Source organism: Panicum virgatum, chromosome 1N (genome assembly GCF_016808335.1).
Source record: "Panicum virgatum strain AP13 chromosome 1N, P.virgatum_v5, whole genome shotgun sequence".
Classification (NCBI taxonomy): Eukaryota; Viridiplantae; Streptophyta; class Magnoliopsida; order Poales; family Poaceae; genus Panicum; species Panicum virgatum.
The window spans coordinates 61,270,173-61,396,933 of NC_053145.1; the positions used below are offsets into that span (position 1 = coordinate 61,270,173).

Genomic DNA, 126,761 nt, shown 5'->3' on the forward strand with positions numbered 1-126,761 from the left:
CCCAAACAATAGACACGCCAAGATATATACTTCTATCTGTGTATATATACCATGGACTAATTCACCATGGACGTCGCCGGTGACGGCGGAGGCGGCCGCCGCCCCAACTTCCCTCTGCAGCTCCTCGAGAAGAAGGAGGAGCAGCCGTGCTCCAGCTCGGCTGCCGTGGGCACTTCGGCGGGCGGCAACGCCGGGAATGGATCGGGGGCCGCCGGAGGCGAGGTGCAGGTGCGGAAGGCGGCGCCCAAGCGCAGCTCGACCAAGGACCGGCACACCAAGGTGGAAGGCAGAGGGCGTCGCATCCGGATGCCGGCGCTGTGCGCGGCGCGGGTGTTCCAGCTGACGCGGGAGCTGGGCCACAAGACGGACGGCGAGACCATTGAGTGGCTGCTGCAGCAGGCCGAGCCGGCGGTGATCGCGGCCACCGGCACCGGCACCATCCCGGCCAACTTCACATCCCTCAACATCTCCCTCCGCTCCTCGGGCTCGTCCTTCTCCGCCCCGGCTCACCTCCGCACGGCCTTGCCTAGCCCCGCCACCGCCGCTCGGTTCGGCCGCGCTGACGCGTGGGACCGGGTTGTCGGCCTGGGCTTCCCTTCGGAAGGCCCGGCCTCGTCGTCATCGTCGCCGTCCCCGTTGTTGCTCAACTTCCACTCGGGCAGCGTCAGCCTTGACGTGCAACCGTCGCCGTCTGCCGCCGCCGCAGCCGCCGACATCTCAAGGAAGAGGCGGTGGGAACAAGAAATGCAGCAGGCGCAGCAGCAGCAACAGCAGCAGGCGCAGCAATATCAGCAGCAGATCGCGGGCTACACGCAGAGCCAAATGCCGGGAACCGTGTGGATGGTGCCGAGCAGCAACAGCACGCAGGGTGGGGCGCCTTCCGGTGGCGGCGGTGGCGGCGGCGGTGGAGGAGGCAGTGGCGAATCCATCTGGACGTTCCCGCAGATGAGCAGCGCCGCGGCCGCGGCCGCCGTGTACCGAGGGGGCGTGCCGAGCGGGCTACATTTCATGAACTTCCCTGCACCGGTGGCGCTGCTTCCCGGGCAGCAGCTGGGGCTCGGCACCGTGGGGAGCGGCGGCGGCGGCGGAGGCGGTGGCGAGGGCCACATGGGGATCCTGGCCGCCCTCAATGCGTACCGGACACAGGCCGCGACGGATCCCGCGGCAGGCCAGGGCGGCGGAGGAAGTACCGGAGGAGGAGGGTCCGGCCAGCAGCAACACGGTGGCGGCCGCGGCGAGCGGCATGAGAGCATGAGCACCAGCGACTCGTAGCCGACGGGGGTCTCCGAGGATCGCATGCATCGCACGGCTGGTGTGGCTTTGATCTGTTCTTTGTCTCGGTTTCATTTTTTTCCTTTCTTTTTTGTGGTTTCCTTCCTCCTCCTCCTAGCTAGACACCCCTTGCGTGCGAGGATTACGCTCAGCTCCATTCCATGGCATGCGATAGGATCATCCACCATCCTAACGCGGGCTGTGCCTGTGACCTGTGTGAGTGAGAGAGCGAGGTGTGCCATGGGAGAGGAAGAGGAGGGAAACGCAGCAGCAGCAGAGAGATTGTTCATTTTGTCCTTTAGTTTTAGGGTTTGCATTGATCAAGTGCGAGCAGAAGAGATTTTTATCGAGCATGGCACCATTCATCCGCCGTGATGGTTCAATTTTTTTTCCCCATCCAAACAAGCAGTGCTAGATGCTAGTTCGACGCCGCTCTAACTGCTTCTTCCATTTTGCTGCAGAGACTTGAGTATTAGTAGTTCGTTACTTGGTTATTGTGCTTATAAAACTCTTATCTTTTAATTTTTTAACTAGTATAACATCAATCATGGATCGGAGTGTTTCAGGAGCAACTACCGCTAGGGTTTCCGCTGATCGTCCGGCGTTCCTTCTGGTTCTCGGCTACATCTGCGGCCATCTTAAATTAGCATGATGTCACGAAATAAAATGGGGGAACAGAGGTTGGTTGGGAGCGTACAAAGCATGTCGCAAAACCAGGCATTAGCCCGGCGGACGGCGACGGGCGATCGGCGCTGAAATGAGAGGGATAGGCCTACGCCGGGGCGAGGCGTGTGTCCAGTCCAGTCCGGTCCAGCTGCGCGGGCGTAGGTTTTTGTCATCTGATGAGCCAACAATCTGCAGGGGCGCCACGCTAGCAACCAACCGCGGCCGGTGCCGATCGATCCAGGACCACGCAGCCACAGGACTGCTGGAGAGAGAGAGAGAGAGAGAGAGAGAGAGAGAGAGAGAGAGAGAGAGAGAGAGAGAGAGAGAGAGAGAGAGAGAGAGAGAGAGAGAGAGGCAGCGCGCCGGGAGACCGACGTCGCGCTGGCGCGGACTCGAGTCCAACAGTGCCGACGCGCCGTGGTGTGGTGGGAGTATTCCCCTTTTTTGTATTGGCGCCGTCAATGATTTCACACGCGCGCGCGCGCGTTATGGCGCGGTCGTCTGCCCCGCGCGGCGAGCAGGCAGGCCAAGCTCTCGCGTCGCGCGCACCAACCGCGCCGCGCCAGCCGCCGAGCCTTGTGCCTCCACAGCCACCGCGCGCCACCGGCCCCCCCGGCCCGAGCGCGCCACTCTACAGCGTCAGCGAGGCGAGCAGGCGGGGGCATTGATGGCCGGGCGACCGGCCGTGTAGTCGCCGGCTCCCACTGCAGGACGGCCCGGGACGCCCTCTCCGGGCGGCCGGCGCCATGCCGTCATCTCGAGCCTTGCTGGTTTACGCGCACGCGCGCTGTGGCCAGTACACGCAGGCGGCCGGCCGCCCAGGCAGCCGAGGCCTGGCCAATGTACCCGTCCATATAAAGCAAGCGGGGAGGAAGAGGAAGCCGGGGCAGGCACAGGCAGGGTGTACGTACGTGGTCCTGCGCTCCAGGGTTGCCGTCTTGGTCGACGGCCGGGCGTGCTGGGTTCCCTTGCTGCTGGTGCTGGGGCGGGCGGGGCCAGCCCAGGGGGGGGCTACTGCCTACTATACGACGTGGCTAGTAGTAGTAGCAGCAGCAGCAGCTGGTTGGTGGTGGGAGAGCTCATGCCGCTGGTGGTCTACGGAGGATGGATGGGCGTGCGGTGACCAGGGTTTGCAAAACCGGTGGGAACCGGTCGGTCCGGTTCCGGTTTAGACCGGTACCAAACCGGCCCAAATTTAAAATTCAAATTTGAATTTAAAAAATTAAAAATTCTAAAAAAATTCCTAAAAATATTTTAAGGTGCGACGAATTTAATGGTGTCAAATTTCCTCAAAAATTCATTCGTTTAACATACTTTTCGGACATTTAAAGTTAAACCAAAAAAAAGAGAAAAAATGAGACGGCCCACTTGGTAAACCGGTCAAACCGGCCGGTATACCGTTCCAAACCGGTCACGCATACGATTTTAAATTTGGATTTTAATTCAAATCGGTCAAACCGGCCGGTATACCGGTACGAACCGATTGAACTGAGTTTTTGAATTCAAATTTGAATTTGACCGGTTTCTACCGGTTTCCGACTAAACCGGTCCGGTATACCAGTACCGGATCCCGTCGGTTTGACCGGACCGGTCGGTTAATTAAACCCTGGCGGTGACTGCCGCTGCCTGCCTGTGCCATGCCCTACCGGCCGGCGCGCGCTCTGAAATAATCCCCGTGGAGGGATTGGGCACGGCCGTCTCTCCCGGCCGTGTGGGAAGCAAGCAAGGCACGCGGCGGCGTTGGCGAGACAGGTAGTAGCTCCGATCCCCGGCGGGCGGGCTGGGGCGTGCAGGGCATGCATGCGCTCCGACCGATCGGGCGCTGACAGATGAGCTGTAGCTGCATATGAGCCTGTCGCGCGGGGTGATCTGCAGCTTGCAGCTGGATGGAGGAGGAGGAGCAGCAGCCTCTGAGCCACTGATTAGACCGTCTCGTGTTACGTACTGCTCCTACTAGCTAGTGGCGATGATTTAAGTTTGGCGTACCAGGCTACCAGCTAGTTAACCTTGTTTGTTTGCAGCACGTGATTAATTAATTACTAGTGTAAGTGTGTGCCGGCCGTGTTGACATATAGTACATACATATATTAACTAACGTGTTCATCGATCAGCTGGGCTGGTGTGCCAGTGATGTGATGCACGGTTAGGTGTAGCTCCGAGTGACGCTGTCGAGTCTGGCTATCTAGCTAGCTGCTTTGTGATCGTGTATATTAGTTAGCTCTAGCTTGCTTGCTTCTAGAACACTAATAAACGGTAGCAAGCTCCCTCTAGCAATCGAGCCGGGGCTCAGTGGACACACGTGAGTGGGCTGCGTCAATGTTCTGGGGCTGGGCGCAAACGTGTCAGTGACGGGCGTGCGGCATGATAAGGTTGCGAGCCAGACTGCACCGCGCGCGCGCGGCCAGCACAGTGCGTGCCCCCAGCGGCGCGTATGTGCCGAGTCCTCCAGCACGAAGGAGAAGGGGATGAGGCCAACGCCGTGCTGGAGGGCCTGTCGGTTGCTCGCGCTCCGATCCGTGCCTTGTTGGAGCCGTCGTCGTCACATGTCCAGCTGATTGGGCGCATTGAGTAGCTAGCGCGCCGCACAGCAACGCCCAGCCCCGATCCATCCGACCCTAAACACATGTGCCCTTGTCCTGTTTGGGCGCTGCGGGCGTCATCGCCATCGAGAGACAGTCTCCAGCGCGCGGCTCTCTGTGACATGGTTGATCGATCCGGAATTAAACGCAAACGTACAATACTGTTGTTGTGGTTTCCTATTAGCTAGCCGTCTCTTCCTCGCTGGCTCTTTATTAGCTTATCACATTACTACTGGCCAGAGGTGTCAATTGGTGACTTTTATGTGCATCACTAACTCTTTTTTGTTCAAAATTTTATACTAATTTTTTGGAGAATTAGTATAAAATTTTGAACTAAAGAGGATAGGAGGTGCATGCACCAAAGGGTCACCAATTTGCAACCCAACTACAGATACATTTTTTTTTCTAGAATACGCGCGCAGCATATCATCCAACTACAGGTAGAGAGAGAGTGAGAGTGAGAGAGAGAGCAGTGTACTATACAGCAAGTGATCGGAAGATATTTTTTGATGGACGCAAGTAAGGGTGTGTTTAGATACCCCAAATTCCTCCCAACTTTCCATCACATCGAAACATTAAATATAGCAAATGACACATACATGGAGTACTAAATGTAGGTAAATAAAAAAACTAATTGCATAGTTTTGATGTACGTTGCGAGACGAATCTTTTGAGCCTAGTTAGGTCATGGTAGGACAATATTTACCACAAACAAACAAAAAGTTACAGTGTGCTACAGTGTTTTTTCAGCGCTACAGTGCCTTTTCCATCGGAACTAAACACAGCCTAAAGCAAATGCCAGTCATGTCAAAGTTGAAGCTCCTTCCCGGTGTGTGTCTAGTTGTCTCCGGCCAGTCTGTTCTGTCTAATTTATCGCTCTGGCTGTGTTTAGTTCCAAAATTTCTATCTCTAAATTTCACTATTCACCTATCACATTAATTTTTTATCTCATGCATGAATCATTAAATGTAGGTAAATAAAAAACTAATTGTATAGTTTTGATGTACACGACGAGACGAATCTTTTGAGCCTAATTAGGACATGGTATGACAACAATTGCCACAAACAAACGAAAAGTGCTACAGTGCGCTACAGTGTCCGATGTGGTGCTTTTTACCACCATTTTACGGATCTAAACACAGCCTCTGTTGCTCGGCCGCTAGCTCCAAAAAAAAAAAAGCTCAAGGCAAGGTGTAAATAAGGAGATGGCGGCGTCAGAACAGAAAGAAAAGGTTGATGCACACAGCAGACTAATAATCTCTCTATATATACATGACTGTCCAACTGTTCATGATTAGTAGCATGCATGCGCCATCAGGGGAACATGCTTACCTCATTACCTCGTCATTATTTTTTCAGCTAGCTGCAATAATAGATCATACACAACGTCATACATGCATGTATTTCAGCAACCGGACATATAGTAAGAACTGAATAGTTCAGTTTATTACTGGGGTGAGGGGCTGCTAAGCTTTTGAACGAAACGCGCTCTCATTTTGACTTGGCTTTTGTCAGGGCTATGCGCGCATTCTTCTTTTCAAAAATAGCTGTGCGTGCGTGCTTGTCGAGGTGACAGCAAAATTAGCCCCTTGTTTAGTTGCAAAGTTCAAAATTCCAAAAAAAAATTCCGGCATCTGCATGGAGACTTAAATCTAGACGAAATAAAAAACGTATTGCACAGTTTGCCTGTAAATCGCGAGACGAATCTAATGAATCTAATTAGACCGTAATTAGACACTAAATTGATACATTAATACTACAATAAACAATCTCTAATGATGGATTAATTAGGCTCATTAGATTCGTCTCGCGATTTACAGACGAGTTCTGTAATTTATTTTATGATTAATCTATATTTAGTAATTCAAATATAAAAAGATGTCCTTTCAAAAACTTTATAACCTGCAACTAAACAAGACGCTCTTGTTTAATTGCATAATTCAAAATTCCAAAAAAAAATTCCGGCACCTGCATGGAGACTTAAATCTAGACGAAATAAAAAACGCATTGCACAGTTTGCCTATAAATCGCGAGACGAATCTAATGAACCTAATTATGCCGTAATTAGACGCTAAATTGCTATAGTAATGCTACACTAAACAATCTCTAATGATGGATTAATTAGGCTCATTAGATTCATCTCGCGATTTACAGACGAGTTCTGTAATTTATTTTATGATTAGTCTATGTTTAATACTTCAAATATAGAAATATGCCTTTTAAAAAACTTTACAACCTGCAACTAAACAAGACCACAAGTAATTCATAGGGATCATGATCAGTGTAAAGTAGCTAGGAGCAACTAACTCATCGCATTGCATCGGTTTCCGATCCTCAAAGAATATGTAGCTACAGACTATGCTCTCTTTTTTTTATCACAAGCATTATTCTTGCATATTTTCTTCACAGGAGGAATCTGCTGCTGCTTGCAACACCTGAGGACCTCCTGCCCTCTTTATCGCTTTATGGCTGGAACCAAGCAGCAGCACTCTTCGGCCCCAAAACACCAGCAGCTTTTGTGCGATCAGAGTTTGAGCATAGTGTGGTGATCTGTGATAGATGCATATATTTCTTGCTTTTTCGCAGTGTGTGCATGCTTATAATTCTTTTGCTTGCTAGCTCCCCCTCTCCCTCTCTCTCTCTCTGTAGCCCTTTTTCAGAAAGGTTTTTGTGTCTCTACTTTCATCCTCGCCTGTCGCGCTCCTGCTGCCCTCGATCTCCTTTCTGCTCCTCGAGAGAGACTGCGCCATGATTTACGTTTGATGGACCGATGATCGATGGTTTGCTGCTCAATGTTCATAGTCATTGCACGCAGAATTCTGCGTGCTAGTACCCTTTCAACCATCATTCCATCTCTAGCTTGCCTATTTTGTTTCAGACTTTTAGAGAACGATATGGTACAAGTGGCAAGTTTAAATGTGGAAGATTGCTGCTAGGCTGCTATGGTGTATCAACTAAAAAATGTCGACAACGTACTAGTGATGAAGAGCTACAATATTAATGCATGGTGCCAAACATGACCTATGGAATAATCAGGGAATCTCATCGATCTGCAGCAGCAGTAGTTAGTTGTACTTTAAATTAGGCTGAAATTCATGTCCATGCTGGATGTTGGCTGCATTCTAACATTCCTAGGCAGGTTTGTCTTCCTCTAGGCCATGACAATGAGATTAGAAGGCTCTAATGGTTTTAAATTAGGTTTCAGTGGTCAATGTCGGTCTGATGTTTGGTGCGGTTGATACTCTACAAATGGAGGCTTAAATTATGCAAAGAATATTAGGGGCTATGTATAAGATAAGATCTGTTTGCTTAAGCGTGCACTCATACCCAGAGAAAAGAATCTTGACCCCTGCCCTGCTCGGACATAAATATATACATGCATTTGCCAATTGCAACTGATGATTATGGAGTAGACAGAATAGGTTAAGCTAAATATATATATGTACTGTAGGTGGAATTATTAGTTCCATATATTTAGAAAAGGAACAACGGCGGTGCCTTTAATTCTTACTTTCAGAAGCACACAACACTTCCTTTATAGTGCTACGAACAAAGTCCATCCATCGACCAAAAGTTCTTTCTTTGAACTGAAAAATACTTTGATTTGATTTCTCCCTTGAAAAAGGGGGGAAAACCTGAAAGCTTTACATACAAGGCACTTGAGTTCAGAAGATGCCAACTAGCACTGCTGTATTAAATCTGAGGCAATTAGATGAACTTTTTTTTAAGAGAGACTCCATAAATTAATGGTGTCTCACATCTGATTCATATCAAGGAAAATAATTGGTAGTACAAAAGGATGACAACTTGTTGACACATGACGATATAAAAAAAATAAAATTACACCGAAGAGTTCTCCGATCGTCTTCTTCATCCGATTGTTCGTCGTCCACTGGAACCTGAACAATACACTGAAAAAAACAGTAAGGGAAAAGGACACCTGCAAACTAATTAGATGAACTGATTATTGTTTTCCAATTGCTCGCAAAGATAATGTGTTTGAAATAAAGCTTCCTTCCCTGGAAACTAATCATTACCCCTCCAGATCATGAATATGTCCTTAACCAACTTTTTAAAAAGAGGAAAACAGTGCAAGCTAATCCAGCTGGATGCCTAGATCAACAATAAGTGGGCTTAACCTTTTCGCTAACACCCCATCTGGCCATCTTAATCAGTCCTTTTCGTTGTGTTCGCTTGGCTGTGGCTGATGGCTGGTGCTGATTTGTTATGAGAAAACAGTATTGTTGACTGGCTGGTGCTGATTTAGTATGAGAGAATAATACTGCTGGCTGGTTGGCTGACAAGCCAAGCGAACACAGCGTGGCCTCATGCATGTCTTTTTCTTTGAAAAAAATATAGACCCCATGCATGCAGCATGCATCACATGCAACTTTAGTCAAATCTGTTCCCCCAAAAAAAAACTTTAGTCAAATCTGCAGTGCATTGCATCTATTGATATTCATCTAGTATATATCAACATTTGTAAAAAAAAGGACTTTGTTGGTAAATTAATGCAGCTGTCGTTATTTGAAGAGTGCAGCATCGTTTGATCATTCATGAATCGTAAGTACAGCTTATGCGCGCTGCATGTTCGTTCTAGAACAGGATGGCCGCGCCGGGCGGGTGACATGCATCTGCATGGGTCACTCATCAGGCCGTCACGGTTTTAAGATGGGAAAAGCTCAGCTCCGCTCGCGCTCGGCCGTGCTGGATCGTACGCACGTCGCGCACTTAACAAAAGCGGCGGCATGATTACCCGCGCGCGCGCCCCTTTGCCGAGTTTGGAACACGATCATTGTTATTAGCAGCAGCAAAAGCAAAAGCACGACGAGGGCGCATGGTTGTTCTCGGGGCGTGCCGCCCCTGGCGGCGCGCGCGCGATCCACCCGTCCTTGTCGTCTGTTCTCGATCCATCGAGCTAGCTATCTAGATCGATCGCTAGCTTAGCTAGGGATCGGAGATGTAGATGCATGGCCGGGGGCCGGGCGCGCGGCCGGCCTTGCCCTGCTGGCGTGGCGGCGGGTCCCGATCGCCGGTGCCAGATCAAAGGCAGCAGCATCTGCAGCCGCGACAGGGCTATAGCTAGAGACGTCGCCGTCGACCCAACCGGGGTAGCCCTGAAAATCAGTTGGAAATCAAACTAAATCCACACCAACCTATTTTTATTAGAGAAATTAATATTATCCACGCCACTCCAAACCACCAGCACCACCACAAACCAACTCAACCCAAATATTTCAGCTCATGATGTAATAAACTATTAGCCAAACTATGATTTCAACTCAATAAGAACCCGTTTCTCAAAAAAAATATAATATAGATTTTGCCCACCATTTTGCACAGAGTAGCTGTCAGTTATACTAAGCCATCTCCAACAAATTTTGGTTAATTTTGATAAAATTTTATAGTGTGAACGTGAGGTTTTATTTCTAGGGTCCGGCTCTTGACGTGGGACCCACGTGTAATTATATCCACGCTGCTTTGCACAGAGTAGCTCCTAGTCATATTGAGTCATCTACAATAAATTTCAGTCAATTTCGATAAAATTTTATAGTGTGAACGCGAGATTTTATTTCTAGAGTCTGGCTCTTAATGTGGGACCCACGTGTAATTCTAGCCACGCAGCTTTGCACAGAGTAGCTCCTAATCATACTAAGTCATCTGCAATAAATTCCAGTCAATTTCGATAAAATTTTATAGTGTGAACACGAGATTTTATTTTTAAGATCCGGCTCTTGATGTGGGACTCACGTGTAATTCTAGCCACGCTGCTTTGCACAGAGTAGCTCCTAGTCATACTAAGTCATACAACAAATTTCAGTCAATTTCGATAAAATTTTATAATGTGAACGCGAGGTTTTATTTCTAGGGTCCGGCTCTATATAGTCATACTGTTTTGCATAAAAAAATCTATTTCAGCCCACCTCAATCCACTCCAATCTATATTTATATAGAACACACCCCACCCTACCCCATTAGCTAATATAATCCATTTGAATCCACCCAAACATAATCCATATCAAAACACAATCTATTAAACTTATTTCAATGCAGCAGAGCTAAACCGGGGCGGCCAGCAGGCGTGCACGCATCATGGGACGGCTATGGCCAAGGCGGCGCGGCCAACAGCGACAGGACGTATGGCTGGCCTGGTGCGAGGCACCCATGGCCATCAGAGCAAGGCTAATAGTATACAGCGAGCGGGCTGCAAGGATGGCGGATGATGGTAGGCCCGTTGCTGTTTAGTGCATCGCAGGGAGCCATCACCAATAGCAGGTGCCGCATGCCCTCTCCGCCGGCTCGAGCGGGCGTCTCGTCAGTCGTCCGTTCCATTCTCTTTTTTATTTTTTTTCTTCTATACAAAATTTCAACTAGCTCTCAGCCTCTTATAATATTTATAATATTTGCTCTCACTCTGCTGCCGTGCCCGCCGCCGTCCTCGCTCGAATCTCGATCTCCTCCCGCCCGCGCACCACGCTTGCGCTCCCATCATTCCCGTCTGCTCCCCCACCTGGGGATTGGGGAGTGGGGACTCGCCCCGGCGGCCTCCGCCCACCGCCCGTGTCGGAAGTCGGAACCGGCCTGCGCCGCGCGCGCCCGCCGCTTTCGTACACGCCCAACAACAAAGGAGAGAGGCGAGAGCTGTTGGGCCCGGGGTTTACTTTTCCAACGGAAAATGATTTTCCGGACGTTCCCGGAAACGGGAAATTACCGGTTTTCCGTTTTTTTCCGGATTTTCCGATCGGAAAACGATTTGAAATTCAAATTTCGGTTTTCGACATTTTCCGACCGGATTTCGGTGTTTTCCGACCGGAAAATGTTGTTGGTGATCGGAAATTGTAAAATCAGTGAGGAAAAATTAAAAATTTTACAGCACTTCGTCTAATTTTGCATATATAACAGTTCACAAAGCATAATAAATATTTCACACACCAAATATTAATAGGATTCACCTAAAACATGTATGTCAAATTGTCCATACAAGACACACAATCTAAATCCAATATAATGCAATACCAAGTCCATTGTCCTAGTCATACAAGCCATAGGTTCATTGCAATAATACAATACCAAGTCCATTGTCCAAGTTATACAAGCTGATCATATATAGAACATGTTTTGCTAAATAAACCCAACATGTGTAATAGTCATGTGGGAAATATATTATTTTTACGGAATCTATGTGTGTTTAGTCATATGAGGGATACTTATTAAGAGTTTACATTTCTATTTCATATACGGATCTATATGTGTTTAGTCATGTGAGGGATATATTGTTTTTACGGAATTTGAATGGATATTTCGTGTTTAAATTATATATACATGTGTAATAGTTCCTTTGCAATAGCATATATACCAAAATATTTTTTTACATTGCTAAAACAATGTTTTCCGACCGGAAAGCACCGAAATCCGACCGGAAAGCAACGAAATCCGGTCGGAAAATCCGGTTTTCGTTTTTTATGATTTTTTTTGAATTTTTGAATTTTGAAACCGAAAAATTCGAAATTTCGCCGGAATTCGTTTCTCGGATACAACCGGTAACGGTAAATTTTCCGGTAAACCGGATTTACCGTCCGAATTTTTTTTCCTTGGTTGGGCCTCGGCGGCGCGCTCGTGTGGAGCAACCCGGCGCGGTTTTTGCGCGAAAGTTTTTTTTTGCGCGCGGAAGGTTTGAGGAGTCGGTTAGCGCGACCCGGCGGGAGCGGATCAGGTGCCGGCCGGTCGCTTTCGCTGGATCAGTCCTACGAATCCGCGGATTTGTCAAATCAATAGTTCAATAATTTGATCAGATGTCGGGAGGATTTTTCGGATATTAATTAAAAAACTAATTTCAGAACTCACCTGGAAACCGCGAGACGAATCTTTTGAGCCCTTCGACGCATCATTAGCACTAGTGGGTTACTGAAGCACTTATGACTAATCATGCACTAATTAGGCTCAAAAGATTCATCTTGCCGTGTACATCCAAACTGTGCAATTAGTTTTGCTGTTTAACTATATTTAGTGCTCCATACACATGTCTAAAGGAAAGGGCACAAATTTTGAGGTTAAAATTTTTGGGAACTAAACGCGCCTTTGTTCGGTAAAACGTTGGGTGAGCGGATCCGTTGTGCTGTACGCGCACGCATCGTCTCGGCGCCCCTGGCTGGCACCTGCCTGAGGCAACGTGTTGGGTCAGCAAACCGGCCGTGTACTTTGTGCTCGATCGGGGTCCCGTACCAGGGTTACGTTTTCCTGCACTTGTTGTACAATGTAACCCGCGATGAAATTGTCCAATGCTGAGTTCCACTACTAGAAAAATATTTTAGGGCACCGGTTGTATAATCCTTAGCGGTCCTAAAGACTCACAGCATAAAATAATCGGTACCTAAGCCGTAAAATATTCTCAATTTGAACTCGCGACCTCTAGTCTCACGTGTTGCTCCTTTACCATCTCAACTACACAGTGGTTCTGATTGAGAAGAAGATATTTTTCTTTCAAAGTAAGTCATGGATGAGCCTAAAGTACCGGTGGGTAACACTAACCGATACATAAGGCTTCTAAGGTACCGGTTGGTGGTACCATCCGATACTAATATAATATAAAAGTTACCACTCGGTATCCAACCGCACTACTAGAAAACAAGCCTTAGGTCCACCCCAAAAGTATCGGTATGGAGATGAACCGGTACTTTTGGGGTGGATGAAATCTTTGAATGAGCCTTAGGTACCGGTTGGTATTATCAACCGGTACATAAGGCTCTCCATAGATACCGGGTGGTAACTTTTATATTAGTACCGGGTGGTACCACCAACCAGTACCTTTAGACGAGCCTTAGGTTTCGGTTGGTGTTACCAACCAGTATCTTAGGAGCCTTAATCGGTACCTTAGGCTCATCCATGTATTACTTTAAAAGGAAAATATCTCTCTTCCCATCAGAAGTGGTGTGTAGTTGAGATGGTAAGAAAAGTGCATGTGAAGTCAGAGATCCTGAGTTCGAATCCCGGCCAGACTTTTTTGACAAAAATATTTTGGTAAGAGAGCTTTAGGCACCGGTTCTTTTACCCAGTGCTGATGACCCTAGCCATTGGTACTGGTTGGAAAAACCGATACCAAAGGCCCTCTTCAATCGGTGCCAAAGGTCTCTTTTTTTGTAGTGCGGTATCTAAGGCTTATTCATATATTCCATCCACGCTTATTCATATATTCCATCCACTCCAAAAATATCAGTATAGAGATAAACCAATATTTTTAGTGTGGAGCTAAGACTTATTTTCTAGTAGTGGTCGATACGATACGACGTCCGCCTTTGGTCGTCTCATGCTCCAACCAGGCAACCACCCAAGGCGTATAAATAGTATCGATGCAAAGCATTTCCAGTGTTTCCCGGGCGGTTTTGAAACGGGTTCCCTCCTTTTCTTTTTCGATCGAAAAAGTGCCTCGATCGGGATAGGACTGCTCTTTCCTTTTCAAAATGAAAGAACCCCTCCTTATTCCCTACTCGATACTCTATTTCTAGAATGTTTGAGAAGATATAGCTAAAGTGAATGGTGATTGAGTACTGTACTGAGAGTATCTTTAAGAGCTCTTGTATCTTGGGTGAGTTAGCTAAAAAAAATAAAAAACTCTCATCCAAGAGAAACTCTATCTACCTTGTCTTATATTCTCGTTTTCTATCTAGGGAGTGCCGCTAGGCATTTTTGCCTAGTGCTGAGCGCTAGTCATCTCTTTTTATATTTTGGAGAAGTCGTTGGATTTCATCCCTTTTTCGCTAGCTATTTCGTTTTATATAATAGCTATATCAAAATCTTAACTATTCATAAATACAAGAGCATCGGGAGATGCTCTGAAGATAAGGCTTGTGAAAGCTAGTAAAAGATCAGTTTTCCTTTTTGATATTACATACTCCCTCCGTCTCAAAAAATAAGTCATCTTTGGAATTTTAGGATAAATTAACAAGAAAGTAAAATGACCATGTTTACCCTTATTTATTATTTTTATTTGGCGCTGATTGATTCTTACATGCGTATGCACTTTCTAAATAGGGTAAGATGATATTTTTTTGGGATAAAATTTGAATCACTTTTGGACGGAGGGAGTACAGACTTCGATGTACTCAGTTTTTAGACAAAAGGATAAAGACTAGCTCCTCGCAAAAAAAAAAAGACTTGCTCATTTGCAGATGATAAAGTGTACCAGCCCACTAGGATCCGTCCCAACCCAGTATAATTCACGGGCCGAGGCCGTATCGAAGAAACACCCCACGCTGGGCCGAGCGCCGCTGTGCCACCAGCCCACCACAACCCTGGTCAACGTGGTCGGTGGACGAGGGAGACTGAAGGGGAAAAATACTGGCCACGTCAGGCGCCGAGCAAGAGTGCAAGACACAGAGGTTGGTGAAAGCAATCCTCAAAAAAAGAAAGAAAGAAAAGAGGTTGGTGAAAGCGAGAAGAAAGCGAAAGCCGCTTCGCAGATCGCAGGTTCTACCGTTCTAGACCACCGAACCCAGCGGCTCCGCTCAGCGCAAGCCGGCACTCGCATTCCTGTCCTCAGATTCGCTGGGTGTTGGGCGGAGTGCGGAATGGGGGGCGGTGGATCCGGATCTTTCCTCAAGGTCCTGGTCAATAACCTGGATGTTCTCGCCGGGTACGCGCTCCTGATCTCACTCAATCCCTCAGATGCTTTAGCTATCGAGCTGCTTGTCTATGCGTTTCTCGTACGATTCGTGTGATGTGCTGCTGTTTCGCTCGAGGTATAGCATTAAGCCCTGCCAAGTGACCTAGACGGAGCGTGCTCGAGTCATTGAGTGATTTGTGGACAGCAGTGTTGGGAATTTGTGGTTGCGGTGCGTACAGTGGATTGTGCTTGGGCTCAGGGTTTTTCGTTCAGCAGAGGTTGTTCATTCTAGTAGTGGTATTAGGAAACGACTTGTTTCGCATGTGGTGAGTGGTTGCGAAGCTACCCAAAGACCTGCAGAGCATGACTGTAACGAACATGTGGCCTTCCAGATTAGGACTCCAGCATTTGGTCCTGGAACGTGAGTGTTAAATTTCCAACAAAAGAGAGAGAGAGAGAGAGAGAGAGAGAGAGAGAGAGAGAGAGAGAGAGAGAGAGAGAGAGTAAAACGCCCCTTGATTATTGCTATTCCTGACCAAGGTTATGCAAAAACTTTGGAAAGCACATAAGATCAGCCAGATGGATGCTGACATTTAGTTAGTGATGTTGACGTTCTTTTCTTTTAGATCAGGGAGCTAGTGATGCTGATGTTCTTTCCTTTTAAAACAGGAAATCTTTGCCGATAGTCTGCCTTTCCTTCTACATAATGATGGGTTTTTAAGCTAGTAATAGCGCTATTGATTTTACTTCTACAGAACTTACTAGAACTTTCAGATGCGTAAGTCATACAACCAGGGTAACTTCTCCTTGGCTAGAACATGATAATACATAACCAAATGGTATCCAGTGGTTACTAAATGTGATAGCCTTTTAATTATGGTTAGCTTTGTTTCTGTCCGTTAAGTGTCATTTAAACATAGTTCCGTTTTTTCGAAGTTACTGAATGCTCACCTGCAATTTGAATCCTCTATTCGTTTTTCTTTGCAGGCCTCTAGTTTCACTTGCATATCCTCTGTAAGTTGATCCGTTCACTTTTTTTTAAAAAAAAAATATATGACGCTGCCCTTCTTTCATTTGATGGTAACTGTTTATGTTGTTCCTCATTGGACATTTTTCACAGGTACGCCTCTGTTAGAGCAATTGAAACAAAATCTGCTGTAGATGATCAGCAATGGCTCACGTACTGGGTATTGTACTCATTTATCACTCTATTTGAGCTCACGTTTGCTCCGGTACTGGAATGGTAAAAGGCAAAAAACTCTCTTCAAATATTTAGTGTCATTCTACAGCCTTGACAAAAGGGCAATGAACAGTAATGCCATGTTTTACTTAATGAATTTATTCGCTGTTCACCTTCTGTGGTTTAGTTATGTGCTTCTTGATTTGCTGTTACCAAGGGATGAGTGGATGTGCTTACTACCGGCTCATGTTTGCAGGCTTCCTTTCTGGTCTTATGCAAAATTGTTTTTCAACTGCTGGTTGGTATTACCACAGTTTAATGGCGCTGCACATGTGTACGAGCATTTTGTGAGGCCAATGATTGTAAATCAGCAAGTTGTAAACATCTGGTATATTCCAAAGAAGGGTGAACCAGAGAGGCCTGATGATGTGATTTCAGCTGCACAGAGATACATTGAGCAAAATGGGTCACAAGCATTTGAGAATCTTGTTAACAAGGTATTATCTATTTCCTGGTAAATTTTACCATTCTCACACTTGGCACTGTTTGTTTGTGACAGTGATGCTGCCTCACCGGTTAATGATAGTGCAGTGCAATTTCTGTTATGCAGACTATAAAGTTTCAGTTATCAAGTGTCAATGTCTTCTATAAAAGATTGCATTAGTGATTTCCCACATCCTAGAGCTTTTATACATAATTACAAGGATTTATTACCAAAAGTCCAAAATTGAGTTTTAAGTTGGGGCTAAGTAGCTAGGTTGCTTCTGGGCTTTATCTTGCAGAAACTCAGCAAAGAGGATCCCAAAAAGTGAGATAAATTACAGTTTGACTAGCTTGTGGACTTGTGGTGCTCCCCTTAGCTAGGTTCACTCTAGCAGCTTTTAAGCATTATTCAGTAAATTTGCTTGTTGAGCTTAACCCAAGAGAGTAAGAGACAAGACTGAATAAGTTGGCTTGTTTAACTCAACACAAGAATAATTTGGCTTGTTGAACTGAACAAAACTGGATAAGTTAGCTTGTTCAGCTTTAAAGCAGAACTGGATAAGTTGGCATGTTGAGCTTAGCACAGTCAAAGGAACAGCTCTTAGCATGCATTATTTCTTTTATCCTGTTACCTAAAAAGTAGAAACATTTTATACTGCTGTTAAAATCATCAGGCTATCGCACATCCTAATCTGCAAAAACTGTCAGTGCACCAGCTTAGTCTCTTTTCAGTTTTGTAGCTATCATCTTATTCTCTCTTTTTTTTCACTCTAGCGAATCCTTTCGTTGAATTTAGGGATGCATGGAACATAACTATTTTCTTATTCACTCGTGCAGTTTAAAAGTTCAAACCCAAGACGGTCAATACTGGAGGAGGTAGAGGTTGAAAGGAGAGCCAGGATTCAACGAGAATCCGAAGCAAGGGAAGCTAACCCCTTCTTCAATCCAGATTACCGATACTAGGCAGCCCCTTTGCTTTTAGTTGCCAGGTGAGCGTAGCTGCATAATTTATGTCCATCTGCACCCTTGCTCTTTTGCTCAAAGTGCTATGCCCATTTGGCCCTTTGCAGAATAAAAACTTACATAATTTTCTGTGGCTATGATAATTGGGAACTGAATGCAGGAATCTATATGATCAGTTCGAGGGAAGATGTATGGACATTAGGACTGGCATTTTGCACCTACTGTGAATCAATAATAAAATTGTGTAGCTTGGACAACCATGATTGTTGTAAATATGTTCTAGTGTTGAAACTCATTGTCATGCAATGGTCATGTCATGAATCTGTCATGTCACTGAAAATTATGTATTCAGTATTCATGCCACCAGACACTAGGTTTGTGACTCGGTGGTTCTATGGAGGCTGTGCATGATCCGGTGAAAAAGATTGTTCTTCCCCTTATCTGATGTAGATGCGGATCGTGTGGCAGGGCCATGTGAACATGTGAGGTTGAGATATAATCCGAGTGGTTTGGAGGTCACACGTGAACATATTGCAGCAATCAAACTTCTGAGACAAGGCTCTCTCAATTGTTTTGGAGTAGGCTGCAGCAGAAATAGAAGCTCCAAAGTCGTAGATTGACAGGGTATCTGGAGAGATCAACCAGTGTCCAATGAAGGCTTTGGTTGAACCGATTGGTTCGTTGGGAATCGCCTCTAGTTTCGGTTGCAGGTGGTGGTGAGCGTCGCATTCAGCTAACCGAAGCACACCTGAAGTTCACGCGAGGCTACGGCGTCGCGACACCGGTCTGGACAGAGCCCACAAGCTCCAAAATATCCGCCGCTGCTCTGAGGCCTCACACTGCCGCGCTCCTCCGGATGACCAGATCCCATCTTGCCGGGATGCCGGTGGTCCTCGCACCGTTCATTTTCACAAAAACGCTCACGCGCAGGCCTCCAACCAACCATCAACCACGACCGCCATGCAGCTTCCTTTCCTACACGCGGTGATGCTATTCGGCCACCGGCCCACCACTGCTGTTTCAACAACCCGGAACTGCAGAATGCACATCAGCAGCAGTATTCCCGGGACGGCGACGTATAAACCACACCTGCTGCGCCGAACATCAAGCATCGAGCATTCGAGCGTGATGGTGTTGCTCCTGACACGCCGCGTCCATGGTCACAAGGGTCTGGGATACAGGATACGCTTCTGCTCTGCGAAATGGTCGCTGCCGTCCCCTCCAGATAAGGATGAAACTTCCACGGCTCTGCGAACAGCCGTGGGGAGGCGGTAGGCATGAATACAGAATGGACGTAACTGCAGTCGAGGGGGCAGTAAACATGAAGCAGCAAGCATGGAAGGTAAAAGAGTGGCGAATATGAAATGCTCCCAGGTAAAATGCATTCCATCGAATCATAATCGAGTACCATTCTTCTGAAACATTCGAGGAACAACGTTCAGTCTGACAGGACGAAGCAACCGGAGCAGAACAGGGACATTGACTATGTCTTTAAAAAAAAACATTGACTATGTAACATTTCCAGAATGAGCAATCTGACAAAACGAAGCTATCAAGACAGAACATGACCATTGATACGGTAACATTTCCAGAAGGATCTATCCTACAAACCCTATGATACATGCTCAAAATCCTCATTACATCATTTTTGCTAGGTGATCGAATAACTGTAAGCTTAAGACTTGAAAGCAGAAAATATTGAAAAAATGCAACCAGTTCTTCTATCTGTATGTACCACTAAGTTCCAAATCTGTCTGGGCAAATCCGCTCAATAGACGACACCGCCGCATCGATGTTCCAAGTTATTATTCTGGCTTCGACATGAGCAGCCTCAAGCCTTCCCCTTCTATACAATGCATACCTTTGTCAACATAGTTGCTTCGGTCAAAGTTGGTCACAGCATTTTTGCCACGTATCTCGATGGCAGCAATATCATAAGCCTCCGCAGCTTCTTCCTCAGTTTCTGATTCAAAACATAAGAAAAATCATTAGTACACTCAATTGAGTTAGTTTTCAAAAGCATGGGCATTATCAAAATTGTTATGCAGCATACTGAATGTTCCGAGGTATATGTCTCTAGTTCCAGCAACCAGTCCTATGCGTGCTTGCCATCTCCCGTCTTTCTGCCTTCTGTCATGTGACAAAAGAGTAGCTTATCTTTAGTGATTTTACAAAAGAAAAATAAAGGGTGACCCTTTGAAGTTTGACCAAGATGGGTAAAAGGAAAAAGAGAGGTAACCTTGTCACTCCTCTATAAATAGAAGCCCCTCTTGAAAAGCAGCTGCTCCTCCTGCAAGAAGAAACAATATTCTTGCTGCAGTCAAATCTCTAAGCAATCATACAGACAGGTTATGGGTAAGATTGATAACATACCTTCTCAAATATGTCACGCATTCCTCTCGAGATAAGTCCCTTATGTCCTCCAGCTCCTTTTCGTACAGTGAAATCTGGAATGATTCCGACACATAAGATAATGTGATTGACATATATCACACTTAAAACAAAGAAAAGAGGGAAGAACTTGCCGGAAAGTTTAGTCTTGTATTTTGACCCCAGTATTTAAGAGCTGCAACATCATAAGCCCTAGCAGCTTTCTCCTCAGCATCATAACTTCCTGCAAGGTAGGAAATTTGGGGGTAATGATCAAACCCTAACACAAGAACTGGGAAGGAAACGAACAAGCAATAGTTACCTATATAAAACTTTCCAAAAAAATAGTTACCTAGATAAACTGAAGTGTCGTCACATGAGAACACCATCGCAAGAAAGAAATTGTTAGTAACATGCCACAAAAAAAAAACTACATATAATTTCTATAGAAAGGAAATAATAGAAAAGCTATAAGGTCCAGAAAAGCTATACATACCATAGATAGAAAAGAGTTGCTACAAGGCATAAGTAATTAATTAACTACGAAATTCTCATGATCATTTAACAGAGGGACTCAGGTCCTTAAAAAAATTATTTAGTACGTGGAGGAAGAGTTTGATTGGTCATGCAAGAACGAATTTTAATAAAGGATGCAGCATCTTTTGCAGTTATGACTAATTGTTTACTTCAACAAAAGAACGACATCTATTAAGAGTATGTAGCTAGAACTTAGAAAACAGAGATCCAGAGATATTTGAAAGGCGGTGAAATGTGAGATTTAACTAGGTGCACAGAAAACTATTCGCCACAACTAAATGTATACCGAGCTACTTTTGCTGTATATTGATGGTCGCCCAAGTGTGCAATGCCAACAATAGTAATTAAAAGGATCAGAATAAGGCACAGAACAATCTTAATGAGCAGGTGGAGAACTTGGACAGATGAGAGTTATATGATACCAAAAAAAAAAACTTCAGTGTTGACCCGACAATGAAAGAAACATAACATTTGTAAGTATTCTATGACTGAGTGTAGTTTGTGCTAAGTGAAATGCGGCCTGGAGAGTGCTATACAAAATTGTGCTCTTCTATTAACAGGAAACAATCCTAGTCATGTTCTACCACTGCAACAGAACATACTACTCATGATAATCGCACGCTGATAGATAAATGAGAACAGACTGAAATAAATGCGGGAAACAGCATGCCATAAACGACGTTCCATGGCATGTTTCTATATCTGGCAATGTTGTATTAATTCATATTTGCTAATAAAAGCAGTAATGGTTCAGTATATAACGATTAGATGAAACGCCTCACACTATCCGTTAGACAGTTAAAAATAAACGTGTACCTTGTTTCCCTTTTCTTCTACGTCCTTCTACTCTGCAAGAACTGTCCCACAAATGAGCTTCATATTTCCCACTCCATCTATGCCTGCACATATGGATGCTTCGTTAGCAAGTCCGTCCCAATATGCTTGGAGCAGAAAAAGGTATATTTATTAAATTAGAAACAGATGCTTCTTTAAAATCCATCCCAGTATGCTTAGAGCAGAAAAAGGTACATATATTAAATTAGCAACGCGACAAAATCAATCACGTTATTTTGTTTCCGCTTGACAATTTCAAATTAGGACACGCCCGCCAAGCTCACCTGGTCACACCATGGAAACTTGATGATCGAGAACCAGCAGGTCGCACTGCAGAAATGCCAGCAGAAGGAACTATTGCGCCCTTCTCTTCTGTACACCCTGCCTCTGTCATAGGGACAGGATTAATAGAGTCGCCAATTTCATCTGCAGGTTCATCCTTCTTGACAATACAGAGGACCTGAGATCTCTCATCATCATCACCGTAACCAGCATGCCCTTCATTTCCCACCACAGTAACCAAGGCAGCCTCATCGGCAGGTTTCTCACGACCTTCAACTTCACTTTCATAGTCCACTTGCTCACACTTGGGCAGCTTCTTCTGATCAGTATCACTGGGTTGCTCTGGCTCCCCAGTTCTTGAATCCTTGGTTCCTGACACCCCTGTGCCATGTATCTCACCATTCTCCAGAGTCCTCCTCGCCTCCACAGGAACGGGTGGCACCGTATTCAGATTGATAGAGTGGCTCCTCTCTATCGTACCCTCATCCCCCGATTCCCTCGCCGCCTTTTCCTCCATTTGCTTCCCAAGATTAACACCTTCCTCCGATTCCTCCATCTAATACGGGAGACGAAAACAACTCCTAGAACCCTAACAATCTATCTACCCCCCCTATTCACAAACCACCTGCAAGGAGGGAGATGAAAGAACATGGCAAACGAAAACTGCATAGTTAGATCCGAAGAACCATAGAAAAAAAAACCACGAGGAAACCTAAAATCTGCTAGAATCGGGTAATCCAGGAAAGCGGTGGAAAACCAGCACCTTTGAGCCGCCGCCCGCAGCCACGCCGGGATTGACGGGGAAGCCTCCGGACGACGATTGAACCCTAGCGGCGTGGGTATTCAACACCGGAGCGGCAGCGAAACTGCAACTTCCACGAGGCAATCGGCCATCGACTATCGAGGCAGGGAATTAATAGGGGTGCGGGCGAATGACGCCGGCTTGGGCAGGAAGCGACGAGCACCAGCGCGGAGAGGGGCGGGCGGCTCCGGCTTAGTGGAGAGTGATGCGAGAAACAACGAAAATTTTTCTCGGGCAAATCGAGAGAGGGGGGGGGGGGGGGCAGGGAGAGGACGAAAGAATCGCAGGATAATTTCGCTCTTGCTCCGGCGGATTTACCTAATCGCCCGCGAGCGGAGCACAATCTGGGATTGCTAGCTAAGCCCACCCGCAGGCTGCCGCACTCTGGCGCCGCTGCTGCTGAGGACGTCAGCGAATAGGTAATTAGGGCGCGTTTATAATTCGGTTTCCTTGGGATTAATCGGGTGATTAAGCGCGAGCAAATTGCGGGGGCGTTTGCTTTGTGCGCGACGCCCCTCGTGATGCGTGCCAGCCTGGGGGACGGACAGGGGCGGCCGGCGGCGCGTGCACGGAGGCCCGGCGCGACGGCGTGAGGACGTGGACGGCGCGGATTCCGTATGTGGACTGCGGGGTCGATCCGCGCCGTTTGGGGCTGACGGCGGTGGGGCGGCCTGGAACGCTCTAGGGCGGGTGGGCGGGAGCGATCTCGAGGCGTCCCACGGGCGCGTGGGGCGTTGGACGGCTCAGAGCGGCGGACGGTTCAAGGGGGTCGCCATCTTGCGGCTACGGGTGTCAGTGGGACCGACTGAGGTAACATTTGGTTCGTGGACTCAAATATACTACTCCACACAGGCCGTGTTTGGTTCCACGCGCAAAAATTTTTGGGTTAGAATCTTGTTAATTTGAAGTACTAAATGAAGTATATTTATAAATCTTTTTCATAGATGTGTTGTAAATCGCGAGACGAATCTAATGATACTAATTAATTTATGATTAATTAATAATTAGCGAATGGTTTCTATAGGATCACTGTTGCAAATCATGGCTTAAGTAGGCTCATTAGATTCGTCTCGCGATTTACAGCCCATTCATGCAAAAAGTTTTGTAAATAGACTTCATTTAGTACTCCATGCATGTGTCGAAACATTCGATGTGATGTTTTTTTACGTTTACGGGGTTTATGAGGTGTGATCTAAACAGGGCCACAATAGCATATGCCAAATCCCAAAATCATAGCTTTTCAAAAAAAATCCCAAAATCATTGATGTAATATTGATGTTTCTTCGATGTCTGTACAAGTAAGGTTCACGTTAAAAATACCAAGGAGAGGAGGAGTTTTGAATTAATGAATTTCAATGTACCAGATGTTATCCTGGTATTGCCGTATTGGTTCGGCTGGCGATACTCACTGCTCTGCATCGTTCATCCTGTATATAGCCCACTAAAATGATAGAATAGATTCTAAGAATGTACCATTCAAGTTGTTTAAAGTTTTTGTCAATCGTGTGAATCACTGCGTTCAGCAGGCAGCTCCAGCTCCAACCCAACAGTATTTTCTTCTCACACCACTCCAGCCACCAGCTCTAACTCCAGCCAGCCCAACAGTATTTTTCTCTCACACTATTTCAGCTCCAGCCTTCAACTCCAGCCTGCCGAACGCTGTGAATATCTTGAGAGATTTCAAGAAGACCTTCTACATAAAAGTGTCATATCACTCATAAGAGAATGTCACTCATAAGAGTACGCCAAAATTTGATGTCATGGCAGAGTTATTTACGAGGAGAGGAGGAAGAGTTTCATATAATAAGAGGAGTGTTATCATGACACTCTATAATACAATACCAAATTTCTAGTTTTGGTAACAGTTTTTTAGTAACAACTAGAAACGCCACGCAGCCTTGCTGCGCGAGACCTGGTTTGTACCATTTATTTGTATTATTTGAAACTTTATTTGATACATGGAAGAAAAATGTAATTAGATTGATATAACAACTAAAAGAATTTGTACATTGTACCCAAACAGCTTGTAAGTTTGTGTGGCTAGCTGCATTCATATCTCCACAGTTATGATGATTGACCGACTACTACTTGTATGACATTCATGTACATTAGACAGGTCTTTGAGATTGCCCATTGTAATCTGCTAACTTAGAAGATTTGACGCAAATGCTCCAACAACTTCTAAGTAATATCTTCCTTGTTTGGACATCAAAGTGAGTCTGAAATTAGAAACTTCTAAGAACCCACCTGACGAACTACATCATTTTTCCTTTTGTTGATTTGGTTCCCAAGTTGAAAATAAATCGCATGCGGTGCATGTGCAAGAAAAGTAAATATATTTTAGATTTGGTAAGACGATGGGATAAGCTCTGCTTACCATTGGTATCAACTATTAAATAGTTACTGTGTAATGTACATATCCTTACAAAGCGGATTGGCAAATTCTAAGAGCATGCGAGGACAACTTTGGTTCTCCACAGAGTAAATGCAGGAGTTTGATATGGCACCGTCCGAGCTATGTCATCATCTGAACTGTCATCTAAACTGCTGTCATTATCAAGAACTGTTCGTTTTGATGGCCCTGACGGCCCTGGCTCTGGCCCAGGTAATGCCTCCTTATCCCTGTATTCATGTTCCATTTGATCAAATATTGAATTTTGTAAATGTCAGTTTCACTGGTTAAACTCTAGATGCAGCGGTGGAGCACATCGCGATATAAATTAGTTTACCTGAAATATTTTCCCGAGAATTTTCAAGGCCGTTGCTCGGGCCTTTAGATCCTCTTTCTTGACATTGTTTTCGTAAAGCACCTAAATAAAAACCCCATTAAATAAAATAAGCTTGGTGTGCAGACAGTTTCAACAGATGAATCTAGAATAGAAAAGTACTCATAGTCCAGACAGTTGTAGGCACTACTTAGTACTTATCATACCGTATGTAATCAGATACCTCAAGATACATACTATTTCACAAACATGCAGGAGAGTCATTTCAATTTCCACAACCTTCAGCTTCCACAGTGAGGTCATCATCAGATCCTTGTTCATCCTCATCTGAAAGTCAACATCCTACTCCGTGGCATTGCCATCCTTGTTACTCTGCCGGCAGGCGTCCTCTTGCAACTGCAACAGTTGCAGGGCTCCTGCATTTCTCCTCTTGCTCTCATCAGTTAGCAATTTTAATCAGCAGAGCACAATCCACTACGGGAAAAAAAGTTGCTCACCTTTTGCTGCTGTGATCTGTGACTTCCATAGGTGCCCCTTGTTCCTGACCCACTCAGCCACGAATGGCACTCGTAGGTACATGGCCTTCTTGCCAAGCTCCTTTGCTGCATGTCGAGAATACACATATCCGATGGTGCGAAGCTTTTTGGATCAGAAAGCGCAAATCATGCTTGTCCATTCAGAACTACAAAGTTGTCAAATTTTCAGGGCCACCTCTTATATACGCTGGTAGTATATGCATTGTGGGATCTAGCTTAACCAATGTAGCGTGTTATCAAGGGAGCTTTCATATTACTTAGTTTATGTATGATGGGATTTTTATCTACAAACAATTCATCTTTTACATAAACTACATTCTGAATGTGGCTTCTTTTGCTGTTGTTAATGTTTCTTTCCTGTCCACACACCATTTGATGTTAGCTCCTTTGCTGCATGTCAAGAATACATATATCCGATGGTGCGAAGAATATCCAGTCCAGATGCTGCAAATGGACATTTTTTTCACAGTGAGTTGAATGCTAGACAACATAAAAGTACAAATGGTTTAATAGGATCAGAAGATTGACAAGTGCTGGAGAGCCTCTTCGCCTCAGCTTCCACACGATTAGCGAATCCTTCTTTGTCACCACGAACATATTGGGAGAGGAATTCCTTGAGGAATCTAGCTAGCTTTTCCTCTCTTTCCCTTTGTACATTCTTGAACAGAATAAAAATAGAATGAGACCAACATTATTATATCAAAATGTGGAGTGTCTAAATATCATTAGTGCAGAAATAGCCTGCCTCCTCGGTCAATTCTAACCTTGAGCCTGTCCTGAAGCTTTTAGGGGTTGTCGTTGTCGGTTGTCATCTCAGTGGAGGCCATTGTTGCCATTGCAAGATGACCAATGTAGTCCTCGAACAGCTCGCTCCCGAAAAGGAGGGTGAAAAAAACAGTGCCATCCAGTATGTTGTCCCTGAAATATTTGACAACCGAGATTGATCCATTGTATAGGACCATCCTGGAGACATTAGCTCAATTTACTCGACTCTCGGAGTTCTGAAGTTCCAATTGCTGCTGTGTTATACCATCCTCTCATTTTCATTCTTCTTTTTGGAAAATATCAAATGCCAAGAAAAGAAGGCATGATATTGTCCCTTCAATTGTAACCAGCTGTACCCACCATCTTTCTTAAGGCTAGCTCCTTTCATCAGTATTCTTATCTCAGCAGCATCTTTCCATTTACCACAAGATGCATACATGTTCGAGAGTAGCACATAGCCCGCTGTATTATCTTTCTCCAACTCATGAAGTTTCATTGCTGCCCTCTCACCTATCTCCTTGTTGCTGTAAGTGTTGCAAGCACTCAGAAGAGCTGACCATGCACTTGCTTCAAAGTTACTTGGAACCTTCATGAGAAGCTCTTCGGCTTCTGTCAAACGATCAGCTCGAGCTAGGACATCAAACATGCAGGTGTAGTGCTTCTGTTTAGGTGGGATGCCATGTGCTTGCATTGCTTCAAAATAATGTATGGCTTGTTCCACCAAATCACTGTGGGAACAAGCAAATAAAATAGCTAAAAATGTATGCTCATTCGGTGATATTCCATTTGCCATCATATTCTCGAACAACAAAATAGAATCTTTTGCAAAGCCATTTTCTGCAAGTCCCTGAACCATGGCAGTCCAAGTGATACTATTTTTTTCAGGCATTTGATAAAATATCCCCTTGGAGCTGTCCAAATCCCCTGACTTGGCATACATGTCACTTAGTGCAGCTCCCATAAAGATGTTATGTTCGATTCCAAGCTTGACAATCTTAGCATGAACCATCTTGCCCACCTCTAAAGAGCACAAGTTTGCGCATGCAAGAAGAACACTTGACAGGGTAATTTCTCCCGGAATCTGCCCGGAAGCCGACATTGCACTGAAATATTTTAGTGCATCAACAAATCGTCGATTTTCTGCGTAACCAGAAATCATTGTGTTCCATGAAGCTGCGTTCCTTGCAGGCATATTCTTGAAGAGCTCATCTGCTTCCACCATTTTGCCGTTCCAACTATAACCAGAGATAAGAGAGTTCCAGCATACTATATTCTTTTGTGCGAGAGAATGAAATACATCATCGAGACTTCGAGAGGGGAAAAAACTCAGATTGCCAGGACAACACGCATTCACTCCGCTAAATCGAGTCGCTGTCCAGCAAGAACATGGACGGAATCAAGCTGCAGTGAGGACCTGGAATTTCTCGGCCGCCTGCGGGTCGTTGGGATTCTTGTCTGGATGCACCTGCCTCGCCTGCAGCGGGGGCGAAGCCTGCGCGCGGTGCCGTGTTGCCCTGCGCGGCTGCGCCTCTCCCCTCGCTCTGTCCCTCCCCTCTCTCTCCTTCTCTCTCCTGCGCTAGTTGGATCCGGCGGCAGCAAGCCGGGAGCAGGCGGCCGGAGGTCGGGCCAGCGGCGGGTGAGGCCCCGTGGCGCGCGGGCGGCGGTGGCCGGCTCGTGGCGGCGCTCCCCATTCCCCCGCGCTTTCCTGGCGTCCGAGTCGAGGAGAGCCGGCGGCGTGCGAGGCCGGCGGCGTAGGGGCGCGGCGGCGAGCTGCAGGGCGGGACTCCTGTGCGAGGACCGGGCCTCGTGATGCGCGGAGGCCGGCCGGCGCGTGGGCCGGCGGCGGCCGGCGCATGCGGGGGGGGGGGGTGGTTTCGGCCAGCGGCCGCGAGGAGCGGGCCGCGGGGAGGAGGGCCTCGCCCAGCCGTCGGTTGTTGGTCGCCTGGACTGCGGGTTGATTTCAGAAAACTTTAGGGGTTTATTGGGAAAAATTCTGAGAGAAGATAGTGGATGGCGGGTTGTATTTCTAGGAAGTTCGAGGTCTTTTGTGCAAAATGACCGGAAACGCAAGATCTGGCCCGTTCGTCCGGCCGATCCGACGACTGAGAAAAGCTGGCGACGTGGCCTGCTTCTCTGGTCTCGGAATTAGCCGAGAATCGTAGGGTAAGATACAATAACAATTTTCACTGGAATTGGTGTAATAGTAGTTATACATATTCTATCCAACATATGAGACTACCTATTCGTGCAGAATTTGATAAACCAATTGCAGGTCGGAAGAGATTAGAGAGAAATAAAGATTGCTTGGTCATTTCACGTTCTTATTATCATATTATTAAAAAATAAACAAGTAATTAAGGTGTTAATAACACCGACGATAATTTAACCAAGACAATATTGACGGTGGCAAGTTTTGCTAAAAAAAATCAATTACAGTGCAAAAGTCCCAATTTCTCTCTCTATGCGCCGCCCTCTCCCATTCTTCCTCCCTCTCCTCCCCGCCGCCCGTTTTTGCGCCGGGCCGGCTCCGGCACCGCCGCCGCCGCGACGAGTCGACCACCCCACCTCCTCCTCTCCCGTCCCCCGGCCGCAGCTCGCTCCCTTGATCCCCCCCCCACCCCCAAGGGATCCCCTCACCGCTCATTCTGCTTCGATCCGACGATTAGGGTTTCGCCCGCTCGCCGCCGATGAAGGGCGGCCGCCTCCACCGTCCGGAGCCGCCGCAGAACCATCTCGCCACGGCGGCGGCGGCGGCCCCAGCCCCCAATCCCGCTGATGACTGGGTTGACGGCTCGTGGACGGTGGACTGCTCCTGCGGCGTCACGTTCGACGACGGCGAGGAGATGGTCAGCTGCGACGAGTGCAGCGTGTGGGTGCACACGCGGTGCGCGCGCTACGTACGCGGCGTCCACACCTCCTTCTCGTGCCACAAATGCCGGAGGTCTAAGCGCGCCCCTTCCTCTGCCGACGAGGCCGAGGTTGCAGAGCTCCTAGCCGAGCTGCCCACCCACCGCCCGCCCCCGCTGTACCGCCGCTGGGCCGAGGTTCCGCTGCCCGCCCGCGTCCACGTCCACGGGCTTCCGGGCGGGGGCGACGCTGCCCTGTTCCGTGGCGCCCCGGCCTTCTCCGCCGCCCTGTGGCGCTGCGCCGGCTACGTTCCCAAGAGATTTGGCTTCCGCTACTGCGAGTTTCCCTCCTGGGCTGATGACAACGATGGTGCTGATGCTCTGTTTGCGCTGGCTAGAGAGAAGCCCAGGGAGATGGCTGATGCTGTTTTGATAGACGTTGAACCAAAGAAGGAGAAGCATTACGTCCGGAGCCTAAGCTGTCGTGGCAAGAAGGTTGAGGGCGATCAGCAAGCAATGCCTCCTCTGACCGAGGCTAAGAAGAGAGGTGATGGTTTGGGCATGATTTCTTGTCTAATTGCTGCATGTTTAGATATATGTTTAAGTGTGTTCCCTATGTGTTGCAGATCGTGATAGTTGGAAGGATGGGTGTCAGCAGAGTGGGGCCTGTGCCATGCGAGATGCCACACGTGAGGATCGTCATGCTGAAGCAAATATGGCAAGTTCTGATTTACAAACTGTTAAAACCAAGAAGAAGATGGAGGAATCCGTGGAGCTATGTGGGGAGAAGAAAAGCTCGGAGCAAGTTCCTGGGATGCTGAGCAAGGATGACAAAAAGGTTCCGATGAAATTGGAATTCTTATCTGGAGTTAGAACTAAATCATCCATGGCAGAACAAGAAGTGCACTCAGGATTCATTGGAGTAGAGGTTAGTATCTGACATATGAATATTGCATAGGACTGAATATGTCGCGTAATTGTATGATTGGTAGATTTATTTGTTTTGTCGCAATAGCATAGTTGTACTGTTTCTACTCTATGTATTTTGGTGGATAATCTCACCCTGGGTCAAGAAAAAAAACCCTCACCAAGATACTGTCTTCAGAGTTACACATGATGCAGGTGGGTGCTGTCCTGGGTAGGGTGGTTATGGATCATGGCCCTAATGGCCCCTTCACAATCTAACCCAGCCATTATTCTTAGCTCACAATTATATAAAATATGAGCACAGCCTTTAAATTATCTAGGCTAAACTTTGAGATCCTGTACCATCCTAGCCCTGGGCAGCTGGCTTTCATGGCCTTTCCTCAAACTCAAATTGAGGGGCCTTTTCGGGGCCTCAGGGGAGGTCTTCCCTCCAGGGCGCAAGACCCCCGCCCCCCAATGGGCCGAATACTTCACAACAAAATGAAATCAGAACATAGATGGAATTCATCATAGTGTTTCCCCCCTCTTAGGATTGATGTATTTTCATCTTGATATATCAACATGTTGTGATAAAACTGTAATGTTCTTATTAATTATTGATGGGTTCATAGTAGTGTATCAGCTGTTAGTTCCCGCGATACAATATATTTTGGTACGACAAAGCACAACAGTTTGCGATCTTACAGTCATCTAACCTTTTTTTCCCATTTTGTACAGCTTTTGAAGTTAGCAACATGTGTGTTGCTATCATATGGGAGATTTAGTTTGCATTGTTAATGACTTAATGTCATTTGAAGCAGTTATTTTTGGTTCTCATGCTTTTTGTTTGAGTACATGTGCATTTACAGTTCCATGGTACATTAATAATGTAGATGTTTCAATAATTTAAAATTTCCGATTTGCCTATGGGTTCTCCATCTAAAACAGCAAGTTCTTTGTGTTTTTGTTATCTGAAGTCCTGTTTATTTTCTTGTTTACTCGACTATGTAACTTAGTTATGACATTATTTGTAATATTTATTTAACACACATGGCGGCACGGTGCAGGTTACCATGCATAAGCAACAATCAGAAGGGGATCATAATGGGGGCTTAAGGTCTAGCATAACGAGTTCAGGTAACTCAACATCCCTAGATACTTAACTGATGCACATATGTTGATGGATATGTAAATGCCTATGAAACTCAGCACTTATGCTTGGAGCCTTCCAATGAAACTATGATTATCCATGCAGGTTCCATCAAAATGCAAGACAAGCAGGACCTTCAGCAGCAACCAAATCGAACTTCAAATATGCAGGATGTTGCTGGTGCACCAGATTCACAGATTGTTCAGTCAAAATCACAGATCATGAAAACTGAGCCTGGTTCCCCGGAAAATGAGAAAGCTGATTGTATCCAGTTAGCAAGTGATAACCATGAAAGCAATAAACAAGGTCTAGGGGATGCTGCTGGTTTTTCAATTGGCCAAAGAGATTCACCCAAACTAACATATGATTCAGTATATCGCGACCATCCAAAATCTGAATCACAAAATCTGATGCACACAGTTGTTGAGCATCCTAGCTCAACTTTGGGTTCTGCAAAAGTTGGTACATCCTTTTCTGGTTCTGTCTCAATACCACGTGAGTTATCACACACTTTGGCATCTAAAGAACCGCCATCAGCAGGTAACAGTGATTGTTCAAAGAAAGGGGAACTGGTCTCACCAACTGACAGCAAACATGATTCTGCAAAGTTTTCTGAGGATAGTTCCCAGGACGTGAGAAGGTGCTCTGAGAAAATTCAACTGAAAGGCTCACTGCCTCCTGCATCAAAATCATCTCAAGTTTGTAGAATGCATGTTTCTACAGTCAAACCTAGATTACCGGTATCAAAGGAACACTCACACAAGATAGCCATCACTGGAGGCACCTCAGCAAGATCATTCCATGGGGAAGTGCCACCACCACAATCTCGTAACAAGGCAGTAGCTTCTAATTCTTCCCAGAAAAAGGACAAGGTCTACCACCGCACTATTAATGTCGCCCAAGAGAGCTCCAATAATTCAGCATCAACTGAGCTGCGAGCATCTGATGCTGCTCCATTGAGTGATGAACAGGTATGAAGTTTGTCCAAACTCCAATCTTAAGTTTAGCTTTTCTCACCTTTTCTTATTTTTTCCTGTAGCTTGCATTATTGTTGCATCAACAATTGAACAGCTCCCCTAGAGTACCGAGGGTGCCACGTTGCCATCAAGCAGCTGGTACACAGATGCTTCATCCAACTGGAGCTAGTGTTTTTTCTAAGCGGTCTTCAGCACATGGAGGAAGGGATCATTCAGCGGTAAGGTTATTAGCACCTGGAGGACATAAAGTTATCTTTACATGTCAGTTCATCATTATTTGGTTTCTAATGTTGTGATGCATCCCCGGGAGTGCAGGTTTTAAAAAAGAGGAACAGAGATGATTCAGTAAAAGATAGCGAGGACACCAAGAGGATAGAAAAAAGACATAGAGATACTAGCACAGAACGTGCTTCTTCTGCGAAAGACTCATGCAGATCAGCAGAAAATGTTGCATCAGAACAGAAAAGTCGTGGTGTCTGTTCAACTGGAGCTGACACTGGTTTAGCAAAGGATGATTCGACCGACAGCAGTGCATCACTCAATTTACTTGGTATGTAGCTCAAACTGCTCAATTCATCTGTTTCTGGACAATGTAAAAGTCTGCGAACGTGCCATATATTCTATGCACAGGATTGATTGATGAAATTATTAGTAAACACAGAAATATATCGTATGGGGAACTCTGTGATGCTGTTCATCAGGTATGTTATTTTTTTTAAATGAACAACTGTCTATATTCTGTGTTATCATACTTCATGTTGATCTATCACTTTCCAGCGTTTAAGGGATTCAAGGAAATCCAGTGGGGGAGATTGTGAGTATCCCAGCTATTTGCACGCCATCAACGATTGTCTTAGGAAGAGGAGGGAGTGGGCTTACCTTGTTGATCAGGCTTCAAAGGTCAGATTCTGGCCTTCATCTTCTCTTATCATTTTATCTGGTTGCACTGTCCTGCATGAATACTCTTGGTATTGCGAACCTCTGTTTTCCTCCTTCCTGATCCTGACCATAGAGGTTTGATTTGGTTTTGTGTTCTAGCATGTGGGGGTGTGTCATTTGGCATGTATCTTGCTATTTGCTAAATACATCTCTCAAGTTTTCAAAGTTCACTTGTAGTATTAACCAAATTAGTTGCCTTCTCTCATGACATGACTATGCTAAGTGACATCATTAGCATGCCTCTAAGCTCCATGCCATTTTCCTGAAACTTGCCTTATGGTGCTTCAGGATAACTGAAGGCAACTAATTTGGATAACTGAAGCCCAGAGGTGTGGGTTTCCAGATATGTCAGAAAATAGTTATCCAAACTGTATTTTGTCCAAAAAATAGCGTCTTGCTGTAGTATTCTTGTCGATACTCACAACTTTTATGGTTTGATAGCTGAATATTTATTTTGTTGATGTTCTTTCTTTAGTTTGATGTTGAAGAATCATTTCAACAAACTTTTGTTTCAGATGAATTCAAATAAGCGGCGAAAAGGGGAAAGCAACTCTTTGTTGGCTGATGTACTGGAAGTAGAGAATGTGAGGAATGGGCCTGAAAGGGATTCAGAGGGGAGTGCTGATTTGCATCAGGAAGACCTTCCTAGAGGCAAACGGAAGTCTCGGAAACGCAGGCGACTTGAGCTCAAAGGTAGGAGAGTCAGGGATACGAGAAAGAGATCCAGCATTGGTTCTTCCTCAGAAGATGCTGCGGCCACCTTATCTGATTCCAGTAATGACAACAATGATACCCTGAACCAAGAAGATAAGTCTGTTGCTCCAGAAATTGATGGTTACATTGAAGCTAAGAGTGCAGATTCAAGTTCGTAGTATCTTGTTGATGCCGCGGTGCTTGTGAATACTTGACCATCCATCTATACATGCTTCGGAAAAAACTGAAATTTTCTACTATATATACATTTGCGCTGCTGTTCGAGTAGATAAATTGTACACTCGATGTTTATCACTGCATGCTTAGTTTAAAAATTAGAACTGTAAAGTTCAGTGAACTTTACAATAGTTCTTATTTATGTTGCCTATTCGATAGTCCTTTTGAATTCATTGTCATCATCGGAGTGCAGTGTATTGCTTTCTCATATATCACTAATATTTGGTTAAAGCACTTCGTTTTCTGTACATTTCCTTGTATGATTTATGAAAGCATGCAAGTTTTGTTATTAGGCTATATGCATTAACACAGGCTGCGACACAAGACAGGACCTCAGAAGTTTTGAAAACTGGAAAGCACAAGTGCATATAAATTTGACATATATTTATGATGCTCGTGTTCTCAATTCGCTAAACTTAAATATAGCACCTATATAAATTTGTTCCTAAGCTGTTATTAAATCCGGTAAAATTGTGGCCGTTACTCGATGTTGTTTTGATATGGTGTCACAGAACAGTCCAAAAAATACTGATCAAGTGCACTAATCTACCATTTAAGCTTAATTCTTAGTTATTGCACTCAACCAGCACACCCAGACTGCCTGCTGTAATCCGGATCGATTACACGGGAACTCTCGCCAAAAGACGAGCACAGGTGATTACAAGCAAAAGCAGAGTTCAAATTAATTTACAAACAGAGGTTAACACAGGCTTCCGAAATAATTTACAATAAAGTTTTACAATCTAGGGTTACATTTCAAACATCAGAGTTCAAACACAGCGGAAAGTACAACAAGTTTGAAACAAGCTTCGAAAATACAATACGGTAGATAACGTCGATGACAAAAGACGAGCTTCACATCTTGCCCACTGATGTGAGGCTCACCTGCCTGCACTTCACGGAGAAGACGGAACCCACTCGACCGTCCAACCCGGATGTAGAGGTTGACCAATCCAAGATGCGCAAATCTCCTCAAAGTCTTCCGGAACACAGCCTGCTCAGAAGGGTTGTAACCAAAACCCTGATGTCGGTACCCTATAACAGGGATACCCACTCCTACTGCGGCAAGGCAGGACTCGCGTAGTCATCCGTAACTACGTCATAAGGGGCGGAATAACCGGGCCCCACGGGTCCGGCCCTTACCTCACCAGGCCAACGGCCCCGGACCCGCTCCCCGCTATGGGACGGGTCCGGTGGCGCCACATGCCCTGGACCTCCCACGGGGTCCCGGACCCTCATATACTATCCGGACCCCTCAGCGGGGAGGGAACATACACCCCGCCTGGGGCAGGTCTGGAGCCGCCACGTGTCCGCAGGCGCAGGCAGGCGCGCGGCCGCAAGCTTCCTCGGGAAGACTCGCCCACCTACCGCGTTCAATACGGGAGACGTAAGTGCGTTCTGCCACAGCAGAGCCCGAGGCGACTTTTGCCAGGCTGCACTATTGATCGCGCGTTACCAAGGCACACAGTGAGCCGCTGGCGCCACCCACGCCACGCATGTCAGTCTGCTACGCCAGTTGGACACGACGGCTCGCCTTCGCCCATCATGACGCCTACGCGGTAGACCCAACAGTCTACGCCGCAACCTACACTACCTCAACGGGCGCCTAGCCGACGGGACAGGTGAATCCACTCCTCGGTCAGAGAGTCCACAGGGTGATGAAGCATATCCGGGGAGAGATTCTCGACCACTGTAGCACCACTAATGTCATCTGCGCAGTATACTATACATCCGCGTTGGACCCACCTGTCGGGGTCTCAACGCATGTGTGCGCGTCCCCTTGAGCTATAAAAGGGAGACACCCATTAGAGAAAGGTCAAGACCAAAGAGTTCCGGCAGAGGCCTTTACCCAGCATGGGCAGAGGATAGATTCATTCATATGCAAGAGCAATACAACTCACAGTGGATGTAGGGTATTACGCCCCGGCAGCCCGAACCACTCTAAATCCTCGAGTGTTCTTGTGTTCTTGCTCCCTAGGTAGACCTGCCGAATCGCTTAGCGCTTCCCCGAGTACTCACCCTCTGGGATTAGACAGGTGCACTACGCCACCCGGCTGTGGGTCTCCACAAACCACAACACCTGAGTACTCTAATACTCAAAGACTTACCCGACTATTGATATATACTTAGCCGACTCCTAAATATGCAAGGCTTTTGGCTCTGAAGTTCTTTTGCTGAAAAGCCACTAGTACTGAATCCTTACTTTCAATATTTTAGCTCCAATTAGTTTGATAAATAACACTAGATTTGCTTAAACAGCTAATACACACATGGTTGATCATGTTATCTTTTCAGGAAACCACAGTCATAAATCATATGCTCATAATTCTATTCTCATTTGATCCTTTACTACGATGTGACAAAGTGACCAAGGTTCTCATATCCGCGAGTCACGGCGAATCGATCCGATTTAACCTTGCAAGGTGGAACTAACACACACGTCACATATAGGCCCCGTCGGACCCTATGTGGCAACCCTTCACATATGCACACCGAATAGCCGAACTGCCCTGCGACCCGGGACTGCTAGCCCCACCGATACCAACGAAGGGTCAGCCATGAGTTTGTATACTAGCTCCACTGGTGAAGACAGTATCAAGTCTGCCTACCAGTGCACATATGGTACTGAGTTTACCGGTTTCGACTACCTCCTACTTCCGACATGTGGTTAGTATTGTTCAAACTTGATCAACACTGCCAACAACGGTACGGTCCTCAATCGACACAGGCGGAGGCTTACTTTCCATCCATTCCATATCCATAACCCAATCCATTTCCGCCCGGTCTCCATTTTTCCTTTCTTTTCTCCACAATTCATTCTCCGGTAACTATTCCATAAGTAACAAGACATATCTCTCGCGAGTGACAGGAATTACTTGGCTTCTACCGGGTTCCTAATTAGCAAAGCATTTCTAACGGTGCCTGTATACTAGTAGAGACTCATAGGTACCTAGGGAGAAACATGCATACTAGGGTTTCATTCAACTCCTAGAAAACTTAATGCACAATATTTAAATAATAACATAGAATACTAAAAATAGAGGTTATGCTCCGGGGCTTGCCTTGTAGGTCAGCGGGGTTAGCAATTTCCTCCATAGCTTGCTCAGCTGCTTCGTCGGCTTGCGGTTCCCCGACTTGCGGCTCCTGGATCGGCTCAGCGACCAACTCGTAGACGTCTTCGTTCGTGACATCTACACATATGAAAAATATGCCATGTAATAATTAAAATGGTGCATGAAATGATACGAGTGCTCATGATGCAATGCTATTACCGAAAGAAAGATTATTTGGCAGCGCAAAAAGGAAAACTGCGGCTAGGAGCGAAACACGTGCAAGAACTTAACTTGCAGACATAAATAAAGCAACAAAATTTAACTAGCATGAAAATACATTGATATTACATGCAAGAAAAAATTATTAACTTTTATTGCAAAAAGAAAATATTTATTTTTCCTCTAGCAAAATAAACTGAACAACAATAGATCCACAAATATGCACATAGACTATGCACCTGAAAATTTTTCAGTAAACTACACAGGTGAAGAGTAAGCTACCACAAAATTTTAAGGATTTTTAGACAAACACAACAACAGATACAAAATAAACTAGCCTAAACACAAACCAAAACTTTAGCAGGGGCAAAAGTGACATTTCACATGCATGACTATTTTTCCTCTGAAGATCTTGATTTAAGAAACCTAACAAAATTTAGTTTGCATTTTTCACATTTTTCTGTGGATTGTTATGCATTTATGAAATTTCAGCCGAAATAATGATTTTTGAAAATCAAAACCTAAATAGGGCTGACAGCCGGGCCCCACATGTCAGTGGGAGCCCAGCTCGCAGCCCTCCCCTGTTTTCAGCTCGCACATGCGCGCGTGGCCAGCCATGGCTGGCGCGGCGGCGGCACGGCTTGCCCCGTCGGCCCGCGGCTTGCCGGCGGCGTGGCCTGGCCCGCCCGCAGCCAGGGCAGTCCGGCGGGGCCGGCGCCCGCGCCGGCGCGGCAAGACCCGCGCGCAGCGCGTCTCGCGGCGGCGCAGGGCAGGGCAGCGGTAGCGCGCGGCCGTTCCGGCTAGCGCGGCGCAGGGCGGCGGAGGGGCGGGGCGCGCCCGCGACCAGGGGGCCCAGGCGGCCCTGGGGCGCGCCGCGAGCTCGCGCAGGGGCGGCCCGCGGCGGCGCAGGGTAGCCGCGGGGACACGGCGGCACTCCGGCCTGCGGCAGCGCCGGAAGAGGAGGGAAAGGGGTCAAGGAGGTTGAGGGTGCTGCGGGGGAGCTCACCGTGTTCTCGGATTAGACGGAAGAAGGCCGGGAGAGGGGGCTCGACGGAGGGGGCGGAGCTCCGGGGGAGCGGCAATGGCGGACGCGGTGAGGTCGGGCGACTCGGGGCGCGGGGAATCGAGACACGGCGGCGAGGGGTGGCCGGAATCGGCACCGGCGACGAGCTCTGCTCGGGCTCGGCTCGCCTCGCGTGCTCTGCGCGGCCGAGGGAGGGAAAGGGGAAGCAAAAACGAAATCGGCCAGTGCTCGATAGTGGAGAGCTTAAGCGGCGTTGGTTCTCGCGGGCACGGCGATGCGTGGCGTCGCCGGCTCTGCACGCCGCCGCTCAAGCAACAGCAGTGGAGCACAGTGACCACGGTCAAGGGTTTTGAGCCGATTTTGACTGTCTAAATTTCAAAATTTCATAATGGCACTCGAATTTCGGCCAAAATAGAAGTTGCAGAGGACAAGATGATCAACAAGATCATGGAGAAAAACGCGCTCGAACTCGGCTGAATGTAACTACACTGTGCAACTTGATTAGCGCTAATGACCTTGATTAACCCTGATTACCGACTAAACACTTGATTAGCGTCAAGATTAACACCAGGGTGTTACATATGGACGAAAATATTGTCGTTTTCCTTTCTCTTTATATTTTTCTTTTGCGAATGCAGTATTGTAGTCCCTCTTCGGAGGTTGGTAAACTAATTGAACACTTGAATTGCGAATCAACATTTCGTAGCTACGGCCTACGGGCGCATAAGGCAGCATCTCCAAGCGTGTAATGGGAGCCTTACTGCCTTAGGTAGAAGGAATTGAACCTTAACTTAACCCCCCCCCAAACTATAAAATCGGTTATTCTACATAATCGGTTTTGTAGTAGAATAACTGGTTTTGTAGTTTGGGGGGGGGTTAAGTAGTCCAGGTCCAGTAGTTGATGGGGGTTATGTAGACTTTTTCTACGCTGAAAGAGTGGGGTTTTTTTTCCAACGAACCCAATAGATATCTCAATTAGTACTAGGGCTTTTTCCATGATATTTGTGAGCAGTCTACAACTTTAAACACTATATTATGTGTATTTTAGGAGTACGAGGATCGGAACGAAAAACTCGGGGCAAGTTTAAAAATCGGGATGAGAGTGTGAGATAAATTTAAAGAGTATCATGTGCATTCTAAGGTATATACTTTGGTTGCGGAATGGAGAAGGTGGTCCGGCTCCATGCCTTGTTTGGTTTGCGGATAGAAGAACCCAACTGTAACGACCCGACCCGGGGTAACGGTTAAGATCTACTCTGCACGTTGAGTAAATCATACCTGCTAAATAACTCTCTTGCGCTTTCGTCCTCGCTTCGCGCAAAAGGTTGCAACCGGAGTTATTCAACTACCCTGGGCCTGGTATTTAAGCTGGCTCGTCCCTCTCTCAACTTCCAGTCTCGGACTATACTCCTGTCGCTACAGTATTTTTTCGGCGCTACAGTAGCCGAGCTACAGTAACCCGGGATTCGGCCCGGCCCATCTGTCCCGTTCTGTTACTATCACCCACCCTTTAGGATTCGACGCCCCCGTCGAATCATCGAACCAACTTAAATACCACCAGGATCTCCTCTCTTGGCCACGTCCCATACGTCTAGTGCTAACGGTCCCATGTATCACGTCCGTGCGTCCGGTACCGGCGCATCCCCGATGCCCGCGCATCTGTGCCCACACGCGCCCGCCCACATGCCGGTGGCATCTGTGGCCACACGCTCGTGTTCATGCCCGCGCACTTATGCCCGTATGTGGCGTGAAACCGTGAGAGTCGGCTCTGATACCACTGTAACGACCCGACCCGGGGTAACGGCTAAGATCTACTCTGCACGTTGAGTAAATCACACCTGCTAAATAACTCTCTTGCGCTTTCGTCCTCGCTTCGCGCAAAAGGTTGCAACCGGAGTTATTCAACTACCCTGCGCCTGGTATTTAAGCTGGCTCGTCACTCTCTCAACTTCCAGTCTGGGACTATACTCCCGCCGCTAAGTATTTTTTCGGCGCTACAGTAGCCGAGCTACAGTAACCCGGGATTCGGCCCGGCCCATCTGGCCCGTTCTGTTACACCAACCATCCCAGGGAGGGAACATTCGAACTATATTCGAGATGGTGTGGTTCCAAAATATTCAGCAGCGCGGATGAGTGGATCCGTCGAGGTGAGGCTGTGTGGCGGCGCAGGCGAGCGGCTTCGGCGAGGCTCCCCACAATCTCCTCCCATTCTTCTTCCCCGGCCGTTCCTCTTGGCCTGATGCTGTCGGTTCCTAACTTTCCATCAGCCTTCGATTGTGCTCATAGCCATGCCAAGCAGAGGCAAGGCAGCCCGGGCTGCACATCACAGGTGACGGCGCGAGCTTGCGGTGCTAGCCTGCAGGGAGGCGCGGCCCGGTGGGGCGAGCAGCAGCAGCAGCGCAAGCATGCAGGATGGTGGCAGGCTGCGTGAGCAGCAGCCGGGCAAACTTGCAGGACAGACGCGGCGTGAGCTTGCTCGGCAGCCGCACAAGCGCACGGACGAAGGCACAAGCCTGCTCGGCAGCAGCGGCGCGAATGCGTGTGGACAGCGGCGGCACAAGTTTGCAATTGAAAAGCGGCTGCCGGCAGGGGAGAAGAGATGTTCCTTTGACCGACATGTGGGTCCAGCGACGGTGGTTAACGGAGCTCCCGCTTCCTCCCACCAACAAAGAATCGAACCACTCTATCCCGCCATCTAAACACATAGCATAGAATCGAGCCACTCCATTCTACTCTCTCTGTTCATTTTTATTGGTTGCTCGAAAAACGTGATCCCCTCACAGTCATGGTTCCCTAGCGACGAATAAACCTTTGACTTACCGAATAATCAGAGGTCATGGCGGCTCCTTTAGAAAGACTAGCTTCTTCATTTTTTGAAACCGAACGGCTAGATACTTGATCGAGGTTAAAACGAGTCACTTTTGACGAGAGCATAGAAAAAAAAAAGAGAGCGACGCTGACACCAGAAGTTTTCTCGGTGTTGAAACGGCTGGCATACCCAAAGGCTGCCACTTGTACTCCGTATAGCTAAGCCATAGCCACCCCATTTTACAAGTACCGATCCGTACGTACGTGCAAATTTGCACACGTCTCGGCGTCGCTGCAGCAGAATTGTGGCAGCGTAGCCTTTCCTACCCCTAGCTAGCTTTCCTGCTTCTGGCTCGCCCTGCGATCGCCTCGGCGCAACTGCCGCGCGCGCGCAAGGGGAGTGGGCCGTGGTTCAGGTTCCGCCTCCGGCCTCCCAGTCCCGCCCCTACCGAGCGCTAGCGCGGAGTAGCCTTTTTCCGATGCTGTTGCCGCACCGGTAGGGGCGAACCCGTCATTGCCCACGACTTTTTAACCGTCGCCTCGGCGGCACCCAACCGCTCGGCTAACCGCACCGCAGACGGGGGCCGGGCCGGGCCCGGCGGTGGTTCCTGCTGGGGTTGCCCGCAGTGGGCTGCCGGCCGGCCGTTAGACGAGCCCCTCTCCCTCCGCCGGCGTGGGGCCGCCGAAAGCGCCCGGTCCTTCTCCCCCACTCGGCCACTCCCACCCGCAGACTCTGTGTGCTCGCAGCTCGCTCTGCTCCCACGACGCCGCGGCGCCTGCGCAGGCAGGGACGATCGGACGACGCGCCGGCCCGGCCACTCCGGCGACCACGAAACGCAGCCGCGTACCACCGCGGCACCACTGACGCGCCACATGCCGCTGTCCTTTTGCTTTGCGTTGCGCATCGCCCCTCGCCTCTGACGGTTTGACCATCACTAGCTACCCTGCCCTGCACGACCTGCACCTGGAGACCGATATCATATATATTACATATATACATATATGTATGTATATATGATAATGATATATTACATATAATTTTTTTTGAATCGAGGCCAGCCCCCATTTCCATTCCAAGAAACGGAAATACTGAAGTTTTGAGAAGAAGTAGCAGGAGGAGGTGAGGGATGGGGGAAGAGAGCTAGGAAAGACAGAACCTAGCGTGTGAAGCAGTTTGACCTGATTCAAGCCAACCACCCACACAAGGCCTCGGAGAAAGTACGGGACATTATTACAAACCCAAGTAGCAAGACTAATCCAAAGACCAAACGAGACAGCAACAAAGTTTGAACGTCACAAAAGATCCCCGGTACGAAGCGAGGCCTGTCTCACGCATCCTCCTCATCAGGTTCAGCATCACGTGCTTCGTCAGCATTTGCCGGTGGAGGAAGGATCAATCTTGTTGAAGAGCGCCTCTCGGAAGACAGCATCTAACATGCCAACGACAGCAGCAACCCGACTCCATCCTTGATCTGCGTCTGGATCTCCTCCTTGTGTAGCCCTGCCCAGTAGTTTAAGAAAGCACATGCATAATAGACAATTTCAGCAGGATGAGAAATCATCTTAGCATTGAAGCAAGCATCATTTCTAGTTTTCCAGGTCGCCCAACAGATGGCTGCAAGTAAGAAAGCATGGAAATGGCTTTTAGCTGGAAGCCAAGTTTGGCACCAGGCCCAAAATTGATTCAGAGACATAGGAATGTTAATAGCTCCAAGAGATTGAGCAACTATGCCCCAAACAACTTTAGTAGTGGGACAAGTGAAAAAGAGATGATTTAAAGTTTCCAATTCATTGCAGAATCTGCAGGAAGAATCTCCCGCCCAATTCCTTTTAACCATATTATCTTTGGTCAGAAGAGCACCTTGTTCCATTAACCAAAGGAAGATTTTAATCTTGTAGGGGATGTGAGCTTTCCAGATTCTAGAAAAAGAATCACAAGAAACCTCCCTAGATAATCGATCATAAACAGACTTCACAGTAAAGACACCTTTGGAGGACCACAGCCAAAATATTTCATCCTTATTTTGCGTTAAAGAAAAGTTCAGAGCCTGTTGTTTCAACAGCTCCCAATGATCATGAAGAATTGGAGGAAGCCATCTTCTAAAGGGACTATGACCATTTTTCCTGACAAACTCAGCCACAGAGATATGTTTACATTCATTTAATTCAAAAAGAACAGGGTACTTAAGGCAAAGAGGATCAGTTTCCAGCCAACACTCCAACCAGAACAAAACATTTTCACCATTCTAGATTACAGATTTCCTGCCAGCCAAGTAAATATTCCTAACTTTCAGCAAGTCTTTCCACATAGGAGAGTCATCTAATCTTGGTGGGATGGTGCTAATGGCCCTGTTTTTAATGTATTTAGTCCTGACTAAGGTCTGCCAAAGACCTTCTTCAGTTTCAAGCTTCCACCACCACTTGCAAAGTAAGTTCAAATTCATTTTTGTAATGTCTTTAATACCAATGCCCCCCATTTGTTTACTTTTGCAAATGATGCCCCATTTAATAAGATGATATTTCCTCTTAGCTCCCCCACCTTGCCAGAAGAAAGTTCTGCGTTGTTTATCCAACTCTTGCACCACAGATTTAGGCAGTAGGTACAGAGACATATGGTATATAAATGTGCTGGATAGAGAGGAATTTATGAGAGTAGTTCTACCTGCAATAGACATGGAACTCCCTTTCCATGTATCTAATTTCTTCCCATTCCTCTCAATGAGGTGTGCCCAGTCAGCAACATGAAGTTTACTGGGGCTGACAGGGACCCCTAAATACTTTATAGGAAAATGACCAATCTGACAGTTAAAAAGTTCAGAGAATTGCTTTTCCAACATATCATCACCATTAATCATTACCAACTCACTCTTAGAGAAATTAATCTTAAGGCAAGACATGATTTCATAAAAGTAAAGTAAAAGTTTCATGTTTCTGGCTGACCCCATATCATTCTCCAGGCAAATTATGGTGTCATCTGCGTACTGTAGCACAGCTACCCCATTCTCAATCAGATTGCTCGTTAGTCCTTTCACAAGGCCATTCACAAGGACCAGTTGACTTTGTCATATGCCTTCTCAAAGTCTAATTTCAAGACCACCCCAATGTTATTTTTCCTCTTTGTCTCATGAAGCACTTCATGCAAACCATCACTCCATTCATAATGTTCTTTCCCTTCATAAAAGCAGTCTGTTCTTTACAAATTAATTTTTCAGCATAAGGAGACAGCCTGATAGTCAAGACCTTAGTAATCCACTTGTAGATACAGTTGAGGGGACATATAGGCCTAAATTGCTGAATTCTGGAAGCATCAGAGATTTTTGGTAGTAAGGTAATAATACCATAATTGAATCTACTAACATCCAGCTTCCCTTTATGGAAATCCTCAAACATCTCCATGATATCAACTTTAATAATTTCCCAACAAGTTTGGAAGAATTCAATTGGTATGGCATCAGGGCCAGCAGCCTTATTATGCTCCATTTGGAATAGGGCATACTTAATTTCTTCTTCAGAAAATGGTCTACACAGGAAATCATTGTCTTCTGAAGAAATTTTGGGGGCATCATCCCATAACCCTGAACTCAGAGAGATTGTACTACTGGATGCAGGTCCAAAGAGAGACTTATAGTAATTTGTTGCATGTTCAAGTAGTTGTGGAGTACCAACAATTTCCTGATCCCCATCATTAAGAGAAATGATAGTGCTCCTTCTTCTCCTTCCATTAGCAATTCTATGAAAGTAGTCAGTGTTATTATCCCCTTTGTGTAGCCAAGTCTCGTGAGATCTCTTGAACCAGTAGAGTTCCTCCTCTTCCAAGATATGTAGAAGATCACTTCTTAAACTACTCCTGAGAACATGCTGGTCATACGATAAACTGGATAGTTCTTCTTCAATTTCCAAATCATGCAAATCAGATTGAATTTGTTATTTCCTTTTCCTTCTTTCTCCCTGAATATTAAAGCCCCAACCTTTAAAGAATTGTTTAAACTTCTTGAGCTTTAATTGGATTCTGTCAAAAGCAGAATCTGCATGACAGGGGGGCAACCAAATTTGCTCAACTTTACTTTAAAATCACTGTGAGACAACCAGGAGAGTTCAAACCTAAAGGTCCGAAATCTCAAGGGAGGATTGAGATCAGTGCACAAAATGAGGGGGTTATGATCTGAAACTTCCATAGGAAGTCTTGAGATAATAGAACCAGGGAAATAAACTTCCCAATCCTTGCTGGCTAGGAACCTGTCCGGCCTCACCAAGGTTGGGTCAGATTGATTATTAGACCAGGTAAACTTTCCATTGGCCATATGAATATGAATCAGCTCATAAGCAGAGATGATTAAGTTAAAGCAATTTGAAAACCTTCCTACCACCATAGGCTTGTTCTTCTCAGAAGGAAATCTAACAAGATTGAAATCTCCCCCTAAAATAAAAGGATCCCTATTTCTGCTACAGAAAAGGGCCAGTTCACTTAGGAAAGCATCTTTCCTCTCATCCTGTGCAGCACCATACACTGTAATCAGGTTCCATTTTACTTTCATTTGTTTGTCCCAAAGATGCAATTGCAACATAAATTCACCTTCAGAAAAGGAACCTACATCAAAGTGCTCCACACTAACTCCAACCAGAATACCTCTAGATCTACCATTAGAGGGAGTCCATTTCCAAAGATAATTGTTCAAAGGATCAAACTTCCTTAACACACTTTCCTCAATATGCTGTTGCATGGTCTCTTGGAGACCAAGAAAATGGAATCTATGTTCAGATATCAGGTTTCTTATAAAGGAGGAGACACCTTTTTTCTTAATGCGCCTACAGTTCCACATGAGTCCTTTCATTTTCTTTTCTTGTTAATATAAGATTTTTTTTGGTAAGTGAAGGGCCATGGATTCCTTGGACACCTTCCTTACCCATTATTTTAAGAGAAGGGATTCCCTTACTCTTGTCTCTTTTTTTTATGGCCAGACAGGGATAGTCTCACAACTGGCTTAGATTTTCTTTTGGGAGTAATAACCACAGGCTCATCAATTTCAGATACTTCCTCAATCAATTCTTCAAAAGAGGTCTCCTCAACAGGAGTAGAAGTTTGACTAGCACCTTTATTAGATAGAGCATGCCTAGCAATTTCTACGTCTTTAATCAAATCAATGCTAGAAAAGTCTGATTGATCTATATGAACACCCATCAAAGTAGAAGTATCCATAATAATGGAATCAGCAAGAACAGCAAAAGAATTATCAGAGTTAAGGTTAGTACCTTCAAGATTTCTTTTCTTGCTGGTGATGACAGTTTTATCCTTAGTGGTCAGAAGGAAGTCTTTTTGAAGCCTGCTGCACCTTCTTCTATCTTCTTTATATGGTAGCATCTTGGATGGACCACTAACCATGAGCTCTTGTGAGGTAATTTCTGAGGATTTGGACAGTTCAGACTTAATGGCTTTGGCCATATCAGAGTCAAAGGTCTGGACACCCCCATCTTCAAGGAGTTCAGTGAATCTCTCTGCAGCTTTCTGAGCAGCCTCTAGCTTCTTGGCCTTCAGAATCAACTTGTGATTTTCCAGTATAGTATTATCTTCGAAGTGCATGAGCCTTACATCCCCATATCCATGTTTTAAATCAGTTCTTTCCTCTTCCTCCCACAGATCAAAACTATGATCACTACTCTCCTCAGATTCATCCACAGGAGTATCACCCTGGGCATAAACCTTTCCATCCTCAGATTCAGCAATGATATTTTTCCCTTTTTCCATCACCTTATCCACCATAAGATTCAGAGCATGCATCTTACTAGGAGCAGAGTGGGAACCAGCATATCCTTTCCCAAACACTGTACTTGGGCCAGAGCCCATATGAGAAGGATCATTGCCTTTTGAGGTTTCCTCCATCCTGGGTTTTTTGTTGCTTGCCTGGTTAGAAGGATCACCAATTGTTTCTCCAGATCTTAGGGGAACCAAAGAAGGGTTATCAACCACCTCCCTTTCAAAAAAGAAATCATATATTTTCAGACCTAAAGTTCCTTCAGCAACTGCAGGCACTCTGGATACTTCTCTGCAGGCCAGCTTGATTCTTACATGCTCGGGTCTGAATCTGAATCTTTCATCGATAGCCAAGACTTTTCCCATCAGCCCACCAACTTTTGCAATAGCTTGATTATTACATATATGATATGCATATATATATATATATATATATATATATATATATATATATATATCGGGGCTGCTGGAGTCGACTGCAGTAGGACTGGGACTAGCGCCTGCGCCCCGCACATTTTCCACTGGCGCACGCGGGCGGTCGCCTGGCGCCGGAACGTGTACGCAGGTCGTCGCGGTCCTGTCGCGCGTACATGCCAAAGTACGTACCGGTAGTGCCGTGCTGGGTCAAAGAAGGGGCAATCATTTTTGGCTGGAAAGCTGCAGCTGCTAGGGGTGCAGCTGGCGCCGAGACTTTTCGCAGCGTGTGTCAGGAATATCGTTCGCAGATGCAAGCGGATTCGATCCGGCCGGTAGAGCTCGCTCTTTACCTCCCAGCATGCAGATGAGTGACACGCAAGTAGTAGTATGCAACGGGAGCTGCTCGACCTTTCTTTCCATCGGGTTTTCATCGGATGAAAAGAAAGGGCAGTAGGAAGAAAGAAAACCTCTCCCTCCGGCGGCTGAACATTTTTCACGGAGGGCACCACTTGCAACTGCAACTGGTGCCGCCGCCGATGGCAAACATATGATGTAGGCTGGTCCATGGCCTAAAAGTGCCGCTCGGGCAGAGATTTACTATGCCACTTTCTCATGTGAAAAGATGCCTCTGCCAGGCAGTCGTTAGCTTTGAGTGGTCAGATCTTGACTAGCCGGCCGAGGCCGCAGGGCGCGGGAGCAGTGCTCGCTCGCACCACACGCAGCTGGTCCTCGCTCTCGTCCTCGCGTTTTTTTTTTGACCGCGCGCGGAGGCCGTACGCGCCCGCGCAATAGTTCTATTCACACGCGAACTTGGCTGCCGCCCCGAATGGAGCCTCCCGGACCGTACCTCCTCCTCTGCAGTACTGGTAGCTAGTGGTAGTTACTGCACCGCTCCCTAGCTCGCTGCTGCTTCTACTCCAGCCTCTACGGACTACGGCTGCACTAGTACTAGAACTAGAATAGATCGACCAAACGCTTTACCACTACCACGCTGCCTACGTACCTAGCTAACTCAACCAAAACTACAACGACGAAACTTCCGATCCATGGCAGCCAATGGCATACGTGCTCGAATGCCCCAGAAAGATCGACGAAGGAAATAAAGAATGCAAATTCTTACCCTTTTTTCTTTTCTTTTCTTCGTCGTGTCCCTGGTCTCCACTGCTAGCGGACTACTACTGTTGGCGCCATGTGGGGTTCCTTGCAGGGCTTAGCCATGGTGCCGGCCGGCCGGGCCGGGGTGCGTGACCGGCCATGCATGCCATCGTCTACCATCTTAGCGCGCAAACGGGTCTTTGCTTTGCGATAGGTCACATGCGTCCATAAATAACCCACCCCCCTTGCAGGAGATGATCGAGCGGCACTGTTCACGCGTATGCGCAAGAGCCGTGCGCGTTCCGGGCTGCCGCGCCGCGCCCCCGTTTGCACGTTCGCCTGCTACGTTGGATGTGGCCATGGTAGTTTGGTGTGCAGCCGAATCGAACCCGATCGAGAGATAGGCGTCACACACACAGTGAACGAGCTGAGCGCACAGCAAGAAAGGCCGCCGCACCGGCGCCTTTTGCCGGCACTGGAGGAGCGAGCTTGACTTCTCGCCGCCGATGGGTCTCGACCGCGGCATGTGGGCGCGCGCGGCGCCGCGCCGAGGGATCGGTCTGGGGAGGGGTCGTCGTCGCCGGACAACGGCCTCGCGGGCGCTACCGGCCGAGAGAACCGAGGCACGCAGTTGACGCGGGCCGTTTGGTTTCCTGATCCGCCCGTCGACCGGTTCCTTTCACGCCGGCGAATTAAGAGGAGGCCTCAACTCGACAGGTCCAAGTGGGTGGGAGCTAGGTACGGTCGACACGCGCGCGGCTGGCACGGGGCTTTGTCACGACGCCCGGCATGCCGCTAGTAGCGTGCCGTCGGCGTCCATGCACCGATCGTGTGCTCGCTCGCCGTCGTCGTCGTCAGCCGTAGCTAGCTAGCTAGCTTCTAGCTACTGGTAGTGGTAGCATCACAGCAGCCGAACGCAAGCGTCGTGAGCGTGACAATGCACACGGCTTGCCAATGCAAGTAGGGTTGTTGCAGCGCCGCACTCTACACTCGATCTCTCCAAGTAAACGGGGGCGTTTCACGTGCCTGCGTACGGACAGCACTTAGCCGGGAGCACGCACCAGGGAGCAGTTGTAGAGCCATGGATCGGAATGGAAGGCAGCTAGAGAGGCGAGCGTGAGAGTAGGGTATGTACGTACTTACACAATACACACACAGCTAGCGGCTTTTGCACACCTTTGGTGAGCTAACCATGGCATGGCATGAGTGATGAGAAAAAACAATTATATTGAAGTACTTTCTCGTACGTCGCAAGTAATTAAAGTGGTTAATAAAAAGCTGAGGCAGGCAGTACACCATGACAGATGATGATAATCAATTTGCTCTAGGTAGTAGTGGTCGGTCGGTTGTCTGAAGAGAGCTAGCCAACTCGATCCAAGCCACCGACTAAATTTACAGGGATAACAATACAGCCGGGCATCAAAAGAAGAGCTAGCGCGGAGGACGACAGAGAGATCACATGGAGAGGGAGCGAGAGGAGGAGGTCGGCGAGCGAGCTAAAGTGAGGAGGGTGGATAAAGCTTAGCTTGCTTAGGCCCTAGCGCTAGTGTCCTAGCTAGCTACCCGGTGGAGCTTAGCAGCAGGGAGATCAGCATACGCGTGCGTGCAGCTAGTACATTTTGGTATGGGGGGCTAGCCACATGATCTCAGATCTAGGGAGATCGATCGACAGGTAGTGAAAGGAAGAAGAGAAAGATACACATATTTGTAGATATATTATATATATATATACCCTAGCTAGCTAATTGAGCCCGCACGTGGCCGGCCGGGGAATGGCCGCGGCCGTCGTAGTCGTCGCCGTTGACCTCCTCTCGCGGCCGGGCCGCGCCGGGGCCGCCCGCGGAGCGCACGATCAGGAGCGAAGGATGCTGCGGATGATCTCCGCGCCGGGGCTGTTGCTGTCCATGGTGGACATGAGGTTCGAGAGCCGGTCGCTCAAGTCGTCCACCTCCCGGTGGAGGCTCTTGATGTAGCTGCACGTCTCCTTGAGCAGCTTCGTCGTCGACGCCTGCATTACACGTCCACGCCAAGCGCAGTGTTAGACGCTTTGATTGAACAGAAAAAGGAGAACAGGCGCAACCGCCAGTACAACAAGGAGCTCTCTGCTGCTAGGTGCTAGCTAGCTGCATGGTATGAGCAAGAGGGCACCATGCGACGAGAAGCACGCGCAGCGAATGTATGATGCGAGGAACTGAATGCGAGTCGAAGGGTCGGTTCGCAGCTAGCGGCGACGACGCACCTGGCCGGAGCCGCGGCGGCGGGAGCTGGGGAGCAGGGCCTGGAGCTTGGAGATGAGCTCGTTGATCTCGTCCTCGGAGATGTTGCCACGCGACGACCTCCGGCTCGACATCCTCGCTCGCTCGGCTCTCTCGCAGCAGGATCGGAGGCTAATAAGCTTGATGTAGAAGCTAACTAGCGTCTCGTGTGCGATGACCGGTGGCTTGCCTTGGCTGGCTAGCTGGCTGGCTGTCTAGCTAGCCAGTGATGAGAACTGGATGGGAAGCTGGTGGGTTAGCCGCTGGACTCGGAGGTCGTCGCTCTGCAATAGCTGGAGGCCGCCGGAGTGAGTTGTGAGGGAGACAGAAAGGGAGAGGGCGCCTTTATAACGAGCTGGGCGGGGTTGGATCCAGATTGGGGCGGATGGGAAGCGGATTTCATTTCGTTTGTGTGTTGTTGTGGCGGTGTTTGGTTTCTATAGTCATTTTTTTGCGCATGTTTCCCGAGAAAAAAATCTCGTATGCATGGAGTACTAAATGAAGTTTATTTGCAAAAAAAAATTTAGGGATGAGTGTAACTTTTCGAAATGAATCTAATGACAGTAATTAATTGATCATTTGCTACAGTGATGCTACAGTAGCCATCCTCTAATCACGAGATCAGATTCATCTCGCGATTTACACAAAGAGTTATAGAGGTGATTTTGTAATTAGATTTTATTTAATACTTTAAATTAATAGTCAAAAGACCAAAAAGTTACACCTCAAACCAAACACGGCCACGAGTGCAGGAAGAGAGCAGAGCGGTCGCCGCCTCTCGACTCGACTGCGATGAGAGAGAGATGACAGAGGAGAAGAGGGAGGGGAGGGCTGCTAGTTGGGCCCCGCGTGTCTCTCTCTGCCTAATCACCGCGGAGACTGCTCCCACGTATGGCCCACCGGTAGGCGGCAGCCCATGGGCCCCAGATAGCTATAATATGCTACGATCACCCGCCACTTGCCACGTGCCCAAGTTGAGTTGCCGCGGTGCTGCATTCATTCACAAAGAAGGAAAACCTTCAAAGGAAAACAAAAAAACATCAAAGTAATGGGAAAAAAACTCTCGATCGCTGGATCCAACGACCGGCACCCATGTTGACTTGTCGAGTGTTGGCCGATCGATCGGCAAGAACAAAAAAACAAAGAAAAGAAAGAGGGTTTGGTTGCTCCATGCTCAGGCGGTCAGCCCCCTGCTTCGTCACTAACGCCGTGATCGATGCTACTGCAGCCAAGCCCACCTTTGCTGCTCGCTGGATCAGATCACAAGTTCAAAAAAAAATCAGAACCTAGCACCTAGCATTATGCTATATACTACTTACGTGCAGCAGCTAGCACAACGACTCTTATCTAATCATCGGGAGTCTTAAATAAAACCGGATCAAGTTTCACAATGTCTGTCTGCTACTAGCTAAAGAAAAAGGCCGGGTCGGGTCGAGCCGCAGCATGGCAGCAGACTCGAGAGATGCCCTGTCGCACCCTGTGTGCCCTGTGTGCCCTGAATCTAGTTAGCGCTAGCGGCGTACGTGCGCAACCCTCCATCCCCGCGCCTGATGTCCGCAGACTCTCTCCAGCGTCGTCGCCACACCACACCGCGCTATTTTTAAGCATCCGATCGAGCAGCAGAGGAGACAAAAATACGGTGTGGAACACTAGACCAATGGCTTGCCAGCCTAGATGCCACGCCACGATAATCAAGGAGCGTGATCGGCCGCACGGACGCTCGAGTTTGTCCGGCTCGCTGCGCCAGCCAGCGTGATGCATGCGCCCGGGCTGTGGCCGCGGGAACCCCCGCCGCTGCCATGTCGGACGGGTTGGGGGTTCGATCAGGCAGCAGGCGCGGCGTGCGCCAACCCTTTCACGTCGTTTTGACGTGCGTACGGTGCGCCCCGGGCTCGGGCAGAGTCAGGCTCATCCCCCGGCTGGCCCCGTCGCGTCGAGAGCGAAGGAACATGTGACTGTGCATGTGAGCGCGGCGCGGGCGTTGCCGAGGCGAGGGCTCGTTCGTGTCGTCGTGGAGCCGTGGAGGATGCATGGGCGCGCGTGAGAACGAGACACGGCCACGACACGGGGCGCGCGGGTGGGCGGCCGGTCGCGCCGGGGGCGGGCGCTGCCGGGCTGGCCGCCTCTGCTTCGCTAGCGTGATGGGTGGGAGCAGCGAGCGACGAGCCAGGCGAGCTGCGGCCTGTGGGGCGAGACGTACACCGCGCTGCCACTTGTGGCGGGGGGAGCTAGGCCCATGTGTGGGTGACGGCGACCCGGGTCGGGCGCCTACCCACCGGCCGGCAGGCCGATCTGATGGGTCGGCCGGTCATGCGGCCCTGGCGTGCGATAGCGTTACACGGCACGTACGCCTGTCGCGCGCCGGCCGCGGTACGCGCACGCCGCCCGTCCCTGCCTGCTGCGCAGCTGCGGAGCAGAGGCGCCCTCCGGCCAGCATGGATGTTTCTTTCTTTCTTACAGGTACGGCGGCCCTAGCTAGCTAGGTACTAGTACCTGTCCATTTTCTTCTAGGCTCTATGTACAACGTGTGGTACTATAACAGGGCGGTGAGGTGACCGGACCAGCTAATAAGCTAGCTAGCCGAACAGTGCGGAAAACGGCCGATCAGTCGGGGGGAGGAGTACCACCGCCCGGCCGATGCGTAAATGCTGACAACAAACGAACGTGCCTGTCACTCCATGCAGACATGCACCACTGGGGCGTGCTGCATGTCTACGGCGCTAGCGAGCAGGCCCAGGCTCTATTTTTGACAAAGCCGCAACCGGACCGGGTGCCCCTCTCTCTCTGGCCGTTTAGATTACAACTCGTAAATCAAATCTCGTAAATACAAAAAAAAAGTCACATCAAATATTTATACACATACATGGAGTATTAAATAAAATCTATTTATAAAACTTTTTACATGAATGGGCTGTAAATCACGAGATGAATCTAATGGGCCTACTTAATCTATGATTTGCAACAGTGATACTACAGTAACCATCTGCTAATTATGGATTAATTAGCATCATTAGATTTGTCTCGCGATTTATAACCCAGTGCAAAAAATTTTGTAAATAGAATTCATTTAGTACTTTAAATTAACAAGATTTCATCGCAAAATTTTTTTATGTTTCATCTAAACACGACCTCTCTCTCTGCTTGGCACGCACACCACCACTAGGACTCTAGGAGGCCGCTCACATCACAGCCTCTATCTCTCTGTCTCACGGATAATGCGTGTGCGGCGGAGAGGGTGCAGGGCGGTACCTCTGCTTTCTGGATCCTACCCCCTGCTGTTGCCAAAACCGGTTATTTCCGGTACGCACGCGGTCGCTGTGCGCGCAACTGTAGCCTCTCGCGCGCGCGCGCGCGCAAGCCCGTCAGCAGGCAGCAGCAGCGAGCAACCGCCGCGCGCGTACGTTAGGGTGTGTTTAGTTGGTAAATTTTTTATTTGGTTTTTGATACTGTAGCACATTTCGTTGTTCTTTGATAAATAATATTTAATTATAAATTAATTAGTCTTAAAAGATTCAGCTCGTGGTAATCAGTTAGACTGTGTAATTAGTTATTTTTTCAACTGCATTTAATACTTCATGCATGTGTCTGAAGATTTGATGTTACTGATAATGTGAGAAACTTTTTGAAAACTTTTCGTTGTTATGCACACCCTACCGATCCATCCTCGGTAAGCTTGCCGGCCGGCCGGGCGGGCCTAGCAGCCAGCAGCCTAAAGGCGAGGCGCCCGATGCAATGCAAAGATACGGTGGTACGGCAAAGGCAAGGAACAGTCGCGTGTGCGTTGTGTGTGGGTGCCCCGTGCCCGGCAACAACGGCCGGCCGGCCTCTGCAAAGTCGTGCTCGATACCACTGTACGTAACGTCCTCGCGCCCCCGCCCAAAAAGCCTCGGCTCTGAAAAGGCAGCCGGCGCAGAACGAAACATCTGCTGCATGCATGCCATCTCGCAACTACTGACCCTGTTTATTTTCCCTCTCTTCTAGCATGCATATTTTCCGAGAAGAGAATCTCATATGTATGGTGGTCTAAATGAAGTCTATTTGTAAAAAAATTTCAAGGATGAGTGTAACATTTCGTGACGAATCTAATGCCGGTAATTAATCGATGATTTGCTACAGTTATGCTACAGTGACTATCCTCTAATCGCGCGGTCAAATACCTCATTAGATTCTTCAGGGTTCCTAGCGCGGTGGTTCTGAAATTGGTTTTGTAAACTGACTTTGTTTGACACTATAATTAACGGTCAAAATACGTGCTACCCGCTGCCTCAGTTATTTGTGCATGTTCAATTAGTTAGGCCTGTGCCGTGGCAGGCAGCAGTTACAACATGTCGTACCGGCCGCGCGGGGCGGGGAGGCCGTACCACCACGTACTGGGGTGCTCCGACATAGGGTTGAAAACGGCACCGGAAAATCCCGTCCCGACCGGCACCGTTTCCCGGCTTAACCGACCGTGAACCGTTCCCGCTGGAAAAACAGGAAAACGGGAAAACGGGCGGGAACGAGAACGAATTCGGTTGGGGTGTTTTCCCGATCGTATTCGCGGTTCCCGTTTTCATACAGGAAATTCCCGCGGGAAATTCCCAGATTTATGTAGCACAATCATCAATTGAGCCCACAGCCCAGAATACCCTCCGCAGCCCGCAGGAGTCAAAGGCCAAAAGGCCCATAACCAGCCCAGGCAACCCGCAACCCCCCAAACCCTAACTGCCTATCGCTATCGGTGCGCACTCCCATCCGCCAATACCCATTCCATCCGACCCGACCCTGCGTCACTACCCCTGCGACCCCGACCTAGCCGCCGCGGCCGCACCCCAGACGTCGCCCCTTGCTGCCGCGGTCGCGGTGCGCCGGAGCCGGGTGGCCGCCGCAATGCTCGCCTGACGCCTCTTCCACCCGCCCCGCAGGCCGCAGCGGCGCAGGCGCGCAGCCCACTGACCTCCCGCCGTGACGCCGTCCACCACCGTCAGCCCGTCAGGCGTGAGCGCGTCCCCATGCGGCCAAGCCAGGCGCGTCCGCACTCCGCCATCGTCAGGCACGTCCCCCGGTCGCCTCGTCCGTCGTCCCGCCGTCGGCCGTCCCCAATCTCTGCGTGGTCCGCGTCCACGTCCAAGCAGCCAGGCCCCTCCACCGAGCTGCCAGACGGCCAGAGCCAGAGCATGGCTTGGCGAGTGACGAGTCACGAGTCGACGACATGCAGCCGCCATCTCGAGGTTCAGCAGATGCTTCTACTTCTTCGGCCTCAAAGCGCAGGCTTTTACTGGAGCCTTCATCTCAAGCGCCGGTGAATGTGAATAGCAGCACACTAGATGCTACTACATTTCCACCACCAGGTACTCAACTACTGATTAGTGATTGAGGCATTTTATTTTTTGCAGATTAGTAGATAGGTGTGTATGTGACTATGTATGTATATCAGTAGTTGTAGTTCAGCTGAGGTGTAGTCATTTTAGTAGATAGATCAGAAATCTATTGGTGTACACATTTTGATTTTTTGCTATATTGGCAGGATCTAAGAGGTCAAGGGCAGGAACTGGAAACTCTAGTAAAGATCTTGGTTTCTGTTTGTCTGTAGCATCTGCAAGTGCAACTCCGGCATCTAGCCCAAGCCCAGCAGCGACTGATGCAACTTCTATGCCTTCTTTGCAAAGTGGAGGTGGTATTGATGGGATTTCTTTGCCAAGTGGAGGTGGTACTGATGGGATTTCTTTGCCAAGTGGAGGTGGCGGTGGGGCTGCTGGTGGAAGAGGAAGTAGTGGTGGTGCTGGTGGAAATGAAAGTGGTGGTGCTGCTGGTGATGGAAGTGGTGGTACTGCTGGTGGAGCACAATTGCAAGCACAACAAGGAACTAATACTGACAATGCCATCAATGTTGAGGATGATGCGGGTCACATTGATGGAGATGGGCCGCCTGCGAAGAGACAGAAAAAGTGTACTTCTAATGTATGGCAATACTTCACCAAGAAAACTGTGGTAATTGAGGATAATGGCAAGGTATATCAGCAAATATGGGCACATTGTGACTTTCCTAAATGCAAACACAAGGGCAGATGTGAGAGCAATTATGGGACAACTGGTTTTTGGACACATTTGAGAGTTGCACATAGCATTGTGAAGGGTCAGCAGCAGCTCAAGGCGGAAAAGGATGATGGAAAGAACATCACTACTGTAATGCCTTACAGGTATGATGAAGAAGCTAGCTTGAGGAAGTTTTACTTGGCAATAGTCATGCATGAGTATCCATTCAATATATCTGAACATCACTACTGTAACGCCTTACATGGTATGATACAACAGATCTGTTAGTTGACAATGGCGATGACGAACTAGAGAACTACTTGTATGAGAGTAGTGGACTTGAAGGGGACGATATGAATGAGTTGGACAAATATATGGCAGATCCACCTTTGAGACTTAGTGGTCATTTTGATATTTTGGCATGGTGGAAGAATCAAATTGATGAGTATCCTGTTCTAGCAAAAATAGCTCGTGATCTTCTAGCTGTGCAAGTCTCTACCGTTGCCTCTGAATCTGCCTTTAGCGCTGGTGGACGTGTTGTTGATCCATTCCGCAGCCGCTTAGATCCTGAAATGGTTCAAGCTTTGATATGCATGAAGGATTGGGTTGCTGCAGGAAGAAGAGGTGAGCTGTGATTTTGTACAATTTTTAGTGCTGTTCAGATTTAATTTTTACCATATCTTGGCTAATTCATGTATCTTGCTGATTTTCAGGTAAGAGGGTTGGTTCAATTGTTGGTGACCTTGAAGTTATAGAGGTCCTTGCAGAAAAGCTGAAGCATGAGGTACATTTTTTTGTCATCATTTTTTTGTGACCATTGCTTGCTGTCATCATTTTTTGCTCACTGTAATATGCTTTCATCATTTTTTTTCCTTACTGTAATCATTTCTTGAAGTTGCTGTATATGCCAAGAATATCCTTTGATTGAATCTATTTATTTTAGGATGATGATGTCGCAGACAGTGATGGAGAAGAAGTTGATGGGCCACTACCTAATGACGGGGGTTTCTATGACTACTAGCCTACTGTGATGGTCTGACGGAGAAGAAGTTGACTACTACCTAATCATTTCTTGAAGTTGTGATCTGTTGGCCTTGGCTACTAGCCTACTGTTGCCCAATGTGGCATGTACCTTTTTTTATTTGCACCTTTGAAATTTGAACTGAGTTCCTCTCTTCTGTCGTGTGGCCTGTGGGGCTGTGGCCGTGTGGGTGTCTGGATGATGCCGTGTAGTGGACAGAGATAATATGACTATGTTGCATGCATGTGACGTGTGGGTCAATGGCCAATGGGTGATGGAGATAACCTGTTGGCTGTTGCCTGTTGGAGACTTGAATGGTGCAGCCGCAATGATATTTGTTTATCAAATCATCTATTCAGTATATTTTGTATGTGAATGATGTATGGTTGTAACTATTGTGTCGAGTTAAACGTTTTGAGTGGTTACATGTATTGTTACCGATTTGAGTTACCGCTTCCCGATTGTAACTGATATGTTCCCGACCGATATATTCCGTTCCCGATATCTCGTAATACCGCTTTCGTTTCTCCGTCCGGCTATCCCGTTTCCGTTCCCGGCAAAAAAAAAACAGGAACAAGAATGGTTAGGGTGTTTTCCCCCACCGTTCCCGACCATTTTCAACCCTACTCCGACATCTGGGGACCTACGCGACGCGTGGTGACCACTGACGGCCGGTAAAGCTGCGGTCTGATCCTGTGGTAGTTTCTAGGGAGCAGTACTGGTGGGTACGTAGGGTAGCCATTGGCGGCCAGCTCGTAGTGCATGGTGGTGGGAGCCTGGGAGGGAGAGAGAAGCAGAGGCCAGAGGGAGGTAGGGCAAGGCAAGGCGATGGGCCAAGTTGCGCGTCGCCGTCGCGGTGTTTATTGCATCTGCATGGGGGCGGGCGGGGCGCGCGGAAGGCCGCCGTGGGCTCCCACACGTGCCTGTGCCCGACGTCACAAGCAACCGCCTCGGCGCTAGCTAGCTCTTCGTATCCCTTGGGCAGTTGCCGCGCAGGTGCTCTCTCCTACCGCAAGTACCCGTACGTGTAGGGCTTGAACTACTAGCTAGCAAACGCAGCGCAAGTAGCCGCCGCCGCCGGAGCTACACGCGCGGCCGGGGCACGCACGCGGTTGCTTGGTCCTTGGTACCGCCCCCTTCCCCGGTGGTTGTGTGTTTGGTCGGCCGGGGTGCCGGCCGGTACGTGCATGTGGGGTGCGTTGCCTTTGCCCAGCGCGCGGCACCCGCGGCGTGAGTGTGAAATATCTCACCTCCGCCAAGGTCAAGGCGGGCCGGCCGGTAACGAGCGAGCGAGCAGCACAAAATGTTCGTGGATCTGAATCATCTGATGATGGTATCATTACGTATCTGCCGTACGTGCTCTGCGCTGTTCTTGTTTCTCACGTAATCCTACGGTGATCGATCGAGGTCGTCACCAGCGAGCTGGGATTGAGGCTAGATCAATAACTTTATTTCCAGTACTTTCCTGTATTTCACAGGATATTTATATATGACTACCAGTTTATTTTAATTCTAGACATATAGCTACTCTCTGCGTTTCAAATTGTAGATCATTTTAATAAATTTAGATACATAATTTTTTCATGTATCTATATATAATAATATATATCTAGATGCATATAAAAATTATAAATGTAGAAATTCTAAAATGGCCTATAATTTGAAATAGAGGAAACACAACGATTTGACTGAACAGCAGTTTTGTTTCTGGGCTACGGATGGAGGAGAGTATGATAAGGTACTCCACCAAGGTTGTGTTTTGGATCGGTGCACGGTCGTCGGTCGGGGTAAAATTAAACGTACAAGTGTGTGAATCCGACCAGATGAGCGCACGTACGGCTGCCCCCAGTGCCGGCGGTCTCTCAAGCTCGATCTGGGTCTTACCCCCGGCCGGCGAGCTTGATGCATGCATGCACGAACCTCCGAATTCTTAAATCTCGTCCTGTCACGTGATTAGCCGACCGCGCATTTTCCATCCTGCAGTGACTTGATTGCTGGAATGCGTGCCGTCGATCGAGCTTATCTAGCTACAGCCAGGAAAACGTGCACACAACAACGCTGTACACGGACCCGGCGTTGAGCATCTCCAACAGATTACTCATACCTCATACCTTAAATATTCTCTCTCTCCATTACTAATTGCTACTTTTGTTTTTTAGGTAATGATTGCTGCAGCAAATTACCAAAATCCAATCACCAATAATAGGGTAGAGGGGAAATCCCCTTCATTTAGGTGAGAGAGGTGTGTTTTGATGATTACCAAAAACTTATAGGTAATGGGGATCGGATTGGTAATCTGTTGGAGCACCTCCATCACCAAAACATCAATTTTTTAGTATTAGGGAGAGAGATGAGTAATCTATTGGAGATGCTCATTAGGCGCAAGTTCCAGCTCCTGTCAGCACGCAGACCTTGTGTGCGAGGCACACGATATTTTCTTTGGTGTCCGCCGCTGGCTGTGAGCTCGATAGCTACCGATGCAAAGACGGCGACCCCTGCTTGGCCGGAGAACTTGGTATTAACAGTTTGTCGACTATTTTCCTGGCGTCCTGCAGGAGAGTGACGACGATCAACTTTCAGCTAGCTGATGACAAATAAAGCCAGCAAAACACGGCCTGCAGTTGAAAAGCTAAGGCAGCCTATCTACGTTACTACGGGCGCGTTTGGTTCGTTGCTGTGCGGAGCCTGGCTCGTATCTAGCATCCAGGCTGGGTTGTTACAGGCTCAAGTCATGCAACACCTCATTGTTTGGTTGCTAGTATATACTCAGCTACGATGAACACAAACTATGTTTGGTTGCCTGCATATAACGTGAACATAGTTCATTTTCTAGCCCCCATCGCCCACCTTTGCACCTCGCGAGCCTAGCTCCCAAGAAACGGAGTCCGTGGGTGTTTCTCCAGATGCAGGCAGAGGGGGTAGAAATGCATGGCGGGGACAGGCTCTGGACGTGGTTCAAGCAACCAAACGTAGCTGTGCTGCACGCCGGGGGCCTGGTTCAGTCATATGCACCGAACCAAACACCCCCTACATGTGACGAAGTTACGCTGTCGCTTGTCAGAGGTCAGATGTACCACCACCATGTGCCCTCCTATATATTGCATTGGGTCCCGGCAGGAAGCGGTCCAGGTCCAGCAACATGGGGCTGTTTAGTTCCCAAAAATTTTCACCCAAAAATTTTCACCTCCCCTTTAAACACATGTATGAAGCACTAAATGTAATTAAATAACAAAATTAATTACACAGTTTGGATGTACACGACGAGACGAATCTTTTAAGCCTAATTAGTGCATGATTAGCCATAAGTGCTACAGTACCCCCACATGTGCTAATGACGCGGTCAAAGGCCTCAAAAGATTCGTCTCGTGGTTTCCAAGTGAGTTCTGAAATTAGTTTTTAATTAGTGCCCGAAAAACCCTCACGACATCTGATCAAACAATCGATGTGACCTTTGAACCAAAAATTTTTACTAACTAAACACCCTATGGTGAATAAGAAAAAAAAACAGAGAGGTTCTTATCATTATGTCGTCTGACAAGCGTAACGAAACTTTCTAATAGCACACATGCTGACATGCCGTACGCTAGCGGCTAGGCGACTAGCCTTTGCAACCTGCAGCAGTGTCGTCGTAGGAGCGGGCCGGGCCGGTGTACACGCACATCGTCAGTCCGCCAGCCAGCAGTTATCGCCACCGTACGTACCCAGCATCGCCACGGGACCGGCCGGGCCGGACCACTCTCCTAGCCTCTCCCAGTCCCAGATGTGTCGCGTGGACCTCATGGTCCGAGCCCTACGTATCCAATTTGGCTTGGTCCCAGGATACATATAGGGAACTGCTCGCATCAACTCCCATGCAGTAGAACGTACCCACGGACCCGGTGTAAACTCGGTCCAGTTCCTCTTCTTCTAGCTAGCCCCCCGGAGGACCAGCACGGTCGCCCAGCTGGTCAGTGCTTGTGCGTGTCATGTCATCAAAGCGTTAGATCGATCGATCCGTGGAGATTTAGCGAGGATTCTCGATCATGGATACAAGCAGCAGCATCTGGTCGATCGATCGATCATTTTGCTGCCTGCGTCTGCATTTCCTTCCCGTGTGTGTTGCAATGACCCAAGCATTTGTGGTCACGACTGATCCGCACCACACGCATCATGCAGCTAGCAGCAGCCCTGAACACGAGGTCCACCTCACATGCACCGCCGCGCGGATCGGGCGGCTCGTGCCTATCCATCATCCATCGGGCGCAGCTGGCAGGTGCCAGGCGTGGCGGCGGCGGCGGCGTCAACTCCTTGGAGCTAATCAGGATCGGAGAGCAGCTGCGCGCGCGTCACATCAGCACACGGGACGATCTCGATCCCTCCAGCCCCTACACTCCTACTAGCCTCCTAGCCACCGTAGGCGCGCCAGGCGCCTCACGCCAGTGCGCCGCAACTCCCATCGTCCTCGAGTCACATGCATGTCTGTGCGACGGCGTCACGGCCGGCGCGCATGCATATTTCGTTTGGCCAGCCCGGCGCGCGCGGAGACCAGGTGGCCGGAGACCAGAGAGACGAGCTCGCCGCGCGTACGTGTACGTAGGGCGGGGCGGCGCCCGTCGCGGCCACGCGCGCGGGGACCGCCCGGGACGTTGCGAGTGTCGTCGGGGGGCCGCAAGGACCGGGCAGTGGTGGTGGCCGGCCGGGGCTGCACGGCGGCCCGCACGGCAAGGTGGCCTGCCTGCCTGCCCGCCCCTGCGCGCGGGCAGGTCGCGCACCTACTGGTGCCGCCCGCCGGATCGCGGCTAGTATCAGCGGCCGGAACGCCTCCGCCTGTCCCCCTCTCCGGCCATCCATCTTTTCCGCGATCCGTCGTTGAGCTCTGGCGAAGGCCCAGGGTTAGGTGGGTGGCTGCCAGACAGCGCTAGCCCGGCGGTGGTTCGGGGCCGGGAGGCACGCGGGCACGCCCTGATGCCGTGCAGCGAAAAGTTGTTGCGCGCCTCCGCCGCATTAACGCTCCGGGTGTGGTTGGGTCGGCCCCGGCGGTGCGCCCGTCGGCGACGTGTGAGAGGCACGAGCGCATGTTGCGCCGGGTGGGTGGGGAACTGGGGACGGATCCGGGCGAGGCGGCTTGCGAGCAAGCTGAAACCGAAGCGAAATGTTTCCATGGACCGCATGGCATGGATTCTCGTGAATCTGCTCTATCGCAGACGTGCAGCGTCGCTCCATGCTTCTTTAGGTTCGGCGAGACTCACTGGAGCGGACCAAGAAAAGGGAAATGCACGGTTCCCTGAAAGAGGCAGGCCGTCAAAACCTCACTGATTCACCAGCCTTTGGGTGTGCTTCAGTTTCCCAACGGTGCACAGCTTTAGCCTTTAGGGAAAAGCTGCTTTCTTGGCCCTTCCAGGGAGAGGGCGCGCAGCCTTTTCTGTAAAAGGAAACAAGAGAGCACTTGCAATATTTTTTTTTGAAAAGTAAGCACTTGCAATATCATGTTTTCATCTGTCTCCATATATATTTCAACAGTGTACATTATTACACCAGTCAACAAGCAACGAATGGATCTGTTGATGAGAAGATACAAGTCTGTATAAGCTGGAGTATGAAGTAAAACAGTGTAAACTCTTTCGAATAAGGTAATTCCCTTTTCACCTTCAGACTGATGTTAGTCACGAACTTGTTATCATGCCTCATACACCCGGTTTTTTATTACCTTCTCAGTGTCAGCAGCAGTCAGATGCCTAATACCATGTTGCCTCAGCCAATTCTTATCTGTAAACACGCCATCTCTTACCTGCTGCTCGTCAACCTTCAGTAACCCGAGTCCCTCGGACAGTCTTGGAAAGAAGCCTTCGGGCCTTAGACACCACGCTGAAAATACAGCAAACAAAACGCTCAGGTCGCCCTCAAACCTTTCTACTCCACCATTGCTAATCTTTGTGCTGCCTGTGAAAATGCCGGCGAAAAGCAGCTGGTCTACTCCACTTGCGACACTTCTCCATACGGTCACAAAATCAAGGGCATTTAGGCCACCTTCCAGTTTAGATAGCTGCCCTTGCATGTAGTCTAAAGATTCTATGAAGGCTCTGGATACAGCAGGCCCCTCTGATTTCTCCAGCCACTGCCTCTTATTTTTCAGATAATCCCGAGAACGAGAATCAAATGCACGTAAAATGACAGTAGTAATCTTATCGACCCATTCCACTCTGAACTCTTTCAGATGATTTATCTCTTGATGAAAGATACACCCACCCTCACCATTAACAGATAAATTTTCCATTTCAAGATAGAAAACATCCTCACACCATTCTGTCAACGTGGATTCGAAGTATCGAGCAGCATTGATGGATTCAAATACCTTGAGCAGAGCATTATCATCTGCCAGAGCAGTTAGTCCCTCGGCTTCTTGACACCTCTGGAGCATGTAACCAAGGAATTCTGATATAATAGGAGAAGCAGACATCCTAACGAATTCAGCCCTAAGTGCAATGCTTGGGATAGGACGAGCACGATCAATTAGCAAAGACAAGCTCTGCTGAATGGCAGTGGTAATTACTGGAGACTTGTAATCATCTGATCCATACTCAAGCATTGTTCCTTGATTCCTTGTACTCCAATTTTTCTCTGACTCCATTGCTGATTTCAGTTTATAAAGAGTCTCTTGTCTCTCAATCTCTGCCCACACTTCAAGCCAATCTGGCCGATCACAGAAGACAGAGAGGACTGAGATCCTCTGCCAATTGTCATCATCCTTAACCGTAAGTAGGAGTCCTGTACCTGAGATTAAATCTTGAGTTCGCTTGTCAAAAGATATCATCAGATCAACAAGACTCAGCCATGAGACTCTAGCCTGATATGGCGTGCAGCCTGCATCGCCTGAGCTACTTTCTTGAATAAGTTCAATCTGCTTAGGAAATCTCTCTTTCGCCAAGTATGTAGACAATGCCATGACCATTCCTGAAATCCACTCCTCTCTACAACTATACCCAATAAGTTTGGCCTTATCCACAAGGGGCTGTAGAATCTCATCCATCGAATCAACAAAATCTCTAATTATCTTATAAGAAAGAGCAAAAACAAATTCAGGCTTGTCAGTCCATTTTGAGAAATGGTGTTGTGCTGCTGTAGATAGTGGATTTACTAGCTCTTCAATTACCCATAATGGTTGACGTAATTGATTGCCCACATTATGCCCTTTCAGTTGTCGGGCTTTTCTGCGTGTCTGCAGTTCCTGCAAGTTGCATAGTGAAAGAAAGCTCTCAGAATACTTGCTCTTCAGGTCACCCGTCATTGAAAACAATGGGTTCACAATCTCTGCTTGTTTTCCTGAATCAATACTTGAAAATTTGGAGCCAGCCAATGAAGGAGGCCAACCAAGGGATGACAGAAGAGCTCGATGATCAACAATGGCTTGTGGTCTTAGTATAGCTAAAGATCGGTCCACTCTGTGATCCACGGCAGATAGAAGGCAAGCCCATTGTGGTCTAGTCGTGGTTACCGAAGCTAAAATATCTTCTATGTTTTTAAGATATCCAATCACAGCATGATGTGTTTTCTGAGAAAAATACAGGCAATGCAAAAATTAGCAGCTGTCAAGTTGACTGTCCCAAGAATGATAATATGACAAGATCCATACCTCTGAATTGTCCCCAACAGATTTCAGTTTTCTAGTGACAGAAGAAGATACAGCATCTTCTTCATCGCCCACCAAACTGTCAAGCTTTAGAGCCGTTTCTGTATAGGATAACCTACCGTTAACAACACACCAGTTGCAAAGTTAACAATAAAGTACTACAGAGACATTCTGAAAAATAAGAAGCCAAGATAAGGGCTCGGACATATGGATAGCAGGTTGTCATAATTGATATCCAATACCAAGTGGAATAGTTGGAATACATAGGAGTTTGGTTAAATTAGTTTTAATAATTAAATTTATTATCTTCATACAAGTCCAAGATTACCCTTCTCTACAAATTTCATTCCATTGTAATTCTATAATTAAATTTGTACAATAGCTTAGACCAACTATCTTTTTCATCCAATACTATGACATATAATTTACATCTTCTTTCAGGATTCCAAGAAGAGTAGAGATTAAGAGCACACTTGATTGGAGCAAGCACAAAAGAATGGATATGAGAAAAAAGAGACCGCAACAATTTTGGATGTTTGTTTAGGATTAACATGAAATAAGATGATAAAACAAGCCCAAACAACTTATGAATCCACTCAACAAACTCCGCCTATGTTGTTTCAATATGGCTGATCCAAAGCCTTGATAAAAAAGCTAACATTTTTGCCCAGGCACTATTATGGAGTTGGAATCCACTTGGCTTCTGCTATTGCAATACCAGTTGTCAAAACTATTGTAGCTGTATGCAGAATACCTAGAGAAGAACTATTAGCTAGTCGCGACTTGTGAATGAGGAACCCTATTGCTCAGTGGACACCACAAACATAGTGTTCCCCATCACTTCCAGTTAATTATGAAAACAAAGGCAACACATATATCCACATGATGAAACTAACTCCCCATTTGGGAGCAACCAGATCCAGTGCCAAATGTTTGAGTTACTGCCTTAGCGCAAGGAGAGATATCATCATCCTTCCAAGTGGTATCAGGCTAGATCAACACTAACTAAACATAGTATCAACCAAACCAAACAGCAGCTTCTATCACCAACACCGACTTGCTCCCACAATAAGTAGCCCAACACATCAGAAGCCATAGAGTGCATTGGTAAAATGTAATCCAGCTGCACACTTGAACATCGTATCAACATAAAATTTCACAATTAAACATCTGTCAATTTCAACATCATGCATAAGTTATGTTCCTCTTCTATGCCTAACATAATGGTTCAACCCATAGCCGATCCTTAATCAAGCAGATATTGGATGGGACGCATACTAGACTTGCATCGTAGGTTTATAGCACGTACTCTAATGCTTGGAATATAAATTTAGTGAGGAAAATTGGCAGCACGGAGACGGTGATTCAAAATCTCAAGCACAGTGGGAATCTACTTTGCAGAACTTCTATACTCACCGGCGTACTCTCTGACCATCTCCACCCTTGCCACCTCGGAAGCTAGAGCACCGAGTTGCTCAAACTGCATCTTCTCCGTTCCAACCTCCACCTCTTCTCCAACCCCTAAAATCGCAGAATATCACGAAATTACAGAAGCAATCTACTTAGTAAGCTCTCAATTTGAGAATCCTCGTGAATGTGTGTTCGAGATACCTGTGGAGATGGAGGCTCTGAGGGCACCAAGCCCGTCGCGGACGCCACGAAGGGCCAAACCAGCGGCCTCGCGGCAAGACGAGTACGCTGCAGCAGCTTCGTATATGCGTACGGACAGGTCGGATACTAAGGCTTCAAGCTCCGCGCACAGCCCGCGGATCTCGGCCTCGACGTCGGCGGCCGTGGCGAGGTCCGCCGCCGAGCGGAATCGGGCGTCGAGGAAGCACCGGACCCCTGGGTTGAAGTCTGGGAGGAGCGGGAGCGGAGGAGGTGGAGCTGCCGCTTCCATGGCGGAACGGATCACACCACGGCTTAGGGTTTGGATCAGGATTCAGGAGGAGTATAGATGGGGGAACAGCTGAGGAGACCGGGGAAGAAGACGACCGGCACGATGGCCTTTACTTAGTGTAGCTTTAACTAATCGTGGCCGTTAATTTGAGCGGGTAACGGTTGATCGAGTTTCGACTGGTTGGGCCGTTTGCTCTTCAGTCGTTACCGGGTCATGAAAAAAAATAGAGAAAATATGGTGCTTGGGCCAAGGGGCCTAGTTTTTTGTATGGGCGGGGCTGCCGGTGGTGGTTGACCCAAATAATGTAGGGGCTTTTTAGACCATGGGCTGAATGCTGATCTTTTTCTTTTTCCGCCCGATTTTCCCGGCCTTTTCCCTGCCTCAGCCCTAGGCCCTAGCGGCGAGTCGGAGACGACAGAGGCACAGAGCGAGCGGCCTGCGGCCACCCTTGGCCAGGTCTTCGTCGGGCGCGTCGCCGCCAACGAGCATCAGACAGGTATTCCCGCGCGTAGTGTCCCCCATATCGCCACGCATCCCAAAAAGGCTCGCGGGTGTAGGTGATCGTACGCTGCCGCGGCCGCCGTACGGGCGCATCAGTCAGTCACACACATGCCCGCACGCCATCGGCGAGGGCGGCTGGTGCCTGGTGGTCCAGGTGCAGATCACCCCGCCGGGACGACGACGAGGCCCCGGCGCGGGCCGAGAACTCGAGAAGAGGCGACCCGAGTCCACTCCACTCCGACCGTTCGACGGCGGGGACCGGCCGGGACCGCGTCAGGCCGTGCCATGTAGGCACACGGCTCCTTGGCTCTTTGCCGCCCGCCCTGGTGGGGGAAAAAATCCTAGTAGTAGACTAAATTTTACCATGTACTTGCACCAGATTCCTTCTATCCAATGGAGAGTGCAGCAGGGTTAATTCTTCTTCGCCCGCAGAAACTACGCTACCTACCGTTCACAACTTCACATGGCGCATGAGAGAGACAGGGCACGTCACTACGTCTAGTCGTGAACCTGCAGCTGCAGGATAGCACGAAACACTCGAGAGCAGGATCTCAACTGCCCCATTGCGTCGCTGCCACTGTAACGCTCGTGGTGCGCTCCACCTCCGCTCGTGCTCTGCTCGCAACGGGGCCAGAAGCCAGCCGGCAAGCCGGAAGTGGGCACTGGCCAGCGAGCGCAGGGGACGACGACGAGGCAGCAGCAGCCGCCTGCAGCGCACCTGCTGCCCACGGGCGCTGCAGGCTGCACCACCGTGCCGCACGGCTCTGCAAGGACTGTAAAAGGAAAAGGAAAACACGACGCGAGCTGGGTCCAATCATCCGTGACTCGTGTCATCGATCTCGCTGCCTTCCTGGCTTCCATTTTCGTGAACCCGCGTGGATAGAAACGGAAACTGCACAGCGACAGCCCTGCAGCCTGGGGATGATGATTCTGGCCTCTCGTCATCAAGGCAGGACGCCAGGGGGTTGTTGCCCGGTGATCGGCTAGAATCCCCAGACATGGAATTGGACGCAAAGGATGAGAATCCGGAGTGCTACTGCCAAAACAGAAAAGAAAAATGGCAGAAAAGAAAAATGCTCGACGAACAGAAATGATTGCCTAGCGACAGCACAATAATTAGGACCGACCAAGACAGATCTACTCCTCCTCTATTGCAGATTCAGTTACGTGGATACAGTGCGCATTTTAGGTATGAATTATCTTTTTCCCTAATATTGTAGGATGATGTCGTAGCCAATTATGCAATCGCGAATGGATGCATAATAGTTTTAAATGACAGAGAACAAATCAGCAGATTTCTCATAGATATGCTGCGAACTGATGGGGTAGTACAAACAAACCGATCAACCAAATTATAGGCACAAGTCGACAAACGAAACATGGCCTCCCAATCTCCACGATGCAGAGCACGAACCAGACAATGGTGTTACTGATTAGCTCCGCAGCTGTCGCCATCTCGGAATATAATAAAATGACTGGCCACCTGCCTAACACTAGATAACAATATCTCATAGGCTAAGCAAGCAATAAAGTTTGCGTAGGATCCCTATTACTCGAAAGAAAGTGGAAGGACTTTAGCACCAACTGTTTCAAAGGATTTAAAGGCGCACTACACACATGGAAGGTCGGTGCTCCAATTCATGCTGGGAAGTGTGTAGATGAACAATTTAATTCATGCTGTTCTTGGCAGGAGACATTTGCACGATAGGAACTACTATAACGTTGGCACAGTTCAGAACAAGATACAATCATATAGATGCACGGTTATCTCAATTACAGTTTGTCACCTATATGCATCCATCTCAGAGAACTCATTTCAACAGAGTATATGGAGCAAAGGTACTGCAAATCAAATGTGCTGAAAACAGAAACCAATGGGTAACTATTAACGAGTACATGGAACTGACTACTCTATTGAGCCTTGAGTAAAATCTGAAATGTCAAAAAGAATGCAGAGATTACCCATCAGGTAGAATCAGTGCTTTATGCCATATGATAAAACCAATATCACAATCTTTCTTGTCGACGGTATGTTTGAGAGGGAACAGATCAGCACCCCATGACAGCACAGTTATAAACAAAGTTACCAGAAGGTTTGCTTCCGATCATGTTCCATTGTAATGGACCATCCCTTGGGATCCAAGAATGAAGCTCAATCATCCCACCACCCAACACTCTTGGTCCACCGATAACCAAAAGCCGCTCTCCACAGCCACGGAATGCAATGCCCCATCCATTCACGGCTTCAGGTCGCTCTGGTAACTCACCCAATGTTGTCCATGAGTTCTCACTTTTATTGTACTTTCTTACTAGCTTTCCTGCGTATTGCGCTGCATACAACTCATTTTCGACTACAGCGACAAGTGGAGGAGCACCACTTGCACCATTGAGCCCCTCAGACATGTTCTCTATCACCCGCCAGGTACCTCTATCTAAATCATACTCTTCTCCACAGGTAAGGACTTCCGTGTTACTGGCCATTCCACCAATTATGTAAAACTTTCCATCCATAAATACGCCAGAACACATCCGCCTAGCTTTATTCATGCTTGGAAGTGTTATCCATCTTTTAGTTTCAGAGTTATACAGCTCAGCAGAGCGAAGCACCCGTCCATCAGCATCCATGCCACCAGCTATAATTGCTTTCTCTCCAAAACTAGCTGATCCAAACAAACATCTAGGGGCATTCATTTCAACACCCCGCGACCATGAATTTGTCAGAATGCTATAGCTCAGAACAATATGTGAAAGAATCTCCTTTCCAAACACCAGAAGTTCAGTGCCCACAGCAAGTGACTCCTTGTCAGAGCACATGAAACATTCGTTATGGGGCATTCTTGGAAGCGTCATCCACCTTGAACGGTAGGGATCATATGCCTCCCACTCCTGCACATTGCAGGAGAAGTAGACCCAATGCTCTGAAATCCCTAGCTGCCGACGTTCCTTGTACAGATCACCACTGCAGACAAGTGACCGGAAGCTTCGGTTGAGTGATGCAATAGAACCATAATCAGAACGAGAGCAACGAGCAAGGCAGTTGATAGAGTTATCCCGGCCAATGGAACTTATCAGGGTGCTTGAATCTGAATCACCCTGATCATTACTGCCCTGGCTATCCAGTGGCTCACCCTTCTGGTTCTCAGCGGACTTGGTCCGTTTAGTCAACGCTGCCACTGCAGCAACGTCGTGTTCAATAGACAGGTTTGCAGGTGGGCGCTTACTCCTCGTGATCTCGAGGAGGTGGAATGTCATGTAAGCTAGTCTGGATTCCTGATCGCAGGAGCTTGGCAGTGACCTTGATATCAGGCAAGATTGACCCTCCAACATTCCGTCGGAAACTGCAACGGTTGATCAATTGAAAGAGAACCTATACACAAGAATACAGCGGCTGTATTCTTGTGTATTACAGCCCCTCTGTACACATCCTAAATCTGCAAGCGATAAAAAAGATAGACATGTCACAAGGAATTGCAATGAAGCAAAAGAACTATTTTAGGTAAACAAATCACTAAAATTTGCTAGAGATTACAAGCATCAATCAGCTTAAACAATTTTGATTATTGCAATTGAGAGGAAAGCCTGATCAAATGTCACTAAATCAGTAAATGATACACCATTAGACCTCACAAAACAAATCGCTGACAAAAGGGGATGGCTAGGAAATAGGTTGTGATTCATACAGAACTCTGAACTATTTTCCTATCTCAAAGCCTCCAAGAATTATATGAACAGAAAACTACAGTACTAAATCCAGTTTCAACAGTCTCATGTACTATATGTTTGGGTAGCAGTCTAGCAGATAGTGTATTTATGTTGGGTAAGTCTCATGTAGCTAAACTAAAAAGATATATTCCAAGTTGATCCTTAGCAAATCCCAACTCATATCAGAAATACTAGGCCTGATATTATGGTCTACCTTCTTGCGCATGTAACTATTCCACAATCCAAACTTACGAAGTTACATAGAATTAAACAAGAATGGTGTAACTAGTTAGAATGTACATCCATTAGTTCATACAATGAAAACAAAAGAATGGTGCCAATATATTCACCGCCCAATTCTGGACCTTTTCGCGCTTGTTACTTTATCAGCTTAATTTGGCTTATTGGTAATTAAGTGGCGATATTCCATTTTGGTACGACCAAAGCATAATACAAAAGTATCTTCTTGGGCGGTAATCTTCATTGCAGACAAAGAAAACCTTCTGGGGCGGACTTTGAGTGGGATATGAGGAGTCAGTAAAAACTGCGAAATTTCCTTGGGAAAATGAACTGCACCCGTGCCTTGGACCAAAGTTCCATGGCGTCAACTGAGATCTAATTTACGCGCGCTGCAGAGCAGAAACAAACATAACTGAACTAGAACCATTGATGGATGGATGGATACTCCACTGCGAATCAAGCAAATCTAATACTGATGAAGAATAAAGAAGATTTGGTTTTGATTGCTCACGTCAGGTAAAAGATCTCCCGGAACAAAACCCCACTCCAGGAAAATCCCTCAAAGCAAGCTGGGGGTCCTTAACAAGAAAGAAACCTATCCAAGTCCGGGTGGATCTCCACACGACGGCATCCCATATACCAATCAAAGGATGGGAAGGAGGCGCTGGCAGCAGCACCAACCACAACGACGGTAGACCTCTCGAGGTGGCTGGCGTGCTTGGGTGGACGGATGCTGGACGCGGGTTCGGCCGCGCCGGCACCAGCGATGCAGAGGACGATGAGCGAATGGAGCCAGATTTGCTACATGGCGGTTTCACAAAATTAGAAATAGAGCACTCAGCTTCATGATTCGGTTGATAAATTTTAGCATCATCCTCCTGAATTCGCCCCCATTCCCTTATCACCCATTTATTTTCCCAGCAGGTTAGCCAGCAACCGCACGCACCTCAAGGCTCAAGTCATGTCAGTCCGCGCGGCGACAAGGCGCGCCGCCCTCGTCCCGTTCCCGCACCGCCGCCGGCATGCGCGCGCCGCCGACACGGCGCCACTCGCGGAAGCAGCGGCGCCGGGGCGAGAAGAGCCGGACGACGAAGACGCAGCCCGGCCCGCGGGGTCACGGAGAACCAGCCGCCCGGAGCTCCTCGCCGGCGGTCGGCGCGGGCACTCCGGCGGGATCGGGGCAGCGCGCGCCGAGGAGAGGCCGGGGGGCGCTGCGAGGAGGCGAGGCGGAGGCGGCGCAGGCGAGACGAGGAGGGAGGGAGCGAGCGAGAAGGAGAGGAGAGGAGGGAGGGCCTCAGCCGGAGCAGCAGGCGCAGGAGGAGGCGGAGGCGGAGATCGGGGCGCAGTAATGCGGGGGCGGTGGAGTTTATGGGGAACGGGAACGGGAACGGCAAAGCCAAGCCAAGCCAAGTCCCCCACATGAACGGCGGGCGGGCGAGCGCTGCCGTTGCGTTTCGACGCGGCGGCTCACGTTGTTCCCTCCGTTTCAAGCTTGGACGGTCAGCCACGCACAAACATGAGGATTTTCCCCGTCGCAGTCGCCGCCCAATTAACGCATCTAACTAATTATTAATTAACAAATGGAATTGAAAGAAACTCGCAGCTGGAATTTAATTCTTCGGAATTACTCGTATTTTGTACGTACTGGTCTCCTCCTCAATCGAAATGCCGCTGCGTGTGTCCGGCCGGGTCGCTGTCACGTGGACGCGGGTAATCACAGGGGCGGGGCATTTGATTTATTCAATTCCGGCCCGACGCTGCGCTCCGGCTCGTTCGCGAGACGGCGCGCGAGTGTCCACTTCGGATTTGACCGACCTCGCGCTGCTTGCTTCTGTGTCTCGTGCTGTAAACTACTCCATAGATATTCCTTCGGAAAAAAACTACTTCCTCTACTCGAAAAAAAGTTGTTTTGGATAAGATTTGAGATAAACATTGGGAATATAAATTATAAATAAATTTTAAGTTGTTGAGTTTGAAAATACAAAAACATATGAATTATCTTGAAAAATATTTTTTTGTAAAAAAATAAATGTATCACTTTGCGATAAACATTTTATAAAAATAAGAAGTTAAAGTTTCTTTGAAGATTGTGTTACTGTCCAAAACGATCTTCTTTCCGAGTACGGAGAAAATACCGTAGATAGACTAGCTTGCGCCGCGTCGTAGCTTCGCCTCGTACCGGATGCCGCTTCTTGGATCCATACGGGATCGCTGGCTGTTAACCTCGACGGTATCGATTCGACGATGCAGAAAATGAACACATGCTGATCTGTGTCGCCCTACGCAGTACGCGTTCTTCTTGGTAAACACGCTTAGCCACGATCGCATCTCTCTAGTCATTCGGTGAATACCAAGTCGTCTCTCGAGTTCGAACGGGTCGTGATCGTCTGATAAGTGTCCTTCGGAAGCCACAACTCTTGTTTCAGGTTACTAAACGACGCTGCTAGAATTAAGTAGCACCATGTGATGCTCCGAAGAAACGGAAGTGATGCTCCTATAGATCAAGGGCGTGCGCCAAAGGTTTGTTGAAACGGAGAACTGTAGTGTAGTTGCATGGATCAACCGTGACGTACTTGCAGTCAGAGCATCCTCCTTTAATCTGCATCTTTTTTCTCCACCCTTTTTTCCCCCTCGCCTGCTTTTCTCCTTGGAACAGCCGCAACGCCCTTTGCTTGGATTCGTTTTCTCCTCTTCTTTTTTTGCGGCGAAGAAGGTCACAATCCGGAGTTCTTCTTCTGCACGCTCCGAGCTGTACTTCCGCCGGCGCGGCGTGTAGGACTCCACCTCTACAACGAATAATATTCCATTTTTCCTTGACCCCGAAATTAAACCAAAGGGTTCCAATCCTCTTTTTTAAACAAACAAGCAAAAAAAAAGGTGCCGATTAATTATATTAAACAAAAATGAAGTCCAAACCAGGCACCTATCCTCTTTCAAAAACCAGACGGTCTTTGCTGTCCACCCGATCGAGATAGAGTCATTTTAGACCGTAGTTGTTTCGACGCAGGAAATCATTAGGTCGCGATTAGCCGTCGACCACGAGAGAGAGAGAGAGAGAGAGAGAGAGAGAGAGAGAGAGAGAGTCCAATCCAACTAACAAATCCGGACGTGGACGTCCAGCTTGTTTTCCAATTTCCACGAGCCGGCCGGCACGCGCAGCCAAGCTACGTACGCGGCGACCATGCCCGGCCGAGGGCCTTGTTGTAATTCTATCTATAGCTAGCTAACGGCCGGCGCGGAGGAGGCGCCGTGCCCGCATGGGCTTCCTCCGCCGCGCCGGCGCATGGCAGCTCGCTCGCGGGTCCAAGCACGTCTCCTCTCGAGCATGAACGCTCGGGTTGCGACGTGAGTCGTGACCCGTTCCTTTCTCCTCTTTGGGTGAGAAAAACAGCAACGTTTTTTTCCTGGAAGGAAGAGGCATGGTTAGGCAGCGGGGAAAGAAGGGGTGGCGCCTCATGCGTTTCCATCGCGGCAGAGATCTCGGTGTTATTTCCGTCGATGATCAGCGCCGGCTTTCAGCGTCGTCGCTTCTGGTTGCTTAACGATCCAGGCCGGAGTATTTCGTCATGAGATTGGCGAGCTTTTGTTCTTTATTTCTTTCTTTCTCCTTGGTGATCCACGTAGCCTGTTTCTGTTTTTCCTTGTGCGATGCGTCGGGATAACCTACCCTAGCATAAAGGTTAGGCGAAGCCTACGGATTGAAGGCAACGGGGCATATGATTGGCTAGACAAAGGCTTCTAACAAGCTAGAACCAAGAATCAACCGTACCATAGGCAACGGGGAAGACAATTTGCTTTGCTATCCAAGAGATGAAGAAAATATACTATATGAAAGAATATGAAATGGTTCAGGAAGCTGTTATTTTGTCGAAGAAATATCTTCTCGTTTACAAGAATCGGCACAAGCTAAGGTCTTTTTAGATAGAGAATATATCTAGTGGAAACTACAATCTTCATGAAAATCCGTGCAAACCACGGCAAAAAAGTCATCTAAATTTACCAAAAAAATCACACATGTAGATGATATGATGATACACAACAAATAATTTATTAGAAATTTATTATTTTTATATATCACAAACGAAGTAGCTTGAACAAGATATTTTATAAGATTGTGTATCATTTACATGTGTGATTATTTTGGTGAATTTAGACAACTTTTTTGCTGTGATTTGTACGAGTTTCACGAAAGTTGCGGTTTCCACCAGATATGTTCCTTTTAGATAATGGAAGCATGTTCCAGCCTCTACATCTACGAAAGATGTACACAGCCGTGGCACAAGCTAAGGTCTAGTGCATCTTTAATAGAATTCATAGGGTTGACCTCGTTATGGAGAAAATTAAGTTAAGATTAGTTTTCAAAACAATAAGTTAAGATCAGAGTCAATGTTAGCCTAAACGTTAAACGGTGAATGGTCGATTACCTACCGTGTAGCAAATAGTTGGAATACACGGCCGTTTAAACAGCCTTATAAATGGTCAAAACGGTTTTATACGGCTTTACACGGTTAATCGGCATACACGGCTATCCATCGAGTAGCGTTTATACGCACGTGTAAATGATGTAAACGGACGTGTAAGCAAACAGTATTCATAGCTAATTAACCCCAGGTTTGACATCATTATTTGTGCCTCACACGAGACATGTAGTATATATGTTTCTAAAAAAAAGTAACCGCACCATTTGTGTACTATTTCTTTTTTATTTTCGGTAGCCATGTTATTCGTACCTTGGCCCAGAACTTACTCGAAAGCAAAAGTTAAATAAGCTCGAGATTATGATTGATAGGAAGCCATGTTATAATTTGTAAAGCCAAACGAAGAAGTAAACGTCCATACATCGTCCGATTTATGATGTGGACATACTGCTAAAGAAAGGGTCGTCGAGTAGGACTACTTACCAACCTCCCAAAATCAAATTTAGTTTTTGCAAGCCGTAATCTTCATCATTTCTTTTGTTTGTTTGATATCTGTCCTTATTTTTAATGACAAATCGATGTACGGTATGAGCTGGTGATTTGTCAGCATAATAGACATGTTGGAGCCCCAATGTTTTGTTTGGATTTCTTTATATTTGACATATCACGAACAAAAAGAATATACATCAAGGAGGCATATATATATATATATATATATATATATATATATATATATATATATATATATATGCTTTGTCACAAACAAGATAGTTTTCTCTATGCTCGTTATAGTTAAAACAAGTTGACCAGCATATCATGATTAAGACTAGCAAACGAATATATGTCAATCAATTCTTTAAGATGGGTTTGCCAATTGTCAGTTCTAAAATATTTGATTCAAACAAATATGTGTTCACGGTAGACAGTTGAAGATTGGTCCAACTGAAATTAGTTTGGGTCAAAGGGAAGAATGCTTTCATTCCCCACATATAAAGGATGAGCTAGCACCCAGAACTCCACGTCAGTCAATGATCTGATATTTGTACTTTATTCAGCAGTTGAAAAATCTTGGTGTCAAATAACTTTCAATGCTGGCTTTAATATTTGTACTTTGATTTTTAAGAAATGCATGTGATTAATCATTTTTCACGTGGTACATGCAGTGGCGGATCTAGGACTGGAACTTAGGGTATGCCGCGTCAAAAGTTTAACATTCAATTCGGTATTCGATACAATCTAAAAAAACGGTACACAGCAAAAAAATTCACGAGCAATTCGGTATATAAGCAATTAGATTCGGTACTTACATACAGTTGATTACAATATACATAGTAGAAGCACATTAAATCTTAGAATTGCATAAAATAAGTTTACACACCTACAATAGCTCAAAGAGATTACCTTATTTCTTTTTATTAGGCCTACGCTTCCTAAAGCTCATGAAAGTATTAATTATATCATTTTCATCCATTTGAAAGAAGATATCTCGCTCGATGAATGTGTGTAGACAATCATTCAAAGGACTATCTCCCATCTTATTTCTCAGCTTAGTTTTCACAAAAGTCAATGCAGAGAAAACCCTTTCAACACTTGCCGTTACCACCGGTAGAAACAAGATCAATTTGATAAGATTATAAACTATGTCATAAAATAGAATACATCAATAATCTACTTTCTGGCCACGAGGATGGTCGCCGGCCGGCACTGGCCGGCGCCGGTGGCAGGCCAGCAGCTCACAGGTCTTTGGGCCTCGAGGGTGACTGGCGACTGGCACGGCGAGCCGGCGTCCAGCCCTCCGGCGACCTGTGCTATTGTGCTGCTGGGCGACGCCGAGCAGAGGAGAGCCATGGGCGGACGGGCGGTCGCGGAGGCGGCGCGTGATGGCGTGAGGGAGTCGGAGTCCGTGTCTCTCTCCTTTTTTTTCCGCTGCGTCTGCGTGCCTCCGCTTGCTGGGGCTGGGAAGGAGCATGCCGATTGCATGCTCTTGAGTGGGCCGGGGTGGGCCACTTAGGGTATGCCACGGCATACCCTGGCCACCCTTTGGGTCCGCCAGTGGGTACATGTGATTAATAATTAATATACCAACATGTTTGATGTATTATTATAAGAAATATACTATGGATAAGTGGTTTATTTTCATTCTACTTATGCCGATATTTAAAAGAATATTATTATTTGTCAAAATTGACAATTTATATGGAACCAGATACTAGATAAGTATAATACATTGGTGGATACTGTAGCAATCAAAAAATAATGCATGTGATTAATCTTCTTTTATATATTACGCAGTAAAACTCGAACACTCACAACTCACTCATTCATTCTTTACATTTGTTCAGAATACTTTGAAATTTGATGCCGACATAGATAGAGTTCCAATTTGGTGCGTGCCATTCTCACAGTCCGGAAATAAAAGGCTTCATATAGCTGTATCCTTTTTGGACAAAGAGTCGGTCAAATTTTGATCACAAACACAAAATGTAGAAAGTGAGAAACCATTAAATAAATACAAAAAAAGAATATATGCACAATGATTTTGCAACTTGAAGACAACCGGAAAGGAGAAAAGGAAGCACAAATAGAAGTGTCACTACAGAAAAGCATCTAAAATAGAATATGTGTCCCTGTCACATCATATTAGACGCAGATTTATCAAAGGGGAATGTGAATTCTCCCTCTTCATTTGCCTGTTTTCATTCTTTTTTTAAAAAAAAACTGCTAACAATAATGGAGAATCCATGCCAAAATAATGTACAGCCTTGAAATGGCTCCCAGGGGCACCTACATGCATGCACAGTAGGACTAGTACTACTGTTTAAACTCGACACACGCATAGGCTCAAAACCCCTGGTGCACCTCTGTTTCAGTAGACGTGTAGTTGAAACAGCAGAAGGCGTGTGTTGTCACCACGTCAAATTGATTGCTTGTTACACATGTGGGCGCCGCAAAAAGGTGCTTGGACCCTTCCCCCTGCCGCCAATTTCCTCCCGCGTTCGTGCCGCCCCGACGTCGCTCTCCTCTCGCAATGATAAGAGCCGGCACAGGAACCCACAGGCCACAGCCGGGCGCACGCAAGTAGGCCACGGCCCCGCGACGTGGCATCTCTGGCGCCCCCTGTTCCTTCCGGTTGGCTGGCCCCTCCTCCATCCCCCATCCCGCTCCCGTTCCCCGGCGGCCGGCGCGCGTCCTTTTCCGTCGATTTCCACACGTTTCTTTTCCGCGGCAACCGTATCCCTCCCTCTCCATCCCCATGCGCCGGTGGCTCCAGCGCCATGCGACCGCGACGCCCGGCGGTCGTCTCGCGCGGCGCGATCGGAGCTTCGACCACACCGGGCATGTACGCGATTTGTTCCAAGTTTGAATTCAGCGCCGGGCTCGGCGTCACGCACACCGGGCAGGTAGCTGGATGGAGTTGAACCGCGACCGGTTCAACCCGGCGACGGGTGTGGCCAGCACGATGGCGATGAGGAGCGCGCTCCGCCGTCACCGCCTCGTCAGCCGGGGTCCATTGGTCAAGCAAGTGTGGGTGAAAGCGCCTCCCGCTGATCGGTAGCCGGCGTAGAGGCTTGGCTTGCTTGCACCGTGCAAGGCCGGCCGGCCGCACCGTACCCCTGCCCTGTCGGCATCGGCCGCCGTACTAGCCCTGACCCGACACGTAACTACCCAAGAGGCCAAAAGGACCGAGAGGCGAGCACGCAACGCACTCTGCCTGGTGCGGTGGTGCCTGCGTCTGCGTCTGCGTGCGCGCGGCGCGGGGTGGAATTGTCGCATGCACGGGCACGGCGAGCCAAGCCGCTGCCCATGCACGCGCGCCACCACCACGGCGGAAGCCTGCTGCTGGGGGAGGGCGGGTGGACAAAGGCTGCACAACTTCTTTCCCGATACGGCAACGGGGCCCGTTCAACGGCATCGAGCGAAACGCGCACGCGGGCGCAGGGGTCCCTTTTGTTATGAAGGTGTCTCTGTTGGACGCGAACGGGCTTCCACCGAAACTTGGGCTTCAAGTAGGACTCTGACCACACAGGTCCACACACACACATATATATATATATGAGGAGAGGGAGGAGCTTTGTACAGATTTATTATTTAGAAAATAATAAAAAGAAAGCCCCACCCTATATCTGTGTATTGTCTACTTTTGTGTTCATGTAATTGTTTTTCCTCGTCGGCAACACGACGCTACTCGGAATCATTAGTTTCACACAATGGCGGAGGACACCGAAAATTTTAGGTGTGGCGGTGGATTATTAGATTATGTTCAAATATTATACGGAAATAAAGGTTCACAACAAAAATATGGTTTAGAAGTACCTCAAATGAAAAAAAAACACGTAAAGTACGCATCAAATCAACAATTGGACTAAAGAAGCTATCAAACAAAGAGAAAACATAAATTAGTAACAAAATATTAGAGTTAAAATATTAAATGTAATACAAGATACACAATTAGAGTATAGAGTTATACCGGTATATTTATTGTTAGTTGCGTCTAGGAGACTTTGGCAATTGCATATTTCTATCTTTTTTCTTCTGAAAAGCCTTCTTGATAGATTCAAGATCAATTTCTTTAAATATCTCCCGCTCAATATACACCACCATCAAGTCATTAAGCCAACCATCGGACATCTTGTTCCGCAACTCAGTTTTAATAATCTTCATGGCTGAAAAGGCTCTTTTAACTGATGCAGTTGCTACTGGTAGCAGCAATGCCAGCTCAATTAGGCGATAAACCAAGGGAAATATTTCATGCCTCTTAAGTTCAACCATTTTCATTGCTAGGCTTGCAAGGTCATAACAAGCTCTAAATGCATCAACTCTTCTAACATGAATAATGAAGGTTTCTAACTGGTCTCTTATTCTTTTCCGGTCATCAAAAGAAAAATCATCCAAATATATATCCGTGAGGCGAGCAAGTTTATTCACATCAAAGTTAGAGAATGAATCTCTAGGATCAAGGCAAGCAAAGCAAGTAAGTAATTCCGATGATACCTCACTGAATCGATGATCAAACTCTGTTGTGATAGCATCTATGGTAGCAAAGAAGGTATCAACACGAAAGTAATGATCTTGAGTGATGTTGTTTCTCCCTCCTTTCCTTGATCTACCAAATCTTGGTATACTATCTTCCATATTTGGTATTGTGATATCATTTTCTTGGCAAAATGTTTTGACTTCTTCAAGTAGTGGCTCATAACCTTCGCTTCTCAAATTGTTCAAACGTGTTTTCACGTCAATAACCAAAGACATGGCCTCAACAATATTTTGATCCTTCTTCTACAACAGATGAGTGCTTGGGTTTGTGCTACTGGATCCGAATGGACTAAAATAGCTCTTTAGATCTGAAATAAATAGTCAAATTCACATTAAAGTAAATTAGTTTAAGTTCCCAATCCTATACAACACCCAAAAAACACTACTTCTCTCACCTCTTCCTTGTGCCTTTCTTTTCCCTTTTCTGCTAGAGCTTGGTTGTTGCTCCATGGAGCTTGAGCCGGCGGCTGCCTTCCCTTCCCAAGTTTCTGCTGCAGTGATTGAGTAATTATGTAATTGAGATTTGAGAGTGACCAAGGGATGGAGGGAGAGGGTAAGGGGAAGAGGGATGATGGGAGGGAGTACCGGAGGCCGCAGCGGCGCTGCGGGGAGCCGCCGAGGCGCCGAGCCGGGGATGAAGGCCGGAGGGCGTGGGCGCCGGCACGCCACTGCAGCCTGCAGCAGGGAGCCGGGGAGGCAGCGAGGTGCCCAGGCGCGTCGGGGCCGGAGGGCGAGGGCGCCGCTGCAGGGAGCCGGGATCTGGGCGAGGGCGTCGGGCGCGCGGCGCCTCGGTGCGCAGCGGGGACGACTAGGACGAACTGACAGAAGTTGCGGCTGCTAGGGTCAGGGAGGTAAACCGCACTTTCTTCATGGGCCGATGTATATTCCCACTATAGGCCGGGCCGAGGTATGGCGAGAGCCACACCTCGCCACACTGGGCCCTCCGCCACTGGTTTCACAACACGTTATCAGCACGCTCTTCCAATTGGGCGAGTTGATTCAGATTTGTTTGCATTAGAATGATCCTTGTTGTACTGTTGCTAATCATAGATTGATCTATATTTGCATGGATGGACATCGTTTTCTGGATCCATCCGGCAACACGCGAGCCCTGATCGGTCATGCGCTTGCACTTGATCTGGATTGTCTCCGCCGCCACCTAGCACTCGCTGGACACCTTGCTCCGCCTGGGGGTGTATCATGTATGCATCACGAACGAGTGTTCTGCTGCGGAATCGACGCCAGGTCATCAACGTCTACTCATCCTCAGCACGACGACAGAGGACCCTGTAGATAAGTCTCTTATCAGATCGGCTTTTGCTGGTAGATTAATCAATCGGCAGGTAGAATAAAACAAGTAGATTGAATCGCGTGATCTTTCTATTTGTTTTTTGGGTCGTAGTTAGCAATCTACTTGCTTGTTGGCTTGTTGCACGATCTCGTTGCGCACTTCTGTCACCGTCGCTCGCAGCCGGCGTCCACCGCCGCCCCCGTCGCGGACGGCAGACCAGCATACACACCCGATCGAGCGCAAGTAGCCCTCGTGGCCCTGTCGGTATAGTTGGCCAACCGGGCCGGGCCCGACGGGCCGGCACGGGCCCGGTCCGAAGAAGCACGGCACTAACCCGGCCCGGCCCGTTACCCCGCGGGCCCGTGCCAGAGGCCGGGCCGTGCCTGGGCAGCGATCGCGGCCCGCGGCACTAGCACGGGCACGGCCCCGGCTAAAGGCCCCGCACGGCCTCGGCCCGGCGCCAGCCTCCCCCCTCCCAACCCTAACCCCGTCGCCGGCTGCCGCTCGTCTCGCCTCTCAGTCTCTCACCCTCTCGCCTCTCGTCCTCTTCTCGATCTTCCTCTCCTCTCGGCCGTTCCTCCTTCCTTCTCGGCTCTCGCGGCCTCGACAGCCCCGACGGCGACCGACGGCACTCCGCGCTCGCGTGGCCTCGCTTGGGCAGCAGGCGGGCGGCAGCGCTCGCTCGGCCAGCGACTTCCTCGACCTCGAGCTCTCCTCTCCGTTTCTCTCAAGCGTGGGCGCGTGGCCGGCGGCCGGCGGCCGGCGTCGAGCTGGCACTGGCACAGCGGGCCGCATGGCACGGCACGGCACTGCGAAGCTCCCGTAGTGCCGTGCCTGGGCCGCGACCTCGACACGGCGGCCCTATGCGGCACGGCACGGCAGTGCCGCCGTGCTCCGGCGTGCCGTGCCTCGCCGTGCCCGTGCCCGTGCCGTGCCGTGCGGCTCCGTTGGCCAACTATACCTGTCGTCCACCGCGCCCGCGCGCCTCATGCTGCTGCGGCTCCGCTGGCCGCAAGCTCCGCCCCTTGCATGTGCGCTCGTGTGCGCCGCCGTGGCTCCGTCGATTGCCGCGTGCCCGCCGATTGTGCTCATGCCTCGTCGCTTCCGTTAGTGCGCTGCTGCTCGGGTCCCATTGTCGACGGCTCGACGCGCAATTGCGCTGCTGGATTAGCATCATCGCCTGGCAACCCTGCGCCGACTGAAGCCAGCCGTGGAATACCTGCGGCGTGGGAGAGATGGCGGGAAGCAGCCAGAAGAAATCGCGGCGGGGTGGCGGTGGGGAGTGGGTTGAGGGTGGCTAGGGTTTCACCCAAGCAGACGGGTCGTGCCGAGGGTATGGGGAAATTGGGCTGGCAAAGCCCAATAGCGGCCGAAGTAGGCCCATCGCAAAATCAATTCTAAAAATTGATAAAATCCAAATTTCTTGAGTTTTAGCCCCTGTAAATTTTATAGTTACATTCCAGTATGTTATTGTTGCAGAATAATACTCTATTTTCCAGTAATTAGCCCACAGTTGATATATTTTGTGAATTGGTCTATGATAATTCAGAAAATTATATTTTGACCCTGAATTTCGCAAAATGATTTCTATAATTTCTGAAAAATTGCAGAATACCCTCTATTTTTCTAGAAATTTACTGGAACATGCTATTCTGAAAATAGACCCTCAGATTTAATTGGATTCATGGCAAAATCTTGTGTGCCCACAAAATCTAGCATATTACTCCCTGATATTTCAGTTATGAACGAACATGCAATTCATATAATTTGGAACTTGGTCTCTGACAATTCTGAAAATTGCATTCTGACCTAGAATTTTGCAAAATGAAGTCTGTAATTTCTGAAAAATTACAGAATTCTCCTAGAATTATCTGGGTATTCACACGCAGTGAATAATTTTGCAAATTTGTCCCTAGTAGTTCTGCAAACTACAATAGGACTCAGAAACTTTTGCAAATGAACCAGAACCTTACTCGAAAAAGTTTGAACCATGTTATTAGGGAATTAGGGAAATTATGCTTGAAGCATAAATACTTGTTGTTTACTGAATAAACCCTCAGTTTGTGCGTAATTACTGTGATTTATGATCTGAAATAATTTTTGCATGAATAATGAACTTCAAACTATAGAATTTTGAACCTTTAATCATAGCAGAACTATGATTTTAGGACCTTTTTACCACTACTTATACACTCCACTACTAGTTTACATATAGTAAACTTATTTGCACAATTATTTGGATAGTATAAAATATCCGTATTTCTAGAAGAAATAATATCCTGAAATAATCCTGGAAGAATTGAGAACCTTTTATGGTCATTAAATACCAAATTATCGATGTTAAATCCATGAAGGATTAATCACCGACTATTTCTGAAGAAAAGTCAGTGGAAGAATAATATATTTGGTATATAATCTTGAAGATTCAATGTATTGAAGTGTAGTAGAACTCATTGAATGAGTGATTCTTGAAGAATCTAACTATTGAATACGGAAGTTCAATATGTTTTCAAACTTGAAGTTTGAGAATTAATACACTTTAAGAATTTTGATAGTGCTCAATATTGTTGTTAGCATGAAGCTACGTAGTCTCTATCACTTAAGTGATAGGACATATAGAGAGTATCACGATCCGAAGATCGTGATAAAAGAATACATTCATTTTGGGATCAAGAAGAAACCAAAATAGAATTATTGAGCATCATCAGTACATGATCCAGGATGACAACAATAATTGAGTGCAGAACACTTGAATTTTGGTTACATATTTATCAAGCTCACAGTAGACTTGTGAATGTATATCAGTAATATACTAATAAGCATGCAGCTTTTATATCAGGATAATTGGACATTGATCTTGAAGATCATGAAATTGTATCGTATTCATGAAGAAAAATAAATATGATCATAGAAGATCGATATGATACATATGTGCATAGTAGTGCTGGTGTTTTAAGTTTTTAATTCCTGCAACGAATTAAGTGGTTCTTGTAATCTCTAGAAGAAACATCTTTTGAATATAGTTTGAAGGTTCATTTTAGAGCATCTTACTTTATTAAGATGCAATTGTTTTTATACTCGCAGCATATTATGCTTGGAATATATGAATTAAATGTTGAACATTGTTAGTAACTGCCTATATCTATTAGAGTAAATCATCTGTAATGATATTTATCCACCATGAGCAATAATTATTCTTTTAGAATAATTATATATCCTTTGTGCACTATGACCATGGAAACTGAATTTCTTTGAAGCACATGGACAAATCGAGTGCACTGGCCTTGTAGTTGATTTTGATAGATCAATTTGGCCTTGAAAGTGCGATCTTTTACTAAGTACTGATTACTTGCTCTATGGAAACTTGAAGTTTATATCATATCCACCCTATTTTACATATTTTGTACATAGTAGTACATATGTTAATTTTCACGATACACCTATGCTAGTGGCTTAAGTTGTGAATGCATCTGCAATGTTTTCACGGTTAAATTATGCTCGTCGCATTATTGCGATATCCATCTGAAATGGATCAATGTAATGCATGAAGCATATAGTAACTTGAAGTTACAAGATGGCGTGAACAGGGGAGGATATTGATTGTTGAATGGATGAATGTGGATAATATAAAGAAACTAATAGATATAACCATGGCAATTGAGCCTGTAGCTCTATGCGAAGTATTTATACCATAGCATTGCATAAATTTTCTTGAAGAAGTTAATAACCTGAAGTTTATTATTCTGCACTATTAATCCTATTATGAAAATGAGTTGCATGTCATACTCATGTGCTACTATGAAAGTAGCTACTTTGCTCCTTTGTACTCTCGTTCAGTTAGACGAAAATAGTACTGAATGACTCGTATGTCACTTCAAATTGTGCACAAAATGCACATAAATGATTTAACATAGAAGCTATCATTTTTTGCTTGAGCCATGAAGGTTCAAATCAGGGGGAGCAAATTAGAAATTAATATGGGATTTAATATGCTCAACTGAACTTGAGCATGTGGCATGGATCTGGTAGTCCATTGTGCAGTGCTTATTGCTTGGTGTTAAATATTTGCATTGGTTTATGATGAAATGACAGTTACACATTCTAGAAGAAATTCCTAGCATTTAGAAACTTGTAGTTTCTTTATCTCAGTATTGATTTCAATTATATGCTTTATGTAATTGAATTATATTTGTTGCGAAAGAATAAAAGAAACTAGACATTTATTGTTCTACTGAAATTAGAATATGTCTAGTTAACTGCATAGATTGAAATTGAATAAGTACGTGAATATTTTCCCAAAATTTCACCATGATAGCAACGTGAGAGGGCACCCATCTGAAATGGGGACATAGAAATCTGAAATTTTGTCATGAATGCCCATCATTGGGGGATATAGTTGTGAAGTATGCTATCGCAATGATCTAATGACGGCATTAGGGGGAGAGAGCCTCATATAATGCCTTACATTCAAGAAGAATGGTCATGATTATGAGAGTATATTCCTTGAAAGCTTGCAGAAGGAATAATGTCACGCACTAACTAAAAGCACGAAGCTTGAATGAATGCCAGATAAATTTTGCATTGAAGCAAAGAGGAGTAAACTTGAAGTTTCAGACCAGAAGTTACATTTTACTTGCAGTAAAATAAATATTGAATTGATATATTGCGGGGACGCCTGCATGTATATCATCACAGTAGAATGATGTAGAAGTCATTTATCTAGATCCTATATAGATAGACAATTATAGATTTTAGACTTGATCACTCTAAGATCTATATTGGTGTTTGTGGATTCTAGAACTACTGACATTCATGAATGAATTAACAAAACTCCTCAATTCTCACGAAGAGAATATCTCATGAAGAGAACATCCTGAAGATGAACCCATCACTATAGGCGCGCGCATATCTAGTGTAGGAAAACAGAACAACCATATTATTGGGAAATATTATGGTTACTTGAATCATCTTTGATGAATATGTGGGAGAGAATAGAATAATTGTTACCAATATTGTCGGGTACCACGATCAGGGACACCCTAATCGGGTACTAAGATCACTCTAAAATGCAAACACATGATTAAGGCAATTGGGCCCAAGAAGGCCCACGGCCTCCTTCCGATCTGAAAGAAAGGAAAGAACTCAAAGAAGCCCAGCATACGGCCCATCGCCCCCTTCTCGGGCCCACGGGACGATCTCCGCCTCGCTCGAGGGCTCCCGTCGAGACCCCTCGACTGCGCCCCGCATCTCTGCCTCGCTCGAGGGTAGCGAACCTACCCTCGAGCGGGCAAATCATTTCCGCCTCGCTCGAGGCCACCCCTCGGCATAAGGGACAAAGGGCCCTGCCGCTCACCCGCCCGTCGTACGGAGGCTTTAAGTGCCAACCACTCCTCCACAGTGCTCAGGACAGACGGCGTCAGACCGCCATTCCCTACAGTGGCTGTGACCGGAGTCCCATCCGCCAACTCCGGCCACTGTTCCGCCATCCCGGGCGCTGCGGCGATACTGTGGAACCTGCGACGCGGGACGGAGCGTGCTCGGCACTGCTCCCCGTACTATTCTGCCAACTCCGGCCGTCCGGACTCCACCTCATCACGCGCACGGCCCCGGACCCATCTCCCGCTTGGAAAGGGGTCCGGCGACGCCACGTGCCCTTCCAAGAGGGACGCTCAGCACACGCAGCCGGAGTCCCGGACCTCCCCCCTCGAGGGGCCAGGACCTCCGTGTGTCTCCCGGACCTCCTAGTGTGCACCCCAACACTCCTTCCAGGGGGGTCCGGGACCGCCGCATACCCCGCCACCACTGAAGTATGCAGGACCCTGACCTGTGGGACCCATAGAATACCACATCAGGAGGACTGAACACCCTACAGCGACGACCACGCCGCCTGCTGGGGTTGGCAAGACGCCGACGCGATCTCCGCAAGACCATGGACGACATCCAGGACGACCGCCACGCCTGACGCCATGCCCCACAGTGTACTTCTTACAGTGTCCGACCACTGCACCCCCGCGATTCGGGGGGAAGATGACGGCTTCCACGTTCCCCTACTCATGTACGCCGCCCCTCCTTGTGACTATAAAAGGGGGAGGCGGGCTTCCTTTAAGGGGGGACGTTCTAGACATCAGTGACTCGGTCACCCACACTCACGATCATCGTCACCGCTCAGCACCACTGAGCACACACTGCAACCGATTCCTCCTCTAACAGAGACTTAGGAGCATCCCTCCTTCTCTCGCTTCGCTTGTACCCCCTACTACAAGCACTTCGGGTGCAAGATAATACAGTGCCCTCGCACACCCCTTTGCTGGACGTACGGCCCCGCGGCCGGAACCAGGATAAAACCCGTGCGTTACTCTGTTGCCTCTTGCATCAACATCTGGGACGAGAAAACACGCAGCATTTACTAGTTGGGATCCGGACCCCCCGGGTCAGGACACCGACAAATATTTTCCTCAAGAAATTGCTATTGTTTCTCTTATGAGAACCCGGATCCAGAAATAAAGTCCATGGGATAAATGCATGAAGCATTTACATCGGGTCAATGAAGAAAGCAATGAGGAATGAATTCATAGAAAATTGGTGAAATTGCTGGTTCATGGTCCATGAAGGACTTATTCTCCTACTCGTAAAATGTTCTGTTGCATTTATGGCAAATGATATAATATGAATAAATACATTTAATCAAATGAATTCAGAAAATTCATATGATTCAATCCTTGAAGGATTTAATATTCTTGAAGAATAGTAATCGCAACATATAATTATTAAAGTCTCATGAAGAGTGTCTATCCTGGAAGTAATAAAATCTCATGAAGAGCATCTCATAAAAGAGATATATCCTCGAAGGAATAAGTCACTGAATGACTTACCGGTCGAATTTTGAATAAACACCATTAATCCTAGCAATGGATTTTATACCCGATTGAATATGAAATTACATTAGTACGCAGAAGGTACTAGCTAGCAATTGAATAATGATTTTATATTGTACCATGAAGGTACATGGTGTAATCCCCATATAGAAAAGACTGGTATATGATCTTGAAGACCAGACTAATGAATGTTTCATTAAATATCTTACTATGAAGTTTGATATATTATATCTCGAAGATATATTTAATTTGCAATTACGATACCCCTAAATCCTTTGAAAGGATTTTATTCTCCATAGAGATATAGTTTGATTGTATTGCACAATAAATCAATTAAGTGATAATTTGATTGCATCAAATTCAAATATGCCTGAACCATATTGCTCCATAACTCTCGATATATTCATAGAAAAATTGTGAGAAAAGTCATGAAGACTTAGCATTGTGGTATTTACTTACCATTGCTTATATGCATTTATGCATAATGCGATTACGACATATTGGACAATGAAGTTCAACGGATGTCACTATGAGGGGGAACATATTCATTATCTGAAATAATAATTGAATTATCTATCACTTAGTTGCTTAGGATCAAGTAGATCTTATTTGCTAGAACGATGAAGTTCATACGCATAATATTCTTGAAGAATAATTTATCTTAAAGATAATAAACCATGAAGGTTGTGTATTGTACTCTTTTTCCCTCAGTGAGTTTTTATTTGAAGTTTTCTCACATAAGGTTTTTAATGAGGCAATACGTGCAAATAAATCTTGCGTATGCAATGCACTCTTTTCTCCATAGAACCGTTTTTTTCCACTTGGTCTTTCGGATAGAGTTTTTAATGAGGCATGCATTCCGCGGTATTCGCCCGAGGGGAGTGTTATGAAACGTCTTCTTGTAGGACGCGAACGGGCTTCTACCGAAACTTGGGCTCCAAGTAGGACCCTGACCCCGCAAGTCCATATATATATATGAGAGGAGAGGGAAGAGCTTTGTACAAATCTATTATTTAGAAAATAATGAAAAGAGCTCCACCATATATCTGTGTATTGTCTACTTTTATGTTCGTGTGATTGTTTTTCTTCGTCGGCAACACGACCCTACTGGGAATCATTAGTTTCACAACACCTTTCCCTTCGTACGCGCGTCGCGACCTGGCCTTTGCCGAACCCAGACTCGGCCGTGGAAAATCACCCCGGCGACCCGGCGCCGGGCGGGCGGCAGCGCGCTCCTCTCGCGGAAATGGCGAGCGCACTGGGTGTGCGCGGCGGCGACGGACGGACCAGCGGGCGGCGGCAGATGAGTCCGGTCTGCGTCGCGCGGCTACTTGCTGGCCAATGCGGCCACGCCTCCGGGCGCCTTTTTCCTTTCTCCCTCCGCTTTGCCGTCTCTCTTTTCTTTTTCCCGATCCTACTAGAAGGGGATGGTTAACCAAAGTGGCGGGCCCGCGCTCCGCGCCAACCTCCCCCAACTTGAACGACAGGGACAGCCGGGGTGCCATGCCAGCGCCTCCATTCACCGATCCGGCCAATCACCCGCCTGGGTGGGAGCGCTCTTCCCCAGTTCCCCCATACAGTAACCTTTTCACGCTGGGGCTGTGTTTAGTTCCCTGAAATCTACTGTAGCAGTGCGAAATCTACTGTAGCACGTTTCGTTTGTTTGTGGTGGCTATTGTCCTACTATGATCTAATTAGGCTCAAAAGATTCGTCTCGCAACGTACATCAAAACTATGCAATTAGTTTTTTTATTTACCTATATTTAATACTTCATACATGGGTCATTTGCTACATTTAATGTTTCGATGTGACGGAGATGTGATATTTTTGTGGGAACTGAACACAGCCTGGGTAGCAAAGCGAGCTCATGCATCTAGGCCTGACTTCTGACTCGACTGAACGTTGGCAAAAAAAAGTTTCATCCAGCTGCTGCGCGCTGCGCCGTCTGAATCCGTATGTACCCGGTCGCTATATCACAGGACGTGCGTGCTTGCCTGCTGTGTTCACGCGCTGCTAGCTCGTCTGCTGCTGTATCGCGACGCTGCAAACCGCAGGGAACGACGAAGTGCGGAGGCGTCGTGAGAAGGAACTGAACGGAACGGAAAGCTCCCGCACTTCACTTGTGGTTTGGTTTAGCCTTTAAGCAAGCTGAGAAAGGCGCCGGGTCTCTTTGCTGCTTGCGCTGTTCTTGCCGAGTCCAAATCCTTCTGTTGACAGCCCACACGGTTGACTTCTGACTCGACTGAACGTTGGCAAAAAAAGTTTCATCCAGCTGCTGCGCGCTGCGCCGTCTGAATCCGTATGTACCCGGTCGCTATCATCACAGGACGTGCGTCTGACTCGACTGAACGTTGGCAAAAAAAAGTTCATCCAGCTGCTGCGCGCTGCGCCGTCTGAATCCGTATGTACCCGGTCGCTATCATCACAGGACGTGCGTGCAGCGTGCTTGCCTGCTGTTGTTCACGCGCTGCTAGCTCGTCTGCTGCTGTATCGCGACGCTGCAAACCGCAGGGAACGATGAAGGGCGGAGGCGTCGTGAGAATGAACTGAACGGAACGGAAAGCTCCCGCACTTCACTTGTGGTTTGGTTTAGCCTTTAAGCAAGCTGAGAAAGGCGCCGGGTCTCTTTGCTGCTTGCGCTGTTCTTGCCGAGTCCAAATCCTTCTGTTGACAGCCCCCACGGTTCTTCCAGCACCGGCCGCCTCGCCTTTTCCCGTTATTCCATCACCGCGCCCGCGTCGGATTGGATGTGGACTCCGACTACGCGGCTTCCAACTCCCTCTTTTGTCTGATCTGGACGCTAGGCTCAGCTTAATCACCGAGAGAGAGCAGAGCAGATCAGATCAGATCACAGGGCCATGCACTATCGCGACGCCAGGATCGATGGAGGTTAACGTCCCATCTCACTCGAGCCGATCTCTCGTCTCGCTCCATCCCCCTCGCGCTCGCTCCGCTCGGATGGAAAGGAAAGGATAAGAAAGTGACCGGGGCAGTTAGCGCTCCACCAACCCCCGAGCACCGAGGTGACAAACCATAAGCAGACAAAGCCGCCCGGCCCGGGTGCTTTACACGCGTAGCCCTCCCGGCTCGGTGGGCCGACGCGCGGGGTGCGTTAGTTTTTTTGCCGGTCGCGCAATGGAAACCACACGGATTGACGGAGGCCGCGGCCGGCTTCGAAGTGCACAGCGGATCACAACGAGCGCCTTGTTTGGATCGGCTAGACGTTTCTCGAAAAAAAATATTGCAGGCATGGTGTACTAAATAAAGTTTATTTGTAAAATATTTTTAGGAATGGCTGTAATTTTTCGCAACGAATCTAATGACGGTAATTAATCGATGATTTTCTACAATGATGCTACAGTAACCCTCCTCTAAATGCGCGGTCAAAGACCTCATTAGATTCTTCAGGGTCACTAGCGCGGAGTTTTGTAGTTGGTTTTATAAACTGGTTTTGTTTGACACCGTAATTAGTATGTCAAAATATCACTATTCACTAGCACGCTACAAAACTAGCGCGAACCAAACAGGACCGAGATGACGAGCCAACCAATGGCGCTTCCAGATGGCCCAACCGCCCTGCCGTGCCCATCGCAGTGTCGTCTTCTTGGGCTCGGGGCCTCTCTCCTCTGATTTCACTCGCAGACTCGGGCAGTTCACACCCGGTAAATACAAAAGAAAATTTTACGAAAGAATCTTGCTAATTTTAAGTACTAAATGAAGTCTATTTATAAAACTTTTTGCATGGATGGGCTGTAAATCGCGAGACGAATCAAATGAGTCTACTTAATCCATAATTTGCAACAGTGATGCTACAATAACCATCCGTTAATTATTAATTAATCATGAATTAATTAGCATCATTAGATTCGTCTCGCGATTTACAACCCATCTGTGCAAAAAGTTTTGTAAATAAATTTCATTTAGTACTTTAAATTAGTAAGATTTCATCGAAAAAAATTGCGTTTAAACGGCAGGGAACTAAACACGGCCTCGATGCAGCTGCAGCACGTGAGCTGCTAGATGTTTTGTTGCTCAGGTCGCCGTTTTTTTTGGGGGTCTGTAGCACCGGACCGGCACCGCTACGGCCTACGAGTACGAGCCTACCACACGGTCTGAAAAGCCAATCCGGTAGTGGGAGCTCGTCTGTCCCGGTCGTGCATGGGGGGCATGATTACGGCGGCAGACGTTCTGCCATCGCGACGCACGGTCGCATGATTGCGCCCACGCCAAATATCCGTCCCCGTCACGTACAGCAGGAGGCTGCAGGGCGTTGCATACTTGCATGGAGCATGAAACTACAAAAGAAAAAAAAATGGCCCGGTCCGACGACGGAGAAGGGGGGCCATGGATCGGACGATCGGTTGGTGTTGCGTTCTCATCGTCCCAAATAAGTGCGACGTCCTCGCGCTGATCTACCTAAGCCCTAATCTGATGCAAGACATGGAACCGTGCCTAGCGAGTAGCGAGCTAGTAGTGTCTTTCTCTTTCATAACATTCATGACTGCTACAACCTATACAGGGTAGTAGGCTGGGTACGGGACAGCAGTGACGTGGTGCAGAGAATAATCGGCCGTGTTTGGTTAGCCCCAGATTTTTTTTTTTCATAAAAAAGACGAATATATGTATGGAGTATTAAACGAAATTTATTTGTAAAAATTTTTCATGGATGGGTATAATTTTTCGAGACGAATCTAATGAGTCAAATTCCACCATAATTGACTACAATGATGCTACAGTAACCGCCCCTAATTATCCTCTAATCATGTGGTCAAAGACTTTATTAGCTACAGCACATGCTACAGTACTATAATTGTGAAGATTGTTTTATAATTAGACTTCATTTAATATCACTAATTAGTGGTCAAAGGAGCATGAAAACTTTTTCACCCCTAACCAAACATGGCCCTTGGCTAGGCTACCAATTGGATCGAGCTTGACAGGCTACCAAGGTGGCTAGGTAGGAGTAGTAGGCTCTATACACACGAGGGATTGAGGGGACCGGGCTGGGCGCGGCACGTTCTGTCGTCTGAAATTATCTCGTGGGTGCGGAAAACACCGTGGGCCCTTCCTTGATCTGATCATTACCAGCAAGGATTTGTTTCAGAAATGGAAATCATAGCCGCGTGGAGGAGAACCAGCTTGGTGGGCTGTCTGATGCGTTGCATCTGATTAGCCGGTCAGACACCAAGGATATAGCCAAGCCCTCTAGGCCTGGCTGTCTCCACTCTGCACTTTCGAGTGAACTCGATTCATCATAGGATACTGCTGTCCTTAAATTGTGGAGGGAGGGAGGAGTCAGGGGGAGTCTGTCGACCGCAGCAGCAGGCCGAAGCATGTTGTACTAGAAATCTTCTGATGTGGTTTGTGTAGGCTGATTCGGCCCAGTGGTCGGCTTGTTTGTACTGCCTCAGTCGGATTTAGGGCCTGGCCTGCTACACCCTGGACATGGCCCTATCTGATTGCCGCACCTCTGGCTTTCCTTGTGGCCCAGTCTAGCATGGCTATCGCTCGCGCAACTCGCAGGATAGGCTCTGCAGCAGTGTTCTTTGGCCTCTTGGGGGACTATGGAAGTACTAGTATGAATTATGAAATGATACAGTACGGACCAATGATTTATGTCATGGATTTTCTTTCAGTTTATTTAAGGGGCCGTTTAGTTACAAAAATATTTTGGCGAAATTTTTTTGCCTCCCTCTTTGGACATATTCACGAAGTATTAAATGTAGTTAAACAACAAAGTTGCACAGTTTGAATGTACACGACGAGACAAATCTTTTGAGACTAATTAGTGCATGATTAATCATAAGTACTACTGTAATCCACATGTGCTAATGATGCAGTCAAAGACCTTAAAAGATTCGTCTAGCCGGTTTCTAAGTGACTTCTGAAATTAATTTTTTAATTAGTGTTTGAAAAGTCCTCCCGACATCTAATCAAACAGTCGATTTGGCATTAAAAAATTACATTTTGGAAACTAACGGCCCCTAAATGAAAAATCTTGAATTCGCCACCCCCTAATTAACAACTTGAGACACATTGCTCCCTCTAGTCATTTCCTGGCCTCGCCCCTGAATTTTATTCCACCCATTTCTTAACTTCCTGGCACACGGAACGTTTGGAGCACGAGCACCAACCCTGTAGATTGTTCCACATCTTCAGCGGCCCTTGTACGGTGTACGCTTCTAATCAGCCTTAAAGCGTCGATGAGTTACCAAGTCCGGGCCGGTTTCGGCCGGTACCCAACCGGTCCAAATTCAAAATTTGAATTTGAATTCAAAAAATGAAAATTCTCGAAAAAATTCTAAAAATACTTCAAGGTGTGACGAATCTAATGGTGTCAAATTTTCTCAAAAATTCATTTATTTAGTATAGTTTGTGAACATTTGAAGTTAAATCAAAAAAAGAAAAAAAAGACGGCCCATTAAGGCCCACTTGGGCCCATAGCGCCGGCAGCCTCCACTTAAGGTCCCCCCGGAACCCTGCGCCCGACGCCCCCCCTGGAACCCTCCCACTCCTCTCTCGCGCCTGGTCCGCCGCCAGGACGGGCCGACCGGAGCTCGACCCCGGCCAGCCGCCCGGAGCACGCAGCTAGCCAGGCAGGAGCGCCGGTAAGACGGGCCGGTAGCGGATCTACCGGTCCCAAGCGGTTTACCGGTCGCGCAGCTCGATTTACCGGCCCGGATCGGCGGTAAACCGGCCACGAGCGGCGGTTAGCCGCGGGCAGGTATGATTTTTGTTTTCCCCCTATGCTTTAGAATATTAGATGGTTTGTTTTAGGATTTAAGTGTATGACTTAGGTGTATTTAGAATTTAGGTAAGATTTAGTTGTATTAGATGATTTTTTACACTATGTATTAGGATTTAGGTAGATTTGATTTAGGTGTATTAGATGATTTTTTACACTATTATTTAGGATTTACAATATTAGATGATATGTTTTTGTTGTCCATTTATGCAGATAGACAATGGCAAGCAGAGATAGAGATGTTGTATGGGAACATGGTGAAAATCTTTATCCCGGATGGCGATGCAACTATTGTCGTACGCAGAAAGGAGGAGGTGGTGCGACTAGATTCAAACAACATTTGGCTAGGCGCGAGGCGGAGGTGGTCCATTGCAGGAATGTGCCACCGGATGTGCGGGAGTTTTTTCAGCGTGACATTGAGAGGACAAAGAAGGCAACTGCTGACCGGGCTCGAGAGAGGTTGATACGGGAGAAGTCTGCGGCGGAGGAAAACTATCCCGGTGATGAAGAAGATGAGGAGGCTCAGCTGCAGCGTGCCATCGATCTATCGAGAGCGGAAGCAGAGTTCCGACGGGAGGGGGGTGGAACAGAGAGGAGGTGCATACGAGCGTGGAGGGGATAGTGATTTGACGAGGAGGAATGCTATGCAGAGGATGTTTTGAAGGGTCACTTCGCAAAGGGAGAGTCCTGTGGTGGAGGACTATAACTTGGCAGCCGGTGGGAGAAAAGGAATGACGCAACCAAGGATTGATACAGGACACCGATATATATGGTTGATTGCAGGGAGACTCAGTTCACACATGCTATTCAGGACACCGACCATGGAGCACCGCAATCGCAGAGGAGAACGGTTGGACCGACGGACTACGGCACTCCTCAATACTCTTGTTCCTCCTACAGCGATTCCTCGCAGTCTTTTCACTACCCCATACCTGACATCAGCATGCAGCCACTGACGAGATGGGTGTACGAATAGGAAGACCTCCATTTTTACACTATGTTAGTTCAGAAATGGGAGACAACATCGGCGTGGACGGGCCAAACTTGGCAACACTACAAGGCTGAGCTGTTTAGAGTGCGAGGTATCGCTATGATGTCCACAACCGAATACCAAACCGCGTCCCAAATGGGGGTCTTATCATTCCTACGTTGAACTTTTATTGATGTGTAAAAGTGTATGCATGCTTATGACTCCGGTATTTGTATGCATGCTTATTACTATTGTATTTGTATGCATGATTATAAATTATTGCTTTGGTGTGGTCTTTTACATTAATATGTGCATAGCTCATGCCAAAATTTCCTTTTATTTCACACCGAGGAACCACTTTTAAAACGTCGGAATTTTTTGTTAAAATACCGGTAACCAGTCAGACCGGACCGGTAAACCGATCAACCCGGTTGGAACCGGTTGCACAAGCGGTTTTGAATTCAACCGGTTTCCATTGGTTTCCGGCCAAACCGGTCCGGTAAACCGCTACCGGAGGGCGACGGTTTGACTGGACCGGTCGAGAAAAAAAAACCTGCGAGTTACTAGAAAAGCGTTGATGTGGATGCGACACCGTGCATCGCATTTCATCTTTTAGCTCGTGCTCTTTGGAAGGGGAAGCCCTCTGACAAAACGAGCCCAGCCATGTGCTTGTGCTTCTGTGTGTGTCACCGACCAGAGCCTCCGCCTGGTCTTGCCGTACCTGGTAGCAGCTCTCACTTCTCACAGCAGCTGCCGGATTGGCGTCCCTGCGCGCGACAAACACCGGCCACCTGCTTCGTCGCATCTTCATCCGATTACGCATCCCCATGGTTCAGATGGCACATCACAGAGAAAGGGCCGATCAAGCCTTTCAGAGCTGCATTTCACGGAAGGCAGCACCAAACGAAAAAAGGCATCAACAGCTTCTTATAAAGAATTAAAGATCCCGTCTTGTCCTCAAGGGTCCCCATTGTTCAGCCGGCAAAACTCTTATCACACAGTGTGCTTCCGAGTGAGAAATGCAATGCGTATCTGTTCTGTTCTTCGGAAGATTGTTGTCATGTCTCGTACACATCCAAATCCGGCGAGAAATGAAACATAAATACAGTCATCTGCTGCTCTTCATCAGTCCTAAATTTACAAACGCGTGTAACTTCTGTACAAACCCTGAACTAAAACGACAAGCAATCCTGCAAAACAACAAGCCAGCTCTCAGGTTTTTCACAGGGAGCAGACGGGACACCGCACGAGGCCGTTCTCGTTGCACTCGGGGCACCGCCTGAAGGTGCCCACCTCCTCGAGGAACACCTTGCAGCTGCCGGAGCACTCCTCGCAGGGCACGAACCGCACGCCGCTGCAGCCGGAGCACGCGTCCAGGGCAATGCCCTTGCCGCCGGCGCTCGGCGGGGGCGCCATCTCGCAGGCCTCCAGCGCCCTCGACAGCTCGCCGGCCTCGTGCATCCGTCGGATCTCCTCGGCGCCGCCCAGGTGCCTGCCGTCCGCGAACACCTGCGGGAGCCTGCCCGCGGGGGCGCCCAGCGCGGCGTTGAGCTCGTCCTTGAACCCGGCGTGCATCGACAGGTCGCGCTCGTCGACGCGCACGCCGTAGCCGTGGAGGATGGACCGGGTGGACCAGCAGTCCTCGTACGTCTTGCGGATGCCGCGGAGGCTGGTCAGGTACAGCACCACCTTCCGGGCGCTGTCCGGCGGGGGCGGAGGAGCCGGCGGCTTCGGCGGCGTCAGCTTGGCGAGCTTCGCGTCGATCCTCTGCTGGAACGCGCTGACCCGTGCGCGCACGATGCCCGGGAACCTCTGTATCTCGCGCTTCTTGACGCCTGCCTCGTCGCCGACCGGGTCGTCAGGCTTCTTGGCGCACTCGTCGTTGCCCGGGTCGTCCGGCGGCGGGGGCATCTCATCAAGCGCCTTTCGGAACGCCGCGATGATGTCCGGATCGAACTCCGGCGATCCCGGCGCCGACTTCCTCCGGCGGTCCTCGCCGCCGGCGTCGCCCCCCTCCTCCTCCTCCTTGTCGTCGAGGCCGTCCATGAGCTCCCACACGTTGATCACCTCGGGCTCCCGGACCGGCGTCTTGGCCGGCGAGCCCGGCACCTGTTTGTGCCGCCTGACCAGCAGCTGCTGCTTCAGCGGCGGCGTCCTCGCCGCACCGACGACGCCGCCGTCGCGCCACTTCATCATATCCTCGTCCCGGTCGAGGCTGAGCGACCCGAGCGTGGATGACCTGAGCGCGACGGTGTGGTGCACGCCTCCGGTGACCGGCCCGGAGCAGCTCCGCGCGTACGGCGACCGGCCGCCGCCGCGCAGCGCGTGCCTGGACCCCGTGCAGCCCATCGGGCACCCACCTCCACTGTACTATCCAAAGACCCACCACGAATCGGCAGCGCCAAGGCAGAGCTCAATGTCGGCGTGGGGGCTTCTCGAAGCGCCGGACCTTCCCTCGACAAGAACAGAGCAGCTGGGCCAAGAACAGCTGCGGCCAGTTCAGAGGAAGCCGCGGGTGGGTACCTGGGCGCGTCGCCACCGCCCCGCCCTGTCCACCAATGCTAGCAGCGTTGATGGGGTCAGCCAAGCGTGTGGGAGCTCGACGGCGATCGGGCGGGGAGGTAGGCCGAGTGGAAGCTAGCAGTTGGAGCGAGATCTGAGCTGAGGCGAGGCTGGATGATGCGATGCGAGGGGGGGAGGGGGAAGGGAGGAAACGCTTTGGTGCTTTTAAGCCGCGCGAGTAAATGAAGCGAGGCCGGAGCGTTTCGGGTCACGGGCGTGGGGGCGCCCTGCCCCAGCGTGCCGTGCGTCGAGCGCCCGCCCGCGCCAGGTGGGTGGCATCATTGCCCGCCGGGAATGGAACCTCCCGTGTGCCAGTGCCCGCCGGGGAGCGGCTCGTGGCGGCGGCGAGAGGCTGGAGCCCACCGGGGTTATCCGCATCGGCGGGAGAGAACTGCACAGCATCGGATCGGGCACTCGAGCTCGAGGGCACTCCGCGATCGCCCGCGCGGCGCACAGGAGTTTGGGTTTCGGGCGGCGTGCTGCGATCACATGTGCTTTGGGCACGGAGCGAGGGGTACGCTGCTGAATGTCGTACGGTGTCACTGTCAGTCACCTCTGTGCCGGAGCGCCACGGGCGATGCGATTTCCATCCATTTTTCATGAGCTGACCGATCTCCAGTCTAGCCCCCTCCTGCGTACTAGTTGATGGTGCGCCGCGCGAATTCGATTACAACTTGTGGGGACGCTTTCGAGTGATGCGCGTATCTGATCGCCGGGTGGCGTGGTATTTAAAAAAACGCGGCTGGAGGGGTGAACGGACCCACTGTTTTTTATTAAGAGGAAGCAACACGGCTTCTCCCGGCCGCGGAAAAATCCCCGAACTCTGACCCATGTCCGTGAGGGCCAAGCCTTACGGCGAGTATAGCGAGGAGATTTTTTTACTCACGGGTAGAAATTTGTCTCAACTGAGATTCGAACTCGTGAGACAATCATGCCTCAGCTCCTCTAACCAACTAGACTAGACTAGAGGAGCTTTGGTGGGTGGCGTGGTATTTAAACTTTCTGCGAATACGGTTCACGGACCACTCACTTCGCCTACTGCGACTTTCTATGTTTGAACCCAGCATCGTTCCTGAGTAGTGAACTCCGAACTTGGATTTGACACCGCGGGCAAGCTTTGCACCGAGCGACGAGAACCACGCAGTAGCAGCATGTACCGGGACCCATCGCCTTCGTCGCTGCGGTGCAGCAGCTCGGTCCTTTTCTCTTTGTCGCTACAGCTGAAACAGCGAAGCCTCGCCCTCGGCGTCACTGTCAGTCAGTCTGTCGCCCGGTAACGTACACATGTGTCAATCCGCCGGCGCGCGTATATCAGCGACGTACTGAAAGCTCAGCAGCCTGAACTGGGATTTGGGAACCGGCCAAAGTTTTACAGGGTCCAACGCACCGCACGGCACGCTGCCGTGAAGTCCTTCTCGTTCGTCCACCAGGCGACTAGCGCGCGCAGAACAGTTCAAGCTTTGAACCGCGCTGCCGCGCCGCGACCTTACCGACGCGCCGCCGGAGTGCGAGCTGGACTCGACCGGCGCGGGGGCGACCCAAAGTTTCCGACCCTCTCGGGCACGAAACCTGCTGTGCGGTTTGTTGGTTGGTGGCGCCGAGCGCCGACCGGCGGCGACTGCTGACCGTGCCGAGCAGGAACAGGTGAGGGCGAGCGCCCGTGCCCGTCGGCCGCGTCCAGGAGCGGCGCGTGCGCGTGGCGTGGCGTGGGTGGCATGTCAACTCACCCGCCTCCATCCAGCCGGTGGTTTGTCGTCGGATTCCGGCTGCCGTGTAGTGCGTCGCACTTCCTTTGGGGCCTTGCTTATTTTTGTGCTCACGGTCTGGTTCCGGTGGCGCGGAGGGCTAGTTTTTTATTCCCCGGTTCGGAACGGGTCTGGATCTGGGGTCGCCGGATTGGTTCGGTAACGCATGACAGGCATGCGTGATCCGCCGAATTGGCTCTGTTTGCGATTGGGATGGGAGATCGGGATTGTCCTTCACGCGCATGGAGGACCGCAGTACGGCGGGGTTAAATGATAAATCCGGCTGAAGCTTTTATTGGATCGTGCCCCACAATGAGGTCGGAGGACTCATCTGACATTGTGTCATCTGAAAGCTGAAGCTAGACTGTTGGAGCCTCTAGTGTGACTGCGAAGACGAGCACACCGCTTTCCGGAGAGCTGTTTCTCCCTGCTGAAAGGGAGATGATGCGGCAAAAAGATGACGCCTAAAGTTTTGTGAGAGTACCACTCGACCTCGTGGGCGACCACTCACCAAGACAGCTCACTACTTCCGTTCTTTCTGCCTTTATCGGCCGAACTCGTTGGCTCGTGAGTTAAGCCTACACTCTAGGTATCGATTCTGAGGCTTGCTAAGATCTTCCGGCTCGTGACTCAACCTGAACTGTTTGGATCCGGAGGCTAAGCCCCTTCCTCTTTTTAACCTCAAAGGATCTAAACAAGTGAGGTTATTTGGAGCCAAAGTGAATTAGCCATTGTCAAAAAATTAGCCCCTCCAAAAGGTGCTTATTGAGGTTATTTCTGTGTAGATCCCATCAAAAAGTCATTTTTCTCCTCACCCCATATGCATGAAAGGTAGAGCAAATGATTGAAATATATACTTTAGTCCTCAAATTAGTTTATGGATTCAAACAACTCTAGGTGTTAAATTTTAGAGAGCTAAGTGAATGGCTAAATTTTAGAACTTCTCCAAAAGACTAGGTAAAATATTATCTAAATTTACAGATTTTACCTCCTTTGTAAAAATGGAAACCATCCTAAAACACTAGGCTATCCAACAGACTAGGTAATTGGCTCCCCATATTCAAAACCTCCCACATCCATTCGCATTGATCTCCGGAAGCTTCTCAAATCCCTCCTCATTGCTCTGCACGAAGTACCCAGCAAGAACAGTGTTTTATGATACGACATTCGGCACAGGGCAGTGCTTCAACTTCTTGTTGGCCATTTCGTCGAGCAACTTCCGGACATCAGCAACCTCGTAGTTCTTGACCAGTGCGTTGGAGCAGGTGGCAGGGGCAAGGCAGAGAAGGCTCGGAGCACGTCGTCGGAGCTCAGGAAAAGGGGAAAGCGCACGCTAGGAGGCCAGGGGAGGGCGGCGCGGAGGCGAGGAGTTGGTGGAGGAGCGAGGTGGCGAGGTCGGGGCGGCGGAGGCGGATCAGGCGGGAGGTGGCCAGGGAGAAGAGCTTGCGCAAGGTGTGGAGGCGCGGGAAGTCGTGGTTGGAGAGCGCTCAGGCGATAAGGTAGTGGATGCGTGCCGGCAACGATGGCGCTCGGCGGCGTTGGTGGCGCGGGCGCACGACAGCGCTTGGTGGCACGAGAACTAGGGCCGCGGGCGCGAGAGAGCTCGGATGGCTAGCGCCGCGCACTAGGCAAAGACGACGAGAGGAGCCTTGCGGATAGTGAATCGGGATGGAAGACGAGGTGGATAGCGTTTTCTATTGGAAGTGATTTTTTTGCTATTTTTTTAAACTAACTTGCCCAATATATATATATTTTTAGGGTACTTGCCCAATATATAAGAGCTGTTGTAGATGCTCTTAGAGGGAGATGCTCTTAGTATTCAAATCAGCCCATCTTGTGAGAAATCGCAATGAGTTTTTCTTTTCCTCTCGCTTTTCTAGCCATGACATTCACTCTGTTCGCTGGGCTGGAGCTGGAGCTGGTGACTGGAGTGGTGTGAGAGAAAAATACTGTTGGCTGGCTGGAGCTGGAGCTGGTGGCTGGAGTGGTGTGAGAGGAAAATACTGTTGGGCTGGAGCTGGCTGCCGAACGGAGTGATTGATAGGCCAACCTTGGTGTAGCGAGATGACAAGCCGATGAGAGGATGGGCTGGGGCAAATTCACTATTTTTTTCTTGGAAAAAGTCCATTTTACAACCTTCAACTATTGCGGTCGTCCGCTTTTCAACCTTGATTTACAAAACCAGGAATCTTACAACCCCGAAGTATCAAAACCGTTTGCATGTCGTCCTTCGCTGGTTTGCGGGGCTGTTTTCGCCGACGTGGCGCCAAGTCACTTGCCCTCATGGCTCGCTGACTGGGATCGCTCGCCGTGTTAAAATCCAGGGCGTTGACTGGGCATGAAACCCTAGCCCATTTGATTCCCCTCCTCTCCACTGTTGCTGCGTCCTTGCGTCGGCGGCGGCGGCGCGGCGGCGGTTCCATCGGAGGGAAGCCACAGGAGCTTGGAGGCGAGCCCACGAACGACGACTCCAGCTTCCCAAGCGCCGCCACTTTTCCCCCTCGCCGCGCGCAGCTCCTCAAGCGCCGCCGTCGCCATTGATGGCGAGTTCGTTTAGCTCGAGCTCATCTCAAGCCTCTTGGTCTGGTGAGCGCGACGCACGGAAGTCCCTGATTCCCTACAGGGTCGGTCCCCTCGCCGTGGCAGGATGGAGGATGTGAGTTCGTGCAGTGGTATGAAGGTCCGCATAATGCGTTCGTGCAAGGGCTGCTAGTGGATCTGCGCGATGCGGTGTGGAATCTGAAGCGGGAGAGGGCTGACTTGGAACATGCCCTTGGTGATACAGTGATGCAGCTGAATGAACAGAAAAAGGAGGCTACAACTTTGAAGAAGGAATTAGCCGTGCACCTTTGCAACAATGCCAGGCTGAAGAAGCTAGAGAGGGAGAGGCTTGTGTTGTTTCTGTTGTGTGTGTGGCACTAGCCATTGTATTGCTTGCCACACGCATTGCGTAGAAAACCATGGAGATGTATTGTATATCTTTCAGCTATCTTATGTTAATGGGGAATGCAACGAATCATCAGGTTTTATCCTGGTCATAAACATGAAGGTTTTAAGTCTCAAACATATGGGAAATTCAGTACAAATTGAAGTCTTGCTAACACAGGAAATACTGACATTACATAGTCTTATGATCTAACAACAACTAGAGGATACAAATATTATACTGCAACACTACATCACAGGTTTGCACTCTCCCAGGGTGGAAGCATAAGCATAGGCCCTGAACTTGGATTGCTTCGTGGTGGCTTCTTGATCTGTTGCGGTGCCATAGCATAAACTTGTGCACTTGCTGTCCCAGATGACATATTGATCTTGACACTCGAACTTGCATGTGGTCTTGCTGATAGATGGATAGTAGCTGAGCCACCAGTAGTAGTTGCCACCTTTGCTCTTGTAGTAGTTGTGGTCACACTCTGTCATATAACATAGGATAAATAATAGGCCAACAACAATGGTCAGATTCAGAAATGAAATGGACAAAAGTTACCTTAGATGTGGAATCTCGACCCCCAGCAGGTGCCTTCCTTTCCCTTGAGGTTGAACAGCTTTCTTTAGTGTTGGACATCATGGCAATTGCATTGTGAGCTCCTGATTGTTGGCCACCAGAGTTAGCAAATGAACTAGCTGCACTTCTCTCACATGATGATTTGTTGTGGCCTACTTGTTTGCATTTGGAGCATCTAATCTTTGTCCCAACTTTTGACATCTTTGTACCCTTTTTTGGCTCAGTTTGGTCCTTTTTTCTCTCTTTCTTAGGCCTACCTGGCATCCTAACATATCCAGCAGGGGCCCATTTCTCAACTGCATATAGAATTCCCTACATGAATGCAAACAAGTTTAGGATTAATATTGTATTTGACATATTGCTGATGCTCACCAAGTTAGAGGGGCTATCTTTTGTTGATCCGAAATGAAGACGCAGTCAGAACCATCACCAATAGATAGGTCCTTAAATAACAGAGCACAAAACCATTCCCATGAATCTTTTGTTTCCTTTTCAACCACAGCCCATGCAATAGGATACATTTGGTTGTTGGCATCTCTTCCTATAGCACAAAGTAGTTCACCATTAGTTGCACCCTTAAAGAAACAGCCATCAAGTCCAACCACTCTCCTGCAACCAGCTAAGAAACCTTTCTTCAAAGCATCTAGGCAAATGTACATCCTTTGGAAAGTTGGTGGTTCCACATCTGGCTCTTTGACAATTACAATAGTGCTACCAGGATTACTTCGAAGTAGTTCCAACTGGTAGTCATACAATCTCTGGTACTGTCCTTTAGTAGAATCATAGACCTTCTGCATCACCATACCCTTTGCTCTCTTCAACTTCGAAATGTTCACATATGCAAACATCTCCTCTTGAACAGTCTGTTTCATGCTGACATAACTCCATGTTGGATTTGCCATGATGAACTTCTCATATCTCTCTGCTATCCTTCTAGCAGTGACCAACCTATTATCTCTTCTAGGAGGACATGTATGGTAATCATTGAGGGTGACTATCTGCCAACTAGGAGTCCTGTTGTTTCTTGACAGCAGACACACCCAAGGGCAATGCTGCCACTCACACTTTGCTCTGACTCTATCTGCCTCATCCTTAATAAATTTTATCAACTTTCTATCCGCTAGGCCATATTTGATAATTGCTTTCTTGAATTGCTTCTTGCTTCTAAACATCATTCCCAATGAAAACACTAGAGTACCTTTACTTTTCTTAAATCTTGGCAGCCCATCAATTCTTCTTACTAATTCTCCTTCACTAACCAACTCATCTTCTGTTGCTTCATTATCACTGCTTGCTACATATGGAGTACCATAACCTTCTTCCCCCTCATTGCATTCAAAACCAGTGGGCAAAGCAATTGAGCCTTCTAGCACTACATCATTGTAAGGATCACCGGGGTGTCCGACCCTAGAGGGGGAGGGGGTGAATAGGGTCGCTAATCGCTTTTTAACCTATGGCTCAAACTACTTGCATAAGATAAACCTAACACGTCCTACGCATGCTAGTTATGACTAAGGTTTATCTATGCTACTCTCTACTTACCCCTAAAAAGACTTGCAACCTAGCTAATCCTAATCAAACTAACTAGGAAAGTAAAGGTATGCAAGGTAGAGTAAGTGCGGAAACATAATGCGGTAAGTAAAGAGGTAAGTGCAAGAGGGATGCAAACTCCCGAGTAGACACGATCATGTAACGTGGTTCGGCATAAACGCCTACGTCCACGGGACACCGAGGCTCTTCCGATCACCGTCTTGCACTACGCCACCAATGGCGATGCCGGCAAGCAAAGGCAAATGCCCACAAGACATCGAGTCTCGTGCACCGCCACCGTCTCTCTCGGTCACCCGGCCGAAATCCACTGCGGAGCTTCTCCACCAAGGAGGGGGCCTCCTCTTCCCCCGCACAAAGTGTCGTTGCCACTCCACACCAAGTCGGAGGGTCACACGACGAATCACAAGGATTGCTTGCCGCAGCAAGACTTCTCTCAAGGGAGCTCTCGCAAGAACTAATCCCTATTACAAGCACTAAGCACTCTCACAAGTGTGCTTAAGCCTATATGATGTACAATGAAGCTCTATGGTGGTTGGAGATGATCTTTAGCTCTTGTATACTTCCTTGAACTCCAGCACCTTCAAATGACCCGGCCTTGGGGGTATATATAGGCAGCCCAAGCAAATGTAGCCGTTGGAGAAAAGCTGCCAGAAAACTGCGTAACGCCGGTTAAACCGATGTACCCCAAAAGCCATCATCGGCTTAACCGGTGTATGTAAACTGCTACTTGAAAAACTAGCCGTTAGCAATTAACCGGTGTATCGCCGGTTTAACCGATGCAATCAACCGGTGTATGTAAAATTAGCGTCGGTTTAACCGGTGATTGTAACTTCTTCACGTTCCTCCAAAAACCACCTCTCTGGACAACTGAACCGATGCAATTGACCGATGTATCGTCGGTTCAACCGGTGTATGTATTTTCATCGGTCTTCGTTTGGCAATGCACCGACGTATGCATTTCCTTCAACGTCGGTTAATCCGGTGAGTGTATCTTCAGTTTCCAGCTTTTGGACAATTACACCGGTGTGTGTCTTTTCCTTAACATCGGTTCAACCGGTGTATTGAATTTCTTCACAGTCACTAATCGGGTAGCGGAACCCCCGTAGGGGTGGCCCTTCGGGCCTAGCTATGCCTATCTTCTCTTTGTCATCACTTGAACCTAAAAGCCTGAGAATGATCATCTTAACACTCACATTAGTCCAAGTGTTGTGTTGTCTATATCAATCACCAAAACATTATATTAAAATATGGCATGAGAGGCCATTTTCGCTACAATCATCTAGTGATGCACAATCTCCTTTCCTCCACTTCTTCTTAAACGCCCTAAACTGCTTAAAGATTTTTGCTGCTTCTTCGTCATCTTCAGATGAAGAAGAGTCGCCAGGCATATAGTCACTGTCTGCACTAGACCCTTCTTCCACATCAACTCTCTTCCTTCTTCTAGATTTGTTGACACCAGCTTGCTGCACTCCTTTAACTAGAATTTCCTTTCCCTTCTTGCCGGGGCTTGTGGATCCACCTTCTTCTAAATATTCATCCTCAAGCTCATCCTCCAATTCATCCTCATAGTCACTGTCATCACCCATGGGAACGTGACCTTCATCTGTATCCTCTTCCAGATGGTGTTCCTCAACATAAATGTCTGCCACCCCTCCGTCAACAGTAGCATCAGACATCATCAAGCAGGAATTGTCATCCACTAGAACACGAAGTCCACTGTCAAGTTCTTTACCTGGGAACAACCAATGCAACAATGTGCCTTCTAATACAGTGCAATGGTCTCGCAGATGTCCAATGACCTCCGACAATGACACATTATCTCTCTATATATGACATTGCCTCCTCTCCATCACAGTATTGCACATCCTTCCCATCATTTTTGAACTTTCCATTGAAATGGAATCTGACATTGAGCGTCCCAAGAACATCCATATCTCTATCTGCAGCCAGTAATTACATAGCATAAATCAGACAGCCCATGCAATATGAATTAAGCACTGGATCTATAAACAAGTCCATGGAATCTTCTATGCACATAATCCCAAGGATTAAACAAAAGCTTCTTCCATAAACAATTCCCCTAAACCTATCTGATGCTTAAAAAACACTACAACCACTACACACAGCGTCCATGCCATCGAATATTAAACTCGTAGATTTGGGGATTTGCCTCACTAACCTCACGTGATGCCCTCAGATCTGCTGCGTCACTTCCGTCCTTGAGCACGGAGGAGGAGGTGACTCTGATGGGCAGCGATGGGGCTGGAGTGGTCGTTCGTGGGCTCGCCTCCAAGCTCTTGTGGCTTCCCTCTGATGGAGCCGCCGCCGCGCCGCCACCGCCGACGCAAGGATGCAGCAATGGTGGAGAGGAGGGGAATCGAATGGGCTAGGGTTTCATGCCCAGTCAACGCCCTGGATTTTAACACGGCGAGCGATCCCAGTCAGCGAGCCACGAGGGCGGGCGACTTGGCGCCACATTGGCGAAAACATGAAAGTGCATCTAGGCCCCTAGTGTGTTTTGGTGGATTGATTGACAACACAATTAAAGGACTAACCATCTTGTTGAGTATATGAGCAGAAATTGATTATCATATTTGTTATATATGCGATGAAATGTATCAATGTTCAAGACAAAACTCATATGACAAGATGAATGTCACAACATGATCTAGTATGAGAATGATAACAAGCAATGAGTATTGTGTGAATTGGGATATGTGTTATTAGTGAAGCATTCACTCCCATATCTAAATGAAGCTTGTTGAAGTATGTGGTATTCAAAATGACAAGTCAAGGTTTTGAGAATGAGACAAGATTGTATGCTTATGCATAGTCTCATATATTGGAAAAATTGTCATAAGAATTGCAAGTGATATTTGATGATCAAGCAAGTATGAAAGAAATGGTTTTCATTATAATGTAAAAATCAATATGAGTTCAAGAGGGCTCTTGAGAATAAATGGATGGGATCAAAAGACGAGTTTCTAGAGGCTATGTAAGCAAAGGCTTGGCATGAGCAAGAAAACCGATAATGATCAAGTCCAAGAATTCTAAGAGACAAAGAGAATTTCACATTGAGAAGCATTATTCATTACAAGAAGAAAAATAGCTTGAGGATCAAAATAGATTTCATTGTAAGTTAAATGTGATACAAGCCTATATGAAGCTATATGTGATGCAAGGATGAAGAGTTGGAATTCGGGAATGGGTTTCTAGGTACTAAGCTTGGAGAAGGGCAATTGTGGTTGTGCCGAGGAACCAATGCTAGGGTGACGAAACGTTCTTTGGGTTCAACTTGAAGAATCTTGGTCATGTGTGGTGTTCATGTTGGCAAGTATCAATCTTTCTAGAATCTTATTGTGAAGACGGTGACTTGAACTAGAAGTGGATTTCATTCAAGGATAAAGGTTCAAGGTCACTAGCTCAAGGAAGATGTGCTCAAAGTAAAGAAGCCAAGTTGGATGCACACCTCAGATTGTGATTGATCAACACATGACATAGGATGAAAAAGAGAAGCTCAAGAAGTTGAAATATAATTTATCTTTGATCTTGAGTTTAGGTATATCGTACTATCAAGAGGGATGCATCACAATGGTCTTTGGTTTAGTCTCAGTGCTCAAGTAACCCATGTGAGTTGAGAGAGACACAAAAGCCTCACATGCACATCTTAACATTGCTGCCAGGGCAAATTCGGAATCCGGAAGTTCCGAATTTGGCACACGTGGCACTAACGGCTAGTTGGTTTGAAAACCAGGAGGTTCCGGGTTATAGAATTCGGAAGTTCCGGGTTCTAACTGTCACATAACGGCTAATTTTGTTGGGACCGGCTATTTATACCCCTTAGCCCCCCTCCTTGGTGGGCTGCTATTCCAGGCTTTATTCTGTTCATTGATGGTCGTCCCAAGAAGCTTGGTAGCCATAGTTAAGCTCTCCCCAACCTCTCTTTGTGAGATTGTGTGATTAGTGTATATCCTTGAGTTGGGTTGAGAGAGTGAATGCTTGAGAGCACTAGAGAGCACAGCAAACCTTGAGCACTTGAGATTAGCCGTGATTTGTGTGATTCGCATTTGTTACTCTTGGAGGTGAAACCTCCTAGACGGCTAGGCGTCGCCGGTTAGCTCCCAAGGATTGTGGTGAGCAGCGGCAAGTTTGTTGCAGCATCGATCTTGTGCCACGAGGGCGCATGGTAATATAGTGGAAGAAAGAAATAGCTTGACCTTGGGGTCGATATAAGCTTCCTCAACGGAGACTAGGATTCACACGTGGGGTGCACGGGGTGAATCTGAACTTCGGTAAAACAAATCCTTGTGTTCATTGCATTTACATTTGTTTTACGGATTTGAGGAGCTCTCCATTAGACACTTGTGTCTTGGAGATATTGTTGTTTCCTTTGTGCAGGATCTGCGTGAACCTACTCAAGGAACTTCTCTGAGCAGACTCTACGATTGGGGTTTGAATTTACATTCTTTATTAGCACTATTTTTATTGTGTTGACTCTGTTCTGAATGAAATCGGAAGTTCCGGATAGTAAAACCCGGAAGTTCCGAGTTCACATACTGTCTAGCCCAAATACGGAAGTTCCGAATTTGAAACCCGGAAGTTCCGGGTTTAGCAGACAGTCAATTTTATCCGCTGCGTTTGAGTGAAAATTTGTAGGTGCGCCTATTCACCCTCTCTAGGCGACATCAAGGTCCTCTCAAAACAGCCCCGCAAACCAGCGAAGGACGACATGCAAACGGTTTTGATACTTCGGGTTGTAAGATTCCTGGTTTTGTAAATCGAGGTTGAAAAGCGGACGACCGCAATAGTTGAAGGTTGCAAAATGAACTTTTTCCTTCCTTCTTTAGCAACGTGGACATAATTTTCCATCTATCTGGGCCAAAGGTCCACTCATTTTCCGATGGTGTCCAACTAGGGCCCAACCCATAGTAGGTGCGGCAAGCCGTGAGAAGCGGATTAGCCGAAAAGCCTGGAGCGAGCGGAGCGGTGGTGCCGTGGCATCTCCGTCTCCCTCCTCTCCGTCGCCCGCAGTCGTGCGCCACCGTCTCCGCCGCGCCACCCGCAACCCTGCTCCGGTTTCGTTCCAATCCTCCCACACTACCTACCATCTCCTAGCTCCCATCCACATGCTCAAGCCAGCGATCTAGGCCGCCGTCATTTGGTGTCCCGGAGCCGCCCGAGATGTACCACGCGATGCGGCTGCGCTGCCTCCTCATGCACCCGCCGCTGTGGAGCAATTCCAGCTCCCTCGGCATCTCCGCCAGTGGCATCAGCGGAGGTTGCTTCGTCAGGAGGTTCAGCGCGGTCGGGGCGCCGCGGCCGCACGGCCCGTCCCGGCGGCTGTGCCGGTTCTACAGCTCCAAGGGCGGCGTCGGCAGCGCGGAGGCCCATGGGGCCTCGACGGCCTCGTCGGCGGCGGGGAGCAGCGGCAGGTGCATCGAGCAGGAGCACGCGCGGCTCGGGGAGAGGGACCAGCAGGAGTGGCTGAGCGGCGAGAGGTTCCTCACCGGCTGCAAGCGGCGGGAGTCGCCGTTCCTTACCAGGCGGGAGAGGTTCCGCAGCGAGTTCCTGCGCCGCGTCGTGCCGTGGGAAAAAGGGACACTCTCGTGGCAGAATTTCCCGTACTACGTCAAGTGAGGCGCGCGCACCATCTGTTCGACATTTTGTTTGAACGAAGCTAACATTAGTCAGATGACAACTAACTAGTGGATGTTTGTTTGTTCCTTTTTTATCGCAAGTGAGAATGCGAGGCAGCTGCTGAGTGAGTGTGTGGCATCCCACCTACGGCACAAGGGTGTCACGTCAGAGTATGGCTCACGGCTGGAATCCTCAGGAGGGAGGATATTGCTCCAGAGCTCGCCAGGTATTAAGCAGCAAGGAGGAAGATACTTAGTGTTGCTGTAAATGCTTGGGTTGTGAGATTTGTTTAATGCAGGAACTGAGCTTTACAGGGAGCGATTTGTTAGAGCTCTTGCACATGAGTTGCGAGTGCCGCTACTGGTTCTGGACAGCAGCGTTCTTGCACCATATGTAAGATACTGCATGTTTACAAAGTATAATGCATGTTGCAACTTGCAAACCTTACATCTCAAGTGACTCGCAGGATTATGGGGAAGATTACTCAGAAAGCGAGGTGGAGGATGAGCATGCTGAGTCCGAGGATGAAGGCTCGGAATCTGAAATGGAGGATGAAGGTGACGAAGATTGGACAAGCAACAATGAAAAATCTGGTGAAAGTGATGATGAGAATGCTCTCAAATCTGTGGAAGACCTGAAGAAGTCTGTGGATGACCTCAAAAAGTTGGTCCCCTGTACTATCGAGGAATTTGCCAAGGTGATCTATTCTTATATCTGTCCAATTGTATAAAATGTTACTTTTCATGTTTCTCAAACATATGTTTGGTTTTGTGTCCTGAAAAGCTTTCCTGTTTATTGTACATAAAAAAGGGGATTTTGTGCCCCTTTGATATCTTTGTACAAAGAAGGGGATTTCATAACATTAAACATCTCATGGAAAGTGAGTTTTAAATGAAGGAAAATTACAACTGATAAAAATAAACTGCTATACTACATGATGTTTGAGAGAACTTTTGTGAGTGTTGTGTCATGATTTTTTTAAGCAGGCTTAGTTTTTTTTGTTTTGCTCTCTCCTTACTAGAGAGAAGGTAAGGGCAGCCAACATTTTCTTCTATATACGCTTGTTAATGATATTCATTATGTAAATTTTGTGCTTATAATTCTCTTATCCCCCCTTGTTATTCTAGAGAATTGTTGGTTCCGAAGAAAGTACAGCATCAGACTCTTCTGAAACTCCTGAGTCACCAGAAGAAGAGAAAAGACCTTTCCAAAGGGGTAATTTCCCATGATCCTTTCTTTTTTCCCCTTTGGACTTGACTAAAATTTGTCCTGACCACATTGCATTGAAAAATAAGCTGCTACTGGTTGAACTTAACCCATGACTGCTGGAGCATATTTGAGCCTTCACCACTCTTTGCTGGCTCCACTTTGCACATAGCTGCATGTAGTTAAATCTGCTCCATCTAAAAATTCTTTGGAATCGTACATATAACTTTGGGTCTTTGGATTTTGGAGTTTCAATCTTCTTTTTTTTTTTGGTAATACTGTTTTGCAGGAGATAGAGTCAAGTTTGTTGGGGATCCTGCAGTTTCTGGAGCAGATCAGAGGTTATTGTTGGATGTTGATTCTCTGCCTTCTAATTTTTCTGCATCATGATAAACTTCTGAGTTGGATTTTAGTGTGCACTTGTAACCGAGCAATGCACGTTTAGATGATAATGATTAGGTGCTACATTTATTGTAGTATAGTAGAGCTATCAATTGATAGTGCTATTTTCATTCAAAAAAAAAGGCTGCCCTGAAGGTGAATAGGGGAAGCATTAGCAGCATTAATGTTATTTATTGTTGAAGGAAGGTGTGACACAAAAAAAAAAACAGGAACCCTCCAATGCAGTTGAATAGATGGATAAGATTTTCCTTTTTTAGATTAAGGTTGGTGGATGTAAAGAACAAAGCAACTTATGAGTTTCATATCAGTGTAGATGTTGATCTTAGTTAACTTACCTGGTTCTTAGCTTGGCGCCATGACTTGGGTTTTTACTCATTTATCTTTGTTCTGTTAGTCAAATATTAAACAATGGCGGTTGATTTGGGTTTGGTCTTATGGGTGTGGTTAGTTTGTCTTTTGTATGAGCAAGTGAGCATGCATGCATGTGCTGCCATTGTTGCATAATGATATATTTTCTCCACCATATTTGTGAAACTAGGAAACACACCTCTGTTCTGGTTTCATGAATGCTTTATATCACTATAAACTAACTGTACTTCATGCTAAAGTTCAATTTCTTCTCATACTAAAACTAACATGTACCATGCATGCCATACGCAGGATCATTTTGGGGAAAATCCCTACTCAAGATGGCTCAAGAAATGCCTATACTTTTATTAGTGGCAGGTAGGTGGATATAGCATTCTTACATGCAACAGGATAAAATGGTTTTGAACCATACCTAATTACAGTTCTAGCCTCCCTTTTGTGTGGTATTTGTCCATGTCAACGTTAAAACGTAATTGTGATCTTCTCTGTATCCATAGAACTGTCAATGTTACGAAGAAAACTTGGTTATGTTTGTAGCTGAAACATGCATTGTTAGTAAAACAAGAGAAAATATTATGGGACTGGATAATACCCAACAGTTTTATTTGGATCATGCTGACTGAATAATGCCAACAGTTTTATTTGGAACATGCTGAATATCTCATGAATTTACCTTCCAATTTGATAAGTATGATAGTCTAGGAATGGAGTCTCTCTCTGTCTCTCATAGGCAAATAGTTTAGGTAACTTTGCATTCTGAATTTGAATATTTTATGATTTTGAAAATCTGCCCTGGTGAAATGTGCTGGCAAATACCTGATTGTGGTTGGTTAGACAATTAATTCTCTATCTATAGTTATGGTCCTTTTTTGTGAGCAAAACTCTTTGCTGTTGTCATTTCTACTGTGGTTGCTTAAACTTGCACAAACAGACCCACATTTGCGCTTGTCACTATGTCTAAATAATTATCCCTGTAGATTATGAAGAGGAACATTTCTAATGCTATTAGTGGCAGGACTTTATCAAATGGACAGCGTGGAGAGGTATATGAGATCAACGGGGATCAGGTTGCTGTCATATTTGATCCTCCTACACCTACAGAGAAATCACACGATCATGATGAAGACATAACTAGCAAGGAGGAAAATGCAAAACCAACTATTTACTGGGTCGATGGTATGCCTCAATTCTGTATCACTGCAGCCAAATGTTTGTTTTAATCTGACATTTCCAGCATCTTGATTCTATTTGATTTCCTTGTTCCTTAGCTCAGGATATTGCGCATGATCATGATACTGAATCAAACGATTGGCATATCGCTCTAGAAGCACTTTGTGAGGTGATTCACCAAAATATATCTTGACATGCATGTTTCACATAAGTTTTGAAACATGGCGCTTCTCATATGTATATGAGAAACAGTCACTACTACTTGTTTCAGTTCTCCAATATTGCCATTGTGTTGTCAGCCTCATTCAATACATTTCTCTCTATATGGACTTGCTGAATGAACTTTTTTCTGGGTAGGTTCTGCCATCTCTAGAGCCAATAATTGTCTACTTTCCAGACAGTTCCCAGTGGCTATCTAGTGCGGTTTCAAAATCAGAACGCAGAGAGTTTCTGCAAAGAGTTGAGGAAATGTTTGACCGACTTACCGGACCAGTTGTATTGATATGTGGACAGAACATAAGGGCAGCAGCACCCAAGGATAAGGAACATGTAAGATTTAACAACTCTTGCTTCTGCTTAGTTTCAACTTACGTAAGCAATTTTTAAGTTCTTACGCATGTTATGGACATGTACAGCCGACACTGATGTTCCACAATCTCTCTCGTCTATCGTCACTGGTAATTGTTTTATATTGTTCAAAATGTTTATTGTCTGTTTGTTGCAACCATGATTTATTTTTTTTCCTTCTTCATCTGTGATGCAAATCTATATGTTATCTCTTCAGTACCTCCCTACTCACACTTTTTTTATGCTGATTATTTCTATTCTTTTGGTAACTAATTCGCGAGCTTTGCATGGTTAAATTTTTGCTCCCATTTTGCATTACAAGTGGTCCATAAAACACCAATATTCAGTTCCATTTTATCAGTTATCATCATTTCATTTGCAAATGATGACTAATGATATATGTTTTGCATTCCGTGGGTAGAGTATTAGAAAACGTGGATCATTACTCGGACATGGTTCATGCCCGGATGTAAGGGATATTTGGTTTGGTGACAAATCTGCCAACCCAAAGCTTACCAGAGTTTGTCAGTGGCAATTTTTTTCATCAATTTGGCAACCAGTGGATTGCCAAACTTTGGCAAGGAAATGAAATAGAGTTTTCAATGGTGAAAAAAATCTTACCAAAGTTTGATAGCAAACGAAATGCTTGCCAAGATTGTCCAGCCTCATGAAATTTTAGTAACACAAGCATTGGGAACCTTTTTCATAGAACCAAACAGCCCTTAAGCCCGCTTGATTTAGCCTCAATGAACTCGTAATACCCAAATGAAAACTACTTATTAGTTCCTCATTAAATGTAGTTTGCATAAATTGTGAATGCTGTATATTTAGCCTTGTTTTGCTTTTCTTTTGTACTATTTGAGAGATCCACTTTCTTTTCAATATTGTATATTGAAGCTTTAAGTTTCTCTTTTGAATTCTCATATTACACAACCAGTATGACTCATTTGAAATGTTTCTATGCAGCCATCACCCCTGAAGCGGCTGGTAGGGGGCCTCAAGGGACAAAAATATTCAAGGTCCAGTGACATATCAAAGCTCTTCACCAATAGTCTCACTGTTCCTCTTCCAGAGGTTAGCATCTCTCGCCAATCCAATTTCCAAAGGAGCACTACCAAAACAAACTATTAATGTCACTTCAGCATATGATGATGATGATGCGATAATGCTGCCTTTTGTTAATAATTGCAGTGCTAGCCCACATTTCAATACAAGTGTCCTGTAGCTTGAGGCGGGCACAGGGTCCCTTACTTTTGTTTCTTATTTATTTTACATACAGGAAGATGAACAACTACGAGTTTTTAATAACCAGATTGAAGAGGATAGGAAAATTATCATTTCAAGGCATAACCTTGTTAAATTACACAAGGTTTGGATTCAGATCTTGCGCTTCCCAGTTCCCATCCATCTCCTGCATCTTTATGCAAGTTGCCACTTCTCTAATAGTCTAATGTGGTTCTGACTTCCTGCAAACCGTAATTGATTCATGCAGGTGCTTGAAGAGCATGACCTTTCTTGCGTGGAGCTTTTGCATGTGAAGTCTGATGGTGTTGTTTTAACAAAACAAAGTATGTATACTCAAAATTTTCAGTCCACACTTGTTCTGGAACTTCATACATATGATATCGGTTGATAATTTTGTTACTACTGCAAGTAATTTTTTTGGAGGGAAAAATAATTTGTGTGAAAAAATAAGAATTTTTTACTAACTATTTTGAATATCCTTATTTTGTTTTCGGGTTCAGTGCTTCTATGCCTGTTCATGTAAAGTTGTGAACAACTACTGTTACTAACTTGCAGTGCCACTAACCCTCATCAACCGTAACCAACTGTACCTGCATTCTGGTTTCACCTAGGTGGCAATGGCAGGTTTGCGGTTGGTTTCCTGTTCTAGAAAGGCTGGTCGGGATATCGTAAAAGCTATAGTTGGTTGGGTGCAGATGGGAAAATATTAAAAATATTCATTCCTAATTTTCTGCTGCAAAAGTGCATATGTTGAAAGAATGAAGTAGGATTAAGGATTACTTTTGACAGGTTTCCATTACCAGTGTGGAGTACGTGACGTGGGATGAGTACTCAATGAGTTTTGTGTTCATTACAGAAGCGGACAAGGTCGTTGGATGGGCTAGAAGTCACTATCTATCATCAACAATTCTTCCTTCTATCAAGGGTGACAGGTTAATCATTCCCCGCGAGAGGTACATCTGCTTCGCATTGAATAATTCTTTTAGGGAAACATTAAATATTGGTTTGGTTGGTCATTTTACTTCGGTTAGTCCCTTATTACTATTGCTTTACATTTATGTGTAGTCTGGATATAGCAATCGAGAGACTAAAGGAACAGGGTATTACAACTAAGAAATCCTCTCAAAATCTGAAGGTATTCATTCATTTATCTTTCCCATAATGTTAGCTACTCTTCAACCTCTATCGTTTATCTTAGCTACTTGTCCTACATGCCTATCCAAACTCACAAGTTTCCTTACTTCAGGTTTTGGCTAAAGATGAATATGAACGCAATTTCATTTCCGCCGTTGTACCTCCGAATGAAATTGGAGTGAAATTTGATGATATTGGCGCACTTGAGGATGTCAAGAGGACATTGGATGAGCTTGTTACTCTTCCTATGAGGAGACCTGAGCTTTTTTCGCATGGAAATTTGTTGAGGGTATGACTTGCTTTTCTGCTAGATATCATTTTTGCTTCACCTTTTCTCCTAGAAATATCATGGAACCCTTAGTATGCATGCTTATTGTAGATAAAAAGATAAGGCTTTATATTAAGACGAACTTAGGTTAGGTGGGAAGGGATTGATTCTTGCAGTCCTTTTTTTTGCCTTTGATATATCTTTTTTCTTGAATAAGCAGTGTATCATTTCATCAGCTATCAAGTTTGCCTTGATATTTTGAAAGGAATACTTCTAAGATGCTGTTGCTTTAGTATTCTTTTTCAAGCTTCAAGAAACATGTTTCATAGCTGAGGCTATGCTATGGTGTTAGGGGTCATGATGTAATTGAGTTTGTTCTGTGTATGTGGTTGCCATAGTAGAGAAAAATGCAATAACAAAAATTGCCTGCTTCTTGTCATAATGGTCCTATTCCCGTTAACACAGCACTTTTGCAGCATCTTTTTGCACTAATACCAATATTGCTAATAAGTGTAACTGTGTAAGCATAGTTTGTGGATACATGCAATATGTTCCAATAGCCTATAGCTAGTTGCATGTGATCCACTATTGGACATTGGACTATCTGTTGAAAATTAATTATTGAACCCTTCTTTTGGCAGTAGGTGTTAGAGTATATTAGGCAACTCCGGATATGGTTAGTTTAGGCAACTCCCGGGATAACCTTCCTTATCTCTAGGAGAGGCTACTTGCCCTCCAAGCCATGTACCCAATCTTACAGTAGGATGTTATCTTTTTTTTTTCTTTTACATGGGGAGAGACTCCTGGCTGGGTATTTTTAATTGTAAGACAGTACCGAACCCTGGCTGGAGAGGAAACTTCTTGAAACCAGTTTCTTAGGGAGGTACCCACAAATTGGTGAGCCATGGTGTCTGTCCTCTCATCTGGAGCTGGAGGCACTAACCATCCAATTTACTGCTCGATTTAAATTTGTTATTAATTTATAATATGTGACTGCATATTAATTTACCTAATTGTATTTAACACTAGTTTTATTGCAGTTGCTTTTCAATGTGAAACTGAGATTGAAGCATGAAAATTTCATTTTCATGTGGAAATAAATTTTAGCGTCCAAGTCAGCCAGATGAACCAAACACAGAGAGTCTTCAATTCAACTATTTTTTTATTCTTAGATAAACTGTTTCATATATTCTAGAATGTGGAAACTCTACAATTGAAATACACTCTTGTTGCATGTAAACAAAATGTGGAGATTTTGCGACTAAAATCATCACTTTCATGGTTCTTTTGACAGTTTGTTGCTTGAGCTCCATTCTCTAAATGTTGAGTTCTGGATGTTCTATCAATTGGTCTACTTGTCATATTTGTCTAATTAGAAATTCCGCACATTCAAATTTGTCTTATTGCTTTACTGAATTTCTAACAAGGAGTTTTGTGGACCTTCTCAGCCCTGTAAAGGTGTTTTGCTCTTTGGGCCTCCTGGAACAGGAAAAACACTCTTGGCAAAAGCACTTGCAACAGAAGCTGGAGCAAATTTTATCAGCATAACTGGTTCTACACTAACATCAAAGGTAATTTGATTTGACCTTTGTCCTTTCATGGATTTTTTCCAAATATTTTTTGTTGCAAAGCAAGATTCTTACTACTTGTCATCCGAAGTATTTTTTAACATAAATGTTGGTTTTCTCAAAGTTGAATTCCATACGTTTATGACATCTAATTGAACAAAGAAAACACCATTTTTTGTCAATTTCATACAATTGTGACATGTCTAACTCAAGAAGCCAAGGCCATCTGTGGTCAATCGCGCATCAAGATATTCTAGCAACAATAATTTTTTATACTGTTGTACTGCAACCAAAGAACTTGCATGATCTTAATCAAGATGATCATTTACAAGCGCTATCCCAACCAAAGAACTTGCATGATCCTAACCAAGATGATCATTTACATGCACTATCGCATGCACATATGCTAGCTCATTTTGCAACCAAGTACTCCCTTAAAATTATTTTTTTCTTAAACAGTGGTTTGGAGACGCTGAGAAGCTTACGAAGGCCCTTTTTTCCTTTGCGAGTCGACTAGCCCCCGTTATCATATTTGTGGATGAGGTATGTTTACTAAAATGAAAGAAGTGCTTATGTACTCTAGAACCTTGTTCTCATTACTTGGGCTGAAATTTGGACAAGGTTCAACATACGATGGTTTTGCATGACCTCCTGGTGTAACACGGTTGTTACAGGTTGACAGCTTACTTGGTGCAAGAGGAGGTGCATTTGAGCACGAAGCAACAAGAAGGATGCGAAATGAATTTATGGCAGCTTGGGATGGTCTCAGGTCCAAAGAAAACCAACGGATCCTTATTCTTGGTGCAACAAATCGTCCGTTTGATCTGGACGATGCTGTGATACGGCGTTTACCTAGACGGTAACACCTCAATCCCTGTTGCTGCTTCTGACACAAATTTAAGCTATGCTCGTCTAGCAAGATATTTATCAGTTCGGTGGTCTACAGGATATATGTTGATCTTCCAGATGCACAGAACCGAATGAAGATTCTCAAGATTTTACTTGCTAAAGAAAAGTTAGAATCTGATTTTAAGTTTGATGAGCTTGCAAATGCCACAGAAGGTTATTCAGGGAGTGACCTAAAGGTACCAAACTTGAGAAATCATTATATTTTCGTTTCCTATAGTACAGAAGGATGAAATTGTTTGTTCTTTTTTCGAGTCTTGTGCAACCATTCACTCTTCATGTCCGCAGAACCTATGTGTAGCTGCTGCGTATCGGCCAGTTCATGAACTTCTAGAAGAAGAAAAGAAGGTGCTTATACTCTTCTGAACTGTTAGACATGCAAAACTTTCTTTGATCTTTTGGTTCCTGATATGATTCCCGTCTTTTCTAGGGAGGTGCGAGTAACGAAAGCAGTTATTTGAGACCACTTAAATTGGATGATTTTATACAAGCGAAAGCTAAGGTATCTCTAACCCAGCCCTGATCATTTTATTTTAACTTATTATTTATTTACTTTTATTTTATTTAACTCTGGTTATTTTCCTAACTCAGGTTAGTCCGTCAGTTTCTTATGACGCAACAAGTATGAATGAATTGAGGAAATGGAATGAACAGTACGGGGAAGGTGGCAGCAGGACGAAATCGCCCTTTGGGTTTGGCAACTGACATTGCAGTAGGGATTTTCCAACCCTGTATCATTTGTAACATCTATAGATGCCTGGTTTAGCATAGGAAATCAGTCTATTTTGTTTTCACCTAAAGCCGTGTATACAAATAACAATATCTAATAAAATGCCAATTTTCCCTGCTATCTATATACCGGAGGTGTACAATCAGAATAAACCATCTTAGAAAATGATGCAATGAGCTACAAGCTTCGTTGGATGAACACTAGGCCTAGCAAGATCTAAGTGACTCCTGAATTTTTTGGGCTCTATATTCTAATTTTAATCCTCCCTTACCAGTATGGAAACTTCAGTGCATATGCTTCTTCAATGTTAGCCATTCGATGGCTCGAACCAAATTGAAAGACAACTTCTCAATTTTCTTTTGAAACCGAATTTGAACTATTTCGGCCACACGAGTTTGTATTGTTGTTTGCCGTAGTATTTCAGAAGTGCAGGTTAGGAGGGCAAACAACTGACATTGAACTGAACTGTCATCTGAGTCGTCCGTGATGGAGATTGAGAACACGATCAATCAAACATTTATTTTTCAGATTACGTACGTCCACGCAAAGCGAGTAGTTGGAACAAATGAACGTGGATTCCGCGAATCGCATCGTCTCAGTCCACAGCACCACACGAGTCCCATTCTCCAAATCCTTGGCCACAGCATTTGGCGCGCACCACCATTGATGGGGGTCGCATCGGGCAGCTGGTGAAACTATTTCTGTTCGTGCAGATTCACAGAGTCATGCTTCAGGGGCAGGGGCACAGGGCCTAGGTTTCTATTTCATCCTTTTTTTTTTCGCGTCCGGGGCAATCAGCCAATCATGCAAGCATTGGGCAGACCATGGTACCACTTGCTATACTAGGGTCGATATACGCACTGCTGCAAGTCGCAGAACTGGATGTGACAAAGTTACTTTGGTCATTGATTTGTGGGTATCAAACAACTGTTCACGATAAAATTCAACTAATTCTATATACATTTTTTTAGTAAATGACTTGGATCCGTCGACTTCTCTATTAGTAGTAGCAGACGATCGTGACCGAGTGGGCTGACCATGTGGACACATGCTCACACATGTTCATACCGCTCAACACATGCTCACACATGTCGCAAATAATTATGTTTAAGATTTCTACTGAATGAACATGAACGAAAGGAGTCGATGTAAAAGGGGTAAAGTATCATTGTGCCGCTGCCGTGAGAACAGCTGGAGACCCAAACAGCCAGACTATACGGTCTGTCCGGTTGCCAACTGACGTCTTCGTCGTTCCATTTTGTGGAGTGACAGCAACTGGCTACCGTAACTTTACATGGAAAGATCAGTGGCGGAGCTGGGAATCAACTCAAGGATGGGCCGGTTTCTACAACACTTACACATATGACAACTGTTAAACGGCGGACGGGTGGAGGCCAACAACGTGCACACGTTATACGTAGGAAGTGGCAGTCATTCAGTCAACATGTGTAGAACCGCATTGACAAAAATGGAGAGAGAGATATATAGCAGACTGCATCTGTGAGTTCGAATGTTGACGCAGAAAAGCAAGGAATGCAGTAGTAGAAATGTTTTTTAAATAAAGGAAAACATTCCAGCCTCTCACGGCAGTAGAAATGTAAATTGAGTAGATTGTTGCTGCTTATTGTGCCCATACAATGAGACTTACGTAGTCATGTGTGGGCTTGCAGAAGTTAAACAGGCATGGCCTAACTAGCTAACTGTTACGACTCTGTATTCTTGCAACTCAGATCTCAGTAATCCTATATATATGCCTAGAAATTTGTATGGACCAAGGAGGGGCATGGCCCATGTTGGCCAACACATGGCTCCGCCAGTGGGAAATAGGCCTGGGCATTCGGTTAGTACCGAACCGATCGGTTCGGTTCCTCGGTTCTCACAGAAGTTCGGTTCCCAAAAAACAGGAACCGATCGGTACTTTATATAGTTAAGAACCGAGCAAATTCGGTTCTCGGTTCTTCGGTTCGGTTCTCGGTTCTAACCGAGGAACCGAAATCTCAGAAGACGGTTGGGGACGAGCGCCGGCCGGAGCTGGGAAAGGCACTCCGCCACGCCGGACAGGGTAGCCGGGCAGGGGCTGGCCTGCGGCAGAGGTGGCCGGGGCCGAGGCAGGGGTGCCCGGACACCAACCGGTAGCCGGCAGCCGTGACGCGCTCGCAGAGTCGCAGGAGGGCGGGCGTCGGACGCGGGCGAGGCGCCGCCGCGCCGGGGGCAGCTTGGCGGCTGGCGGCCGGACGCGGAAGTCGAGCCTGGGCGCGGGCGGAGGCGGCTTGGGCAGGGACTGACGGCCTGGCGACGGCCTTGCCGGCGGGGGTTGGGGGCAGGGGCGGCGATGCAGCTTGCCGGCAGCCCGCGGCCGGCGCGGTCTCGACCCTGGACCTGAAGCCTGGAGGCCTCGAGCAGGGGCGCTCGTCGCTTGGTCGGGTGGGAAAGAATCAGGGGGACCGTGCTCTCGGAGACGCCGAGCGCCAAGCCGAGGCCTGAGCCCAAGCCCGTCGCCAATGCCGTCCCCGACGCGGAGGAGCGAGGAGCGGAGAAGGCGAAGAAGCAGGAGTACAGCACCGACGCCGCGGTGAGCGACCTCGGCAGCTGCGTGTCGCTCTCGCTCGCCACCGACGAGCTGTCAGAGGCGGCTTCGGAGTCGTCGGCCACGACCAGCTCGGTGGCCGGGCCGGAGCGGTCGCCCGGGAGGAAGCCGTCGGCCAGGAGGCGCCCGGTCTCCGCCGATCTGGGGCCCGCGCGTCGGGACCGCGCCGCGGCAGCCTCCTACGGCGTCCGCTCACGCAGCGCGCGGGCCTCGCCGTCCCCGCCTCCGCCGCGGCACGTGCCCCGGGACCGCTCCGTGCGGCGGTCGCCGTCGCCCGCGGCGAAGCGGCCGTCGACGGAGCACCGTCGCGCCGCCAGCCCAGCCGCGCCCGCGCAGCGGAAGCCGCCTGTCCCGGCAAGGCCGTCCGGCCGCGTGTCGCCGCGGCGCGCCCAGGAGCCGCCGCCTCCTCCCGCCTCGCCACCGCCGCCCTCGCAGCCGGAAGACGACGACGTCACCGTGTCAAGTGATGAGCACAGTGCCCCGGAGTGGGGGAGGCCGGGAGGGCGGAGGGGATCTGAGGATGAGGATGGGGTTGTAGGGTTTGTATTGGGCCGACTTGGGCCTTTCCCAGCTGGGCTAATTTGGGATTTGGCATAGGGGTTCGGTTCTTCGGGTAACCGAAGTCAAGAACCGAAGTTACCGAGGAATTTCGGTTCCTCAGAACGTGGAACCGAAGTAGAACCGAAATTTCTCGGTTCCGGTTTTTTCGGTTCCGGTACTCGGTTCTTTCGGTTCGGTACTCGGTTCTCGGTTATATTTGCCCAGCCCGAGTGGGAAAGATCAAAGATAAGGAGATTCAACAATAGTCCGAGAGCACGCGCTATGCTCGTAATAATCGCTCGAAACCAAAGTCTTGATCTCTTTGGCCAGAATTCTTTTTAACTTTTTTGGCTGTAGTATATTTCGTGTTCAACACATTTGTTTGGTTGGTGGCGTGATGGCATTGCAACTCTGAAGCGTTAGTTCTGGATATGACGAATCTACCAGCTGCCATTTAGACGCGTGGCTGGTGGCTTAGGTGGTGTTTAGATCCCAGGGGACTTATTTTAGTCCTCTCTTTTGGCATCGATCAGATGAACTAAATAAGATCTAATTGCAAAACTAATTGCAAAAGCCGTGGCTAATTGTCGAGACAAACCCATTAAATCTAATTAACCCATGATCAGTACATGTTTACTGCAGCATAATATTGCCAATCATGATCTAATTAAGCTTAATGGATTCGTCTCGATAATTAACCTCCATTTATACAATCGATTTTATAATTAGTCTACATTTAATGCTTCTAATTGTTGTCCAAACATCTGATGTGATGGGACTAAAACTTTTAGTCTCTGTAACCAAACAACCTAGTCTCAAACTCAGGCTGGTCGCTTAAGTAACAGGAAAGAAGTTGCTAGATCCCGCTTTATTTGAGAAAACTCAACTGTTGCCAGATCCTACTTTATCTAAGAAACAGGGAGGAGCGAGGCCAACTCCAGACCCCATTTTGTTTGAACTTTTTTTTTTGAAGTGGTTGTTTGAACTTTTGTAATCTCTCCAAATTGCAAAAATATCGTGGAATATGTTGCGATCGCCATGGAACTGATCTTTTTTAAATTAACTACAACATTTCATGATTCTGCGGTACACACACACACTATGCTGCTCTATTGATCATGACAGCTGTACTTCCCATGTAAATACTACACTATACTATTTTTTAGGGGCTTTACCTCAAATAAAATAGGGAAAGAGGTGAAGTTTAGAGCCTCTTCTTCCTGAACCTTGTTTGGTAAAACGTAAATCCCAAAAGCTCTAACATTGAGGAAAGCACAAACAGGGACGGCCAATGTGGCAATGCATGATCTTTTCTCGCATGTTAGAATGATTCCAGATCCGTCCACCATACGATACTGCCGAGATGCCCCCTTCCCACCAACCGCGTCAGCCTGACGTGGCACCCCCGGTAGGTGACTCAGCCCCGTACTAAATCCATAGCCAGATTCCCAACCAACCCCTCATATTTTGTTGACTAAAATACCCCTAATGAACAGGATAAAGGTATTCCGAGCTTCAAAATTGGACATTGTAATGTACTCAACAGTCGCTGAAGTATACTACAGTATATAATAAGAAGAAAATTAGTAAACATATTTCTCAGAAGTCGTTTCACATCCCAATGTAAATTCACTTCAGTGTAGCAAACTGAATTTTGGAAGTCGATATAATCCATAGAGATACAAACATTTCGCCAAATCCTAGCTGTCAACATCCTCCTTTTATGCATTCAGAGCATGTTTTATAATCTAGCCGGCATCTGGCTGCAAGCGCGCGCTTCCCCG

At 47.4% G+C, this 126,761-nt stretch overlaps 11 protein-coding genes and 1 long non-coding RNA gene across 21 annotated transcripts in view; 6 read left to right on the plus strand and 6 right to left on the minus strand.

Annotated features, from left to right (window-relative positions):
* The window catches only part of LOC120657242 (transcription factor TCP14-like), a 2,140-nt gene extending 382 nt beyond the window's left edge, over positions 1-1,758 (plus strand). Inside the window, exon 1 of the mRNA XM_039935524.1 lies at positions 1-1,758. This exon is cut by the window's left edge and continues 382 nt beyond it. Coding sequence (XP_039791458.1) covers positions 67-1,272 — 1,206 coding nt within the window. The 5' untranslated portion in view covers positions 1-66 and the 3' untranslated portion in view covers positions 1,273-1,758.
* Positions 1,759-14,872: 13,114 nt separating this feature from the next.
* LOC120657243 (HVA22-like protein a) lies at positions 14,873-18,188 on the plus strand. The gene is made up of 6 exons (XM_039935525.1): positions 14,873-15,147; positions 16,105-16,131; positions 16,238-16,360; positions 16,554-16,794; positions 17,618-17,769; positions 17,904-18,188. The coding sequence occupies exons 1-5, from the start codon at positions 15,083-15,085 to the stop codon at positions 17,741-17,743; spliced, it is 582 nt and encodes a 193-aa protein (XP_039791459.1). The 5' UTR covers positions 14,873-15,082; the 3' UTR covers positions 17,744-17,769; positions 17,904-18,188.
* Positions 18,189-19,127: 939 nt separating this feature from the next.
* Positions 19,128-23,036, minus strand: LOC120657244 (AP2-like ethylene-responsive transcription factor AIL1). Its single transcript, XM_039935526.1, has 9 exons — positions 22,530-23,036; positions 21,769-22,391; positions 21,467-21,549; positions 20,466-20,474; positions 20,269-20,357; positions 20,117-20,190; positions 19,983-20,033; positions 19,797-19,873; positions 19,128-19,706 (listed from the first exon to the last, which is right to left on the minus strand). The coding sequence occupies exons 2-9, from the start codon at positions 22,320-22,322 to the stop codon at positions 19,549-19,551; spliced, it is 1,095 nt and encodes a 364-aa protein (XP_039791460.1). The 5' UTR covers positions 22,323-22,391; positions 22,530-23,036; the 3' UTR covers positions 19,128-19,548.
* A 1,882-nt stretch (positions 23,037-24,918) lies between these two features.
* On the minus strand, positions 24,919-28,116 carry LOC120657247 (pentatricopeptide repeat-containing protein At5g04780, mitochondrial-like). 7 transcript variants are annotated; one of them, XM_039935535.1, is made up of 7 exons: positions 26,595-28,116; positions 26,359-26,488; positions 26,200-26,274; positions 25,792-25,976; positions 25,532-25,721; positions 25,298-25,378; positions 24,919-25,190 (listed from the first exon to the last, which is right to left on the minus strand). In XM_039935535.1, the coding sequence occupies exon 1, from the start codon at positions 27,815-27,817 to the stop codon at positions 26,855-26,857; it is 963 nt and encodes a 320-aa protein (XP_039791469.1). In that variant the 5' UTR covers positions 27,818-28,116; the 3' UTR covers positions 24,919-25,190; positions 25,298-25,378; positions 25,532-25,721; positions 25,792-25,976; positions 26,200-26,274; positions 26,359-26,488; positions 26,595-26,854. The 7 variants fall into 7 exon arrangements, with proteins under 7 accessions (XP_039791469.1, XP_039791463.1, XP_039791465.1 ...); XM_039935529.1 differs by having other exon boundaries at positions 25,532-25,710; positions 25,792-26,274; XM_039935531.1 differs by having other exon boundaries at positions 25,532-25,718; positions 25,792-26,274.
* A 970-nt stretch (positions 28,117-29,086) lies between these two features.
* Positions 29,087-34,587, plus strand: LOC120657245. Of its 3 annotated transcripts, none has more exons than XR_005668115.1 (9): positions 29,087-29,988; positions 30,068-30,369; positions 31,415-31,484; positions 31,603-32,468; positions 32,537-32,692; positions 32,790-33,024; positions 33,136-33,175; positions 33,252-33,374; positions 33,929-34,261. XR_005668115.1 is itself a non-coding variant. In XM_039935527.1 (9 exons), exons 1-9 carry the CDS (start codon positions 29,283-29,285, stop codon positions 34,283-34,285), a joined length of 2,886 nt encoding a protein of 961 aa, XP_039791461.1. In that variant the 5' UTR covers positions 29,095-29,282; the 3' UTR covers positions 34,286-34,587. The 3 variants fall into 3 exon arrangements, 1 of the variants encoding a protein (XP_039791461.1); XR_005668114.1 differs by having other exon boundaries at positions 29,088-29,988; positions 33,127-33,175; positions 33,929-34,581; XM_039935527.1 differs by having other exon boundaries at positions 29,095-29,988; positions 33,105-33,175; positions 33,929-34,587.
* On the plus strand, positions 30,376-31,057 carry LOC120657248. The gene is made up of 2 exons (XR_005668116.1): positions 30,376-30,538; positions 30,790-31,057. It is a non-coding gene; the product is annotated as an uncharacterized LOC120657248 (long non-coding RNA).
* A 15,365-nt stretch (positions 34,588-49,952) lies between the features above and the next one.
* Positions 49,953-51,293, minus strand: LOC120657249 (transcription factor ILI5-like). The gene is made up of 2 exons (XM_039935536.1): positions 50,948-51,293; positions 49,953-50,716 (listed from the first exon to the last, which is right to left on the minus strand). The coding sequence occupies exons 1-2, from the start codon at positions 51,056-51,058 to the stop codon at positions 50,561-50,563; spliced, it is 267 nt and encodes an 88-aa protein (XP_039791470.1). The 5' UTR covers positions 51,059-51,293; the 3' UTR covers positions 49,953-50,560.
* A 12,139-nt stretch (positions 51,294-63,432) lies between these two features.
* LOC120657250 (RINT1-like protein MAG2) lies at positions 63,433-67,617 on the minus strand. Its single transcript, XM_039935537.1, has 4 exons — positions 67,217-67,617; positions 67,022-67,126; positions 65,609-65,706; positions 63,433-65,527 (listed from the first exon to the last, which is right to left on the minus strand). Exons 1-4 carry the CDS (start codon positions 67,503-67,505, stop codon positions 63,656-63,658), a joined length of 2,364 nt encoding a protein of 787 aa, XP_039791471.1. The 5' UTR covers positions 67,506-67,617; the 3' UTR covers positions 63,433-63,655.
* A 2,111-nt stretch (positions 67,618-69,728) lies between these two features.
* On the minus strand, positions 69,729-73,394 carry LOC120657251 (F-box/kelch-repeat protein At1g74510-like). The gene is made up of 2 exons (XM_039935538.1): positions 72,895-73,394; positions 69,729-71,437 (listed from the first exon to the last, which is right to left on the minus strand). The coding sequence occupies exon 2, from the start codon at positions 71,331-71,333 to the stop codon at positions 70,056-70,058; it is 1,278 nt and encodes a 425-aa protein (XP_039791472.1). The 5' UTR covers positions 71,334-71,437; positions 72,895-73,394; the 3' UTR covers positions 69,729-70,055.
* A 24,901-nt stretch (positions 73,395-98,295) lies between these two features.
* On the minus strand, positions 98,296-100,055 carry LOC120657252 (uncharacterized protein At3g28850-like). The gene has a single exon (XM_039935539.1). It carries the CDS (start codon positions 99,629-99,631, stop codon positions 98,504-98,506), a length of 1,128 nt encoding a protein of 375 aa, XP_039791473.1. The 5' UTR covers positions 99,632-100,055; the 3' UTR covers positions 98,296-98,503.
* Positions 100,056-111,583: 11,528 nt separating this feature from the next.
* Positions 111,584-121,976, plus strand: LOC120657254. 2 transcript variants are annotated; one of them, XM_039935540.1, is made up of 24 exons: positions 111,584-112,281; positions 112,387-112,511; positions 112,584-112,678; positions 112,752-112,982; positions 113,413-113,500; positions 113,781-113,832; positions 114,554-114,619; positions 115,278-115,438; positions 115,531-115,601; positions 115,790-115,981; positions 116,068-116,109; positions 116,966-117,073; positions 117,279-117,368; positions 117,492-117,567; positions 118,101-118,197; positions 118,310-118,379; positions 118,491-118,667; positions 120,095-120,217; positions 120,674-120,757; positions 120,889-121,073; positions 121,161-121,299; positions 121,409-121,468; positions 121,551-121,622; positions 121,712-121,976. In XM_039935540.1, the coding sequence occupies exons 1-24, from the start codon at positions 111,830-111,832 to the stop codon at positions 121,823-121,825; spliced, it is 2,970 nt and encodes a 989-aa protein (XP_039791474.1). In that variant the 5' UTR covers positions 111,584-111,829; the 3' UTR covers positions 121,826-121,976. The 2 variants fall into 2 exon arrangements, with proteins under 2 accessions (XP_039791474.1, XP_039791475.1); XM_039935541.1 differs by lacking the exon at positions 116,068-116,109.
* A 1,664-nt stretch (positions 121,977-123,640) lies between these two features.
* On the plus strand, positions 123,641-125,034 carry LOC120653743 (atherin-like). Its single transcript, XM_039931420.1, has 2 exons — positions 123,641-123,690; positions 124,254-125,034. The coding sequence occupies exons 1-2, from the start codon at positions 123,641-123,643 to the stop codon at positions 125,032-125,034; spliced, it is 831 nt and encodes a 276-aa protein (XP_039787354.1).
* The last annotated feature ends 1,727 nt before the right edge of the window (positions 125,035-126,761 follow it).

Coding starts and splice junctions, on each gene's coding strand:
- LOC120657243 (XM_039935525.1), top strand. CDS start 15,083: ATGGGGGGCGGTGGATCCGGATCTTTCCTCAAGGTCCTGGTCAATAAC. Junction 16,132..16,237: donor GTTTCACTTGCATATCCTCT/GTAAGTTGATCC, acceptor CATTTTTCACAG/GTACGCCTCTGTTAGAGCAA. Junction 16,361..16,553: donor TTTGCTCCGGTACTGGAATG/GTAAAAGGCAAA, acceptor TCATGTTTGCAG/GCTTCCTTTCTGGTCTTATG.
- LOC120657249 (XM_039935536.1), bottom strand. CDS start 51,058: ATGTCGAGCCGGAGGTCGTCGCGTGGCAACATCTCCGAGGACGAGATC. Junction 50,717..50,947: donor GCCGCCGCGGCTCCGGCCAG/GTGCGTCGTCGC, acceptor CGTGTAATGCAG/GCGTCGACGACGAAGCTGCT.
- LOC120657245 (XM_039935527.1), top strand. CDS start 29,283: ATGAAGGGCGGCCGCCTCCACCGTCCGGAGCCGCCGCAGAACCATCTC. Junction 30,370..31,414: donor CAGGATTCATTGGAGTAGAG/GTTAGTATCTGA, acceptor GGCACGGTGCAG/GTTACCATGCATAAGCAACA. Junction 33,025..33,104: donor TGCATCACTCAATTTACTTG/GTATGTAGCTCA, acceptor TTCTATGCACAG/GATTGATTGATGAAATTATT.
- LOC120657244 (XM_039935526.1), bottom strand. CDS start 22,322: ATGGAGGAATCGGAGGAAGGTGTTAATCTTGGGAAGCAAATGGAGGAA. Junction 21,550..21,768: donor AGTTTCCATGGTGTGACCAG/GTGAGCTTGGCG, acceptor CCATATGTGCAG/GCATAGATGGAGTGGGAAAT. Junction 20,191..20,268: donor ATACAAGACTAAACTTTCCG/GCAAGTTCTTCC, acceptor GAATCATTCCAG/ATTTCACTGTACGAAAAGGA.
- LOC120657252 (XM_039935539.1), bottom strand. CDS start 99,631: ATGGGCTGCACGGGGTCCAGGCACGCGCTGCGCGGCGGCGGCCGGTCG.
- LOC120657251 (XM_039935538.1), bottom strand. CDS start 71,333: ATGTTGGAGGGTCAATCTTGCCTGATATCAAGGTCACTGCCAAGCTCC.
- LOC120657247 (XM_039935535.1), bottom strand. CDS start 27,817: ATGGTGGAAGCAGATGAGCTCTTCAAGAATATGCCTGCAAGGAACGCA.
- LOC120657254 (XM_039935540.1), top strand. CDS start 111,830: ATGTACCACGCGATGCGGCTGCGCTGCCTCCTCATGCACCCGCCGCTG. Junction 112,282..112,386: donor AATTTCCCGTACTACGTCAA/GTGAGGCGCGCG, acceptor TTTTATCGCAAG/TGAGAATGCGAGGCAGCTGC. Junction 112,679..112,751: donor GCAGCGTTCTTGCACCATAT/GTAAGATACTGC, acceptor AGTGACTCGCAG/GATTATGGGGAAGATTACTC.
- LOC120657250 (XM_039935537.1), bottom strand. CDS start 67,505: ATGGAAGCGGCAGCTCCACCTCCTCCGCTCCCGCTCCTCCCAGACTTC. Junction 67,127..67,216: donor CAGAGCCTCCATCTCCACAG/GTATCTCGAACA, acceptor CTGCGATTTTAG/GGGTTGGAGAAGAGGTGGAG. Junction 65,707..67,021: donor GATGGTCAGAGAGTACGCCG/GTGAGTATAGAA, acceptor TATCCTATACAG/AAACGGCTCTAAAGCTTGAC.
- LOC120653743 (XM_039931420.1), top strand. CDS start 123,641: ATGTTGGCCAACACATGGCTCCGCCAGTGGGAAATAGGCCTGGGCATT. Junction 123,691..124,253: donor GAAATAGGCCTGGGCATTCG/GTTAGTACCGAA, acceptor GGCCTCGAGCAG/GGGCGCTCGTCGCTTGGTCG.